A 141,615-nucleotide genomic window follows, 5' to 3' on the forward strand; every position below is an offset into this window, starting at 1 on the left:
ACATTATGGCAGATGCTTGATCAGTTGACTGCAGAGCTAGTGAAGGTAAGGGCATCAGGAGCAGGCACGAGTCAGGCTGCAGAGGCTAGGGATTCAATTGAGAAGCCATTTTCACACTGGATTCGAGGTGCACCTAAGGAGAAATGGTCATTCCTTTATGATACCAACGGAATACGGTATGGTATTCAGACAACGAACCATGCAGAGTGTTTCAATATGGTTATGCGTTCTTGTCGTGCCTTTCCTCTTGTGGGAATTGTTGAGTTCATCATGTATGGGTGCATGAAGTATTTCAGAGAGCGTTACACGGCTGCAAGCATAAACATCAGCAACCCCCAAATTCAGTTTTGCAAAAGAGTGACACAATATATGCAAGAGAAGATTGAAAAGGCCAAACTGCACCGCGTCATATCCACAGGTACAATGGAGCATAGATTTGAGGTTCTATACAAGGATAGAAGTGGTCATGGTATCCGTAGAGATAGGGTGGTACAGGAGAGTTTGATTACAGTTGATGGCAAAGCCTTCTGCTCCTGCATGAAGCCTAAGTTATTGCATACGTCATGCTCCCATCTCATTGCGGCATGTGCAGAGTCTGCGTTGCAGCCAGGAGTATTTGTTTCACCGTACTTCAGCAAGGAAGCAGCTGTATCCACCTGGGGACATGAGGTATACGGGATTGGAATTGTGGGGCCTTTCACTCAGGATAATGAGAATAAGATGTTTATTCCTGATCCAGCCACTAAGAAAGGCAAAGGCCGCCGTTAGACACGTCGTATTCGGAATGGTATGGACGAGTCGGAAGCAAGCAAGGCACAAAAGCTTTGCAGCCAATGTGGAGCATTGGGTCACAACTACAAGAAGTGTCCTCAGAATGCACTTCACGATGCTGTTGACGTCGGTCCTTCCGGAAATCCCAGAAATGGAGCACCTCCTACGTTCAGACGAGCATCGGCAAGAATTGCTCGTGGAAGGCATTCGGTGTCATGATCCACAATTGTATTTCATTATTTGTAATATGTAGTAATGAAATATTGCAAGTATGTAATAAAGTATTATTGTACCTATGTGTCCAGTTTGTATGAAATATATATTTACCTATGTGTTCTCATATATTTTTGAATGCAGGTATGGAGATGGACTCCTTGCTAGACCCAGTTATCGACTCGAGCCACAGGTCTTACTTTGCAGCTGTTGAGCACCGAGCCCTAGAGGTGCTACGTCCTCGTCCCCCCGGGGAGGCGATCTCTATACACCACGATTGGTGTGACCGGTATGTAATGAAATATTATTGTTTATCACTTATGTATTCGTCGGTATTCCTTGTTTTCGATAATTTTGTTTTTTTGCAGGTTACGTGAGGCCGGTCTACTGACTCTGAGCCGTTTTGTTGAGGTTGGGCCTATTCAGCTCGACCGATCCCTTCTGACGGCGCTCGTTGACAGATGGAGGCCGGAGACACACACGTTCCACCTCCCGTGTGGGGAGATGACTCCTACGCTGCAGGATGTGGCCTACTCCTCGGCCTCCCTATCGTCGGGGAGGCTGTAGGTCCGCGTGTGGTGGCGGCCTCGTGGAAGGATGAGCTGGAGGCCCGTTTTGCCCTGGTTGACCGCGTGGAAGAAGCAGGTCCGATCAACCCGCACCCGCGAGCAGCAGGTCCTTCGAAGACCTGGTTCCTACAGTTTACAGTACGTATTCATTCCATATATAAATTTAATTGTTACAATTCACATGTTCCATTGACATTTGAAACCATTAATCTTAATTGTTTATGCAGCCTGCCCTGTTGGCTGCGGATGCCGACGAGTACAGTGTAACTAGATCGCTAGAGGCGTACCTACTTTGGTTGTTTGGTTATATCATGTTCAACAACACTCATGGCAACTCGGTCGATAGGATTCTCCTTCCGTATGCACGGGAGATTGCGGATGGGGACGAGGACGTACCGCCCTACAGCTGGGGTGAGGCGGTACTTGCAGCTACTTACTGTGGACTCTGCGACGACTGCATGAAGACACATGGGAACGCTATCCTGGCAGGGTGCCCACTACTGCTACAGCTTTGGTCGTACGAGAGACTAGCCGTTGGTCGGCCCTTAGTCAGCCACGAGCCTTACCATGGGGGCATGTACGGCGACGAGGAGGACGAGAGGCCCACTATGGGAACTATCTGGATCTGGCGTTAGGTACGTTCGCAACAAATCTAATTTTGTTATTCATTGTTACATGATGTATTAGCGCACCGGAAATTTTACTTATTCGGATGTTTATGATTGTCCTAGTTTACTTGTCATTTGTTTGTATACATACTATTGATGTGAACTTGTTATGTTTGTGGGTTCCATAATGCTCGTGAAATAAGGGAAGTTCTTGCGAATTTTTTCCGTGATTTATTGAAGGACAAGTTAGGTGTGGTAGGAGTTAGCGGCCGAGATCCTGCCGACGATGATGACGACTACACGTTCGAATAGCTCAAAATAGGAACCATAGTGTATCTAGCTGCGAGTACGAGATCACAGGTTGCCACTGCTCAGCACGGCAATCACGGGTTTCCCAAATGTCGCATTCTTTGCCCAGACATACGTGACATGTTTAGCAGTGCCCTTCCACCATTTCAAAAAGATGTGACAACACGACAACCACTCCAGCTCACCTTCAAAGCAGTCTCTCCGGCGAGGACGACGAACCTGTCATTCGACAGCGCAGGTCTGTGGCGTGTAGTGGGGAAGGCGGCATCTAGGCGCGATCGACCGAGCGGCATCAATGCAGCGCTGTGAGTCTGCATGCACAGAGATGCATCGAGTAGTCATTTCGAGAATCGAATCTAGCCTTTTCAGTGTTAGGTCAGCTAGCCTCTTCACTGTGTTGTCATGTAGGCTTTTTAGGTGCATTTACACTCCACACTCTGGGTATCAGACCTTTGTGCGCCTATAAATACTCCGAAGTTTGTGAACTCCCAGCATCACTTATACACCAAAGCTCATTGTATACCCAATGTCTGGAGGTGGGTCTAGCGGGAAGAATTACCATGGTTTTGGTAAAGGAAAAGGTGGAAGAAAGAGAGACCCCATAATATGGGAGGGGCCTCTTGGATCTGATTCCTTTCCGGAACCAGTGTTTGAGTTTCCGCCACAACACAAGAGTGAATTTACCAATGAAACTTCTCTTCGACAATACGATAACCGTAGAGAACCGTGGCCAAAATGCAGACATGGTGAGGACTGCTTAGTGCAGATGTGCACCGACGCGATGGATGGCGGTCGGCGTTTCTTTAAATGTCCACACGCATGGGTAATACTCGGTTCTTTTATTTCTTTATCTTCAATTAGACACCTTACATGAAATTTATTTTGCAGTCTTCCGATGCTCTAGAAAACTGTGGTTTTACTAGGTGGGTCGATCCTGCACCAATTGATTCTGTTCAGGAGTTCATCGAGTACCTACAGATAAAGATCTTTGATCTGGAATGCAAGGTGAACCATTATGAGGAAGTGAGCGAGGGTAACAAAGACGACGAAATTGATGATACCAGCAATGCTGCCGGTTCACAGGATGAACCATGCACTATTCCTTACTGCAACTGCCCTTGTCACAAGAAGAAGGGCCCTGCGCCTCCGGCACCACCGCCTGCACCACCTGCAATGGGTGGATACTGCGGAGAAGGCTCAACGCAGTTTGCTACGTGGGGGTACGGCTACTAGGACTACCCTAGTGGTACTGACATGCTGCATCGTTTTGTTTGTTCTGTTTTTTTTTTAATTTAACTAAGGCATGTTAGGTTAGTCCGGAATCTGTTTACCGTAGTTTGCAACGGGTTCTTCCATGCCACTGCATGTGTGATGTGTGTTTCATTATCGTTGTATTATGATGTAAAATTTAATGGTTCACATTATGTAATGCATTTCTTAGTTCTTATTTCTTATCGTTATATTAATTACATGTGTGCTTTTTAGTATTCTAGTGACATGTTTATACTTCGATGCTCCATTACGACTAAGTACGATTCAAACTCGACATTATGTACATGTCCAGTGAATGCAAGTTAGGTACGAGACATACATACAAGCATAATACAACATTAACAATACTAAATGCGAATACATCTTAAACCGATGAACATCATATGTTATAGATCATGGCATGAAATCATCTAGGTCGTCATCCCAGTTGACAGATGGTGGTGCTGCAGATGGTGTAGTATGGCTCGATGAACCTCTTGGTTTTCCCTTTCTCTCTTTTCTAGATCTACGTTCATGTACAGGGGGAGGAACATCATGTGTTGGAGGCCATGGTTTGGGGGGCATGAAGTCATCCATGTCGTCATCCCAGTTAACACAAGTTTGTGCTGCAGGTGGTGCAACATGACTTGACGAACCTCTTGCCTTTTCCTTTGTCTCATTTCTGATTCTAGGTTCATGTACAGGGGGAGGAACATCATGTGTTGGAGGCCATGGTTTGGGGGGCATGAAGTCATCCATGTCGTCATCCCAGTTAACACAAGTTTGTGCTGCAGGTGGTGCAACATGACTTAACGAACCTGCGGACATCTGTTCTTGCGCAGGCCAAGTAGGGCCCAACAAAAGGGAAGCGACTGCTGCGCGCACGCTGAAACTACAGCCAGTTCCAACTGTTTTTTTTTTTCTTTCTAACAAAGTTGAACAAAAACAGCTACGGTCGTGCAAGCTCTCCAATCATTCAATAATCTATGGATGATGCACATGGAAGCCAAGCAATCCAATAATTGTGTCGTATTTGATAATTGTCTCCTTGTAGGATTTTTTTTTCTCCGCTAAGCATATCCCCGACAGATCCAACAGCTACGCAGTCATGCAGATGAGCGAGCCAAGCCATTGAAAAAAGTAAATTTGCACATTGAAGCCTGGAAAGATCTATCTATAGCGTCACTTTTGTCTCTATTTGTGGCGCATCAGGCATCGATCGTGGCAACTCGATCATCAAGAACAAAAGCACATAGTATGTTGAAAATCAGGAACTCAAACAGTTTATCCAATAATTATGCACAGCTTGCCATAGCAGCGATTGGTTCGTTGAAACTAATCGGATTGGATCGATGTTTGACCTGCTTGGAAAGTTGTTCCGGTGGTTGATTAGGAATGTGAAAAACGAGCTGTCAGATCTATCCACAATCCCAGTTGATGGGGACAAAATTCTTTTCAGTGCAAGTGGACTGACTAGTGGAGTTTAAATATTACCTGAAGATTTACCTTATCAACAATGTTTCACTATCAATAGGGGCCAACATTACAGAACAGGAACAATTTTCAGAATGAAACTCAAGAACTCAGCTTTTCCACAGTTATTGTTCAATGGAATACAACCTAATGGTTCAGGTCACCACTACTCATTAGGTTCTCTTCTGATAAAAAAAAGGAATGTAGCTTCTAAAAAAGAACACACACACATATAAAACGGAATCACTCTGAGCTGAAGAAAACAAATTTTCGGAACAAAAACTGAGACATCCAAAGCTACTCCTGCAATTGCTGATGATCATCTCCATGCCAGGCCCAGACTATATCCTTCAGCGCTGGCCGGATGTCCTGTTCGAATAATTTCTGATACTCAAGTGAATCACCGCTTGTTTGTTTCATCTCAACAAGATGATGGAACGGTGTGATCTCAAAGATCTCTGTGTCAAACTGAAGGACACCATTCCTTCCCTCCTTCCTCCCTTGAATCTTGATAACACCATTATCCTTCTTCCTTACCCTGAGATTCAGCATCTTTGCAACATCTTCAATCTTCGAGATGATTGCTGAGGCTGGCTTATCTGAAGTAAATCGTGCCTCCTTTCTATGTTCCTTTTGAATAAATAAGCCAGAAAGATCAAACCCCGAGGAGAAAGAGATAATTTCGAAGGCATTTAAGTTTGTCACAGGCATCAGCTTCACATCTTCATAAGCATGCTTTCCACGCCTCACAGAAAGTGTTGGAGCAGCATTTGTGGTGGCATTCTCACAGGCAATTTTCTCCTTAACTGTGCGGGTCCCCTCAGGGCCTTTTCGGAACCAGGTAGACTCTTTTATTTTTTGGATTGAAATTCTTGTGTTTGGGTTGGGGTCCAGGATCTTGTACAACAGCTTCTTAAGTTTGTGCGAAAACCAACTGGGGCACCTGAAATCACCGTGTTGTATCTTCCGATACATCTCCATCAAGTTTGGGCCTTGGAAAGGGAGATGACCAGCAACAAGGACAAATAGAACAACACCACAAGACCAGATGTCTGATTTTGCACCATCATAGCCTGTCTTGCTGATCACCTCTGGAGCTACATAAGCTGGTGTTCCACAGGAGGTATGGAGCAATCCATCTTGCCTTTTTGACTCCGAAAGTGCACTGAGTCCAAAATCAGAGACCTTCAGGTTCTCATCCTCATCCAGCAGCAGGTTCTCAGGCTTCAGGTCCCGGTGGTAGACACCTCGGCTGTGGCAGTAATCCACCGCACTAATAAGCTGCTTGAAGTACTTGTGTCCAGCAGACTCCGTGAGCTTGCCACTCTTCTCAATCTTGTCAAAGAGCTCGCCACCTTTCACATACTCCATGACAAAGTAGATCTTGTTTCGTGTTGCCATGACCTCATGGAGCTCAACAATGTTCTTATGTGCCACCAACCTCATTGTTGTGATCTCACGCCTTATCTGCTCTGAAAGCCCGACCTTGAGCACTTTGTCCTTGTCCATCATCTTAATAGCAACACTCCTGTTGGACTCAAGGTTTCTTGCATAGTGCACCCTGCCAAATGTACCTTTGCCCAGCAATCTCCCCAACTCATACCGCTCCATCAATATCTTTCCTCTACCCTCCATGTCTTCAACAGTATAAATCACAGGGCTATATTTTGACCGCCGAACAGATGGACTGCAATGATTTAGCCCTCCTCCCCCATGTCATGGTCCATGACGGTGAACAGAACTCTTATGCCTTGGTCGTGTCGGAGTCTGAATGGTGTAGAGTTGATGCAGCTAAGATGGTCGCTCACATCAAGAGTTGAGCAGGCTAGCAGCCTTTGTGGAGCAGCGAGCTCCTTGATGTCGCAGCAGAAATCTCTTCTATGAAAGCACATCTTTCAGCATTCCCTGATGTTTTGACTTGTTGTGGATTTTGTTATCTGCTAAAAAGAAAAAAAAATGGATTCAGAAATTGGGACTCCAGGTATTGACGAAAGCTAATAATTTCTGTTAAATACTGTAAGAATTAACAACCAAATAAATGTTTTACAGTTTTCAGAGAATTGAAGAGGCTTATTGAATTAATTAACCAAGTAATATGAATATTATTAATTCAGTACATAAGGTTCCCTGCTGGAATCAGTTAGGAGTCGCTTGGAAACTTGAAATAAGAAAACGAGAGAGGCAGGCTTTACTGCAAGCATTTGCTGGATTTTTTACCCCTCGAAAATGCCATTGGATTTCTACAGATGGAACAATTAACTACTTTCCATATTGCACAACAATTAACAGGTAGTAAATAAGGAAAAAAGGATAGGCACATGGCAGCGTGGTGACATCCATGGAAACCATCACAAGGTACCAACTTTCTGCTCTCAATGATTCCACATCTGACAAGAACTTTATTCAGAGGAAGCTGAAGCAACTACGGATGTGAAAATAATTTGACATAACTCAAGCTTTGTCTGGCCAGAGGAAAGCGGGTATAGACCACGAAAAATAGCGCCTTTTTCCAAACGACGGGAAGCATAATTCGGCGTCGAGAAGAAATTGAAGGCAGCTCGAGCCAAGGGGCGCCGCTTAATTTTTGTGAATCTACAGAAATTAACAGGGTAGCGCGAGGTTCCTTGTGCAATGGATGGCATGCGTCCTTACAAGTGAGCAAAATCGAAGAACCGAAGCAGGTAAACAAGACGAGAATCCGTAAACGCAGTGGCTACTCGCATGAACTGAGACTGCAGGCCAGGTAGAGATTGAGACAGAGAGATGGATTGCATACCTTGCGATTCCACGAAGAGGAAGAGGGGGGGGGGGGGTAGAGGAAGCGACAAAAATCAAGACTTTGATTGAGTATGTTGCTGCTGCCTGAGTTCCGCTGGGCGGGGAGGGGAGGGGTGGGATGCGGCGACAATGAGGATAGGAGGCGGGTCTTCTTATACAGGGGGAGCAGCTGCAGCCTGCAGGCAGGCAGGGGAGGAGGGTTTCAGAGAAGGAAGGGACTCAGATTACTTGGCCTAATCATACCGCTGCGTTTCCTGCGCACCGCATCACAGCTCCAGGTCCGGATGGGATATTCTTGACACATCAGGCCACAGCTAAGCCCGTAACGTCGCCATCTGACTACAGCTCAGCGGTCTCTCCAGCCATCACACACGTCCAATTTCATTTTTTCTTCATCTAATCTACAATCAAGGCTGCTTTTTTTTTTTTGCCCTGAAGGAAGTTGCGAATTAGTAGCACAGCAACCGTGGTCGATCCGATCTCATCCTTTTGCTGAGTCAAGGACAGCATGCGTCCACGTACCAGTTAGGACAGCTCGAGAGTATGTTTAGAGAAGCTAAAATTGAATGCTAAACTTCTAGCTTATATTAGTACTCGTGCATATGCTAAAATGAGCCGCATATGCTTAGCTTGCTAGCGCATCATCGTCTTGCCGGCTTGCTAGCGCAACTTGAAAATCACACATGCTGCGACTAACAACTAGCTATGTGTTGTCGCCGACGGGATACACAGCACACGGTATTGGACTCAATCTAGCGAGCCATCTGCAGTTTCGTCCACAATTAAGGAGGTTGTTAGGCTTCCTCTACAATGATGTCACTTCTTTTTTGGTTGATGTGATTTTGGTTTCGGTTAGCGGGGAACACACAACACGTGGCCATGGCCAATCTGATCGCATTATCCTCCATGGACCTTTGCTACAAGTTTTTTTTTTCTGGTTTGGTGTTCCAAAAATCACCCTGTATTTCAAGGTTCCAATAATTCCATGATGTGCACGATATATACTAGCAGCGTCGTGTCGCCACATTCAGCAGCAATTACCACCAACTTCTCTATCATATATTCATATTCATATCAGATAAACGTGAAAAAAAGAAAAAGAAATAAAAATAATATTTGTTACCATCTTACGAATAGTATAGGCATGACAATGATATATATATGTGTGTGTGGCGCCAGAGAGCCAAACAAGTTGTCGTCCCTTGGTTACAACATGGCCTTTCCTGTCAACTATTCATTTATGCGAGTATCTATAGGGGAAACGACAAATAAGAGAGCTGCAAAAATTCCTCAAAATGTTCAGTTCTGCTCAAAATTAGGGAATCTAACAATTTACATACGAATTGATGAGATGTTCTGCAAAAAAAAAAATAGATTGTTGGTGAACTGGAGATAGTTAAGTTGGAACTAATATCTACTTTCCGTCCAACCATAGGGTGTATTTTGAAATGGAGCAGGCTTCAAAGTATATTTTGATGTTCAATCGGATTCTGTTGTCAATTGATGTGGAACAAACATTATATTGACCACGTCAAATTACTTTCTATTACATATGTATTGATGAACTTTTATACACTGACCATACAAATAATTTACAAATTATTGAACAAACATCACGAGTTTTTCTTTAAAAAAACAAATGTACAGTACCATTTTTTCCTTGAAGTGGCTTTTAGCAATTTACCTTGTATTCCAGTGGTCCCAACGAATTTATGTTTCCTTGTAAGTGTGTTACATCACCTAATACAATGTGTACAGTTAAATCTTTTTTAAGAGTACACAATATAACTTAGACACTCGCGACGCACGCACACTCTAAACACACGTACACAACCCTACCCCTATGAGAATCTTTGAAGACTGAGACGGCAAATTCTATGAAGTCGCCACAGACGCCTCGCTATCAATGGTAATGTCGTCTACCACTAAATGTATAAATGCTGTTAAATTCTAGAATATTCACTCCCACGAAAACTCGAACCCAGAACCTGAGGTGTTATGGAGACTCTTGCAACCACCAAAACAGTAGGATGTGTGCCTTTCGCATGTACAATTAAATCTGGTATGCCTTTTTTTTCTTTGTCGTTATGATTCAATTTCGATTTCTCAACTGGACTTTAGCAGCACGACGAATCTTGTCTGGAAAGATGGCTAAATTCATTTGCAGGATGCACGTGGTATACTTCCATCACACAAAAAACCAGATGTAGCCCAAATTTATGGCTTCATTCATCTCTATTTGTAATGTTCAAGAATCAAGAGTAACGTAACCCTCCAAGGACCATCCAGATTCATTCATCCAAAACTGGTAGGTACGTGGTGCATTGTCCATGCGAATGAATCTAACTAGTAACTACCGAGTTAAACTAGAATTTATTTGGAATAACCAGGGAATATACTTTGCCTAGCGCACTGTTTTCTATACCATTTATTGTTGAAATGGTTTAAAGTTGTTTGTATAATTTGGAATTAGTCAGCAGAAAGCTTAAGAGGACGTGTCTTTATGGTAGAATGAGCTAACAGTGAAAGATGTACTACTTGCTGAAAGAAAGTTGACAATTCTTTTAGTGAAGAAAAATTAAAGAAACTTGACAACCTGAAGTCCTGATACTGCATGCCATGCATATTGACAGTTGAGACGATGCAGTAGGGAGGCAGATGGAGCCAAGAGTAATCTGGGTTGGTTGGTTGGTTGGTTCCAGCCTGCAACGACCTTGCTGCTTCCAATAATGCCACCTGCAGGACCAGCGAGTATTTATTTGTTTTCTGGACAGGTTCTAGTTTATATTTATATATATATAATATGAAAAGAAAATTTTGAGGTCCTCGTCGATGGGTCACTGCCACGTCAGCTAATTCCTATCGAGAAGAGAAGAGGCAGAGCAGAGTATCCGCCCACATATAATGATTCCGGCCGGTCGGTGCTCAGTCAGTTCAATGATTCCATTTCTTTTGGAAGATGGCGCCGTGTTTGATCACTGATGACTCGGATAGTAGGTGCAATCCCGGCAAACCAATCGGAGATTGACAATTCTTCTTGGTCCTGCGTTTTTCTATTTGTTGCAATGCAAGTGGATTGTCAGTGCAGGTGTTATGAAAGTTCCATTAGCATTTAAATTCATGACATATCAGCATTTAAACTTTACATATTAGCATTTAAATCCAAATGCTAATGTCTAAAAGTGCTAAACTTTAGCAGTAGCTCTTCCAAAACAGTGATGCTAGTGGGGTGAGCTAAACTTTAAGTTAAGATTAGAAAAACTTTAGCATGCATAGGATATAAGTGGTATTATTTGCTAAAATTTAGCACGTAATTTTAGTTCATCCAAACAAACCTTAAAATGAAGAGATGTGAGAAATCGTATATTTTATTTTACAGTATCACAAGTACTGAGATATAAGTGTAATAAATGATAAAGTTTAGCATGCAATTTCAATCCATCCAAACAGGCTCTAAAAGAAGAGATGTGAGAAATTCTAGATATCCGGATCTATACAGAGAAAAAAAATTAAACGTCTCATTCATTCATTCGCCATGCTTAGACTGTCCACAACAGGGCACTCCAATCGACCCGGACCCCAAATATAGAGGCTGGGATGACCCGGTACCCGCTCCAGCGGTACCCGGTACCCGAGCCTGGATATTTCGGGGTCCTCCGGTCGCCCTCCACATTCCCAGGTCCTCCATCGTCTCTCTCCCCGTCTCTCGTGTCTCTCTCCGTCTCTCTCCACCCCCGGCGGCTGTTGCCCGCGCTCGTGCTGAAGTTCCGGCCGAGCGGGCGAAGAGCAGGGCAGGGAAGGTGGCGGCCGACAGGGAAAGGGGAGGTGGAGGTGGATCCGACCAGGAACAGCGCGGATCGGAGGAGGTGCCGCCCCGGGCGGCAGATCTGGAGGAGGACCAGTGCAGCAGATTCCCAGACGCCGGCGGCGGGGGGCTAGAAGACCGGGCCTGTGGAGGAAGAGGAGAAGGAGAAGGCCGCCCAACCAGGTCAGGGAAGAGGCGCCGTTCATCTCGGCTGGTTCGTGGATCCGGATCCGGATCAGGGGATTCATTTTCATCGTTGAAGAACCAGCGACTAAGGAGAAGGTAAAATCCCTATGCTTGTCTATTTGGATGTGATGTTGGATGGGTGTCGGTTTGAATGGATTGTATGTTTTTACTTGCTGTACGCTTTAGGATTCTGTACTAAAGATGATTCAAAGATGGCCTATGGATTTATGGATTGTATGGTTTGAATAGATTAGTAGCAATGATAGGCTCCTTTTTTTTCAGGACTACACACATGCATATGCACGCCTCACCGGCCCTAGCTTTGATTTCTTATTTGAAGTTATTAGGATACTCTCTTGCATGATGCAGCATGAAGGAATAAAATTATAGGATTGCTGAACTTTGTGGCTGGAGTCATAGGGAACTTGTTACATGGTAGATTGCATCTTCAGTTTGCAGTCTCAGCCAAGCTAATCCATTCGGCTTGTTCAGTCCTCAAAGTTTCTGAAAGAAAGACCTGATATCATCTGAATAGAAACTATTACTATTGTTCTGTTAGTTTTTTATCATCTGAATAGACCTGATATATGTAGTAACTAACGTTTGGATGCAAAGTTGTTCTGCTCTTGAATTACTTAGTAGTGATAGATTGGCTATGTTCTGTTTGAAGCATTTAATCAATAGACCAAACAATTAAACAGAGGCCTCCTGATTTTAGGGACATGGATCATATCATTAGTTATGCATACCAAGGTTGCAACAACGATGAAGAACGGCAGTCCTTGCAAGCGGCTGCCAATGCCAGCACTGGGCAGCAGTGGATGCACCCCAACCCTCAGTTCGGCATGCCTCAGCAATTTGACAGCTACGGAATGGCTCATTTTAGGCCTCCAACTGAAGCCGTAATGCAACAGTCCATAGAAGGACATGAAGGGGGTTGTACATCCTCCATCGGTAAAAAGCAAGTCAAAGTCAAGCAAAGTAATTTTAGTGCAGATGAGGATGTACATTTGACCAAATGGTGGGTTGCTGTCAGCACAGACCCCGTCATCAACACGGGCCAGAGAAGGGAGGGATTCTAGAGCCGGATCACGAATGGCTACAACTCTAATAGAGGGCCACACGTTGAGCGGTCTCTGAAGTCACTGAGCAGTAGATTTGACCACATCAAGGAGCAATGTGCAAAGTTTTCTGACTACTATACACAGATACTACATGTTAATCCAAGTGGTATGTCTGATGCGGACAAGGTTAGTTGCATGTGTCCAATTGAATTGCACCATGAGTTGTGATTTGTATAAAGTATTGCATGTCCTAATAATATTTATTAAATATACTTGCAGACTACAGAGGCCCTTGCTAGGTTTGCCAGTACACAGAAGCCTTTCATGTTGATGCATTGTTGGAAGATTCTGAAAGACGAGCCAAAGTGGCAAGACCTTGTTGTTGTTATGAGCCAAAGTGGCAAGAACAATGAGCAAGAAGATGACTGCTATGTTACATCTCCCTCCAACCAAGGAGACACTGAAGCTGAACCGTCAACCCCATCTAGTGGCGGGACCAAGAGGCCACCTGGCCGTGATTCTTCAAAAAGCAAAGAAGCAGAAGAGTGCCTCCTCATCTGCATCTGCAGCTTCCACCGAATATGTATCTAAAATGCATGATCTGTGGTCTGATAGGTTCTCGTTCATGAAGGAGCAGCAGGTTGAGAAGAGCAAGCAAATGGCCGAATTGGCCAATCTGGAAAAGGAGAAGCTTGATAGGCAAATGGAGTTGGAGGAACGTCGTTTGGCTTTAGAAGCTAGGAGGTTGGCCAAGGAGGAAAGGGTGGATGAATCAAGGTTATTGGCCGAGGAGGAACATATTCTTAACATTGATCTTGACACATGCAAACCATCTCTTAGGGTGTTCTATAAGGCTCAGCAAGACAAGATCCTTGCCAAGTACTTGGCGCCATCTTCTTAACTTTAAAAATGTGTTATGTGCCCTGCGCCATTTATTTCCTTGTTGTAACGTAGAACTATTTGTTTGATTGTTGTATCTGTAGTTTGGAGAACTATTTGTTTGATTGTTATATCTGTAGTTTGGAGAACTATTTGTTTGATTGTTGTATCTGTAGTTTGGAGAACTATTTGTTTTATTGTTGTATCTGTAGTTTGGAGTATATGATGAGCACAGACACATGGACACATAACGAGAGGGATATAATTATATAATGAGTACTGATACAAGCATACATAACGACTACGATACAGGTACATGGAAGCAGATAGGAAAATACCATGCAAAGTTCTAATTTATCACCACTGATGATGCGCCACGCAGCTGCCAGTTGTGCTCGATAAGATCGACTTGAAGCTGATGATGGGTTCTACTATCGTGGAGCTTGTGATGTGCACGCACAAAAGCGTGGCGATCAGCAAGGATGCCTGTAGAACGATCAGCTTGCACTCCTATGTTCTCAAAGTTCGTGTCCCTTGCGCGTTCACCTTCATCTTCTATAATCATGTTATGCATAATTATGCATGCCGTCATTATTTCACGTATTGCCTCTCTATCCCACCCATACGCTGGACCACGAATGACTGCCCATCTAGCTTGGAGTACACTGAATGCTCGCTCAATCTCCTTCCTGGCCCCCTCTTGCACTTTACAGAAGTGTCGTTTCTTCTCTTCCATGGGTTGACGTACACTCTTCACAAAGGCAGGCCATTGAGGATATATACCATCAGCCAGGTAATATCCCATATCATAATCATGGCCGTTAACCCTGAAATTAATAGGGATTGTGTTTCCCTCCATGTACTGTGAGAAGATGGACGATCGGTGCAACACATTTATATCGTTGCAACTTCCAGGCATGCCAAAGAATGCATGCCAAATCCATAGGTTATTGGAGGCCACAGCCTCCAAAATCATGGTAGGTGATTTCCCCCGTCCAGTGAACATGCCCTTCCATGCCGTGGGACAGTTACGCCACTCCCAGTGCATACAATCAATGCTATTGAGCTTTCCAGGGAATCCCTGCCTCTCCCCTTCAGCAAGGAGCTGAGCTACATCAGACTCATTAGGAGCACGAAGGTAGTATTCTCCAAATGCGTCGATTATCGCTCGACAGAAATTACGCAAAGACTCTATAGCCGTTGACTCCCCGATGCGTACGTACTCGTCCATGGCATCAGCTGGGAGACCGTAAGCAAGGATACGAATTGCGGCAACACACTTTTGCAATGAAGTCAGTCCTAGTAGGCCCGTGCAGTCCGGGGTTTGGATGAAGTACGGGTTCATTCTTTCGCATACATTTACGAGCCTCAAGAATACATGCCTCGCCATACGGAACCTACAAATTAAATGATCCAACATATGAAGAAAAATATAAGACTAACAACTTCATAAAGGTACCATTTAATATTTCGTAGGCGCTTACCGACGACGAAACTTCCGAGGACCATACACTGGTCTCAGCGCGAAGTAGTCAGCCCATATCCTGTTGTGCCCATCGTTATGATCACGAGGGACGACTTCACGAGGAAGCCTAGGACCTCTTTGACGGCTTGACCCTTCTGCATCCATGGACGCGAGCATGAATGTCATCTCCTGAAAGCCCTCCTCCATCTCTTGCATCTCTTCCTCTGAGTCGTCATCCTCCAGAATGTATTTCCACAAGAGGTTCCTCCCATCCATTGTGTGTTTGTGTGTTCTAACATGCAAGACCATGTTTAAATAGAGGCCGCGTAGTGCCATGCAAAGAAGCAAAAGCAAAAGCAAAAGCAAAAGCAAAGTGAATATTCCATGTGCATGTAAAAAAAAGCAAAGGATGCATGTATGTTCATAGTGAAAGCAGCATGACGGCATATAACGATGATGCAAAGCGAGTAAGCGACAATGCCTTCTACCTGTAATTCATAAAGTATGCAATTGTAAATTTGATTCTTATCTTAATTAATTATTTTTCATAAAATATATTTACACTCTAGACTATCATTGGTACTCCTGTTCAGATTTTGATTAATAAAAAGTTATTTTAGTTTTGAGGGGGAAGAGGTAGTTGGAGTTAGTTGGAGAGGGAAATATAAAATATTGGATGGTGGGGTATAGGGGGTGTGGTATGGAGTGTATTGTTGAAGAGGATTTTGATATAAAGTGCAGAATCTGTTTAGAGGGAGGAGAATATTCTTTTTAGGGGGTGGATTTTAGAGGGTACCCCTGGAGACAGTCTTACATATGTGTGGTGAAAAATCTAACACTGCTGTCGACCTGGCACATGCAGAGAGCGGATTCCTCTGCAGTTGACTGTACAGTCACTGCACGCGGGCCCGTGGGACCCATGTGATGGTGTCTGCAGTCGAGTAGAGAGCCGAGCAGGCACTTGATGAGCTCTCGATCATTTTATTAATTATTATTTGTACACACAAATGTACAAAACATTAACAAGAAGGGGCACATCACATATTTGTCCTTTGCTTGCCGAGGAGGACAGGTCATGACGTATACGTGTCCCGATCGACGAGCCATCATCAATCAGGTAGGTTCTGGTTTCTTCATTCGTGCATCCCTCCCTAAAAGGAAGAGGAAGGATTAAACATGCTATGGCCATCCAGAAAATCTGCCTCCGCTGAGGAGCCATGGTTTTGTGCACTCCGAAATTTGTACCCAGCAATTCATGTTTATGAAGATCTACGGCTCACAGCGATTTCTACCCGATCCGACGGCCAGCCCACCCAGGCTTCAACGCATTGAAGCCTGGCCCCGCGTTGAAGCCCGCCCACCCAGCCCCCGCTCCACCGCCTCCTCTGCGCTACCCGTCCATCCATCGTGGGTTCAATTCCCATATACACCCCTCTTTTCCCTTTTTCTCCTCGGAATCACGCGCCTCCCGCGCGACCCTTCTTCTTCCTCGCCGCCTTCCGCGCCCCACAATCGGCGGCGTGGCTACGCAGTGTCCTTCTACGGCGGCTCGGCTTCCGCGGCCGCCGGCACCGAGGACGAGGAGGTCGGCACGAGGAGGGCTCTGCCTCGGGGGTTCGGCTCTCACTCCTCTCCGCCGCTCCGCCCCTCGCCCTCCTCCGCTCCGGCCACCTCCTTCCCTCCTCCCCCTCCAGATCCAGCGAGGGAAAGGGGTGGGGGCCACCCCATCCACGCTCGCGACGCCTCCATTGAGCTCCTCCCGACCCTAACCCTAGGCGCCGCCTCCGCACCGGCGTCGTGCTTGCCGGCTGGATCCATGTCGGCGCGGCCTTCTCTGACCTCAGTACATAGTGGATCTACTCCGACGCCGCCATCCACCTCGCTGACCTCGGGCCGGCGCTGCTCATCCCCGACCTCGGTACCGGCGCTGCTCCTCGGCGCCGACCCCTCCCTGATCTGTCCCTCGGCCACGACGGCTGCAACGTCCAGGAGGTCGGGCCGGTGCGAGTGCATCAAGGTCGCAGCTCTTGCTGTCTCTCCTCAGGTTGCCCTTAACGTTGTTGTCTATCTTCTCATGTCTCTCTCCTTGATTTCTTTATCAGATTTAATTTGTCCATTTGGCAATCTCGGACTTGATTTTACTGTGATGCGAATCCATGTCCTGCACTCATTTTACTAATTTTATTTGTCCATTTTGATTCCTAATGGCTTGAATTGACTCTGCACGAGGCAAGAAGGGATGCCTTCCTATTGCTGTCCCTCCGGATCCAGGCAAGGGAGTGATGGCGCGAGGCTGCTGCCGGCGCTCGGGCTGCTCTGCTTCCGGATCCAGCGTCGTGCCCATCGCGCTCAACAAGGTCCGCGTGCTGCTTTCTCCTTCATGGTTTCAAATGCTTCATATATGAGCTCTTTCTATATTCAGTTGTTGCCTTTTTGTTTTGCCATATTCTTTTCCTTCTAATGAAATTTTTCCATATCCTTAACTTACGAGGTATATCAACTGATGGTGAAGATGTTGTCAGCTATGGGTACCAATTATTCTAGCTTCTTCGCTCTTTTGTGCCCTTAGGCTCCAACATGATGATCAAATGATGATAATATTTTTCTGAGACCCCTGAGACCAGTTCTTTGTCTTGTTATGTTAACAAGTCATGGTGGATATGCTCTGATGATCAAATATCTTGTGAGGTACTAAGCATGGTCCTTTTTCTCTTTACTGGACTTACTACCATGCCGTGACGCTCCAAGTTTACGATCATATGATGACTTTAAGTAGACTTTGTAATTTGTATGTCTTTTTGTTAGCTAAATTTGTTCTTAGAGCTTTCCTCTGCATACCCATTTATAAATTACAATAGGAATTGCAATGCGTATACAGTTGTATTTCTGAGTTGTCCTTCATGGTTTTGTTAGAACATCTCTAAATGGATGTGCTTCCTAAATGCAGGCAACTAAGCAAATAACAAACACAAATACTATTTAATCTTTGTAGTTATATAAGAACATAAATTGGAATCTTTTTTCTGCTGTATCTACAGCAGTCTGAAGCAAGTAGCATTAGTCTGAACCATTGGCATTGTACTGCGGAGATAATATAGCATTAGTATGAACCATTGGCATTAGTCTGAAAGCTGAAATGTTAAGTAGACTGATTTAGCTTGCCAGGTATAGCATTAGTCTGAACCATTGGCATTGTACTGCAGAGAAAATATAGCATTAGTCTGAACCATTGGCATTGTGTATGGCTGAAACATTTTGCATGTTCTTTCCAATGCCAGCTAGAAAAAAAACAAAGGCCCAATTCCATTTTGCTTGCTTACTATTGGCCTACTGCAATAATGCAGTGCTATAATTTTGCTTTGTTGATTGGTGCCATCTTTTCTGGTCAAAGAATCTCTAAAATGGAACCTTATCTATCGTAAAGTCCAAGAATAGCATATTCAGTAGCATGCCATTTTTGTTTCATCCAACTATGTTTGTCTATTTTTGATCTTTGAGACAATCCAGTATATTTTGCAAAATGTCCCTTGATTCTGAACCTTAACGTGCAATATTTCCATGTCCTGCCTATGTCCAATGCAAACTATGGATGCTTTTGCTCTTCAACTGTGATACTTGTCATGCTTGGGTGTGCAGTAAATTTGGCTGCATATTCAGTAAAAGTACATGAACTACTTAACTAGAACATAGCATCTAATAATTGGGTCTGCAGTTTTTACTCAGTTGTTTTATGTTCATGAAAGGATCTTGATCACGCGATGTCGTAGCCTAGAGGGGGGGGGTGAATAGGTGTTTCTTCAAAATTTGGCGCTTAATCCCTGTTGGGACTGCCTGGACCGGTCAGACCAGTCTATGCAGGCAGACAGCCCAGTCAGCAGGAACAAGTCCCCTCTCGAGCTTGAACCTATAAGAAACTTGGGATATGTGTCTTGCAGAGTATTTCTACAATATAAACAAGTCCCTACACACAAGTAGAGCACACCCAAGAAGATCGAGCGGAAGCACAATTCAAACTCAAAACTATAAATGCAAGGTAAGTAAATAAAACCGAAATAGAGATGATGCAATGAAGACACGGTGATTTGTTTGACCGAAGTTCGGATTCACTCCGTGCACCCATGTGTGAATCCTACTCTCCGTTGAGGAAGCTCGTAGTGACCCCAAGGTCAAGCTATCTCCTCTTCTCCACTATATGACCATGCGCCCTCTTGGCACACGATCGAAGCCGCAACAAACTTGCCGCTGCTCACCACAACCTTGGGAGCTAGCCGGCGACGCCTAGCCGTCTAGGAGTCGATACTCCAAGAGTAACAAATGCTTCAATGGAGTTGGCCGACGCAACCTCAAGTGCTCAAAGCTTGGGGTGTTTCTCTCTTGCTCAAATGGCTCTCAAGGAATGGATTCACTCAACCCAACTTAAAGATTCACCTTGAATCAAGCAACTCTCACAAAGAGAGGTTGGGGAGGACTCTCCAAGTGCTCACAAGGCTCTCAAGATGTTCTGAAATGTTCTAGCATCAGCACTTACGAATGGGTGAAGTCATGGGGTATAAATACCCCTTCTAACAAAACTAGTCGTTGCCCTGTCAGTGTTAGACCGGTCAGACCGGTCTGTTTTGAAAACTAGCCGTTGGAGGCTCACCCTGCTCAGACCGGTCAGACCGGTCCCTTGGACCGGTCAGACCGGTCCCTCACTGTTTTCTGCAGTTAGCACTCTCTCACTTTGGCTATTCTCTCTAGGGACTATTTGAGCACTTTTAGTATTGTCTAAACCTACTGATGTTGCATCCCTCTTGATAGTACGGCATACCTATACTCAAGTGTATAAATGAAATATACAATTTCCACAATCACAACTTGAGCTTCACATTTTGATCATGCCGTCCATTCTTCAATACTTTGAGGGCATCAACATCTTCATTCTTTGAGCATACCCGCTTTGAGCTAGTGACTTTGAATCTTTGATTTGCATAGGAGTGAAATCCAACTTGATTCACAAGTCACTTTCTTTACTTGAATAATGACACTCTTCAACATAGAGCTCTCCATGACTCTAGGATCTCCGGCCTTTGACCCGTATCGGTTTCTTTGCTCCCCCCAAGCCGTCGCTTTGCGTAGCCTCTTGAAACACGCCTCTCGGTCCTCTAACTTTATCCTAGCCGTCCATCTTGAACTCATATTGATTTGTGTCATGCATGAAATCTTCATTGTCAATTCGAATTCTCAATTCACTCTTATATGCAAACTTTCCAATTTGAGACATTATATATGCATCAACTCATGTCTCATTCTCTTTTGCCTTGCTTGCTTCTTTAGTTAATAACCATTTATCACATGTGACAAGATCTTCCATATTTGTGATTATGCATAAGCATATCACATCTCATTCACAAAACCTTTATTTGTCACTTTAAATCCCATTTTAAACCGAAACAAGCCTTCGCATATTAGAGCTTTTATATCAACCATGAATACATTGCTCTATTTTTCTTTTCTTGTTTTGCTTGTCACATACATATTTTACCAATGGGATAAACACACTTGCTTGCAACACATGAGCCATCTCATTTAGTACCCATTACTTAATTAAATACCTGCTCATGATCTCATGCAAATAAGTTAGTCCTTTAATCGTGTTGTCAATCAATACTCCAAAACCCACTAGGGGCCTAGATGCTCTTTCAGTTCATTTTAACTCAGTCTTGCTATAATCTTTCAGATTTTTTTGTTTGAATTTCTGTAGCAGATCTTGTAGTTCTTATAATGGGCATCCAAAGCAGAAGGTTGAGATTTCGAATGTGGCGAAGCCGATAGCATTAAGTCTCATTGAGAGGGTTCTGATTGTTGGATGATGAATTAGCACTCGCTGTGTGATCTTTTCAGAATGTTAACTAATGCAAGTTTGTGGGATAATGCAATTCTGATCCTTGGGATTGTACGAGATTAATTGGTTTCTGTATAAGGTTGATCATAATTAATATTTTATAAGAGTTCTTTTGTTCAAAGTTTTAACCATGATGTAAAAATATCAGCAAATCATGTGTTTTATTGTTGCTCTGAACTCTGAAATTGCATTTTTTTGGAAGACTGAAATAGCGTTGCTGCATCACTATACGCTTTGGCTATATTCCTCAAATATTACTCAGTTATTTTTGCACATAACACTAATCTGCACCATTGTACTGATCCAAAATTTGTTGACGTAGTGAGGGAACAAGTTTCAGAGCTACTTCCTGTGTTGTATCAAGGCCTCAAGAGGAGGAAGTGCTTTCAATGCCTATGTGAACAATTAGATCTCGGTTTTGCTAAATATCCAAAAATGTGTAATATATTTACTTGATGACTGCTATGTTGATATGTATGAAGAACAAACCAGTTTTATGTCTGCTTGTACAAGCTGTCATTAATTTGATTGTGACATGTGGTAACTGTGATCTAATATGTTGTTTGGTGTACATCTGAAATTTAGCCGTAACGTTAGCACGGGCACCTTACTAGTCGATCAGTAGTTGACTGATCGCCTAAAAGAGCGAGGGTGATCACAAATTGTTGTTGTTGTACATGCATGCATGGACATGCGCATCTAGTTATTTATGGTGGCCTGGCCCAAAGTACTCAAAATAGGCTCAATCCAGCCCACAATACAATGATGTACTATGTACTCACTGCTATATATTACTTATAGTGGTATAAGTGTTTCTCAGAAAAAAATATAGTAGTATAAGTATCTTGATTGCCTTATATTCAAAAAAGTATCTTGATTGATATATGTTGGAATCGGACATAGGCTGGCAGTGGTGATTTGGATCGTCCTTGCCTATCCGAAACACATACATACTCCATCGATCGGGTTGTGCTTGCCTAGCTAGCTTCCTCAGACTTATTTATAGTAGTAGTAGTAGTACTACTACTAACTAGTAGCTACTTATTTATGATCGTCATATCGATCGCAACCACACAAAAGAAAACTTCGATCCGCCGGCCGGCAGGCCGCCATGGAAGCAGCAGCAGGGGAGTGGCTGATGATGGCCGTGTGGTATTTTGGCCAGGGCCTCATCTACGGTTCTCTTCTTGCGATAGCAATCTTACTAATCTCCGAGGCGCTGGCCGCCATCCAACGCTGGCGCAGCAAGCTCGCCGGCGAGCGCCTGCTGGACACCATACCCGACATCCCGTACCACCCGCTGCCCGATAATGATGTGTCGCCGTCGTCGTGCGTGATCTGCATCGAGGAGTACGAGCGCGGCGAGAGGTGCCTCGTCATGCCAGGATGCGCTCACATGTTCCACAGACAATGCATGCGCAAGTGGCTGCGTCAAGGCAACCCAACCTGCCCAATCTGTAGAGCAACCCTGCTACTCGCGCCAGCAGCAGCAGAAGAAGAACGACGTATTAGCACGGCAGAGGACATGGTGTAGCTCTATTCTTTCATTAATTTGTGTTTTCTTTTATTTTATTACCAAAGAAAGAAGAAAAATTGATGCTGACACCTTGCACACTAGTACAGCAGCAGCTCTATTATTCTGAAAGAAAATCATGTTAGTCTTCACTTTTTTTATTATATTATTGTAATTGCATCATTTGTGTGTGTGTGTCCACAAATAAAAACGTGCCTCCACGAATAATACAATGCTGTTGTGATTGTAGCAAGATATAAAAAAGCAACGGCTTGAATGAGAATCGGTTAAGCTTCTAATTCAATTAAGAAGCAGCAGATAGGCAGAGACCAAAGGGATTAAGATAACAGTTGGAGATCGATCTAGTCCCGACCGACTAAAATGAAGTAGTAGTATGATCATCAACCGGTTCATTATACATAGTACAAAAATAATAATAATGTATGGTTCGACCTCGACGCATATCTATCTACACCATGTTTTCAGCAACAGCTGACCATTGCAGTTGAGCCCTGCACAGGGGACATGTGTTGTTGTTGGCCATTAATAACCAGTTGACGATGCAGTCCCTGTGGAACTCGTGGCGGCAGACTGGCATGATGCTGCACAGGTCGCCGTCCTCAAACGGGCCCAGGCAAATCGCGCAGTCCTCTGCTACTAGTGTTTCTGCTGCTGATGGATCAGGATCACCGCCGGCGGCGGCGTTACGGCGGCGAGGATACGTGACGCGGTTCAGCAAGGCGATGGCGATGGATTTGGTGTGCGCGTCTATCTCCTCCGGCAGCCGGGCGTTCGCCTGCTGCTGGTCTTGATTATGATTGTTCGTGCAGCACAACAAGCAGATGATGACAAGCACTGCTGCGATGACGAAGAGAGCAAGCAAGCAGGCGTCCATCACCGATGGACCAACCATGATGATCGACGACATATATAATACAAGCACTCGACTACTATTGCTTCTTGCAGCAGCGCAAGGAAGACCCACTCAACTACTGATCATCGATCCATCAGATCACCTGCTTGACATCTTCTCTCTTCTTTCTTGCCTTGATGATGCAATGCTTGCTGGCCGGATCGGAGTATCTATCTGAGCTCGTAATATAATGGAGTCCGAAGCGAGTTTTGCTGAATCGGAATCGCCGTGGGGTGGGAGGGATCCAGTCCGAATCCAAGACCGATCCTAATAATAACATAATAAACTCCTCTCCTAATAAATCGGCAGCTAGCTTAGTTAATCTGATCGAGGACGATCGATCACCATCACGATGATGATGGACTGGGGCGCTTTCTCCGATTGGATCGCCTGGGGCTTGCTCGTCTGCTCTTTCCTCGTCGTGCTGGCCGTTGCCCTCACGGCGCTCGTCGTCATCCTCCACCACGCCATCACATATCTTGGGCGGCGCTTCGGCAAGGCGCCGCCGCCGCCGTTCATCGAGGACCTGCTCCAGAGCATCCCGGACGTGGCGTACCAGGAGCTACCTGACGCCGGCGGAGACGACAGGGACTCGTGCGTCATCTGCGTCACGCCCTACGAGGCCGGCGAGGCCTGCAGCGTCCTGCCCGGCTGCACCCACATGTTCCACAAGCCCTGCGTCGCCAGGTGGCTGCGCAAGAAGAACACCTGCCCGCTATGCAGGGCCACGGTAGGCGTGCCGGCACACCCACACCCACCACCACGGCAGCCCAACCTAGTCAACGCCGCAGAGAACGCGGTGTAGCTCAATTTTTGTGAATTTCTAAATTTCAAGTACTAATCGGGAAGTGGAGTTCAATTTGTATGATTTTCGAAGCAGATCGCCTGGCTTTCGTAAGATAAAGAATAGATTAAACAATTTATTGGATTTCATTTTTACCACTTTTCCCTCTTTTGCTTTTGAACCATGGTGAGTTGCTCTGCAGCTTGGTCCCACCCCAGACTCAAAAACCTTTTGCTTTTGTTGTTCCCAATGCCATGTCGAATTGTCGACCTCCGTTCTTGTCCTCATCATAGGGGGCGTTTAGTTCCCCAACGCGAAAATTTTTGTGTGTCACATCAATGTTTGACTAGATGTCGGGAGGACTTTTCAAATATTAATTTAAAAACTAATTTCAGAACTCGCTTGGAAACCGCGAGACGAATCTTTTGAGGCATTTGGCCGCATCATTAGCACATGCGGGTTACTGTAGCACTTATGGCTAATCATGTACTAATTAGGCTCAAAAGATTCGTCTCGTCGTGTACATCCAAACTGTGTAATTAATTTTATTATTTAATTACATTTAGTGCTCCATACATGTGTTCAAAGAAGAGGTGAAAATTTTTGGGAACTAAACGGCCCCATACTACCACGCTGCTCAACTGGCATCTCGCTTTGCCGCTGCCGGCCAGGCCTTCAAAATGTTTCGAAATTATTTTAGACCAGGCAAGGGAAGGAACAAGGCTTCACTGATCTCCCTGATCAATCTAGCGTTTACTCTACCCTGCAGGTTACTACTACTTCTCTCCTGCCTCTTCTCTTCTCTGCTTCTCTGTGTCCATCATCATTAACCGATAATTGCGTTTACTGATGGGCTTCATTTGTTATTAGTTGCTTCTGTCACAAGGTAAAACCTGACATGATTTTGTTTGCTATCGCCTCTGTGTTTGATGCTTCCTGTAATTCCATAAAACCTTTTCCGTTATTCAGAACCTTCCGCTCGTTCAGTTCCATATCTGTGCATGTTTCATGCCAGCACCTGATTTTTTTCTTCTTCTTTATTAAAGGACTTGGATTAGATCTGTCTTGCTCATTCTTACAGTTCTGGGGATTCATCCTACTTCCATGGATTTTTAGATAATCCTGCTGCGATTGAAAAACCGTATACTCCTGCAACAAACAGTGGGTTTGTATCCAAGATTCACAATCTATCTGTTTTGTTTCATCTAGAATAGAGAAAGAAAAGAAGAAAAGAAATGATTTTCATAGAATGAGTGTGAGCAACAAGCACAGCCAGTTACCATCTAGTCTCGGCATCAAAAACCTGCCAGCGTTCCTCTGCTAATTCTTTTTTTTAGCATGCCAAAGGTTTGATATTTCTCGTATGTGTTCACAAAGAGTTTGGTTATTTTTCTCTCTTCATAGATGCTGGATCGAAAGAAGTCACTAGGCCAAAGTTCTGATTTTTCTCACATTCCCGTTCAGAAAAAAGTTTTATTTTTTTTCTTGTTTCTCTTCCTAGATGCAAGCTAGACTGAAAGCAGTCACCAGGCCAATGGATTCAGCAACACCAAGAACAAGTGCCGCGACTCCTACCTGTACCGTTCCTGGGCTCCTAGCTGGCCTCACCAAGCTCTGCAAGCTCACCAAGGTCTGCGCAGCGCCAGCACTGGACGATGAGACAAAATCTCAACTTGGAACTTGCGGTGGATATGATCAGAGGCTGCTTCTCATAAGACTGTTTGAAGCAGTGGGATCCCTCAAGTCAGCCTACATCAAGCTCCCGAGAGCTTACATCCCCTACGATCCTGCCAAGATCGCCTTCGCCGATGAGATTATCACGTCTGAGCTCGATTCAGTAACAGCTCTGCAGCACCTGTGCAGTTGGAGCTGTGGGATCGGGTCGTTGGTCAACGAGCGGTGGTCCTTGGTTCAGGAACTGGAGGCCGAGACGAGGAAGAGGGTGTTGGCTTCGCCCAGGAACTCTCTCACACTCACGAACACACGATGCCGGCGAGGGAGACAATGAACACAAGAATTTTCGGCGACGAACGCCGCGGCGACGAACGCCGCGGCGACGAACGCCGCTATCTTCGCCTGTTATTTCACTGGACTTGGCAAAAGGAAACAGTGGGGTACAGAGACTATTTATCAGCCAGGGGACACATAGGAGCCACGTACTCCCAGCCCGACCATCTCGCCAAGATTCGCACGATCCTACCCTCAACGTCCTGCATGCTCGTTCCGAACGACTCGGCCACCTCCCGTGCTAACCGGCGCCTCCCTCTGCTCCTAACCTCCTCCTAGGATACTGCAGCCTGGACGCAACAACCATGCATCCGTTCTACCCCAAGACCTGGACTCCGATTGACACAGCAGCTCAACTGCATGGCGCCAACACACACAACACACACCAGCAACACATCCATGCATGGCGTGTTTATTCCAACAAACTCCCCCTAAACACGACATGTCGTTGCTGGAGTTGCCGCAGCTGTCATCGTCTTCATTGCCACAGCCGCCGCTACACCCTCCCGATATGACGCGGCCACGGGCCACCTCTGCATGTCCATCTCCGGCGAACACTGCACGCTTGCCGTCGCCACCACGGCCTCCACTACGGCCTCCACCCTCGACGCGAACCGAGCACCCGATGGCCTTCATCATCTTCTCCGGCGACACACGCCGTTGTCTCCGGCTCCGGCGACACACGCCGAGCTTCTTCTCCACCAGCAACTTGTGGCCATGGATAGCACCATACGCACTGCAGCCACCATCTTCGTCCTCAGCGACACACGCCGAGCTCCATGTACGCCGGCGACACACGCCGCGCACGAACGCGAACTGGTTGACGCCTCCTCCTCATCAGCGCCATGAGTGCCACACAATTACTTGCGATGGAGCCAAGCGCCATGACTTGCAGACTGCCGCTAGGTCCGGGCGACAAACGCCCTACCCCTGGCGACGAACGCCGCGGAGCAGCACGCCATCTTCTTCGGCCCCGGTGCGACGCACACGCCGCTGAGCACATCTTGCCCGGCAAGATCGACACACGATCCGCTGCGGAGCGCCTCCACCGGCGACCACGCACAGGCCGACACACGGCCAGGCAATTAACCTCGTCACTCCGCAACCAGACAGCGCCATCACGCTGCCGGCAAACTCCGGCTTGCGCCAGCTGCTGCCATGAAGGCCGGCTCGTGCCGGCCACCACCAGCACACCTCCGACGAGGGGAACGGATCTCCTGACGACCTAACCTTGCTCTTGATACCAATTGTTGGCTTCGCCCAGGAACTCTCTCACACTCACGAACACACGATGCCGGCGAGGGAGACGATGAACACAAGAATTTTCGGCGACGAACGCCTGTATATTAGCCTATTATTTCACTGGACTTGGCAAAAGGAAACGGTGGAGTACAGAGGCTATTTATCAGCCAGGGGTCACACACATAGGAGCCACGAACTCCCAGCCCGGCCATCTCGCCAAGATTCGCACGATCCTACCCTCAACGTCCTGCATGCTCGTTCCGGACGACTCGGCCACCTCCCGTGCTAACCGGCGCCTCCCTCTGCTCCTAACCTCCTCCTAGGATAGGCTTAATATGATCTAGCATTACTTGGCTCATGCATAATCTAAAAAAATTTATGTTGTTGCCTAGCTTTTTATTTGCTTCCCTTGATTTATTAATGTATTTTTGCAAAGATTGTTTTATGACCTTTGGCCGTAAACACTGCAGAGAAGGTGCCAGGAAGGAGAGAAGATGCTAGATGCACTTATGAAGCAGGTTAACTTTGAAAGAGCGGAGCTTGAACGAATCGATACATCAGCAAGAGCAAAGTCTAGCAATCTGTTGCTGAAAGCGCAGAACAGTCAGGAGTGGCTGCAGGCCAGTATCAGGAATCTCAAACAGCAGGTAGACGAACTGTCTAGCTTCAGCAAGCTTCAGAGTGTCGCAAAGTTCATGGCCCCTCCAGGGTTCGGGATCGACTCTGTACAGCGGGAGCAAGAGTGCGCCATGTGCCTGGAAGAGGAGATCTCGGTGGTTTTCCTCCCGTGTGGGCATCAGGTGGTTTGCGCAGGCTGCAACCAGCGCCACCGTGACGGGGGCATGACAGAGTGCCTGTCCTGCAGATCTCCCATCACGCGAAGGATCTGTGCTCGCTTTGCCGATAGTTAAGGAGTGAGTGTACATCTGGTGGGGAAGAATCACAGGAGTTATAGCCTTTTGCCTTTGTTAAAATAGCCGTCGTCTAAAACCAAACTACTGCTAAAGAGCAGAGTAGCTGTGTAGGAATGTAGGATGCAGTTGGTTTCTTAGTCCTGATCTCGGTTTGGGGTGAAAATACAGTTGGAAAGGATGCTAGTTTCTAGTGGATCCAGAATGTTCGTTCTTGTCAACTATTACCATATATACTTGCATAGTGCGGTTTTGCGGTAAGTATGCCATAGAATATCTGAGGAAGCACATTGGTATTTTTGCGTTGTGCCTTGTGGTTCGCTGGGTCGGTTTCCACGATGATGTCACATAATGCCTGTTGGTATGTGTATGGGCTAACTTCACACTAGTGAATAACGCTCGCTATCGCGCGCCCCTGTACAATGTGTATCAGCTTTTGTATATGATAGTGCATCGGCGTAGAAAGAAACATTGATATGATAGATCCAATACTCAAGTTTTAGGTAGTAACCAATTGTACAGAGGTTCAATATAGTACTGATACGACAGAATGAAATATACAGTTCAATATAACAGAGATCAGGTACTACTGAAGGGCAAGAGAGCTAAGAAAGTAAGTAGTTATATTTATTGTTTGGTGATGACCATGTTTAGTGCTGTTGGAACGCCTGATGGAACAGGAGAGCCCCCAAAGAGAGTAATGTTGGAACGCCTGCACAAATTCATGATGCCGTCGGATCAGCCACTGTCTGCTATGGCAAACCCAATAGTTATTAAGATATTTAAAATTACCAAGATGCAGGCATGCAGCTCGAATCAAGTTAGCTTCTTCCTGCATGGTTGATAATGAATTAATCAATTAATTGCTTCGTTGATAGTAAGTTAGTCAATTAATTGATTTATCTAGAACTGAACAGTATTCTCAATTTGATCTAAAAATGTAGAACTGTAATGGTCACTATGAATTACTTATGCAAACCAGCTGTGCGTATACTGATGGGATTAACATTTGACACAACTGCAATGATAGATTCTTCAGCGTAGCACTCAATAAGATAGTGAGACTTCTTTCTCCGGAAGCAATGGTAGCCCTCAGAAGTAAAAGAAAAAGAAAAGAGAAGTGGTAAAAGGTTTGTTATTTGAAATGATATCTGGAAAAGGACAGAGAATAGGTACCCTGGCAGGAGAATGTATGTAGCAATGATTTAAATGCAATGGAGAGCAGATCTAGCTGGCGCTGAGTATGGGGAAATGTTAATGGAAAAATTGAGTCATAATACAAAGCAGAGGACTCGTGAAACCTGGAAGTAGTTTTTTCTCTCGAATACACCTGGAAGTAGTTTTGGAAGATAAAAAGATTGGGCAATTTTATTTACTAAACTTAGTACGTTTTTTAGGTTAACAATTAATCTAACCTAGTAACTTTTTTCTGGGAAGAACAATAGGAAGGCATCAACATGAGGGAAGCTTTATGAGAAAAATTTAGAAGCCAAAAGCAAGATTATAGATACAACCAAGGAGCCTAAACAATTAGGATAATATGAAGTGAACAATATGTATGTCTATTTAGTATAGGGGAAGAACACTTTAATAAACCTGATATGGAAAGGCAAGCCTAAAGGAGAAACAAGGCAACAGTAATAGTGTACCACACAGGCAGAAGCTGTTTCGTAAGCGGTTAGCACTTTCAGTAGTCTTTAATTGTAACAAACTAACCGATTTGTCTCAAGATCCTTTCTGTTAAAAAGAGTAGAAAACCAGAAAGCAAAGTCACTCTATGGCAATTATATAACTCAAAATTAAATTACAGATACAACCAATGGGCTTGGACAAATACAGCTTTACAAAGAGAAAATACACCAGAAACAAAGGAAACAATTCACCACATCATGACAGAGCAATAAAATACATGAGTGATGCAGTAACAGCACATTGTATAAGAGTGTATCGGAAATCTGAATAATATGCAAACCTGAATGTTGTTCATTTGCGAACAATGCTTCCGTGGCTACACTGCAGGATGCAAGCATTGAGCAGCGCAGCCTGGACGCAACAACCATGCATCCGTTCTGCCCCAAGACCTGGACTCCGATTGGCACAGCAGCTCAACTGCATGGCGCCAACACACAACACACACCAGCAACACATCCATGCATGGCGTGTTTATTCCAACAGAGGGGTTCAGACATCGTGGTGCTCAAGAGAGAACTGGAGGCGCTGCAGAGGGAGAACTCGAGACTGAACAGGCAGATCAAGAGCGAAAAGTTGTCGTCAAGTAAGCAGAAGAGTGGCAAGGGCTCCGTCGTGCCGAAAGAGTTAGCCACGGCTACACCAAGTACAGTGCTGGAGGTGTTCAAGGTGGCATCAGCATCGGTGCACGACTTTGCAGAGTTGATTGCTACTAGCATGATGCAGGCATCTTCAGATAACTGTACTGTGAAGGATGCTGCAGTAGAGCAGTCATGGACATGGAGGAGGTACTCACTTGAGGCGCACCTGTCGCGAACAATGCTCGTCGGTGCCATTATTACCGGTACTGAAGAAGAAGAAGACGGAGATACGAAATGGTTGAAAATGAGTGGTGGTCGCTTCGATCGGATCATGAGGTTCTGCGACCCTCTGGACGCCTTGATGCAGTACCCAATCTCGGGCTTCTCGAGATTCTGCCGGTCAAGGTACCTGGCCGCCGTGCCGGCGGAAACGGAGGCGGCCGTGTTCCGGAACCTGGACCAGCGGGCGTTCGTGGCGCGCGGGAGGACGTGGTTCTACCGGGCGTTCGCGACGATGGCGAGGTCGGCGTGGGCGCTGCGTGCGGCCACGGCAAGGTGCTTAGAGCACGGAGTACACGGTGTCAGAATGTTGTACGCGAGGAGAGGGAGCGAGTACGCCGAGGAGTTGATGGAGAGCGTGGCTGCGCCTGCGTATGGCGTCGGGGAAGGAGAAGGTGACACTGACACGGAGTAGAAGCTTAGCGTTGCCTTCACTGTGACGCCCGGAGTGAAGGTCGGCGCCACGGTGGTGGCGTGCAGGGTGCTTCTCCGTCAGTGTCGTCATCAGGAGGGCTTCATCCAAATCCAATGACGACTGCGGTTCTTAACTTTTTCTCTTTAAGAAAAAACAAGTACTGTAGTTATGAAGAGCTGTGAGCCTCTGACTTGCATTGAATATTTGCATTTAGGCCGTGTTTAGTTTCCCATCTTTGGAATTTTGAAAGAGAATCTTTCCATATTTGAAGTACTAAACATAGACTAATCACAAAACTAATTATAGAACTTGTCTTTAAACTACGAGCCAAATCTAATGAGTCCAATTAATCCATCATTAGAGCATGTTTACTGTAGCTTTACTGTGGCAATTTAGTTTTTAATCACGGCCTAATTAGGTTCATTAGATCCGTCTCGCAATTTACAGTCCATTTGTGATTTTTTCCGACTATATTTAATACACCATGCAAGTGATTTATAAAATTTTTGGAATTTTGAAGTTTGAAACTAAACACGGCCTTAGTAGTGCCAATTGAAATTAAAATTGGCATTGAATATATGTCGGTCAGTTTTGGATTTGCTTGAACGTGTGTGGCAGGCAGAGCAGAGTGGGCGGTGGGTTGAGGGCAGGCAGGTCAAAAGTCTAAACGCGGCGTTGGTTGGCATGGCATTGGCAGCTGGGTGTTTTGCACACGGACACGGGACACGGTGACGCGGCAACAACGACTTTTGAGTTTGAGTGTTGGCTGCCTGCTACGCACGTCGTCGTCTTAAATTCCTGGCTTCCCTCACACGACGAAATTATTATTCACTACATTCTCTTCCCATGGAGGACTACATTCTCTTGGGTTTGATTAGCTAGCTCGCTGGCTCCTTGGCCTCCAAGTTAGTTTCTTCCACCGCCGGCGCCGTGTATATATCTCTCTTCTTCCTCACACCGACCGACCTCTCCAGTCCTGACCTGTCCAATTAACAAGCATTCCCTTCATCAGGCTCAGCTCAGGCGATGGGACGAAGCCGTCTCTTCCAGTTGCGTGGCCTCCTCCTGCTGCTCCTGCTTACCGTCTTGGCGCCGCGGCCTTCCACCTGCGCTAGGCCTCTCAACAATAACATCATACTGATGCCTGTCGCGGCGGCTGCATCTGCAGCCACACCACCGTCCATGATGCCCAGAGAGAGAAGCAGCAGTGAGGATCAGCGTCAGCTGCCACGCACCGGCAGGAGCAGCAGCTACGAGTGGCTGCTCAACAGCAAGCCCCGGGGGAAGCCACCGCCATCAGCACCCAGCAAACGCACCAATTGACGAACAAGCTATAAGATTCATACTAAAATCCTACTGGCTGCCCTGCTCTGCTTAATTTGCAATCAAGCTGTGGCTGCAGAGAGAACCAACAAAATACTCCATCTGTTCTTTCTCCCCTTCTTTTCCTTTTCATTATAGATAGCAGCTAGCATAGCGTATATCAGTATATGTATTGTTTTGTTCTTTCATTATACTATCTCGTGTCTTTTGCCTGACAGAAGAATTGATGTAAAATATATGAGTAGTACAGCTAAATACACATGTTCCTAGATCATGTACACGCATTTTTCAGTCAAATCTATTCTCCTAACATAATTCGTCCATATCTTTCTTTTTTCATATCGAATTGACTGCTCCCTTACGATACCAAGTTATCACAGCCGCAAACTAAAATAAAATATGATGAGATTATTAGGCAGCACAGCAGGCCAAGCCCTGCCTGCTGGAGATCTCAAGACGCATGCATGTTCTTGTTCTTGGATCAAGCGAAGCGGGTCAACTACCTATTTTGACCGCTGACTTGATGGAGCAGACACCATGCCGCTTGAAAGGGGTCCATTGGCCACACCGAATCCACCGACCGGTGCAAGTCCTACGCGCTTTTGCTCTTTTTTGCTTTCTTTTTTATATAAAAAAGTCCGGTTAATTTACACCATCCAACTATTATAAAAGTTCAATTTTCAACTTTCAAACCGAACAACAGAGGTCGTCATCTGACTGTAAATTCTTGATTTTGAAAGTGATTTTCCATTTTGTGAGAAATAAAATATTCAAATTTAAAATAAAAAATTTATAAGTAATTCATTTTAAATAAAAAAGAAATAAAATGGGTATCAAAAGTTTTATGAAAATATAACCAATAGATAGTTACTGTTTTAGAAAATTTTTGAAAATCGTTTCGTATATTTTTATTTAAAATGAATTGCTAATAAATTTTATATCTTAAATTCGAATATTTTTAATTCTCACAAAATAGAAAACCACCTTCGAAAATACTTGAAAGGCCAATTTTGTCCGATTTTTAACAGTTGGATGGTATTTCTTATCTGGTTTTGTAGTAAAAGGTTGAAAATCAGACTTTTGTGATAGTTCAAGAGTGTAAATGAGACGTTTTCTAAAAAAGTTATATTCCATGACATATACTCCGTTGAGTATTATTGTTTTGCACTATTTCTTAAAACTATAATGTACAGGGTGATAAGTAAATTACTCCTATTATATCTTAACAAACCATACCGGCTTGACTACCTTTTTGGCATCCACACACACTAAGTACCAAAAAAAGAAAAAGAAAAACAGATTGCTCAAATTAAAACATGACGTGCTGGTGACGCTTGTCGTCTTTGCTCCGGATCCTGCCACGCGTCGACGAGGAAGAGGAGGAGGTGGTGGTGGGCGCCCGGAAGCCGATGTTCTCGACGGCGCCGACGGTGTTGAAGAAGAGGCGGCGGTTGAGCTCCTCCACCAGCGTCCGGTGCAGCAGCTGGCTCCGTATGTCCACCATCGACCTGTTCCGCGTCATCCTCCTCCCCCTCCCGTGCCGGTCGTCGTCCTCCCGCCGCCGCGGCCGGCCGGCGTGCGGCGACATGCTGCACTGCCGCTGCTGCTGCCGAGTCTCTCCTGGGCCGAATCTGGTGTTCTTGGGCTGGGCCTTTGAGGCCGTATCTCCGATGACTTGATGTGGTGACTGGGCCTCTTCTTCATTCCCTGAGGCGTAGTGCAGAGCAGAGTACTTACCAGAGTGCATGGAGCTCATGTCATCATCATCGTCGCTTAAAGAAGCCATGTATCCATAATCTACACCAACAAAGTTTTTGAACAAAAAAAAAAAAGAAGCACGCGTGTCAAGGCTCGATGGTAGGTACAGTGCTAGATCTCCCCGTACGTGAAGATATACTAGCCTAGGAGGATATGCATGCATGATGGCTGCCTGCAACGTGAAGATATACTCTGTCTAGCAAGATTGCAGAGAATGCAGGACAAGTGCAAAAGTCAGCAGCAGGTAGCGTGCAAAGTCCAAAACAAAAGGCATTGGCGACGCCTACGTGCAGTGTGCCCACCTAGATAGAGTGCCAAATAAGTACTACTAGTATGCATCTCGTTCAAAGCCTAGATGACGCATGGCTACTGCAGTAGCGTGCTTGCAAAACAAAACAAAACAGCAATCTTGTGGATAACGAGCCAGAGCCACCATAGTCAACATTTCCAAGTCCAAAGTGTCATATCTAATACACGTAAGCATCCACGTAGGTACAAAAATGAGTTAGTTGGGCCAAGATGCCCTGGCTTGCTAGGTTCCCTATATTTATGACACGTGCATTTCATGAGCTTTGTTACAATGATTGTAAAGTAACAATGGATACTTTTTTCTTGAATTTTTCTCTAGCCGTTGATCAATGGAAAGTATTTACAAAAACTAAATTAAATTAGTATTTGGTCCCATATTTTTGTACCACCAGGTACTTTAGCCGAGGTACTTTAAGTTACTTGCTACCTTGATCACCGTGCGATTCTGTTATATGAACGACTCTTATTTTTTTCAATCATTGTAAAAATTCTTGCATTTCATATGTATGTTTGGACGAAATCAAATTAAACTTTGGTTCGAAAGCAATCAAAAGCATGCATACAAATCACTAATCTATGTCACAAGTTAACACTAAGAAGAAGAAGAAGAAGTGAAGTGCTCAATCGCAATTAAAAGATAACGTTGTTACCTTTGGACCAGGCGCTGCCTTGTGGGCCAGAGAAGCCTCCGGGTCCCGCTCCACAGACAGAGCCTTGGGAGGAGGTGGGGGAAGAGGAGAGGTAGTAGAACGGAGGAGGGCGCTCCACGTTTTCGTCGTCATCATCCTGTGCCGCGTACACAGTGTACTCGTGCTGCTGCTTTCGCCCGGGAAGCAACCTCTCGATCTCCTGGTCGATCATGGCGGCGATCTCCGATGGGTCCCGGTCCCTGATCTCCAACTCCTTCACCATCTCCTCCGCCACCTCCGTCGCCGTGTCGCTCACCATGTCGAACGGGAAGTAGATGTTCCGAACATCGTTCCCTGCACAACATGTGCATGCGTGTATCAGGTACGTACGTATCAGCAGTCAATCGATCAACTGATGATGCAATGCAAGATCTGATGAAGAACAATTGATGAGCGTACCCGTCTCGTCGGCGATCTGGACTTTGAGGAAGATGGTGTCCTCCTCGGCGTTCAGCTTGCCGGTGATGGTCATGTCACTAGTCCTGCTGGCCACTGGAGGATCTGCGGCATCCTCACCCCCCACATGATCATCACCCATTGTTGACGAGACATCATCGGAACTACTGATGCTGCCGGTCGAACAAGGAGCAGCAGCAGGCGGCAATGATATTGTTGGCTGTGGCATCACGTCGGTGGCATGATGCTGATAATGATCGTCGAGTTGGAGGAAAGAGTCGAGCAGCAGCTCCGCCGCGGACGGCCTCTTGGACGCGGCGACAAGGCACCTGCCGATGAACCGCCGGGCCTCGGCGTCCTCCACCCGGTAGAAGGCGTCGGGCAGCTTGCCGGCGGTGACCTTCTTGTAGATCTGCGCGGGGGTTGGAGCACTCGCTGTAGGGGTACTCGAGGGTGAGCATCTCCAGCACGCACATCCCCAACGAGTACACGTCCACCAGCTCGTCGTACTCCTCGTCGTACATCTCGGGGGCCATGAACTCGGGCGTGCCGATCACGCTGTGCGCCGCGCCGCCGGCCTCCCGGAGCACGGCGGCGAGGCCCAGGTCGCCGATCTTGACGCGGCCCTCGTGCCCGTTGATGAAGATGTTGTCGCACTTGAGGTCGCGGTGGATGACCGGCGGGTCGAGGCCGTGGAGGTAGGCGAGGCCCCGCAGGATCTGGCGCGCCCAGGAGCGGACGGCGCGGAGGCTGACGCGCGGGTAGCGGCGGCGGTAGGAGCGGAGCGTGCCGGAGGAGAAGAGCTCGGTGATGAAGTTGAAGGTGCGGCGGGGCAGGTCCACCCACGAGGCGTGGAAGCCGATGATGGCGTCGTGACAGAGCCTGCTCAGCAGCTGCACCTCCGAGTACATGCGCTGCACCGCGTCGGGGGTCCGGAGCACGTCGCTGAGGCTGGCCTGGTTCCACGCCACCTCCACGCCAAGCTCCTCGTCGAAGCCCCGGTACACCGACTTCATGGCGCCCTTGCCCAGAAGCTCGTCGAACTAATTATTATGCCTTCAGATTAGCAATCTCATAATAAATAATTTTCAAATTATATATACTACTCCTTATTTATTACTATGTGTTATCTTACAAATATTACAGTTAACTACTCCCTGCAGTTGGATTGAAATCATATATACTGAGTTACTGACAGGCTGAAGAAAAGTGACCAGCAGAAAAGATTAGGCACCATATCTATTGGATATGACTTGGCAACAGCGTATCCCTTTTGAAGCTTTCAGAGCATCTTATTATTGGCATATTGACAGATGGACACCAAATCCAGCTTGGGAAAGTTCAAATACCAATCAAACACCATCTCTGACTATTGGAAAAAGCCAGCACTCTTTCTGACGATTATTGGACCACAAATCACAATCAAACTCTCTGACCATCTCAGATTAATCATCCACTAGTTGACCATTTATAGAATTATTGTGGTATTATTATCTTTCTGTACAGCAACTGATTAATTTAGTACTATTATTTGACCCTGATCTAATCTTGATGTGCTTAACAATATTATATATGAATGTCTTGATGGTTCCACCTTTCATGTTGCAAATTAAACTTACAGTAAACACGTTACATGACCATGCAGTGATCGATATGGGTATCATTGGCAACTAACTACAAGCATTGGCATGGTGCTCCTGTACATTCTTTATTATTAGTATTGTATTACACAAAAAGGATGTTAAATAGCCAAGAAAAATCAGTAGAAGTATGTGTTATTTCTGGGAGAGGAGGAAAAACAAACCGGCCTTGCTGATGTGTGTGTTATCAACGAACGAACTGTATGGAAAGAAGACAAGATTTGCAAAAGGCAAATGGAAATGGGATGGAAAGGAAAGGAAAAGGGCGCAATAATTGTGTCCTGTTCTACAGGTAGCTCCGATGTGCACATCACAATATGGAATCTATCCTTAAATAACATGATGATTAAGAAAAACCCTATAGTAGTAGCTTAAACTAATGACCGAAGGTTTGCTGTCAGCATGTGATGGAAGTACGTATACCATCTCTACTAGCACAAGTAATCAGAAACCAATATTGGAGGTATCTGGGACAGCGATTGGAAAGGAGGGCAATTCGCGGGGAACTTCTCTTCTTCTAATCATGCATCAATTCTTGATAACTATATATCTTACTGTAATGCCAGGTTGTTCATTCTAAATCAAAGCATAACTGTGTAGCACGACATGTATACGTGATACTACAGAGATCCTACAAATGAAGTGAGCAATAAATTTATTAAGAACTTGTCTTGTTTGCCACTAGAAATTAAATGAAGAGGAGCAGAAATCAGGAATGGCATATATGTGCAGCAGCAGCAGTACATACGTACCCGGCCATAGCGACCCGTGGGATCGGTCTCGACGTATCCGTTGGTGTTGTCCCCCACCACCGCTGGCCGCCGGCTGCCGCACCGCCGTGGCCCGGACATGCTCGAGCTCGATCGGTTGCAGGAAACACAAGAGACAAGTTGCTGTGCCGAACAGGCTACTACTGTAATTAAGTAGGAGATGACTTGGTGCTGTGTGCTAGATGGTGGGCTTGGCGAAGTTGTGGATGTCGTAGGTGAAGAAGACGCGGAAGAGGAGCCAGCTGAGGCTGGAGCAGTCGACGACGGCGATCCACGGCGCCATGGACGGCCAGGAGGAGGAGGAAGAAGAAGAGACCCCCGCGTGCGCGTGGTGCGCGGCGCCGAGGAGGCAGCAGGGCCGTGCACTCATCTGACGCCGCTTATATGTGGCAGCGAACGACACGCACACCACCACAAGGTCGTGGATTGATTGAGTGATGGAACAGGATGCCTCCCTCTCCCTCCAAACTGAAGTGCAGCTTTGCGAATTAAGTGCAACCTCCTCTCGATGGGTGGGATCGATCACCTCAGTTTGTCGCGCATGCGCCTGCAGCACCAATTACAGACGCTGTCGTGTGCCCCTGCTGATTGCGAGCTCTGACAAGACGACGCGACACTTGATGGGTATGCAGAGGACGGACGCGCGAAGCAGAGGAATAAACGATGGATGCAAAATTACTGGTGCAGAGAATAAGTCCCCAAAAAATCGACCTCTCACCTTCCCTTGTTATCACCTGGCCTGGAAAAGGGCAAAGCTACTAGACTGATGAGAGAGATGTGGTGGGAGGACTATGTGTAGAAAGAAACCAACCAAACTGGCTCGCTGGCAGAGATCAGAGGGATTTTTGTTTCTCTCGTCGCAGCTGAGAGAGCAGATGAAGCTGAGAGAGCAGATGAGATTTTTGCTCATTCATTTGCAGCTACAAGGAGAATCTGAACTTGAAGAATCTATGCCTCGGAAGCATCTTCTCTCTGCGGTGGATCCTCTTCTGCAATAATCTGCAGGAATTTGTGTGGAAAATAGCACAAGATTAGCGATTTGGAAAACAGAGTAGCGAGAGCTGCAGCGATTTGGATGTTCTTGTGCAGACTGTCTGCTTTGCTTTCAGGGATGATGATGCTGGTGCTTCAGAGTTGAAATATGTAGGGGAAGGTAGGAGACCTTAATTGGTTATCTGGGAAGACAGACGAACCCATCCAGCAAACAAAATGCCTATGTCGCATTCTGAAAATATAAAATGCAAGTGCCTTTTTCAATACTGTGTGCACATGATCCATAGTTGACTTTGCTTGTTTCTGTACGAAGCTGTGGTATATTCTCTCTACACTTTATTTGATGTTTGACAAAGAAAAGAAAAATATTTTTTTAAAACAAACAAAATTAGCAAAAAAAAAATTATCGTGACATCAATAAAAGCTCAATGAGTCATGCCTGTCCTTGGATGCAAATACTGATAATGAATGTTATTCCAATGATGAATAAAGTTTAAGCTCCTGATTCAGTCCGATGTACAGGTAACTTTTTTTTCATTTTGTTCATGTACTACCATTTAGCAATATTAATGTACCTCCAATTTATTGTGGTGCTAATTATTCTTGCTGAAAATCATGGCATATATTCAGGAAAGTGACTAATTTCCCTCCGTTCTCTTTCAGGGTTCAAGATTCCTCATGAGTCATTTTCAGGCCCCTTATGGGGTAGTACTAAGCCAGTACAGCCGCCGCCACCACCGGCTCAAACCTGAAGATGGTTCTCCTTTGATCGTGGCCCAATCAACTAGTTGTTAGCAATGAACAATCATCTTCAGATGGAGTACGTGTAACGTTATATGGCAGGCCACATATTTCTTCAACCAAAACAATCCAAGCCCTGCGTACGCAACAAAGGACATGACCTTTTTTTTTGCAGTATGTCATGATCATGTATACACACTAGCTGCTCCTAATAATATATATGATGGTACTAGCATCTGTACTGTCCCCTCTATCTAAATACATTATTTTGCTAAATTATGTGTGCTGTGTTCATTATTATGTGCTTATGTGGCAGACACAATAGGCAAAACTTTTGAGCTGCCGTGTCTCTTTGACAAAAGTTCAATTGGTTAGCTGAAAAAATGAATTTGGACCCCAGTATGTGTAGGACTAATAGCTGCCGCCACTAGCAGTGCCCAACAAAAAACATGTCTCTCAATAATTCAGAAAGATCCAACCTAAAGATCAAAAGTATTATCCACTAGAGGAGAATGCTGTGTCAGATATAGCGCAAAGTCAACACTGCAATAGAAATGATTTATTATGCTATGATGAGAAAAAATGACCCCTAAAGAAAGATGCACCACAAATCTCCCTAGATTCTTCTTAAAAGAAAAAGAGAGTCTTGCTTAACATAACTTGTGAGCCAAGTGCTCATTTAAAACCCTCGCAAAAAAAAGGTGCTCACTTACAACGATCAACTTTCAAAAAAAAAAAACATTGAAGTGGCAAAACTGACCATTTGACCCTTTTCCCTAAATGGAACAGGATTTAACTATATGTACTATCGAGAAGGTAATATAGGACAGAACTTGAGCAAATGTACATGCCTCGATTGTGTTTCTTTCTTTTTACTCTCTCCGTCCCAGGATACAAGGCGCACGCATAATTCAAAATTCAAACTTTAAAAACTTTAATCTACGATTAATCTTGTATAATAAAATTTTTGTCTTATAAGAATCATATCATTGTATTCATATTTAAAAGTTGTTTCATATAACTATTATTTTGTTGCTATAAACATTATATTATAAGAAATATTAATAGTCAAATATTATTATTGAAGACCGTGCCAAATTTGACCACGCCTTAAAGGAGGTAGTACTTGAGAATGTAAAATAAATGAGCAAGCGTGCAGAAGCTGGTCTACATCTTCTTAGTCTGCCCCTACAGCTCATGAGGGACCAACCAAGCTAACCTAATCCTAACTTTTCTAAACATTGAATGCAATAATTGATGTAAAATCTGTACAGCGTATAATGGACCTACGGCCCATCAGCCCACCGGCAAGCCCATGCAATCGTCGGCGCCTGCCCACTCGTATGCTCCGGCCACCGTCCTCCGTCTCCTTCGCCGCCTCCCCCGCCGGAGTTCCGCCGCTGCCGCTGCCTGCCACCAACTTCACGCTCTCCTCGCCAAGCTCGGCCTCCTCGTCCACCCCACCTTCCTCCCCGCTCTCCTTTCTCACCTCCCGGCTACCTCCCGTTCGTCCCTGTCCCTCCTCCTCGCCGCGCCTGCCAACGTCCTCACGCCATCCCTCTTCTGTCCTGCAATCGCCGCCTTCTCCTCCTCTCCCGTCCCGCTCGCTCCTTCTCTTCAACCACGTCTCCTCCCTCTCCCTGCCCACCCCGCTCCCCGCCTTCCCCGCTCTCCTCAGGTCCTGCGCGCGCGCTTTCATGCTCAGCTCCGGCTCCAGAGCTGCTGCGGTGTTCGCTGCAAAGGGCGCCGAGCTGCATTGCCGCGCACTCAAGTTGGGATACATTGAGGATCGGTACGTCCAAAACGCGTTCGTGTCAATGTACGGCAAATTCCGTCTCCTCGGGGATGCAAGGAAGGTGTTCGATGAGATGCCTGTGAAGAATGCCGTCTCCTGGAACGCACTTGCCGGCGCTCATGGCGTCACCGGGGACTTGCAGGGCGCGGCGCGTGTCTCTCTGGCGACGCCAACAAGGAACATCTCGTGGTGGAACACCGAGATCATGAAAAATGTGAGGCTTGGGGATATCGCTCAGGCTGCAAGGATTTTCAGGGAGATGCCTGAGAGGGATGCTGTGTCCTGGAACTCCATGATTGGGGGCTATGCAAAGCTCCGGATGTATGACCGGGCATTAGATGTTTTCCGAGAGATGCAGGAGAATGGTGTGGAACCAACAGAGCTGACGGTTGTGTCAGTGCTTGGGGCTTGTGCAGAGATGGGAGAGCTAGAGCTAGGGAGGCAAATCCACAATTTCCTTGAGAGTAAGGGCATTGCAGCCGATGGATATGTTGGCAATGCACTCATCGATATGTATGCGAAATGTGGTGACTTGTAGCTTGCCTGACAGGTCTTCGACAGCATGTCAATCAGGGATCTTACATGCTGGAACGCGATGATTGTTGGGTTGTCAGTCCATGGCCAATCGCTGGATGCCCTGAGGCTGTTTGATTCTATGAAGGTTGAGCCTGACCATATCACCTTTGTTGGTGTTCTGACTGCTTGCAGCCGTAGTGGCCTGGTGTACGAAGACTATAAAATTGTGCCCGGTGTGAAACATTATGGCTGTATGATAGATATGCTCTGCCGCCATGGAAAAGTGCATGAAGCTTATCAAATGATCAAGGATATGCCGATCAAGGCGAATTCCGTGCTTTGGAAGATGGTCATGGCTGCATGCAGAGTGCACGGGCAGTCTGACCTTGGTAGCAAAGCTTTTTGCGAGCTGCGGCAGTTGGTGCCAATCGATGATGGGGATGCTATCACAGTGTCAAATGTTTATGCAGAAGCAGAGCGATGGGATGATGTTGAACATCTGAGAAGGAAGGTGATAGGATGCAATGTGTCAAAGCATGCTGCATGGAGTCAAGTTCATGTAAGATAGCCAGCCAAATTTATTAATAACTGTTGCGCAAACTGCACGGTGTTGTGATCAGATTCAATATAATTGCAGGAGCCTCTTGCATTGGGTTTTGTTGCCGGAAGATTGTAGCTCATCAATTTGTACTGCTACTAGTAAAATGGTAAGAATGGGGCATCTGAATTAATGCTTGACTTCATTCCACCAACGCTCGTCATCAAACAATAGATGGGTGGGCACTAGTACGTACTAGTAGTGTACGCAAAAGATGGAAAATAATGGAGCGAAAGTAACATGGGTCTTGGAAGCATGTGTAGAATGGTATGTTCTGAAAACAAACTCAGAAAGCTGTGATGATACGTACTGGTATCTTCGTTGTTGATGCATCCAATCCGTGTGTATCTTCTTGCATCGATGTGTCTGGCAGGATGCAGATGCGTAGGTACGTGTTTCTCCTCTCACTCCCAACTCCCTATATATATAAACCCTCACTCGCAGTCGCAGCACCCCACCACCATTACTGAAAACCACTCCAGCGATCGACTGATCGAGTTGCAGGCAGGCAGTTGCAAATATATATGGCTCGCCCTGCAGTAGTAGGCCAGCAGCTGGTGGCGCTGCTGCTGCTGCTGCTGATGGCGGCGCCGTCGGTGACCAACGCCGGCGTGACGTGCGGGCAGGTGCTGAATTACTTGACCCCGTGCATCAGCTACGCCATGGGGCGGGGCAGCGAGCCCCCGGCGGCCTGCTGCTCCGGCGTGAGCAACCTGAACGCGGCCGCCAACAACACCGCCGACCGGCAGGCCACCTGCAAGTGCCTGAAGCAGATCACCAGCACCATGCCGGCGCTCAAGCCCGACATCGTCGCCGGCATCCCCAGCAAGTGCGGCGTCGACATCCCATACCCAATCGCACGCTCAACAGACTGCTCCAAGTAACTATACTACTATATATTATATATAATCATTTTTATCAGTTACCCCCATGCATCCTTGACGATCGATTGGACATTTGCAGGGTGCAGTAATTAATTAAGAAGCAGAAAGTAAGGAGCATGGAGCTAGCAAAATAAAGATCAATCCATCATCGACCTGTGTGTTTGTACATGGTCGATATCTTTGCCTCATCTTACCTACCTGCAGCTACTTGCTGTTGCTATTTGTATGTATATATCGTGAGGGTTACTAATAACAGACCCGATATATGCTATATATAGCATGCAAAGACCATGTACTTCAAACATACCAGCAATCAACCACAGGTCTTCTGAGCAGCAACATATATACATGATTGTTTAAACAACAACAAAAAAAAACTGTTACATGATTGACATGAACGTAAGCGAAGCTATTTTGTTCCTGAATTAGTTTTGATGGCCTAGTTTAATTTCTTGTCAATGAAGGCCCAATAGTAGAAAAGTTTAATTTCTTGTCAATGAAGGCCCAATAGTAGAAAGCTCGAGGTAAGCAACAACACAGCAAATAAAACCGACCAATCGGAAGCCCATAACTCATCACGTGGTAAGACCAGCCCACCATGGAAAACAGCCCAATTGATGCCTCTTGATTTTTTCTTAAAAAATTGACGCCTCTTGCATAACTAGAGGCAGTTGAGTTGTGTGTAAATAGTGGTCAGGCTGGGCGTTTGGTTCTAACCGAACCGATCGGTTCGGTTTCTCGATTCTTTTGAAAATTTGGTTCCAAAAAAATAGGAACTGATCGGTTCTTTTTAGATATAGGAACCGATAAATTTCGATTTCGGTTCTTTCGGTTCGGCTCCGATTCTAACCGAAAGAAGAGTGTTCACAGAATAAAAAATTGGATCTCGGGCAGAGGGAGCCGCTGGCCGCCGCGGGCTCGCGGCGCCGGCGAGCCACGCACGCGCGGGGCCGCGCACCTGCTGGGGCCTAGGATGGCCGCCGCAGCCGTGCAAGCGCGAATCCGCATGCTCCGAGAAAAGGAGGTCGACAGAGGAGATGGCGCCGTTGGCGTTGGGATCTTGGGAGAGGAGGTGGGATCCGCGAGACCTACTACCACGAGCTCCTCCGGGGGCGGCGTGCTGGGGCGGCGGCGGGGTGGATGGGCTGGCGGCGGGGGCGTTGGCGTCGGCAGCGGCCAGCGGGGTGGATGGGCTGGCAGCCAGCCATACGGTCATGTGGGACAGCGGGAGGCGCTGGGTCGGCGGCGGGCGCCGGGGGCGGGGTCGGCGGCGGCCAGGGGCGCCGTGGGCGGGGTCGGCGCCTCGGCGGCGGCCAGGGGCGCCGTGGGAGGGGGTGGGGGGCGGCGGCCAAGGGCTGCGGCGGCGTGGGGACTGGGGTGGGGGTGGGCTGCGTGGGGAGGAAGGGTTGGCTCGAATGGGTCGGTCATCTATTGGGCTCAATCACTTAATGGGCTGGAATGTATTAATTCGGTTCTTTTTTCGGTTAATCGACTTAAGAACCGAACCGAAGCGAGAACTTCGGTTCCTGAGAACCAAGAACCGAAATGGAACTGAAATTTTCGGTTTCGGTTCGATTCGGCTTCGGTTCTCGGTTTTTTCGGTTTGGTCCTCGGTTTTCGATTTTTCGTGCCCAGGGCGAAATAGTGGGCAGCTGAGTTGTGCCGTAACGGCTCTACCGCCGCAGTAAAATCGAAGCAGTTGCATTTATTTGATTATTGCAGTTGGTCATCTAGCTAGCTGCTATATATGTCTGGCAACTACCTCACCAAATTTTGCTGGCTATATATATCATCAAGATGTGAACGCGTACATGTTTCACATTCAATGCAAAATTAAATAAAGCTATAATTGGTTGCTTTTGCTCAAGAAATTGCAACGATCTCTGGAAGTATGTACGACAAAGAAGGGAGCTAATTATTGCGAGTCGATTACCACCGCAGTAAGTATATACTTTTGTATCGAATATAAAAGTGAAATATCGATAGAGTAATTATTAGTAAACTTGCAACGGGGTGAGGTCGCTGAGCAGCCGGGCGTCGTCGACGGCGGACCGGCAGGCGGCGTGCGCGGTGCGCCTGCCTCAAGAGCATGACGGGGAGGCTGGGCGGCAACATGCGCAACGCCGCCAGCATCCCCAGCAAGTGCGGCGTCAACGTCGGCGTCCCCATCAGCCCAAACGTCGACTGCTCCAACTATACTAACTCATCATTCTTGTACGTACTTATCGTTAACCATGCACTAATTAATTACCCTGCTGTTCTGTGCAGGATTAACTGAGAAGAAGGATGGATGGCTATGATGCCGGCCAATATATATAGCAGAGAGCAGTCGTTTAATTTACTACCTCTCCATTTTACATTTTTACACCACCACCAGCGGCGGATCCAGGAGGGGGGCTAGGGGGGCTCAAGCCCCCCTAAGAGCCCTATAATTACACGTAAAACACTGTAGCAAAAGCATCAAATCACCATTAAATCTTCACACAAATCAACATCTCTATTGTTTCAGCCCCCCCTTGTCTCTCATCCTGCATCCGCCACTGACCACCACCGTACCACCTGTGCACGTCGTCGTCGTGTATGTAACAACAATAATCCTCTCTCTGCTTATGGGTTTGCTGGGTCTCTGTTTTCATGTATGTACTACTACCATGCTGCTGCTGCTTTGTTATAGGCAGGCAGCACTCTGCTGAACCAATAAACTTTTTGTATACATACATGTATATATGCGCCATCTTTTTCAATCCACGCATGCATGTACGCTTTCAGCTTCAGTAATAATTAATTAATGCAATAATACGCGCAACTCTATCATATCGGCCGGATCTGCAAGTGAAGTGCTCGTCTCTACAGGACAATACAATTATTAGATGTGTGCCTCTGTCACTGCCTGCCATGCTATTGCTAGCCATCCTGCTTCAGATTCAGGGAGCCAAGACTAAAACTTTTGTTTTAGTCGGAATCTTTTTGTTTTTATGATGCCATGCCATACTAGCCTTTAGTTTTATGGGCTTTGTTTTCAGTTTCGGCCCAAGCAAGGGATCTAGACGCATGTTGTTGTTCTGTTTCGTTGTTTCGTTATAGGGCTGATTTGTTTTGCTTCTAGGCCTTTGTTGTTTCTTGTGGGAATGTGGTCTGTTTTATTTTCTAATTCGGCCCAGCAGTGATTAATTTATTCCTTCTATTTTATCCTAGGCTTATGAAATAAGCCTAGGATAATTTCACCAAACGCCTCGAGGCTTTTTGTTTCCTTGATAATCCGCTTCAGAGATTAAACTACGAATCTTCGCTTCTCTCGGCATCGTTTAGATTATAAGCTAAGCGAAAAAAATAGGACCAAAGGATAATTACAGTGTCAAGTATTTTTAGATTTGAATTATCATGATGAAGCAAATATTGATTGATTCACATGTTATATACTCTCTAAATATAGGAAATAGAAGACGTTTAGAACAACCGACCCGGTCTTCAAAGTATAACGTTGACCGCTTATTTTTTTAAAAAAATATTTTGCCCAGGCCCAGGCAGACGGACGGTGCTCGATCAGCTAGTAGCCAGCAGGCATGCATGCACCACCGACGATCGTATGTATGGCCAAGATAATGTAGGTTGGCGGACGGTGACCCAAAAGCTAGCAAAGTTGCTGATGGACCCACCCGAGTGGGAGACTCTAGCATGTATTGACCCATGTACTGTACTACGTAGTACTACGTACGAGTGCAGCCGAGATCAGATCAGAGCAGCTCAGGCCCATGCATTTCAATTCTTCGTTTTCTTTTCTTTTTTGCAGATACATTGCACGCATGCATGTTGTACTAGCTTATTAATTAGCTGGCTGCTGGGGGCCACGTACATGCATGCATCTGTCTGAGCGTCTGGACAGGACACTGCACACGAATTTCAGCAACCGTACCCTACCGTCGTCGGTGTGTGCATCCCTCTGTCTAGAGGAGAGGACCTTCAGATCGCGATCCATACTCCCACTACTCTAGTTCTATCCTTAGCTTAATTTCCAACGCGCGAGTAATTAATAATTAGCTGGGAGTACGTGTTTATTTGGATCCACCGACAAATTGCATTGCTAATTATTACATTAATAGACAATGGTACCCCTATATATATATGTTGGAAAATTTAACCCAAGGATATGATGTAATAATGAGATATTTTATTTATATGTCGTATTAGATTTGTTCTAAGTCAAACTTATCAAATCTAGACCAAACTTATGGAAAGAAACCGTAACATTTACGATATATACCAAATTTGTTCTAACCCAAGGATATGAGGTAATTAATACGGTCTTTTTACGTTTTTATTTGGAATTAGCTAGCTGGGTTCAACCAGCTAACAATGAGATAATATTATTAGCTAGTCCATTAATTAGCTGATGTGTTCGGATATCCATATTAGCTAAATTTAGCTAGCTAGCTCTGTTTAGATCCTCTAGTTGGGGTCTGCTTTATTTTTGTCTCTCTCTTTTTGGCCGGCCGGTTTTCTTCCTTTTACGAAGATCTGTGCTCGAGCTTTGTACAGTGCTAACTCTTTTGTTCTTGTCCGTCTGACACCATTCTTTTTAATATAGCGGGCAGCTCTCTTGCCGGTTCGTTTTAAAAAAAAGAGCTATACTACTGCTAGCCTTTTAATTTTTGCTGGACAATTCATTACTGCTACGTCTAACTAACCATATCATGTGTGTGTATACGTGTCGGAGGAGGAGGAAGATTGCTGGAAGGATCGATGCATTGAGATGGACGGATGGATTATATTGATGTATCCATGTTTAATTGTGTGATAATCACTCACATCTAACACCCAAACCCTCATTGACATGACTGAATCAATGCAATAATTGTGTGATAACCACTCACATCTAACACCCAAACGCTCACTGACATGACTCTGAATCAATGCAATGCAATGCAACGCGGCCTCCATCCAACTGCATGCACCAAATGAATTGAACCATGAACATGTGTCTGTCTGTCCCTGCTGCATATACTACTACTTTGGTCATGTTAGGCGCGCGGCAGCCCCTCTCCATCGAATATCGAAGATGGTCGGCCCGCCCCCAACTCCCAACTGCCTCCTGCCGCTCCATCTCTTAACTCCCATCCCATGACGGAGACCCACACCACACACCACACCACCTGTTGGAGTAATGGGCTTGGCCCATTCATTCTAAAAACATTAAAAGAATTTAAAGCCCACTATTAATGCTAGGGAATCAATGCTTAATTCCGTACCGGGAATTGAGGAGGATCTCAACCGACTTAAAAGGTGGACTTCGTGTACACCACTTGTGAAGCCGGTAAGAGGAGGACGGTGAACCACACGCGCGCGCGCGCTCGCTCGCTTCGCCGAGGCGCGGCCGGGCAGTGCGCGTGCGCGGCCGGACGTGCAGGTGCGGTGCCTCTGCCGGCTTTGTTGTGAACGAAGCTGACAGATGTGTGTACTATCGCTATGGTGGGGCTGAAGGAGTGATTTTATGCTTGTATGTGGATGACATACTGATCTTTGGCACTAGCCTTAATGTGATTAAGGAAGTCAAAGAGTTTTTATCTCAAAATTTTGAGATGAAGGATCTGGGAGAAGCTGATGTTATCCTTAATATAAAACTGGTAAAAGAGATCAATGGTGGGGTGATTCTTACACAGTCTCACTATGTGGAGAAGGTGTTAAGTCGCTTTGGTTATAGCGACTATAAACCTGTCTCAACACCATATGATGCCAGTTTAATTCTTAGAAAGAACAAAAGGATAATGCGAGATCAGCTGAGATATTCTCAGATCATTGGTTCATTAATGTATTTAGCGAGCGCTACAAGACCTGACATCTCGTTTGCTGTAAGCAAACTGAGCCGGTTTGTTTCAAACCGGGGAGATGATCATTGGAAGGCTCTTGAAAGAGTAATGCGCTATCTGAAGGGGACAATGAACTATGGAATTCACTACACCGGGTACCCAAGGGTACTAGAAGGGTATAGTGATTCAAATTGGATTTCTGATGCTGATGAGATAAAGGCCACAAGTGGATATGTGTTTACACTTGGTGGTGGAGCTGTTTCCTGGAAGTCTTGCAAGCAGACCATCTTAACGAGGTCAACTATGGAAGCAGAACTCACAGCATTAGATACCGCCACTGTTGAGGCTGAGTGGCTTCGTGAGCTCCTTATGGACTTGCTGATAGTTGAAAAACCGTTACCGGCAATCCTAATGAACTGTGACAATCAAACGGTAATTATCAAGGTGAATAGTTCTAAGGATAACATGAAGTCATCTAGACATGTGAAAAGGCGGTTGAAATCTGTCAGAAAATTGAGAAACTCCGGAGTTATAGCCCTGGACTATGTTCAGACGGCTAAAAATCTGGCAGATCAGTTTACAAAGGGTCTTTCACGAAATGTGATAGACAATGCATCTACGGAATTGGGCTTGAGACCCACGTGAGTCATTCTATAGTGGAAACCTGTCCTATGTGATCGGAGATCCCGTGAATTAGGATGGTGAAACAAACTAAAGTCTGACTGTGAGAAGAGAACCTTTGTGAAAAGGGCTCATTCCGTGTATAAGGTGCATTTCTCTTCTAATCTGTATGGCAGGTTGGTCTATACCTTAATGTGTGCCAGGTGGTTTCTTTTAAACAAATGAGTTGTTTTCTTGAAACAAAGATGTTGTCCTACAGAACATCTGAAAGGAACACACCTATATGAGTTTGACCACTGGTCATGGTCTATGAGAATTGTGTATTCTCTAGAAACTCATGAAGGGCCTGGAGTATGACTTATAAGCTCCAAACCGCGGGGATGCTTATGCAGTCTAGTACCAGTGTAGGGCTCTGGTCAAACTTGTTTGCACAAAACTGGCAATTCAAGGCATAGTCCATTGCACAGTTGTGAATAAGTGTAGCCTTTGTCCTAGATGGAAGTTCAACTTAACAGTCTCTGTCGAATACTAGTATATCAATGAGGGAATGAGGGTATTTGTAGTTTGGCTTGAATTTCTTGGTGGGGATTGTTGGAGTAATGGGCTTGGCCCATTCATTCTAAAAACATTAAAAGAATTTAAAGCCCACTATTAATGCTAGGGAATCAATGCTTAATTCCGTACCGGGAATTGAGGAGGATCTCAACCGACTTAAAAGGTGGACTTCGTGTACACCACTTGTGAAGCCGGTAAGAGGAGGACGGTGAACCACGCGCGCGCGCGCGCTCGCTCGCCTCGCTGAGCCGGGCCGGGCCGTGGCCGAGGCCGAGGCCAAGACGAGGCGCGGCGCGGCCGGCCGGCCGGGCGGGCGGTGCGGTGCGCGTGCGCGTGCGCGTGCGCGGCCGGACGTGACGTGCAGGTGCAGTGCGGTGCGGTGCGGCGTGGCGCGGTGCGATGTGATGGCTATTTTGCCGTTGACAGCAATTAATCGTGCGATTAAACGTGCAATTAAATCTGTAATTAATGGCCATAACCGCATCACCTAAAACGTGCAATTAAATCTGTAATTAATGGCCATAACCGCATCACCTAAATGACTCTGATGGTGTCCAGGTTCAACGATCCTGAGCACCTGAGTCACTATATAAGGAGTGCCATTCCCCTCATCCATTCTGCACCAGAGCACTGAGGCAACTCGGCTCCTCTCTTCTCCCTCTCCAGTTGCAACAACTGAGTTCTCCAACGCTAATTTCTGCGCGCACAGAATTAGCGTGAGCAGGCCTCCGAAACCTTGCTCGCCTTGAGATCCATCCTGCACGGGATAGGCGGGCAATCAGGTTTTTGGGTAACGCTTTAGCGTGACTGCTCAAAAATACTAAGGCTTTGCCCGATTGTACGACTACTTCCTGGTGGACGAGCCGAACGACTACGTCGACTACATTCTGGTGGCCGAACAACTACGTCGACTACATCTTGGTGACCGTTCGCGGGACTGCACTGCGAACTTCTTCCTGCACCGATTTAGTTCGACTACTTCGACTGAGGCCAACCGAGTAGATGTCTACTCCAGTTGGTAACAGCGCAGCCAATGCCTCCGGCAACGGCCCCGCTTCAGGGTACTCCCTGAAACTTTGGTTATTTATATTGTTTATGCTTATATGTGTGATAAGTATAAACATGTTCACATGTTTTATTTTACTCCTTAAAATCATAGAAATATTGTTAGTTTATACATTTAATTTTGGAATTAAAATATAACGAAAATTGTCTAGATATCTAACACCACCAACGTACCCTATGGTAGCTGCAACCATGGACAAGGATCCACCGACGACTGCATGCGCCACACCACCCTTGCTCTATTTATAGACCAACATTCCCTTGCACTCCCTCCTCACCAGCACTTGCTTGTCATTCCCAAGCAAACGCATTCATCCAGCACCGGCCGCACTCAGCTCGTCAAGCTAAGTTCACATTCACGCACAATCCAAGCAATGGCTCGCGCTCATCAGGTGGTGGCTATCGCCGTGGTTGCCGCCGTCGTGGTGCTCGCCGCCGCGGCGACCACCACCGAGGCCGCCGTGACCTGCGGGCAGGTGAGCTCGGCCATCGGCCCCTGCATCGCCTACGCCCGCGGCACCGGCTCCGGCCCCTCGGCAGCCTGCTGCAGCGGCGTGAGGAGCCTCAACTCGGCGGCCAGGAGCACCGCCGACAGGCGCGCCGCATGCAACTGCCTCAAGTCCGCCGCCGGCAGGGTGAGTGGCCTCAAACTTGGAAACGCCGCAAGCATCCCGTCCAAGTGCGGAGTCAGCATCCCCTACACCATCAGCCCAAACGTCGACTGCTCCAGGTAATTAATTAATCCCTTAATTATATATATATATTATATTAATTATACACATGATAATATATATGACTAATCAATGCAATGCAAAAAAACTAATCAAAATTTTATATATATATTCTTGCTGCAGGGTGAGCTAAACGACGACCAGTACCGTCGCTACCTATCTACTTAATTATCGTCTATGATCGAGTTCGATGATGATGAATAAAAATCTCTCCGCCGTCGCGTGCACTGTCGTCATGCGCTAGCTCAGCTCGCGTGGTACGTCGTCGCTCAGCATGTGATGAGCGATCGAGAGACGGAGTCCTCTCCGATCCTTGTGTCCTTTTGCATGCTTCGTACGTTTTGTGTCTGCATCTACATAGTAGTGTGCCCTCCATTTCCGTTTGGAGGAGACCCACTCTGTACCTTGTCCACTATACCTTTTAATACATCATACACCACTTTTTTGTACGCTCCATGACTTTATTTCGATGCTTCTCTGCTTCATTCCTCGTCTCTCCTGCTGCAAATATTTTTTATTTACAGTAAATTTCTAAAAAATGATGAGTAAAATCATTGTATTATTATTGTTCTCTATCACCGCCCTGCTATCAGATACATAGTTGGATCAATAACACAGCTATTTATGAGTTGAGCGATTAAATTGGATTTGACCGAACAAGTTATTAAGGGATGGTGACTGAAATATAAGATGCATGGTTTCAACAATCAATTGAAAAAAAAATGTCACTCATTTCTATCAGAGATGCGCATGGCACGCTGTATTCACCACAATCGACCTCTTTTTTTCTTCTTCATATTTCATCAATGTTCCTATTGTCCTTGATTGATATCTAGTTGTAAAGGTTGAGTGTTTATTAGCGCTAGCTACTAACAAACGTCTAAGTTGACATATTGACCTATTCTTGTCACTTGATTATGGATGATGTTGAACTTATTTGTTGCTATCATGTTGTTGAATTGTTCAACATTTCATCTTTGAATCAGTTTAAAGTTTATTGATATACTTAGAATTTTTGTTTAAAACTACAAACCAAATAAACCAAATCAAAATAATGTATTTGTTTCTTCATTTTTCTTTTCTAATTTGAAACTATTCTTTTAACTAGCTAAACTAAATGATAATAACATCACTACCAAATTTCCTAGCCCTAATGTACGTCTTATGAATTGTACTATAACATCAAGGCCATCGAAAAGACTCTTTCAAATAAATATGCACGTGAAAGATAAAAGTTCAAAATCTAGAGAGAAGATTTGAAAGCAGATACAAAAATGTTATTGTGGAGAAAAATATTTCAAAGAAAGTAAAACAATAAATAATGAAAGAGATATAAGTAAGATGGTCCTGTTAGGCCAATTCATCTACTGATCCACATGCTCACTTGGGCTTCTCCCAACTAAGTGTGGATAACAAGAAGGCCCAAAACAAGTCCACGTATCCAAGTGGGTCTTTGATTATTCCAGTAAGTAATCCTGAATGAGCTAATCCGATAAAAGGTCTTAAAAGAGTAATTTTTCCCATGCAAAATGGAATCTTACTGTGAAGCCTTTGAGAAGGCGCCGTTCTTCAGTGTGCTAGGAATTACCCTCTTGTCTCCAAGTATGGAAGCTGCAGAGCCTGCGTTTCTGTAGATCTTATCATTCCAACTGCTCGCGATCGGGATTAATCTGAATTCGCAAGTACCAAGCACTTCTAGTTCTGGGCTACGTACGTCGACCCAGTAGCTAGGCGACAACGAGTAGTATCGCGAGCAGGGAGACTTGCAACAAACTATTATTATAGTATATGGAGCAACAATCTCATAAGGTGCTAGAGTAAGATTTTTAACATAGAACAGAGGAAGGGTCATACACGTTACTATTGGTTCGTTCGCTGCTGTTTGAATTAGCCGTAACTAAGTGGCGGTTGTATAATCAATGATTATAGTATCACTACCAGTAATTGAACCGGTAGGGATGACAGTTCGTGTCACTTGTTGGGCTATAGTATCACTACCAGTAACCGAACACTAGAATTGGGCTATACTTTTTATCCATGTTCCGAATCGGTAGTTATAATCACCACAGGTTTGTGTTGTTAATTAACGAACAATGATTGCTGAGAGGTCAAGTTGACAAGTACCTTGACCTCATATATTGTGATGAGTGATTGTCGTGATGACTTGGAGGTTTTTGCGTGTTAGCTTGATTTTGGCTTGTGTTTGTGTCAGGCTAACCGTTGTGTGTGCGTTTTGTTTATGTTCTTGTGTTTCCTTCTTTAGTGCCCGTGTGGAGCGTTAGGTGTTGACGGGTGGTCAACACGTGGAGTGGACTAACCGTGGTGTAGTCGCGACTCTGTGGAGATTGCGCCGTGTGCTTGGTCTTTGGTTGCAGGTACACGGGCGTCAAGTGTCGACGGAGAGCTGCCGTTGAGGTGCTGTGGCCGATGGACTGTGCGGTGGACGGCGGTGAAGGGCAGCCGGGACCGGAGCTCAGGCCGGGCGGCAGCTGTGGCGTCCACTCCTGGATCGAGGGCGCAAGCAGCGACGGAAGGCGGGTTTCTTGGTTTGCGCCACAAAACCAAGCAGGCGGACGGCGGTTGAAGACGCCAAGTCGTGGAGGCACGGGCGTCGGTCTCGGGACTGACGGAGGTGACGGGCGTCGACAGCGTCTATGGCCTCGCTGCGGGCGAGGAGGTGACGGGCGTCGGGAGGCGTCTAGGGCCGTCAGAAGGCCGAGGCGGGAACGGCGTCTAGGACCATGGCGTGGAGGCGGGAATCTTCCTGCGCGAGGAGTTTTGGCGGTTTTCTCAAAACCGGCCATCTACCCGGGTTTCACATACCTTCCAAAACCGTGGACCAGATCTTCATCAAGATGGTGGCATCGTGGAGAAGACTTCGTTCCGAAGAAAGAACCTCAGTCGTCAGATGAGATCGTGTACAGGGGGATGCTGCAGACCAACCGGTCTGACCGCTCCCTGGCACCGGTCTGACCGGTCTAACCAACCGGTCTGACCGGTCCATGGAACCGGTCTGACCGGTCTCCGCGGGTATAAATACCCCTTCACTTGTATTAGGTTAGTGCGGCTTTTGTATCTCGCCCGTGGATTGCTTGTTCCTCCAGGCCGCCGCCCCTGTGTCTCTCTCCCCCCGTTCTTCTCTTTAGAGTAGGATTTGATTATGGATTTGTGAGAATTTGTATTGGATTTGATTGGGAAAGGAGGCCCCATCCTCCTTGTGCCCTCTGGGCTTTTGAATCAATCCAATCCTGTCCCTCTTGTGCTCGTTTGGGATGGATTTTCTTTTCGTTCTTTGTGCACATGATCGCGATGGTTTGTAGAGCTCTTTGTAGTGATTCCCGTACCCCTAGCCTCGTGCAAAACCCTCTGGAATCACGAGTTCCTACGAATTGAAGTTTTTGAGTTCTTGAGAAAACCCCAATCCTTCTTGATCTTCCCTTAAATTCTCAAGTTTCTTTGATCTTTTGGGAAAGATCTCTTGGAGATATGTTCACAGGTTAGTTGCGGACGTATTCTCCAAGTTTCAATGGATTTGGACTTCGTTTGCTCGAGATTCTTCTTTTGAAGCTTTGACTGCGGGCTTTCTGGGAGCGACCGATCTGACCGGTCTGGGATTTCAATTCCAGCCCGACCGGTCTGACCGGTCTGAGTAGGCGGTCTGACCGGTCTGTGTCTGCCAGGTCTGCTGATTTTCTCGTTTGCTTCCGAGTTTTCGCTCGCTCGTTCTAGGGCTTGTTTGTGTTGGTTTAATTTTCCATAGCTATTCCAAACTTCACCTAGAACTCTTGAGGGCTTGTGGTGATTTTGGGATATAGGCTGACGGATCGATTTCGGAAGAAATTTTGATCGGCTCCCATTCACCCCCCCTCTGGTCGCCGGTTTCGGTCCCTCAATTGGTATCAGAGCTTGGTTGAGGTTTTCAGTACCTTAACCGGTTCGAAAACCACTTGGCGACCATGGCGAGTCTTGGGAAGATCCCGGTATTTTCCGGCGAGGACTATGCCTACTGGAAGGTTCGCATGAGAGCCTTCTTGCAGAGCATGGGAGCCAAAGTCTGGGATATTACCAGGAACCAGGCTTACGAGGTGCTTGCCATTCGGACCTCTCCTCTTCAGGTGTCCGAGCACGAGGCTAACGCCAAGGCTATCAATGCCTTGTTCGCTGGCGTTTCTCGTGCAGAGTTCTCACGCGTCCAGGGTTTTCAGGAAGCCCACAAAGTTTGGACGTGCCTTGAGAACTACCACAAGGGCACACATCAGGTGAATGCTAGACTGTTCGAGACTCACCGGCGTGAATACGAGAACTTCGCACAGGGGCCGGGTGAGAGCATTGGCGATATGTTCAGTCGGTTTCAATCGATTGTGAACAAAGTTAATGCGAACAGATCCGGCGTGAATACGAGAACTTCGCACAGGGGCCGGGTGAGAGCATTGGCGATATGTTCAGTCGGTTTTAATCGATTGTGAACAAAGTTAATGCGAACAGATCTGCTGATGCCCTTGAGTACACAGAGCACGAGAAGGCCCTCAAGTTGCTCTACGCACTTGACCGCTCTGTGTGGAATCTCAAGGTGAACACGATCATTGAGTCTGCTGGCTATGAGACTCTGACCATGAACGAGCTTTTCAACAAGCTCAAGGCCACATAGGTGGATAACCAGACACGAGCCAAGCTCAATGGTGCCCCTCCTTCCAAGAGCATCGCTCTTGTGATTGACCCAGGTGGATCGAGCTCTAACGCTAACTCTGCTCTTGGCTTTTCTCTTGCCTCTTTGCCTTCTGTTACAGATGAGCAGCTGGAGACGCTGGGCGACGTTGACTTGTGCCTCCTCATCAGTAAGTTCCAGCGCTTCTACCACAACAGGCAGAGGAAGAAGAACCCCGGGTGCTACAATTGCGGCGATTTGAACCACTTCATCGCCGATTGCCCCAAGAAGTCCGGCAGTGGCCAGAACAACCACTTCGACTACTACCGCCACCGCGACCGCAACGAGGGAGGCTCCAACAAGGAGCACCGGCGCCACAAGCACCGCAGTCGTGACCGGGGAGGACGCTTCGACACGGAGTCGCTCAAGAAGCGCTTCCAGTACAAGGCCAAGAAGCGGGAGAAGGCCTTTCTGGCGCAGCTCAGCGACCTCGACAAGAGCTCTGACACCGACCGCTCTTCTTCACCGACCTCCAACGACAACGACAACAAGAAGAAGAAGCGGGACAAGGAAGCCACTGACTTCATTGGCCTGTGCTTGGCGGCTGGTCGACGCAAGGGTTTCTGCACCATGGCAGGCGAAGCCGATGGTGCTTGTGCGTCTTCAGGTGGACATGCTACACCGACGCACGCCGACTCTTCTCCTGGATGCGAGAGTGATTCAGAGGTAAACTCCACGATCGACCTGCTAGATATAGAGGTTAGGGAGTTGTACGTCACTCTCGACAACCAGAAAAGGCTGCTTAAGGAAGCAGCTAGAGAGCGTAGAAAGCTTAGGGCTGAGCTGGCTTATGCTAGGGAGAAATCTAGTGAGGATGAGTGCGCTGGCTGGATATCTCACATGAACGATCTTATTGCTCTCCGTGCCAAGCATGATGAGAACGTTGCGAACTTAGATGTTGCTAAGACTTCGCTTGCTGACGTGTCTCATGAGCTCGCTAAGGCCAAGCATGAACTTGAACTGGTTAAGGACGCTCCCATTGTTAGTGATGTGCTTGAATGTGATGAGTGTCCTATCTTTAAGGCTGATCTAGCTTCTTTACAGTCAAAGTTTGCTACTGTTGTGTGTGAACTAGAGGAGCTTAGGTCTAGACCTGTTTTGCTTGGTGCTTATAAGCTTTGTCCCACGCTTGGGTCGGAGCTAGATGAGAAGAACGCCTTGATTAAGTCTTTGGGGGAAGACTAAGGTCGTGGAGTCTAGCCCACCTATTGACTGCTCTGTTTGCCCTGGATTGATCTCTGATTTGGATAATCTTGCGGTAGAGAAAGCCAACTTGGAGAATGAGAATACCTATCTTAGGGCGATTCTTAGTTGGGTTTCTGCTAGTGAGCCGCAGTTGGGCATGATTATTAAGCAGTTCAAGCGTGGTGATGGTTTTGGGGTCGGTTACACATACACGAAGTCAGACTTTGACAGGTTGTATGGTAAAATCGGCAAGGCTGCTGGAGTTCAGATTGCTCTAAACGCTGCTAGTTCGAGCACGCAGCCTTCGCTTGTTGACCCCGTGGATGGTGTGTTGAAAGAACCACAAAAAGCACCTCCACAGAAGCAGGTTTGGGTTCCAAAGCCCAATGAGCTGAGGAATCCCCTTGACACGCTCCTTGCTGCCGCAGCTCAGGTTGCCCAGAAGAAAAGGGCTGCTCCTACCCGTCCGCAGGCTAGGCCTCCACCTCCCAAGAGAGAGGTGAGGTACCACTACGAGTTCTGTGACAGATAAGGTCACCTGAAGGAGTTTTGCTTCAGAAGGAAGCGAGCTGTGAGGCATGAGCAGGAGAGACGGAACGCGGACATGTACTCTGCTCGGGTGCATGGTCCTCCTCGGCGTGATGGTAGGCAAGATGCTAGGGCGCGCCGTGTAGGTGGAGGTCAGGGAGACGGTGGTGCCTACCGTGCTCCAGCGGGTGGTCGGTTTGCTGGTCGTGCTCCTGGTCATTTTCAGTACGGCTATGGACCACCGGACCGAGGCTTTGGAGGAGGTTACGATGCACCACACTTTCCTCGCGGTGGTGTTCGTCTGTCACGCGGTAGACGGGATAGGGGATACGCTTTGCCTGACTTTCCTTACCCTTCTGTAGAGCAAATGACTCGTCACTGGTTTGCTTCTCATTTTGCTAACCCCAATGTCGAGACGTTTGCTCCCCCTATGTCTCGTTGGTGTTGCAGGTTGGTGGCTTCTAGAACAAGTGCTCCATGGATCTTGGTCTTATGCAGGTTTGATCAAGACTTGATGGTTCTCCAAGGCTGATGGATAGCCCATGGTGGCTTTTGTATCCTATGTATATTTGAGTTTGTCCTTTGAGTTCTTTGTACATTCTCTGTTTGTGTAGCTTTTGCTCCTTAGTTCTGGTGGCTAGCTCAAGTATCTCCTTCATATCGTCTTGCTACTGTGGTTCATACTGTTGAGTGCCTTTAGATTATCCTAGGGATATCTTTTGTCTTGGTATCCACCTAGATTTTCTATTTGTATCTCTATGCTTGTGTAGCCTGACTAACACCTAACCATATGCTTGAGCTTGTTTTCTCTTGGTACTTGGCTTCCTCTTGTTGGTGTCTAGCTTTGTCTTGTGCTAGGTCCCAGAGTGTTGAGGGGGAGCTCTACCCCAAGTTGATGACTGTGATCCGGAGTTACTGCGCCGGCTGCAGGCTCCGGCCTCTTCTACTTCGACTACCTCAGCTCAGGAGGACGATCCAGTACCACTTCTTCCACTTCGATCGTTCACCTCTACAAGAACCTGTTCGAGCAGAAGGTGGATCCGCTGAGGACGCAGGGGAGGTGACCTCGAGCTTGCTATGCTCTAGGTCCAGCGGGATCTTCATCGAGGTATGTAAATGTTTGACTTGTACGATTTCTTCCCAGGATAGACTTGTGGTTTTCTGATTGTTACCTTTTCATGGTACTCAGTTGGATCCATTTTGGTCTAGTCCTGTGTGTCTTTGAACCTATGTATTTGCTGAGTGCTTCATTTGCTTAGCTTTTGGATTGTCTTTGTCTTTCTCTTAGTTTTAGCTTGGTTAGTTGCATTGTGCATATGCATTGTACATGTTTGCATTTTGCATTGCTTCACTGCACTGGCATTCTTGTATACACTGTTATGATCTTCTAGTGCTTGCTAGTGTAGTTTCTTAGACTTGATCATGTATAGCTTGCTCCACAGTATATGTCATATCATCTGAGTTAAGCTTTTTGATTTGAAAATCTAAAAACATGGTCACCCTGTCTTGGCTACTAGCATGATAGGATGTATTGATGTGCTTTGCTATCTCATTCATGCTAGTGTGGCTTGTATTCTTTGACATGAGCTAAAATTGTTAAATTTGTTCAAAATATGTCTGAAATGGAATGAAAAGATCCAGGTGGGAATACTTGTCGCACTGATCGAGCTTTCGGGACGGCTCACATAGCACTAGTGAGAACCCGGGCAAGGCTGTGCATGACTGAAGCGAGTGCCTTAAGCTTCTGACTGCCTTTGGCATAGGCTTGGCCTCGTTGCTAAGTAAAGCATGACAAGCTTTCAACCCCTGGCAAAATCACTTGCTTGATAAGTTTTGATATGCAGAATTAATTCGTGATAAAATATAATAGCTGCTTTGGATCACCTTGTATGAGTTTGACTAGCACTGCTTTCTTTCTCCTACTTGCTGTTGCTAGATCATGGGTGATGCTTTTATATTTTGCTGAACTGAACTTGCTAGCTCTAGACTTGATTAATATATCCTGTTGAGCTAGATTCAGTTCCTGTTTATGAAGCACACATGCCTGTCACTCGATGATCATATCTTTGTATGCCTGAATGTTTCACGTACACCCTCTGCACAGCATTCATTGCATAGCATGCTTTGAGGGGCAATAGGCATTCAGGTTGAGCATTTATCCAGGGGGAGTTGACAGATTGAGTGCTGTACTCATGGGGAGTTGTGTATATTGTGAGAGGTTAAGCATTTTGGGGGGAGTTTGAGCTTTTGCATGCTCTCGCATTGGTTCTGTTGAGCCTTTGCCTCTTTCTGGAGGAACCGGTGCTTTGCCATTGCATGACTGTATTGAGCCCTGCCTCTTTCTTGAGGGGTCATGCTTTGTTGATCGGTTGCGTAGAGCCGTTGCCCATGTCTTTGGGGACCGATTTTTGGCTTTGGTTTGTCTCATTCCGTGTGATCCTTCTTGACTTTTCTTTGGCTTTTGATCATTTGGATGAGATTTTCGGGTTTTTGCACTTCAAACCATTTCTTTGTGCTTGATTCGTGTCAAGTCACTCATCAAGGGGGAGAAATGTTCCAAACCATGTCAATAAATACCTTGGTTTGCTTGGTGATGAGTGATTGACAACGCTTGTCGAAATTGGTTTGAGTGTTTTGCTTCTTGGGTCTTTCGAAGATGTCCTTTGACTCCTTGGCGGCGTTGAGCTGTGATCCTTTTCTTTGGGAGCCAAGCAGTTTTTCTGTGGAGTCTTATAGATCCTTGCTCATGTCGAGTGGCCTTGTTCTTGGCTTTTATCTGGTTTTATCTGGCTTTTGGGCACTCGCTTGGGTTGTTCTTGCTTTCATGTCATCTTTTCGACAATGCACTCATCAAGGGGGAGATTGAGAGGTCAAGTTGACAAGTACCTTGACCTCATATATTGTGATGAGTGATTGTCGTGATGACTTGGAGGTTTTGGCGTGTTAGCTTGATTTTGGCTTGTGTTTGTGTCAGGCTAAACGCTGTGTGTGCGTTTTGTTTATGTTCTTGGTTTGCGCCACAAAACCAAGCAGGCGGACGGCAGTTGAAGACGCCAAGTCGTGGAGGCACGGGCGTCGGTCTCGGGACTGACGGAGGCGAAGGGCGTCTAGGGCCTCGCTGCGGGCGAGGAGGTGACGGGCGTCGGGCGGCGTCTAGGGCCGTCAGAAGGCCGAGGCGGGAACGGCGTCTAGGGCCATAGCGTGGAGGCGGAAATCTTCCCGCGCGAGGAGTTTTGGCGGTTTTCTCAAAACCGGTCATCTACCCGGATTTCACGGACCTTCCAAAACCGTGGACCAGATCTTCATCAAGATGGCGGCATCGTGGAGAAGACTTCGTTCCGAAGAAAGAACCTTAGCCGTCAAATGAGATCGTGTATAGGGGGATGCTGCAGACCAACCGGTCTGACCGGTCCCTGGCACCGGTCTGACCGGTCTAACCAACCGGTCTGACCGGTCCATGGAACCGGTCTGACCGGTCTCCGCGGGTATAAATACCCCTTCACTTGTATTAGGTTAGTGCGGCTTTTGTATCTTGTCCGTGGATTGCTTGTTCCTCCAGGCCGCCGCCCCTGTGTCTCTCTCCCCCCGTTCTTCTCTTTAGAGTAGGATTTGATTATGGATTTGTGAGACTTTGTATTGGATTTGATTGGGAAAGGAGGCCCCATCCTTCTTGTCCCATCTGGGCTTTTGAATCAATCCAATCCCGTCCCTCTTGTGCTCATTTGTGATGGATTTTCTTTTCGTTCTTGGTGCACATGATCGCGATGGTTTGTAGAGCTCTTTGTAGTGATTTCCGTACCCCTAGCCTCGTGCCAAACCCTCTGGAATCACGAGTTCCTACGAATTGAAGTTTTTGAGTTCTTGAGAAAACCCCAATCCTTCTTGATCTTCCCTTAAATTCTCAAGTTTCTTTGATCTTTTGGGAAAGATCTCTTGGGGATATGTTCACAGGTTAGTTGCGGAGGTATCCTCCAAGTTTCACTGGATTTGGACTTCGTTTGCTCGAGATTCTTCTTTTGAAGCTTTGACTGCGGGCTTTCTGGGAGCGACCGGTCTGACCGGTTGAAGAAGCCGGTCTGACCGGTCTGGGATTTCAATTCCAGCCCGACCGGTCTGACCGTTCTGAGTAGGCGGTCTGATCGGTCTGTGTCTGCCAGGTCTGCTGATTTTCTCGTTTGCTTCCGAGTTTTCGCTCGCTCGTTCTAGGGCTTGTTTGTGTTGGTTCACCTAGAACTCTTGAGGGCTTGTGGTGATTTGGGGATATAGGCCGACGGATCGATTTCGGAAGAAATTTTGATCGGCTCCCTTTCACCCCCTCCTCTGGTCGCCGGTTTCGGTCCCTCAATTGCTTCTGTCCCAATAATATAGCTGGACCGGGCAGTATCTCATACGCATTCATAAAATGTCAGTTGACTTCTTCATCACATTCTATATACAAATCATATATACACATGCATCCCTAAACTCGATCGGAGGGGGTATTGACACCCCGCCGTTTTTCATTAAGTGGAAGTGATTTAATTTCAACTTAAGGACCAACCCCCCCCCCCCGGAACCCTACCTTCTCTAGCCAACGAGGGGTTTTTTAACCTCAGCCTGAAATTCACTCACACTGGAAGTCAAACCCAGGACCTGAGGAGTGCTACCGGAGCTATATAAGAGCATCTCCGGCAATTAAAGCCCCCTACTTGAGGATAGATTGATAGGTGGATTCCAAGAAAGTAGGGGGGAAATAAGGACTCTTGCCGGAGTTGAACATAAAAAATAGAGTCTAATAAAATAAGGACAACCCCTACTTAGCAAAGTAGGGGGTTTGAAGCAGGGGCTATTGCTGGAGATGCTCGAACCAAGTTAGCTAGATGCCCTTTTGCATATACACATGCATCTCATTTGAACATGTTTTATTCATAGAACATATGTACACAAATTAATAATATAAAATTTGACATTTTTTTAATTTGCTTTAAGTGCGGAACAATAATAATTTTGAAGATGATAAACAGCGCCATCATGTTACATAGAAAAAAATAGTTGAAGTCACTGAAAGTTTTGCATCAAGTTTAAATTACCTCAGCATCATCTTTGCATTGAATTGGTCTTCGGTGTCGTGAATGTGTGCATGAACTATTATTATTCATAAAAGTCATGTAAATTGTCCTACCTCAAACATATAGGTAGGGGTTTGAAAAAAAGACAACCTATACACATGACCAGCCTTTGTTGTTAGGGATCGGACGAAGTAGAGGCGCCATCATGATCTATCAGTTACAGAGCGAGTGTGTCAATATATGTAGAACCCGTGAACTAGCTAATCTTAGGAAAAGGACAGCCTACTGCACACATGATCCTTGTTGTGATGATCACACGATATATATAGATCCTTTTTCTTTTTCTCTTTTATCTAGTTAATACAATATGGTAATTCCATAGGTTTTACAAAGACAAGAAAATTGGTGTCATCTTTTGCTTATTATGAGATAACAAATTATTGGATGATGAGCTCTTTATTTGTTTTCATCATGTGCCTAATTAAGCTAATAGACTAATGAGACAACAAATTATTCGGCGCTAGACACAATGACATGCATGATGTGAAGTTGGAATTAAAGTTAGTTGGTTGCATGTGTTTCGACTTCCAAAAAAAAAGAAGTTGGTTGCATGTGAACACAAGTCGTGGCGGAGAAGCATCCACGCGCGCCTTGCGTATGGGAGAGAGTAATCAGTAATGCCAGTTATATTAGCTAGCAATGGAATGTTTGCTCGTGATGGATCGATCGAGATGGTCGGAGCTTAATTGTTGGCTGTCTAGTCGTCGTCTATCTTGCATCTATGTACAGAGACGTGGCAACGAACATTTTAAGGCTAGCAGCTACCATTGTTAATTTTTTAGATTAAGAGAAAATTCCAGTCTTGAATATTCGTAAGTGAATATCTACAACTAAATTCACAGAAATGTAGCACTTAGGCTATCAGTACATGTCGAGCCCTCATCAAATCAAATCTGTGTACATAGACTTCAGCGTTTAGTCAGATTCCGAACACTAAATATCCAACACTTTGATCGAGCATGGGTGCAAGGAAGACTTGGAATTACGTGGATAATCAATAATGATATAGTTTGCAATGATGACAATAGTTAATTAATTGGAATATAATGATGTATGCATATAACATCACATCAGCATGTATATATCCCCATTGGATTTTTCTCAATCTTTATCACTGTTGTGGTACCCCTTTCCTCAGGGAATCGCAGAAAACTACACGCCTATCTCCTCGCGATCAGAAGTTGCCTTGTATTACTAGGTAGCAGTCCAACGCCCAACGACCCGGCCATGAATAATGGATCATTCAATCATGCATTGATGCAGATGGAGACGTGGAGTACGGATCATATATATTACTCTCCTTTTCCCAAAAAAAAAAAGTAACTCTCCAGTGTAGTGGACGACTAACGACCTGATGAGCTGAGCTCCGATCCGGATCCATCCTCTATTTAAACTGGCCCCTGCTGGTGATCCTGCTCATTCCCCCACAGCACAAAGCAGCTAGACATCCACTCAGCTCACACACTGCAGCTAGCATTTGCTTAGCTTAGCAGGAGCATCATATCGATAATAATAATACAATGACAATGGCTTTGATGATGAAGAACAACAGGATGCAGGCGGTGGTGGCGTTGGCCGTTGTCATGGCAGCTGCGGCGCTGGTGGCGTCGGCGTCGGCGGCCATCACGTGCGGGCAGGTGGGTTCGGCGCTGGCGCCGTGCATCCCGTACGCGACGGGGAAGGCGAGCGCGCTGCCGTCGTCGTGCTGCGGCGGCGTGCGCAGCCTGAACAGCGCGGCGCGCACGAGCGCGGACCGGCAGGCGGCGTGCCGGTGCCTCAAGAGCCTGGCCAGCACCGTCAAGTCGGTGAACATGGGCACCGTCGCCACCATCCCCGGCAAGTGCGGCGTCTCCGTCCCATTCCCCATCAGCATGTCCACAGACTGCAACAAGTACGTCGTATATATACGTCTTGCCTGCAAATTACTGATCTTGTATATGTACATGATTCGTGCCGCGATTTATTTTAATTTCTTCTTTAATTTGGCGCATGCATGCAGGGTCAACTAAATTAATGGAATATATGTACATACCAGCTGATCGACGATGACAAGCTTGGTGACGTCGTCCTTCACAAGATAGCTGCTACGAGGCAGCTATATATTTAATTAGGAGAATAAAATAAAGTTGTTATCAAGGCATCAGCATCATCTATACTATTATGTATGTATGTATGTAGTAATTAAATGCATGTTGTGCTCGATCTGTGTGTACGTGCGCATATATATACATGTGTACATGCCTTTGTACGATCGATGTTATGTGCACATGTATGCTTGTGTGTCCTGCTGTAATAATCGAGACAGAGAACTGCTGCTACACTGTTAGTTCAGTGCTGCTTCGACTGGCCTACTTGTTCAGACAATTATTATTAATCGTTCTGCTCTAAATATGGACTATGCCACGCTGTCGGTGGTGCTTGCTTGTTAAGGACATGGGCAGGCTAGGATCACAAAGGTCAAGCTTCGACGACCAATATATTTTTAATTGAAAATATATATATGAAGACCATCTAGGCCGATAGATGTTAATGGTAAGTTTCGGTGATTAATGACAACTGTATGCGACTAATGTGTGTTTTGAAGAAAAATCAATGATTGATTTAGTCACATATAAAAAAAATGAAAAGAGACCCCTAAATTCGAAACAATCATGCGTGCCAATGACTCATTTTCAAATATTAATGATCTTTCTAGTCTCAAGTGTTATAAGGAGATGAATGACACTTGATTTAGTTAGAACTTTATAGTTTTTAGTTCTTGATCGTACTATTAAGAGGGGTTCTTGAATTAGTAGCTTGACCGAATTTGAATTGACCTTAGAAATCTTGCACACTCGCTCAAATACAGCTCAGAACAGTCAAAAGAAGTCAATACAACACTTGGAAGGAAGAAGAAACGATCGAAGAAAAAATCAAATACAAGTCAATTCAGCTGCAAAACAAGAAAAACAGCAGCACCGGTTTAACCGATGCTTGAGCATTAGTGCATCCGACGCTTAGCGGAAGAACCGATGCCCCTGTCAGCTCAATTCTTTTTTATGCAAATTGGAATCAAGTTCAACTCTCTTGATCACCGGTTGAACCGATGGTTCAAAGTTAAGCATCGGTATTATTGCCAGACTATTGCCCAGAGAGCATGTTTGGATTGATCAAGACACGCCTTCAGCACCGGTTTAACCGACGTATCCAAGGAAGGCATCGGTGCATTGGGCATACTATTGCCCAGAGACGTTGTTTTGGTGGAACCAAAACACCATTCAGCACCGGTTTAACCGATGCCCCATCGGAGCATGCACCGGTGTAATGACACAGACCTGTGCACAGTGTCAGAACTTCCAACGGCTACTATTTGGACGCAGAGAGACCGGTTTAACCGATGCTACCTCAACGCCACCCATCGGTTCTTCCGATGGTCCCGATTTTTCTGCAGTGGGTTTGTAACATCTATGGGGGCTTCTCTACTCTATATAAGGTCACCCCTGGCTCATTTATGATGCCTTTGACGCATTGAATACCTGAGGCCACCCAAGAGAAGAAGAGAGAGTGCTTTGAGCCATGAGATGAAGATATAGAGCTAGAAATTGTTCCAAACTTGAAGAAATCTTCATTTGCAAGTGTAGCAAGTGTGCTTGAGCTTAGGGCCAACTGAGTGTAGGTCAAGTGAAGGCTTAGGAGCTTGTTACTCTTGGTGTTTGACGGCACCTAGACGGTCTTGGTGATCGGAAGGTTTTTGGTGAGCTCTTGGAGTTTGTGGGAGTCCCAAGAAGAGAAGCTTGTACACGGTGTGAAGCTTGCCGTTCCGAAGATGGAGAAGGAGCATTCTTAGTGATCACTTGCTCCTTGGTGGAGTAAGAGAGCAATACCCTTGTGTGGGTGCTCCAACGTGGATTAGGGGGGAGCATCAACTCCTCGATATCACGGAAAAAATCCGGTTGTCTCGTGTCTCTTGCATTTACTTTCAAGCAATTAAGTTTTTTTGTTTGTGACCTTGCTTTTAATTGTTTGTTACTTGACTAGGACAATCGCATGATAGTGTGACTTTTTGCTTAAGGCTTGATCTTGCTAGTGTATCTCTTCTTAGGCAAAAATGAGCATGTTAGTGTGTTTATCCACGTAAGGACCCTTTGCTAGTGTGCTCTAGTTGATAGGTTTCAAATTTATAAATTGGGCAATACTAGTTTAGACTAAGGACTAGCTAGAAATTTGAAAAAGTCACAATCCAACCCCCTTCTTGGACCTCAATCCTTTCAATATAACATAACTATTCCGAAGTACAGTAAGTTAATTAAATGTTTTGAAATCATTTCTCATGTTAAATGCATGGCTGCCGCACTAATATAATCCAGTCTTCCATTTTCAATCATGCATGTAACTGTTTACATATTGACAGTAAAAGTTACAAGGTGAAGTTAGTTAAAGATCAGACTGCGCGCAGGTGCATTTTACTCGTAACACAAGCAACAAACAACCTAAGTATGTAGTAGGATTTCGCTGTCAGCTCCACAGCTGCATATATGTGATAATGCAAAGGAACAGCGAGTGAGATGTGACGTGGTCGATCGTGGACCCAAGCAAAGACGACGACTCTCTTGCCTATCTACTACGCTGCACGTCTCCATCGATTCTCATGGCAAACAAACAAACAAAAAAGAAGGAAGGACCTAGCTAGCCTGCTCTCTTCTTCCTCACAAACACGATCCAATCATCCATGGAATTGCAACCTCAGGTACGGTGCAGAGCGATTCTTAGCGAGACTGACGACACTGACACGTGCGGCACCAAATGTTTTCAGCATACCTGCAGGCCACTGTACATCATACTGAAGCAACCCCACCGCCACCAGCATGCGCATGCTCCGAGACAATAATAACCCCACCGCCGCCGTCGATGCATCCTCGGCGGCGCTGCTGCTCGTCACGCCAGCGTCCGCGGCGGCGGCGGGCGGTGTCCTGCAGCCTCCGCCCGCTGGCGGGAGCGACGCTAGCTTCGACGCCGACATGGTCATCATCCTCGCCGCGATGCTCTGTGTCCTCGTCTGCGCCATCGGCCTCGACTCCCTCATCCGCTGCGTCCGGCTCCACTGCGGCCGCACCCGCACGCCCACCGTGGCCGCCGCACGGCACGCCGCTGCCACCATGGCTGCGGCTGCGGATGCCATTGCCGGGCCGAAGAAGAGGGAGCAGATCATGAGGAGGATACCGGTGGTGGTCTATGAGGCCAGAGCCGGCGTCTCGGCCACTGAATGTGCCATCTGTCTCGGCGAGTTCGAAGACGGCGAGAAGGTGCGCGTGCTCCCGCGGTGCTATACCATGGCTTCCATGTCCAGTGCATCGACATGTGGCTGGCCATGAACCCTTCTTGCCCGACATGCCGGAACTCGCTCCTCGAGGATGGTGGCGCCAACCGCGTTGAAGGGAAGAAGGGACATACTCCCTCCGTCCTTAAAATGCAAGGCATTTTTGCTTTGTTTTAAATAGTCTAAATTTTACTAAATTTATAGGGAATAATATTAACATCTAACACATAATCAAATATATAAATTTAAAAAAATATTTCATAATAAATCTAATTATTTTTATTTGACACTCAAAATATTATTAATCATTTTTATAAGTTTGGTCAACTTAGAACAGTTTAATTTACGACAAATCAAAATACCTTACATTTTAGGATGCAACGTAGTAGTTTAGTGACCCACGAGCAGATTATTTTTTATTTGTTTTGTAATTTCTTTTACAGTAGGGGGCTGCGGTGCGAAACACATGACCTTTTTTTTCCTTATATACGTTTTGCTCTTTCTTTAGAGTTTTTTTTTGCTATTTTGTGGTTAGCTATTTTTTTCTTACTTGTAATATAAATAAACTACGATTAACATTTAAGAGGGATAGGCTAGTTACAATAATATGCCGCCATCACATCTTTGTCATTTTAATTTGTTATTATTGTCTCGTTCCATGCATGTTTTCGTACTCTCCATTGACACTGGACCGAATATATATTTATGATTTTGTTTTATTTCACATCTATACTATAAAGATGGAGGAATGTGGAGGAATTGTATATATGATGGATTGAGCAGGAAATAAAGTACCCCCAACTGCTTCCATAAATATTTTTCTTGGATGCTTTTGGGTAAGAAGGCAACCTCTCTTTCTTTCAGCATACTATAATATAAAGCAGATCGTTGGAATATGTAGCATTGTTTACTTGTATATGCATGCAGTTCCATATGGATAAGTACAGCAGCTAATTAAAGACATGCACTAGCCTTCAGTGCTGTGTGCCGACCACACCAGCCTTTAGTGCTTTGACTTTGAGGGACTGTTTTTTTTTTTTTGAAGGACTGGCTTTTAATTTCCTTACTTACTTATGGTAAGGTGCGTTCAAATGTAAAATACATTTTATTTTACTATGCTTATTGGAACGGCCCACTCCGTGAGATAGGAGCCCCAGAAGGCAACCTTTCCGGGCCGAGTCGTGATGCTGCGGGAACGGCCCACATATTGCGCCCGGCCCGCCTCTCTGCTTCTTTTGTTTACCTGGCCCGGCCCAGGGTGCCCCCCACCCCACGCAGCCCGCATTTTTTCTTTCTAACCCTTCTCGTAAAAGATTTTCACAAATAGACCCATAAAAAATGAATTGTGTTTTTGGACCTAAAGGGTTGGCGTCATAGCTCGTGGTGCAGAGGTAACACGTCTCGGCGCCGAGATATTTGCCACTGAACTGATATGGTGTCGACGTGGCAGCTACCTCAACGCCATAACCGGTGGCGCCGAGCTCGGCGCCAGCTGCTGCGGCGCCGAGCTGCTCGAGCCTTGCGTTGCACCACCGGCACGTTAGCAGCTGCCCAACGCAAGCACTGTGCCACGTGAGTCCACATGCATTTCTCTATCTTTCTGTCTTTTGGCCCTACACCTGGAGGTGACAAGACGCATATCCATATACTAGTTGGACATGCGGTCCCTTATTCTTGTACTATATTTGCTCATTTATTTTTGTATTAGTCTTATTTTCCTTCTACCGCATATGTTTTTGATTAACTTGGCTTTTGAGATACTAGCATCTAATCAATTGTAAGGGCATTCTTAACTTTCCTACAGTTTTCATAGCATTAAATATATCTCTACATAATTAGGGGTATAAAAGTCTTTTATATAAATACATAACCTGTCCTAAAAATTCCAGAATACTTTACATCCATCTGACAAGCTTGTTGTACAATAGTTTTCTACAACATTGATCAAGCATCGAGGCTTGTACTGTCATCGGTGCCGGTATTTTTCAACTCAGCATCGGCAGCTGCAGTGGCAAAATCGAGGCTTGAAATTTCTCTCTCCGATCGGAGCATCATCGCTTTTCACTCACGCTGCGAACCGATAAGCATTGGGATTTGGGATGCTAAAACTCTGGTGAACCGATATCAGAAACTAGTCAGGTTCAACATATATATCAATTCATAACATAAATACAAGAAAGTGTTGGACAGCTGCTAGCGCGTCGAGCGGCCCCTCGAGGCATGCAGAGCTGAACCTCGGCGTCGTAGCAGCTGGCGCTTCAGGTTACTGCCACGTCGAAATATCTCGGCGCCATGACTCACGGCGCCGAGACGTGTTACCTCAGCGCCACGACCCATGGCGCCGACATTTGGGTTCAAAGATGCAATTCGTTTTGATATAAGTCTATTTGTGAAAATATTTTACGAGAAAGGTTAGAAAGCAAAAAAAAAAAGCGGCCCCACCCAGCATCGAGGAGGCGACGCCGGCGGCGGAGCAACTGCTGCTGCCGCTGGGGCACCTGCGCCCCCAGGGCCGGAAGCCGCCGCCACGTTGGAAGCAGGACTGGTTGGAAGAGCAGGGTCGCAGCCACAGGACGACCAACTCCCGCCGCCGCCAGGCGCCACCCTCAACACCAGGTCTGCACTATCCCCCCTCCTTCCTACGCATCAATTAATCTCTACTCTTGCTTTAGTTAATTATTAGTACGACTGAAATGCCGAGTATTTTCGTCGACTCGTAGGGACTTTTACCATATTTCTAATGAATTAGTGCTGGTGATATTTTCACGTCTCGACCAACTGATACTGCCAGTGATATTTAGGGTACTTTGGCCGATTGCTACTGGCCTCCTTTAATTTTGGGTCTCCACCCCTGTCTATATGGCATGTCTGTGTTTGAGATTATTCTAATTCAGTGCACGCAATTCATCAACATTCTAACATGTTCACTCCAAATAACTTTTTTATTTCTCTGACCAGACAGATAGGTCAAGAATTCCTTGATTACTTGGTAGATGCCTGTTGCTATCCTGCGTATAGTTTTGGTCATGCCACTGCCTTGAACTTTGCTCAATTAGTTTGGTGAGTATAGTCTTGGTCACGCCGCTGCGTTGAACTTTGCTCAGATAGTTTGGTGATGAAGTGAAACGTAATCTCAAATTTATTTTTTTATGGATACTTTTGTGGTGACCCTGATTATTGGAATTTGGAAAGGAATGAGCCATAAAAAAAATCAAAGTTGTGCAGATAAACAGGGGAAGGGATTATCTGTTAATCCTTTTAGTGCTATAGAAATGTATATTCAGCACATGATGTCATTCATTTTATTGAGTGGATGAGTTGGATCCACAGTAAAATATAAAAGAGCTCTCATTTTGTCACTGCAGAGTCTTATGTTAATTTGGTCTTCCTCATGGTCATGGGGCTGCCATGGTCTGTTTAGCGACCAAGTGGATTATAGGAAAGCAAGTAGTCACATGAAAGTTGTCTATATAAGAAGGGGAGTATTATATCATTGAGCTTTTTTATCTCAATTGATATTTATGTTGAGAATCTCTTACTCTACAAAGCAACCCCTCTGCCATGATTGAAAATATATAATTGTACATGCATGCTGTTGGCACACCAAAAAGATTGTAATTATTCTATTGTGGAAAAAAAATGAAGCTGTAGGTGGTTCTGATGTAACTTGTTCTGATTGAAGTTTACCATGTCCAAATAGACTATCTTGGCTTTTGTTCAGTTAAAGGCTACTGCATTTCCTATGGTGTACTAACTCATAGGGTATAATTCTATTATGTTTCAGTTCTTTATTCTGATCGATTATTCATGAATTTCTGCAGATCTCCTGGATAGCCTGCTTCACGAAATCATTGTTCTCATTAACTCATTCCATGACTTCCTTGCTTTTATTGGCACCTGCCGCTCTTGGCGCACTGCAGTCTCTTCCTTCCCCTCCGTGTATACCTTCAGTTTCCCGCCTCTCCATTTTGAACCAGATGGTCCATATTTTCGTCCACATAGCATAGGTATCAAGCCCCTCCTTTTATCTAATTGCAAATGGAAGCTCAGTGATTCTAGCAAGGAAAACTTATCCCTTCGCTGTGCATTGCCTCAAAGTACTCCAAATACAGTGTACTATTTAGGCTGCTCATATGGGTATCTTATCTTCACCTATGAGGACTTCCATGCAACAATGAACTTGGATGGTCTTCTGGCATAGGCGTCCTTACGGCTCCATTCAGCTCACCCAACTCGCGCCTCCTCCTTTTCTCGAGGGCTTCCATGTTTGAGTGGCAGGTTGGAACAAACTCCTGGTCAGTTCATCCTCTTGCTCTTGATCATGAATGCATCCATCAGATTGTGTTCTTCAAAGGTCATATCCTTGTCATAGATACTCTTAGGAGACTTAACACTGTGCAATTAACACCTCAGTTCAGCATGCAAGAAGTTGCAATTATGTGGCGGTCCCTGCGGACCCTGCCTCTTAACCCATGGTTGGTGGCCTGTCATGGTTGACTTCACGTTTCGCTCACTTACCTCTGACGAGCTTAGTAACTATTCTAGAACCTTTGAGGAGTTTGAGTTTTCTAGAATCTTTGAGGTCTTTCGTCTTGACTTCTCAGTGAAACCAGCTAAGTGGGTGAAGATGGAAAAGTTGGAAAATCAAGCTGTGTTTGTTAGCCTTGATAAGAGGAATCCTGCATTTTGTTGCATGAACCCTGAAAGATGGGGAGGAAAGAGTAACTGCATTTATGTTGCCAGGCTATTTGAGGATCCTGATGAAACTTGGACAGCCATGGAGCTTGGTCAGTCAGTGCCGAACCACAACACAGTTCACAGCATCATGTATGGTTTTGCATTCCAGCTGGACTACAGTCAAATAGGTAGCCTTTGGCTGTTTCCTAGTTTAGTTTATGGTCGTAGCCAGTAATCTTGTTGCAGCCTTGCGAGGGTTTTGGCTAGCCCCGCAAAGGCCCTGGCGATTGCTGTTATCTTAATTTTAGTTAGCAAGGTCGCTGTAACTAGAAGGTTTATTTCCTGAAGTAAATTTGGTATGCATGCCTGGTAACTTGGTGAAGAACTGAACATTAGAGTTGCATTGTCGTTTGCCATTTGATGACTGGGCTGTATTGCTAAACTTAGTGGGTGGTTTTGTTACCATTTGCAGTTGATAATCTGCGTGGAGATTGGACCATAGTATACTAAGGTTGGTTATCAATACTAGTCAGAAGTTTTTGTCTACAGCATTGCGGCTGAAATAATACTCATTGCGGCTGAAATAATACTAGTACTAATCAGATCTTTCAAAAACCAGTCTTTTTTTTTTGCAATTTAATTTGCTGCAATAATATAATAGACGAGACGATCGATAGGACATAATAATTTATTAATAACGAGTTCAATTCAGGTGGAAGCTAGGAAATTATTACGTAATTAGCATCCGCAGCAATATTATACTAATCGATCGATCAGGAGGCGGCGGAGAGCAGCGCCGCGAAACGATCTGCCATGCTCCGGACGGTGGTCGGAGACACCGCGGAGTCGCCGCCGAGGTACCACTTCTGGATCATCCTGGCCACGTTCTCGTTCTCCACCTTCATCTTGGCCGCGTCCTTGCCCTCCGTCGCGAACGATATCTCCACAGCCCCAGCTGCTGAAGTGGCCGGGAAGTGGAAGGTGATGACAGAGCCAGGCTTGAAGTACTTGGCCTGGAAGAAGTCGGTGATCTTCTCGAGCGCCTCCTCCTCGTCGTCGTCGTACTTGTCGGCGGCGACGAGGCGGTCGCGCACGGAGCTCTCGAGCTGCACGCCGTACTGCGAGCCCTTGATCTCCTTGATGACGACGACCCGGAACAGCTTCTCCACGGGAGCCGCGACGAGGGCCTGGAAGAAGGAGTCGTCGCCGAGCAGCTCGTCGGCCGACTTGCCCTTCCAGCCGTGCAGGTGGTCGAGCAGGACGTCGTTGCTGTGGAGGTAGATGCCGATGGCGTTGTACTTGATCTGCAGGAAGTGGATCTCGATGTCCGTGATGCCGTTACCAACGAGGGACACAGCAGGGTTGCCGCCGGCGGTGAATGTGATCTCCGCCGGGAACGGGATGCCTTCCACGGTGACCGTCTCCGTCTCCGAGCCCACTGCGATGCAACGACGACGTTTATTACCAGGCAGGCAACAGATCAATTATATATATATATATATATATATATATATATACGATGAAATAATAATGGAGAATGGTGAAAGGAAGAAGAAAATTATTATTATATTATCAACTTACTTTTGCTTTGTGGTGACTTTGACAGGGATGGGAGAAACTGATGATGGATGGCGGAGGTAGAAAGGGTTGGAGCCTGCCGGTGGTTGTTCAATTGCCAATGCAATGCTCGCAGGAAAGAAGATAGCGGGCTAGCTAGGCAGCAACAAAAAGAGTGTGATCTGAGCATGTATATATGCATGTCTGGGTGGATTGGCAATTATATTGCAAGCTCTGATTGATGGATGGAGTGATCGAGTTAGGTAGGAGGAGAGGCAGGGAAGGAAGCCAGGCGGGTGGCTGCAAGCGATGTGACCTAATTCGATGGACGATGCTACCTACAACCGACGGCACGCAGTGCAGCTAGTGGTAGGTGTAGGCTGTGGTGTGGCTAACAACAGCAGCTGTTCAACGTCCACCTTTTCTTTTCGGTTCCCTATTAAAAAAACTAAAAGTCAAGCTCCGGTACATACATGTTGGTTGAAGCACTGAGCGCGCATTTGACTGAAACCTGCTTCAATTTGTAGTGTGCAGGGTTGAGATCTAGAGGTACTACAAATCAAGATGACATTCATCATTGACAAACAAGACAGTATGATCACTACCGGAAACTGCCCATATGCCGAGTGCAATATAGTTTACCGGAAACCCCCTTTAAATAGCGAATTTCAGTTTTAGAAACTGAAAATCCAATTTGGTACAACAGAATAAGCAATTAGCACCAGCTCTGTCAATCTCGTATTTCAGTTCTCCTGTTCCAAGATCAGATGCTGATAAATACACAACATCAGTATGTGATCCCAGAACGCTTTAGAATTCAGTTAACCAGTCGAAGCTAACTTTCTCAAGTTACTGATTCCGCTAAAACATATGTTTTACAGGGAAGCAGAGCGTCTTTCTATTAGACACTATCACACACATGAGAGTCCAGCCCCCTCCCCTTACAAATACACGCAATTTCTCATTCACGGATGCCAGACACAGTTTTCTATTTGTTGGCACTCGTATCCCTGTACCACCGACCACAAACATGACTACACACCAGTCATTCCCGTCTACCATCTCCTTTATTGGTATTGAAACAAGAGATGGCAGTTATTACTAAACAAAGTTATAAAACACATGTCTACAGTCTAAGCTAAATTTACAGTGATCTCGCTTTGCGTGTGAGACATAAGATCGTTATGGTTATGCACATGTCACTTGTGTGGATATAAGCTGGATCATGTCTCGGTTTCCTCTCATAGTCTTCATCCTCCTCACATCTCAATATGATGAGAATGACTCTGTACATCTCCTTGGTTGTCCAGGGGCATGTATTGAGCCATGATGGCACGGATCTCTGAGAGGCAATGCAAAAGCAGAATTAGATCCTAGAGTCAACAAAGGATAATGAACTCAGAAATATCAACAGATTAAATCAGCTCATGGCTTACCCGGATCCTGTACTTGTACACTGCATATCTTGCAACTCCTGCCGCCACTACACCAAATAAGATAACCCACAAGAAGCCCCAGCCTGTTTCTGTTGCTCCATTTTTACCTGAGTGTAGAAGATGCGGAATCAGTATCACTTTGTCAAGTTCATGTCTAGATTCAGCATTTGGTGCTACTTTGAGCTTCCAAACTATCAGTAATCGAAGTAAATATCTAAAAGTATGATTCATATGCCTTAAATAGGTGAATTAGGCAGCAGCTTCTGCTAATTTATGGCCTAAGTCTCACTTGTGAACTAATTCAACATAAATGTGAGCCAATAATAAAATGAAAGTGTAGATGTATGAGGGCTACATAATTATGCATGTATCATGCTCCTTCATGTAAAGCAATCCTCCACTGCAGCAGCACTCATAGCTTCCCCATGTGTTCTTACATTTGCATTCTTTGCACTGACATGCAGTCCTTTCCTTGCATTCATCAATGTCTGTCACAAAATTTTTCACATCATCATCAAATGACAAGTGGGAACAGTTCAACAACAAAACCAATTCTGAAGTGCATAATTAAATTTGTCCATTACAGCAGAAGCTGTGGAGGACATGCAAGCACTTCAAAAAGGACCAGAGGAAATGAACTTTACCTTCACATTTGTGTTTACCATCACCCTTGAACCCATCCGGGCATTTACAGCCATCATCCTGCAGACACCATAACTAAAATTTCAGAGTCTACAAGTAATTTTTTAATCAAAAACATAACAGGACCCTACTGATAATATGGCAGTTTTAAGGACAGCAGAAAAGTCATTTGACACTTACAGTGCAGGCAGAGTATGTTCGCCCATCCCTGGTGTCTTTCCAACACCCTCCATTGTTAATTTCACATCGTCCAGAACCGGAAGCTACAATTACAAAAGCACATGTTGTAATTCAGAAGGCTCTAGTACCAACTATTGATCTTCAGCAATCTTTCTTACTATGTTAATGTTAACAAATAAGAAAAGAAAATGCCAAAAGACGAATCCTAATGCCTTGCCGCATACCTTCACAATGAGTATAGCCATCACCAACGAATTTTACTCCTTTCACAACTGGACACTCACAAACTCTTCCACGGAAAGTATCCTGCATATTCGTCGAACAATTACTATATACATAAGCTAAACAATTAAAACAGAACAAACTGATAATCCAAATTTTCAAAAAATAAACCTAACACTATAGGAGGTACCTTGCATGCAGTGATGTTAGCAGCCTTATCTTGCCAACAACCACCATTGTTCTCTAGGCACTCATTTGTTTGTATATCTAAGGTTATAGAAAAAAATACATAAGAGAATACTACATGCAAGTTACACTTGGTGAAGCGCAAGCATCGTAAATGCAGTAAAAATGGAAAAACTAGGGAAATCAATGCACCAACCTTCACTCAAGCAAACAGCTGACTCAGTAGTTTCCCGAAAACAGCACAAAGTGCTTTAAGAACTGCTCCTTTGTCAAGCTTCCCTGAGAAGCATAGACATCAGGTAAGTTCATCTGGAAATCTGAACACATTTTTATCATAATTTACAGGATAGAAGAGCACATACCTCTGTATTGTCTATTGTTGATTACAAGAGTTGGTAAGATGGTAACATCACCACGAGAGTCCTTGCCAATCTATACAAAGTGGTGGATGGTGATGTATTCAGATTAACAATTGGATGAACAGAAAAGATTATGTGTTCACATTGAAGTACTAACCTGTGTATCTTGTTCGGTTTTCAAAACAGGGTTTTCTTCATCAGCATCTGGATCACCAATACATTTATCTATTGCTTTATGATCAAGGCCTGTGAATTATAAAGAGGTTTAGTACAAATACTGCAGCTTGCCACAGAACATAGCGAAACAGAAGCAAATACAAAACATACCAAGTGACTTGACAACTTCATCAGCACACTCCTTCATGTACTTCTTTTCCTTCATTGGGCACCGAATAGCAAAATCGGTAACATAGTCCCACCATAACCAAGGCTTCTTGTGCTCCTTAGCAACCTTAAACACACAAACTTGGCGCAAATTCTGGACCACCACATCTTTCCCATCATATCCTTTGCTAAAATCCTGTTCTGGATCAGGTGCACAGTATCTATCATGATTGATGCACTGGGATTTGCACTGCTTGCTCAGAATGAAGGCCTCTGGGCAATACCAGGTTATATAATGAGGAGTGAACTGTGTGTAGCCTTTCTTCTCAAGTACCTGCGCTGCCCCTTTGAAGCTCTTGACAAAATCAATCTGGCCGTCGCATTTTGGGCCACATTCATCATTATTGTTGGTCCAAAATTCATACTCAACACGCTCATCAGGATGGGGCAGAGCCTCCCTCCAATCCAAATTCACATTGATCATATCACCATTATCAATTGCCTTCTTGAGCCTATCCCCAAAGCTCTTGGTTATTAGTGCTGAAGGGATAGTGATGTTCTCTAAATAATCTGCCCTCCCACTTTCCTCAGGGGTGTCCATTGTAATTAGAGGTTCATCCTTGTCGTCAGCGACAAGGATTGCTGCTGCTCCTGCATTCTGTGCATTCCATGCCTTCTTTGTGAAGTAGCAATCTGAGCGCAACAAAACCCATATTATGCAATCCATTATGCATTAAACTAAGCAGATATAGTGCAACATCTTAGAACAGACAAAAAGGAGTGTTATATAAACAACAAATTGGTTGAAAGTAAAATCAATGTGGCATCACGGAAAATTGACAGGACACTGACATTTAATATCAAGCTGGAGTAGCGGACTGTGAATTAAGTTCCCTTGCTAAGCATATCAAGTCATGGTTTGGTGGTAGTATATTTTTATACAACTGGGTCAATGATTATTGCCTAAATTTAATCACATCATCCTATGACAACAAGATCTAATCTTCTAGTACTCACCAAACTAGAGACCACATGACTAAAAAAAGAATTGCCCGCCTAAGGTCAATCTTTCAACACCAGTCTATCCAGTCAAACTAGCCCATGTCATGTAAAGCGTACTAGGTAACAGGGAGTAACTAACAATCCAATCCAACGGACTGGGGGAGAAAGAGGCCTTGCTCAGTAAAATCGCAAGTCCACACGCGGATGACCTAACAGAGACCAAGTGCTACTAGCACAGTCACAAGGAGAAGAAGCAATCTTGTAATTTTGCTCACCTCCCCTGTCTACGAGCAGGAAAGTGGGGAACGCCCCCGGCTTGGCCTTGTAGGAGATGTCGAAATCGTCGAAGCTCTTGCAGGCCTTCCTGTTGGCCTTGGGGTAGGCGACGAAGCCGACCATGGTGCCGCCGTACTGGGGGATGCCGAAGTTGCCAATGGCACACTCGTAGGTGCCCTTGAGGTCATCCGGCGTCGTCACCTTGAGGCTGTTCTTCTCCACCACGAACCTCCCGTGGCAGCAGTCCAGCAGGAACCCCATGCTCCGATCCACGGCGGAAAAAAGCACCGAAAACACAGGCTGATGGCGCGGCGAACTGAGCGAGTTGGAGACTCGGGGGCGACTGGCGACCAGCACGGCGAGCCGGCGTCGGGCCTCCGGCGACCTGCGCGGCTGCGCTGCTGGGCGACGCCGAGTGGAGGAGAGGCACGGGCGGGCGGGTGGTCGCGGACTCGCGGAGCGGAGGTGGCGCGTGACGGCGTGAGGGAGCCGGCGGGGGCTCCGTTTTTTTTTCCGCTGTCAGTCATGTTTTTTTTTTTTGAGGGAAACACTGTCAGTCATGTGTGCCTCCGCTCGCTGGGAAGAGCAGGCCGATTCCATGCTCTCGGGTGGGGGACACGGTGAAGAAGCCTCGTGTTGATTCAATTTATCAGGCCCAAGGTCTCAAAAAAAAATTATCAGGCCCAAATTATAGGTACAGAACTTGTTGGATCGTTGCCTCTTCTATGTTGGGAAAACTTAAATTGACACACGTCCTGATTCAATCTCATGCCAATTATCCCTTTTCACGTTTCGTTATGGGAAAAATAATTTGTTCTTTTTGTAGCTGATTCTTAGGGCCCGCTCGATGTGGCTCCAGCTCGGCAGCTCCTGCAGGAGCCGCACCAAATGGGGTGCTCCATTGCAGCTCCAGTAGTACCGTATTGGGAGAGCCGAAGCCTTTTTTAAATGTGCTCCCGCGGAGCCACAAAACATGGGTTCACCTCCTGCTCCGGCTTGGCTCCGCCTGCTGGAGGAGCCCTCCCAAACACCTTATGCCAGCTATTTTTCTTTATTTCTTAGGAAGGAGTGAGAGTGAAAATAAATATACAAAATGATCCTTTCATTACATGCCAATTTCTCAGCACATGATGAGAAACCAAAAAGGGAATAGCTGATTCGTACTTTTACATGAATTTTATCTCGCGTGTTGGCGCGTGCATATGCCTTGGAAATTGATAATTTGTTTCTCTGTTGTGCAAGTGCAGGTGTACTGCTAGCTGCACATGGTGGTAGGGCCCAGCATGTATATTGGTGTTCTTCAAACCTGCATTACTAGCTACCTTGGCCAATATTTGCATTGTATCGTAAAAATAACTGAACGATCAACTTTCCACTGGCCGGCGTGCATAAAAAAACTCTCATATGCCATTTTGGAAATGGGTTTAGCTACTTTGCCATATGAGAAACTGAACAGTGATGATGTAATAATATATTGTCCTTTTTTGTAGCTAGTGTGGATGACTACTGGAAGCAACATGCATGGGTTTGGACAGTCCACTGACTGAAGCTAGCTAATTGCATTCCATATGCATATTCAGTGTGAAACACAGAAACTAAACTATACGGCTGCATCGTCAGAAATTGAAGGTTTGCCTTGTGCCGTCGGGGTCGCCAGGCCCGATGAATTTTGTAAATCTCAGTGTAAAACACTGTTCACTGCTGTATTTGACCCCTTGATCGTCTGGCTTCGCCCCTTATTCGATCTATTTGCCACACTTCTGTCCACACACGTCCATAGCTTATTACTGTGTGGTTAATTTCCAATTAAAAATCTTCAATTGCTTCTTTAATATTAGCAGGTTATACATGAATTTGACACGTATTAATGATACAAATAAAATTTTTTGAGAACATTTGAATATTGTAGGTAAACAGAATTCCCCAGAAAAAAGTGCAATAATCCACAAACATCTATCAGCACGCTAGAATTTGAACTATCCATATTTGGGCACTTCAAATGAAGATTTTATCAGGTAAAAGTTGTAGATTTGGTTTTATACTCCCTCTGTCCCTCCGTCTCAGTATATAAGACGCGCACGTAATTCAAGATTCAAATTTTAAAAACTTTGACCTAATATTAATCTTGTATAATAAAAATTTTATCTCATAACAATTATATCACTGTATTCATATTTAAAAGTAGTTTCATATAATTATAATTGTGTTGCTACAAACATTATGTTATAGAAAATATTAAAAGTCAAATATTATTATTGAAGACCGTGAAAAGTTTGACCATGCCTTATATCCTGAGACAGAGGGAGTACTATTAACTTTTTTGTCTCAATTTTTTCTGTATGCAGAAATCATGAAAACTTGAAGTATATTCTTTTACTTGGAAGCATGAGATTTTAAATGCAAATAAAGTGTGAACCTGGAGTATTTGAGGAAGATTTGGAGTGTTTGAAGTGCTCTGCACTTAATTTTAGATTGATTTTTGGCCTATTCGAACTGGCTCAGCTAGCCTCGAAGAGCTCATTTCTGGCTCCGATCAGCCTGGCTGGCCCACTTTTGATTCGGACATGCAAGTTGCAACATTTCTGCAAGTTTGACATCAGGAGTGATGCTTAACTTTGACATCAGATGGTGTTTGTCATGCTTACGTGCGGTCAAAGTTGCAACTCCAGTCAGAGGCTTCGCGGATCCTTCACTAGATTTGCTCTCTTGGCCGTTTTCCTCTTTTTTTTTATTATAATTTTAATATATCGTTTGTCCTTCCATAATTTATTAGTTCATTATTATACTAGTAGTCTAGAAGGATCATCACAAGTCAGCACTTGTTTTCCACACGCGATACACACATGACACATATCACATATGACTGCTTCAATTTTATTTATAGCACGTAGCAGTAATTCCTTTACGCAACCACTCATATCTATTATCTTAATACAATAATGTTAAAAGAAGCCATCACGTTCGCTGAGATCTAAAAATTCCCTTGTTAATCTAAAAAAGAGAAGGATTTGAACCATTGAATTTTATGAAGATCTAACGGTCTAGACTAATCTAAAGAGTCCGTGTCAAATACAACTAACCCAAAGAGTCCATGCTAAATATTAATCTAAAGAGTCCATATCAATGCGACTAACAGAAGAATCTATATATACCCTTGGATATCATGAAGATCAGACGTCTCCGCTTGGCTAAAAAGTTCATATTGTAAAATATTAGTAAATAAAACAAAATAGATAAATAACAGTGTGAATCAAAATTTGATTGGCATGCTATTAGGAAAAATAATTTCATGTGAAGGAAAAAAGACATCAAAGAAAAAATACAACTGAGAAACTAATATAATAGATCACATGCCTTAAACATAAGCGTGAATCAAGAAAGGAATAACATCCTTTTACGTGACCTTGAAGGAAAACAAAATACATGTGCCTTAAACATAAGTGTGAATCAAGAAAGGAATAACATCCTTTTACGTGACCTTGAAGAAAAACAAAATAATAAAAAACAAGAATTCCATATGTGTTACTTAGAATTCTGAGGAGAAACAAATTGTAACATCCCAGTTTTCATCATGATTAAGGGGGAGTGTTGAAATTTATAATGCAAGCTTTTAAAAGGTTCTATAAAAATAATGATAAACCATGACATAATTTTGTTCACCATGACAAGGTTCTAGAATGTTCCACAAGAATCATAAGAAGACAAGAAGCTTGGATATTTTCTTGTCATAGTAAAATTTAGAATTTTCTAGAATTAAATATTTGTAGGGAACTTAGATATTTGTAGGGAACTTCCTAGAGTGTGACAAGTGTCACTTATTCAAGAGGGTATGGGTGCCTATATAAGGAGGGTGCCACCCCTTGCCATGCCATACTACTCCACTCCATCCCACACACATCCAAGGGCATGGTAGAAGTAACCATAGGTAGAGTGTGCTAGGTGTGTGTTCCTTTGTTGCTCCAATAAGGTAAGCGTCTTTATAAGTGTTAGTCTCCCGGTTAAGTTTAAGTACTTAGTGTATAAGTTGTGATCCATCGAAGGTTGGCTCTGCCACCCGGGATCACAAAAGGGTATGGGCTTCATCGAAGGTTGGCTCTGCCACCCGGAAGCCAGTTTCATCTGTTGGTAGGCTCTGCCTCCCGGAAGCAAAAGGCGGCTCTGCCGTCAAAAGGACCCGGTACACTAAGTAACTAGAAGCTGACCGACTCTGAAATGAGTTGGTGTAGATCCTCAGCTTAGTAGGGCCATCTCAATTTCCAACAATCATTAAAATAAAACTTATGTTGCAATTAAACTAGTAACGTAAAATAATACTAACGTTATATGAGGTGTTACATAACTACTAGGTAAACTATTTTATACTCTTGCCTTGCGTTAGTACATTCGTTCCCTCTAGTAACCAGCATACGCATGCTTGCACCCACGACAAAAATCATCTCGTTTCCATAAAAGCCTCTCGAGTCACCGTACCATGCCATAATTAACAGACAATTATGACATCGCCTACCTCCTTTGCCATAACTTCATCATTCCCTGGAAGCCACAGAGTACCCACACCATTGACCTTGAAATGACCCGTCATGGCAGCACCCACCTCGCCATAAATCAGGGTCGCCACGCACAGTGCCGGCCGAGATATTTTCCGCCGAACCGCCTCACCGGCTCGCTCTCGCTCGCGCACGCGCGACACGCCGGCCCCACGACGGGACCACGCACTGCCGCCGGCATCATGCCGTGCCGCCCACTCCCGTGTCCCCACCTCACCCACGCCGCTGCAGCGCCCTCGCCGGCTTTGCCGCCTCGGCGCTCACGCCTTCAGTGCTGCCACTGTTCGCGTTGACGACAAGCTGCCGCAGCCCACGCCGTCGCCCGTCCTTGCGCGACGCCGCTGCTGCTCTCCTCGCCTATAAAAGGAGCAAGGCCGTGACGAGCCCCGTCACCAGCCCAAGCATGCCGAGCCGCTTCGCTCCACCAGCTGAACCACTCCTCCCGAGCCCAGCTCACTCACGAGACAAAGCTCCAACAGTTGACCCTCTTCCTCGAGCTGTTCCGCGCCAAGGTGAGCATGGCAGGCAGCTCCCCCGACCATTAACTCCACAACAAAGGCCCAAAACACCCACCAGGCTGTGAGCACTTAATCCAAATCATTCTACCAACCAAAAACTCAATATCTCTTTCATATCAACTCCTTTTCACGTAACTCTTTTTCCTCCTATTTTCATTTCCATTTGAGCTTATTTTATTGCTTGCTTGTGTTTGCTTGCCGGTTGTGCCATTCTCGCCCGTAGATCACAGAGTGACCGAGGAGGAGCCTGCCAAGGAGCCAGAAGACCCGTACCACGAGCACGAAGCCGCCGCCGCCGCCGCGTACGAAAGCGAAGGCAAGTTTCATCGACCCCTACGTGAGCGGTTGCATCCATGTGAGGACGTCTAGCTGTAGCCTGGGTCTAGGATCGATTACATATACCAGTACTTGAGTGATTGAGTGTGCTCATGCATGCATCTGAGTAGTCATGCATATTCAGAACTGAGAATAGGATTCGAAGGGATCTGGCTGAGACCAGGGCAGCTGGGTATGCTGGAGCCGGCGCTACCGTGGTGGTAGACTGGCAGGTGAGTGCTACCGTGGTGGTAGGCTCGAGTTGACATGTTGAGGGATGGTTGCTGCCCTGGTGAACCATAAGGACCGAGTTATTTTGACATCTCACCTAGCTTACTTTAGTACGACCACAGGTTTCGGTATGGGCTGGACTTAGCCTAATCCCACTGGTTAGCCTGACGGTCGCGGGGATGGTTTACGGGTATAGACCATTGGGGTCAGGGCCCGAGGGTTTGTGCGGCCGGGCTGGGGCGTGACCACGGCTGGGTGTCGGCTATGTCGGTTGTCCGTTCGGGCAGCCGAGCGTGTGGGTACAGTGTACGACCTCTGCAGAGTGTATAATCCATTCGAATGGTCCGTGCCCACGGTATGGGCAGGCTATGGTGTGGTCCTGATAACTAGTGAGCTACCTATTGTGGGTTGTGCCGGGAAGGGGTTGCATACCATTAGCTGCATTATTAGTAGAATGTGCTTATTATGTGTCGTGCATGTCAGACCCCTCCCGTAGGGTGAGGTGGAGCTTGCTGAGTACTTTTGTACTCACCCCTATTGATTTTTCTCCAGAGGATCCAGACTTTGTGCCGGAAGACTACGAGTAGATCGTGTCCGCACCCAAGCTGATCGAGTGGAGCCGTGATGGATGAAGAGCTAGTCCTGCATGTCGTTATGCTAGTTGTTATCCTATGGTTGTTCTGTATAGCTCTGTGTTGTCACTTTACTCCTCATGTACGTGTTAAATAAAGCTCTGTATGACTCTAGGCTCCACTTGATGTAACATGTATTATGCCGGAGACCTTATTCGGTAATTAATACATGGTTTAGCCTTGATCTTCGGGTCGGGGCGCTTCACAAATAAAACTCAATTGTTATCAGAACCCGCAACAAACTATCAAATGCACTTGTTGCTTGGAAAAATTGTGCTGAATTATGTGGCTATTAGGAAGCCAATTGAAATTGTTTTGCTCGCCACTATCTATATCATCAAATACAAAGAAGATCTAGAAATCCACACATTAATCTAAAAAAGAGAAATATTTGAACCGTCGAATTTATAAAGATCTAACGGTCTAGACTAGCCTAAAGAGTCCATATCAAATATAAATATTTTCTAATTTACAAAATATTAATTCACTGAGATTGATTTAGCATATATGATATCAGTATTAAATACAACTCTAACTTCGTGATGTCCATATCCAATATGGTAGTAGAAGCAAATGTAACTATGAAAAAACAAAAATCTAGCTATTAAAGTAAATCATCAAGCGTAGGCACATTGGCTTTATACAACAAATCGATGAGGATGATCAAAGCGAACAGACTAAAGATGGACGGTTTTGGGTGGTTACTGGCGGTGATGAGGAAATATTTTTTTTGTATTGGACAAACCAACCACTATATCCATATGGGTAGATATATAGATCCACGACAGTTGCAAGAGACACCGCGATGGCGTCTCAAATGGCAAAGGATGCACCAAAAATGCAGTGGATGATGCTGGCACAAGATCGGAAAAGGCTTCCACTGGAGCAACTAGTTGGCTGCACCACTGTCCTATCATAAAGCTATGATGATGCCGCTGCACCCTGACGGTAACCTTGCGACTGGCCATGGCCTTCACGGCAGCACTCGGTCAACAGGTTTGGGCGTGCAGTGTGCCCACGTTTTGGGTGGTGTCGCACTCCCCCTACACCGCTCGCAGCGACTGTTGGGGGCAGCTGCTGCCGCCGCGCCTCCGCAAGCCGGCAAGCTAAGCCAGTCAAAATGCAAATTGAGATTAATATTTGATACAAATGCGTATCTATAGCAAGATACATGCAGTTCTCAATGAGATGGGATAACACAAACAGCCCAGGATGCATTCTCGATTAATTATCAAGGTGTCGCGGGCAGGGCTCCTTGGGATCAGAAGTCAAGAGGGCATCTGATGAGCACAGAGGAGAAGCTATAACTTGAATTGCTTGCATAATAGCGAATTTGTTGACCCTTGGGAAAGATGCAGCGGCTGGAAGATAAATGGGGTATGCATGAAGATAAAGTATTTGGAGATTGTAGAACAAAGAAAGAAAGGGAGATTTGGCATGATCAGAACTAATAAAAGGGGATGCAGCCTCTAGGACCCATTAACGTTTGGATTCAAACTTCAAAAGTTAATAACCAATGATCTATGGTAGAATACATTACATCACTCAACAGAGTTTCTTCAAAAAAAATTCAAGGATATTTGTCACTTTCGAACTATCAAACAAAAAAGTACACCACAATCAAAAATTAAAAGGTTAACTATATATAAATAATATATGAAAAGGTTTGAATTTATATATTACTTTTAGTAAATAATAAAAATAATATGTATCTATATGAAAAGATATCTTTTCTCATGAATTCATATTTCACATGAATATGCCACAGAATAATATGATGGATAAAACATGGACAATGTGTTGAAGCTGTCCTTGTGATTTTAGCTAACTAATAGTCCTTGAAGCTGTCGCACAGGAGGAAAAGCTCGAGATCGGGGAGAAAGTCTTGTCCAGGTGATGCTTCCTCTGCTGCCATCTGCGCCATCATGTCTCCTCCTGCGGAATAATAATATCCATCGCAGGAGGAGTCGCCGGAGATGCATGAACTGCTTGTGGTCGATGGCGTATGATAATCTGTTGCGGTACCGCAGGGCTGCTGCTGCTGCATACCGCCGATAGGAATTAATGATGGCTGATCAATATCATGTTGGCACGGCGGCGGCGGCGTTTGATGATAGAAAGCAAGGGCGGAAGAGGAGGAGGCCTCGACAAGAGGAGGCAGCACCAGCACCGCCGGTGGTTCTTGCTTGACGACGACATTATTATTCATCACGGCAGCAGCATTTAGAGGATGAGGATTGATGATGTTGATCTCTCTGTCGTCGCTGCTCTTGTTGGCAGCCGTGGTGGTGGCTGATGTGCCGTAGTTGTTGCAGGTGTGCTTGTTGTTGTAGGTGACCTGGAACACGGGAGGGTCGCTGATGCTGTCCTTCAGCTGGACGTGCTTTGTGGCGAGGCAGCCAGTGTCATCCTTGTAGGTGCACCTGAAGTAGCTCCTTGTGAAGCTGGTGCCGTTGATCTTCTTCTCGCCGTATTTCCTCCACTCGTAGCCGTCCTCGTAAGGTACAGTGGTCAAGCCTGCCCATGATGAGCTTGTTTTTCCTGCGGCTGCGGCTTCCATTGTTGTTCTGAAATGCATATATAGTAATCAATTAGTAATTGCAGAAGGAAATTAAGGATAATTAAATAAACAAGGTTAAACATGCATGTATGGCAACACTCGATATATACTGTAGATGGCTTTGTTAATTCCTACTACTAACCTTCTTCTCTTGCCTCTTCTGGCCGCGCTCGTTGTTATCGCTTCCGGATCGGGAGCTGCTCCGCCATGGCTGGGCGGCTCAGCTTTGATGCTTATTGGTGTGGCCGGAGCAGAAGAAGATTGCTGCTGCTGCTGCTTCATGACGGAGAGGGCGACGTTGAGTGCTCGCAGAGCCTCGCTGAGGAGGGTCTGGGCCAGCTGGGTGGTGGTCGACGGCGGGCAGTGGAGGATAAGGAGGGGCTGCTGGATCTTGATGCGCTCGTACACCTGCGCCACCACCTCCACCGCGTGCTCACGATCCGCCACACAACAATAATCCTCCATTGTGCTGTGCTACTGATCGATCGATGATGGCCTGGATATACTAGATGTGTGCTTGTGGTAGTAAGTGATCGATACCCACGCCTGCGCGCTTATATATGCGGAATGGTCTAACTTTCAGTTGACCACCAGATCGAGCTAGCAGAGCGCGTGGAAGGTACGGTGGTGCACAAGCAGCAGCTGCAGGTCCAGGAGCAGGTGATCGAGTTCTCACTGTACTAATTTAACTGAAAGTGTGCGCACTAATAACCCAGGTAGTTATTATAAGACGAAGATGCTTGGAATGAAGCTCGGAACGAACCTGCTTTTTCTTAATTACTTTCTTTCCTATTCCTAAGGTTCAGCCACAAACTAGAGTGCCCCTCGAACTTGACAGAGTTGACGACGCGTATACGCAGTCAAGGGGAGGAGAAAACAAAATCTGAACCGCAGAAAACCAATAATGTTACAACTAATACCCGCATGCCAAGACAACCCCTGCGCACGCATGCAGACAAGCTGCAGGGAGTCAGAGTACATGGTCAGGTTTCAGATCATTATTTGAAGCACATGTAATAAGCCGCTAGCTAGCTAGCTAGCTAGCCTGGGCTAGCTAATTCAACAATGCAACTTGCCATTAACAAACATGCACTGCATCAACCATATTATATTGATGTGCCCTGACATTAATATATATTGCACCATCTGGATTAGATTAATCAAACACGTGTTGTACGTTGTGCCAGCTACGTATATATAAGCAATCTAGATTAGTATAAGCAAAACATCGTGTCTGACCACAACATGCATGCAGGTTGCAGGAATAATTAGTTTACCAATCAAGTTGCTAACGATTATAATGATGATTATTGGTACGTGCAATGCCTGTGCCAATCACGTACTTTATTTAATCTATCTACTGCATCATGTCGTACTAGATTGTTTGCATTCTGCCACGTGCGTCTCACTACTGTTGCTCCTTCGCACCACGTGCGTCTCATAAATTCACAATCCTTGGCAACTTCCCATGGGCGCAGAATGTTTGGGTTAGACTTGAAGGTTGAAGAATGTACTCTGATGATAAGTAAATTAATAGTGTAAAATGGCCAGGACTTAACTATGTAAGTTCTAATATTTGTGAACTAGAATGTCCTCTAGGCCGGGCAATACCATATTATAATGTATTCACAGCACCTAGCAATGCAAATACAAAACTTAGGCCTCTGTTTTTTTCCATATATACAAAAAAAAATTCTTCTCTTGATTTTTATTGTGCTCCTAACCTAAGCTTGCTTAGCTTGGTCTCTCTTTCCATAGTACTTATTGGCGGTATGATCAATCAAGATTTGCGTCAACAAAGATGTACTTTGTTTAATTAAGCAATATAATTTTGGGATCGTGATGCCAACGTTAGGGTACTCACGTCATGCGTGCCAACGTAATAAGTAACGGGAGAAAGAGAGACCAATATAATTAATGCATCTTGTTGACGATGCAATATAAGGCCAGTCTCAGTGGGGAGTGTCATCGACACAGTTACCTATACTAGAATCTTAAGAACTGTGCCAGTGGAGGATCATGGTGATGACACTCCTCTCACATTTTATGACACTCATCTTTTCTCTCCCCTCATACTATTGGTACATGTTATCAAATTTAATGTCCATGACACTCTTATGACCCTCTCACTGAGACTGGCCTAATGCAAGCTAGTCCAAAGACAACCACACGCGACGACCTGACCTGACGCACCCCCACATAACAGGACGATCCTCGCTAGATTTGCAGTAGTGCATCCTTTTCCCCATTCTTTCATCATGCATGTTACCGTTTGTCTGCCTTTTATGTACATATATATAATCTCTTCACTTGCCTTTCCACACGCAGAGCATATAGAATTGCAGTAGTGCATCCTTTTCCCCATTCTTTCATCATGCATGTTACCGTTTGTCTGCCTTTTATGTACATATATATAATCTCTGCACGACTGCACTTGCCTTTCCACACGTACGCAGAGCATATAGAATGATAATAGCGCGTGTAGCTTTTATCTTTACTGCTGCTTTATTTGTTTATCTAAAGAGGCTGTACATGCAGAGCACTTGCCTTCTGTGCAGATTCAGTCATCTAGATCTCATGCATGATTATTCAATTAATTTGCTTGTGATTTTCCCTCCCGGATATCTTGAAATCTTCAGTGGTTCCATTTCGTTAACGTACATTCCAAACTGTACTAGTTTTTTTTTTAAAAAAACTGAATTAGTATACTTTGAGTATGTTTTCCTGTCCAACAAGCAGCTTCAGCTGCATGCTAAATAGGAGTAAAGCAAACTGGTGTGTACGCATGGTATACATGAAGCTTTGCTTTCCTTTGAGATGAAGGAAAGAAAACAAACTTTCAGGTGGTGAGCAGGTCGACCACGATAAAAACTAATTAGGGTTGCTTGATTTCTTCTATAGCAGACTTCTGATGACTGCTAGTGCGCGCGCCCGTCCTTTCGGATCGTGGCGCAGTGTGCGTTCACATGACAAAGTGATCCAGACCAGCCTGTATATCGCCGCCGTCCTGCGTAAGCGAAATGCCACACAAGATTTCACTCAAGGATAATCCAACTTGGCTTTTATATATTTTTATTATGAGGATGTATATATACTCATTAAGGATCGATAGACACATGTACATAGGGATATGGTAACGGATCATAACCCTAACAGTCTTTTCATAATCCAACTTAGTTTTATATATTTTTAACTCAAAATTATATAAGATAAGATCCCGATCTTTTTTGGACCTATCTCTTAGACTAAATTTTGAGGCTCTTTTACCGTCCTTCATGTACACCTTGTAATTTTATTTTGTAGGAATACTAGCAAGTATAAGTTAAGTTCCCCTGGAAAATAGGAGTCAGGGTTACCAACGAATAGCTCTTCATGGTCAAATAAATTACTGCGTAGCCCGCTGGGATTTGAATTCCAATGCCCACTAGCTCCATCAATCCTATGGGGAAAAGGAACAATTCAAGGGGAGAAATTGAAAAAAAAAACGTTTCCCAGGAGACCAAATTAAACGAACTTGCAAGAATCCCTTCAAGTCACCATAGAGAAAACTATTCCACAAAATTTGTATAGAAGAATCCTTCAAAAATGTTCGTAGGGAGCCTTGACCATATTGTAGGGACAGATAATAAAGAAAACAAATAACAAATAAGTGCCCGTAGTGGGGCTTGAAGAGCTTGTGCGTGTTCGTCCTAGGCCCTTTCATCGGCTTGTGTTTGTGAACAAAATCGAGCCCTGTATTTAGCCCAGTCCACGTCGCCCACAAACAAATCTAGTAGACCACAGCCCAAAGGCACAAACAGGCTGAAATGCACCACGGCTCACTTGCAGGGGTCAGCAGGCCCAACCCACCAGGCTTCACGTTCATGCGTCAAAACCATGTCAACTAAACTACTCAAAGTATAATACTTATTACTCCATCCATTCCAAATCGTAGTTTATTTTAGTAAATCTAGAAATACAATTTCTTGTTATGCACGTAGATATACACTATATATGTTTAGATAGATAGGAAAAACTATACATTTAGATTTGTCAAAACGACCTACAATTTAAAATGGGAGTAGTAGTATTGATTTACTCATAACTCATTACAACACTACACATAGATGAAACATACATTTTGAGGCATACCAAAGCCAAACTGTTTCTGAAAAAGTAAAGTATGTGTAAAATCAATACTAGCACATCTCAAGATAGAAAAAGTAAAGTATGTGTAAAATCTACCTAACAGACAAACAGTAGTTAGGTATTATCAGAATGACCAGGCAAATCTGTACAACAAATCGATTGTGCTGGTACACCCTCTTTTGTCTATAACGGAGCTCCAATCCCTTTCTTCTCGTCGTTCAGCACAAATGTGCCTTGAATGCGAGTGTCAAGAAGCAACTCAGGCAAATCACTCTGAGTGTGTTTGGTTGGAGGGTCCAATTGGGTTGGGACGGGTTCGACCCAGTTGGACCCGTGTTTGGTTTAAGGTTCATGCGGGTTGGGTTCAGCCCCAAAGAGGTATATGCCGCGTAGATGCGGGTCGGAGTGGTCCGCCCAAATCGAGCGGACCACCCGACCCACTTCGACGGCGTCGAGCGTCCGTCTCGCTCGGCGGCACGGAAGCGCTGGGCAAGCAGAGCAAGGGCGGGCGGCGCAGAACTCCGGCATTGGAAAGGCGCGTGCTAGGCGGCGCGGCGCGGGGCGACCACGGCCCGCTGCAGCACGGCTGGGGTCGAGGCCGCGCGGGGCGAGCCGGTGAGGAGCAGTGGGCGAGCGGCGAGCCGACGAGGCCGCGCGGGGCGAGGAGCAGGGGGCGGGGCCGGGGGCGAGCAGCGAGGGGGCGAGAAGCGAGGCCAGGCTGGGTGACGAGCATCCGCCGCGGGTGGCACCGGCGAGCTCGGGGCGGAGGGAGGAGCGGCGCTCGCAGCGGCCGGCGGCTTGCGGCGCGGCCAGCAGCATGCGGCGCTCGCAGCGGCAAGCTGCGGCGGTGGTGGCTCGCGACGTGCAGCTCGGGCGGCGCTGTGTCCGGTGGCCGGAGTCGGGCGAGGCAGGGCCGGTGTAGCCGAGCAGTAGCGCGGCCGCGGCGGCCCGAGGCGCGGCCGGCCGAGCCGAGCAGCGGCGCGGCCGCGGCGGCCCGAGCCGAGCAGCGGGACGGCGAGCAGCACCGAGACAGGACGAGCAAGCGGCGGGCGGCGGGGGCGAGCGGCACCGGGACGGGGCGAGCAAGCGGCGCGGCCGCGGCGGCCCGAGGCTCATCCGGCGGACGGCGGGGGCGAGCGGCACCGGGACGGGGCGAACGTGCAGCGCCGAGCAGGATGTGCCCATGAGGAAGAAGAAGGTGCACCCTATGACATGCGGGTCCCACGGCTAATAGCACTAACGGTGTCAACTTGTCATCCATCTCACTTCATCTCATCCTCCATACCAAACAGAAAACTGGGTAGAACCTATCCCTCCCAACCAAACACGAGATGGGTTCAACCCAACCCAAAAAATAGAGTTGGATCCAACCCATCCCATCTAGTCTTTGAACCAAACACATGCTCTGTCGCTCAATGGAGATAAGTAGGTTGGGTACTGGGTCCCACTAGTTGAGACCAGAGACATGAATGTCGCCTCCCACTCCGACAGGTACAAACTCCACTAGGCACTTCAACATGCACCAAGAGCACCCATCATATATGCTTCTTCCTCCTCAAAAATTATCACAAGAAATGCAAGTACTTGATGCATCTCAAATGACTGATCAGCAACAATGTTCTCAGCAGAGCACCCCTGCTGCTGGACCACTGCTTGCTGCTGCAAAACCGTCAACCTTCATCAAAACCACTTAACCAGTTAACTGTTACTTGTAGGAGTTGATGTGTCTGCCCACTAAAAACTGGCTTGCATAGGGGCTTCTCTCTGGTTGATGACTGGCACTGAAAGAATTTATGTTCGGGGACTGTGGCATAGCTGAGGATCCCCAGTCGCATGGATCCCCAACTTTGTTGTACTCGTTTCATCATTTGAGCTTAGGATGTGTTTAGTTCGCGGAAAAGTTTGGGTTTTGGTACTGTAGCACATTTCGTTGTTATTTGACAATTAGTGTTCAATTATAAACTAATTAGGCTTAAAAGATTCATCTTGTATCAAACAGTTATACTGTGTAATTAGTTATTTTTTTAACTGCATTTAATACTCCATGCATGTGTCCGAAGATTCGATGTGACGGGTACTGTAGGATTTTTTTTAGAAACTAAACATGGCCTTATATAGTTATATGTGAAGTCTTGTTGCAACAAGTCCACTTCAACTTTGAACAAATTTTGACGACTATTATGTTAAAATTTGGAGTAAACAATATCCAGGCATAAATTATGCTGCATTTTCTCCTGATAGAGAATCCAACTTGCTTCTAAAACTCAAGACATCTTGATAAAATTATTACTGTATATAGAATCTGTAAAGTTTAGTGTTTCAGTAGTAGGCTAGTAGCAGAATGACCAAGCCGACTCTGCTGTCAGGATTCAGGAATTCGAGACATACATACTAGTCTCATCTCTAAACAAACAAATAAAGCTACCTCAACAACCCTTTTCTGTATCATGTACTATCAAATAAAAGGAACTCCAATATCATTCTCTACATCATTCAAGCACAAAAACGTGGCTTGAACATGAATGTAAAGAAGTAAGCAACATGGCTGTAGTATCTATATGGGGATCTGTCTGTAGGTTGGGTCCTTGTGGTTCAGGCTCGGGACAGCAATGTTGCCTCCCAGCACTTGACGCTCCAAACTGGCACCAAGCTGCCTCCCAGCATATATAACCTTCTTCCATGAACAGCATCATAAGAAATGGAAGTACTCGATGCATCTGGACTGACCAATCGGCAGCAATGTCCTAGGCAGAGCACCCCCGCTGCTGGATGAAATGCTTCCTCCTAAAATACTGTCAACCTCAATCGTAACCGGACCGTTACCTGTAGGTGACGATGAGGTTGTCCACTGAAACTGGCTTGCATAGGGGCTCCTCTCTGGTTGTTGATTGGCTCTGAAAGAATGCGTCGCCGAGGTTGTCAAGAATGTGGGCTGCTCATTGGCTGTGTGCGGGCTGAAGCAGATTGATACCGCCTTCCTCGACGACGATGGCGCAGCAATATCTCTCGTGCTTCCCATGGGATTTGAGCTGGTACTGCAGGTGTGCTGGTTGAAGTAAGTGACAGAAAACAATGGAGGATCGCTGGTGTCCTTCTGCTGGACTTGCTTTGTGGCAGGGCACTTCATGTCGTTCTTGTAGGTGCATCTGTAATAGAACCTGAAAATAGAATGACATTAACTCAAAACCTCACTTCAAAAGGAAAGAGATGAATTATTTGCCAAAATGTGGAACGCAGTCTAAATTCATTTTCTGACAAGCTTACAATAGTTGTATTTAACAGCATTGAGGGCATGCCCTCCGATCCACTCATAAAATTAGCAAGAGTACATCAGAATGTGACATCAGGGGACTTCATGTCATTCTACATTTCTGCCCACTGATCCTTTTGGACGGTTGAACATCTTTTAAAGACTTGCATTTTTAATATACCCCCACTAGTGACTGATCTTGTTCTTTTCTTTTTCTTGAAAGTTATTAAGAATTCTGGAACTGAACTATGCATTAAGATGCATTTGCCAAAGGTCAACATCCCTTTAACTCAGTAAGTGGGTAAGTATTGGAAAAATCAAGATCAGTCATGTCCTTTCCCCCTCTGTCAACATTCAGTCTACCTAAATTAGGTGGAACAGCATCAATAAACACTCTCACGACCTTTTCTTCTGCGACATACTCCTACACTGCCTTTTAGAGAAAAAAAATGCTCCCACCTATTAAACATGCTCTTAATAGGCTAACAAGATATATGGGCTCTGCACGGCATTCCAATCGCTATCTAAGGAAGTAAAAAAAAAAAAGAGTAGCAGGGACTGTCGGCATGCATACTAATAGCTGGAAACTTGATTTGGAGCAAGTGTGCTAAACAAATGAAGGACCACTTAGCCTGCTAATGAAGTATTAGATTTCGAACAAGTTGCCAATGACAGGTAATAAAGGTGGCCAACTCGTGAATTGTATATTCATATAGGAAGCAACACTTTGCAAGTTTCGTTTGTCTAGTTGAGCTGTCAATTAAGAAAGATATTGCCACTGCAAGGGTTATTTTTCTAGCCCAGTAGTCATTCATAAAGCATTTTTTAATTGATTAATATTTGTTTCCTTTCAACCAGTCAAGGGTAAGGTGACACCTGTCCACCGACAATTCTATTGCAGAGTGGACTAGTAGACAGCTGCGCAGTTTGATATGTCCTCCTTCCCCTAATATACAAGCATTAGGCGCACTAACAAGCAATGTGATTTGGGGTAGAAAAAGTATCTGGCCCACAAACTGAACATACAAAGACTATATATCGACCAAAAGCAAGAGATTTTTTTTATTTGTGGGCAAATTTAGATTTTATTTTAGGTAATGTAAAAATTGGAGCTTAATTACATGATGAGTTCTGCTAGATACCAAATTTGTTCTCCACTTAGACTACCAGAACACGTACATTTAAGAAGTAAGCCACAACAGTAGATAGGAAGCATTTACGGATAGCCTTCATTTATATTACTGGATGCCAGGATAGCATAAATCTATTAATAACCAGGAATATTTCCAGTCAAAACAAGGCAGAGGTGTTCCTAAAATCCAAATATTTCAGGTAATCACTCTTCAGTTCACACAGCAACAGGCCCCACAAATTCACTCCAGATCCAGTCAATAGCTGAATTGACCGTTTGCGACAACTGTATCGTGACAACAGTAAGAGAAGTTCTTGCACACAAAGTGGATGCATGCATGGACTGAAAGAAAAAAAAAAGCTTTTTCAGGGAACAAAATGCATGGAAAGGGGATTGAAGGCAGGAGGGATTATGAACCTTGGGAAGTTGGAGTTGGAGAGCTTCTTCTCGCCGTACTTCCTCCACTGGTGCCCGTCATCATACGGAGCGTAAGTGTCCGAGGTCCAGGTGCGCTCATCTTTCCTGATGCTTTTTTACAGAACAGAAATTGAAGAAAAGGCACCATGAAACTGAAATTCGTGCAAATTTCGCAGCAGGGGAAACTTGAGGAAGCTGCGCTTCTGCGTACCTGATCCTTTGCTGCTGGGTTCTGGCAGCCCTGTGGGCTGATCCCAAGTCGCTGAGATAGGTAGGAACAGAATCTAGAGCCATGGCAAGAATGGTGAGCGGAGGGAGGCCGCTGACGAACTGATGAAGAGGGAGGGAGAGAGGATCAGAGGAGACGTTTCTTGGGGGAACTCGGCGGCCTGCGCTGGGAGACTCTGACGACCTTTATTTATAGCATTAAACAACGACGGTGCAGCCAGGAGCATTTTTCAACGTTAACACGCGTCGTTGCCTCTGGAACTCCCCCTAACGGCGCCGCTGCACTTCCTCTTCGTGCATTTTTATATGTTCTCCATGGCAGGACTCCTTTCCAACTTATTCCTACTAATTACAATTTACAAGCACTAATATCATTTTGCAGCGCTGCAAGTAAGAATCTGTCCAAGAGCTATGCTTTCTTTCAACCATGCACATCAAACTTTGTTACAAGCTAATGATATGTATATGCCAGTCTGAGAGCATTGAAAATGTGCAAGGATTGAGAAAATATTATGCATAATTTCCCATAGAACAAAAAAAAAGTATTTATACTTACCTTGTTCTTTTTTTATCTCTACTAGATGCCAGTCAAATAATTTCAGAAATAATATTAGTGTCTCTAATCAGTGACGAAACGGAGAGGAACTGACGGAGTGAGGCTGGCATCAGATAGCCCGCCACGCCTGAATAACTAATGCAATCGTCAATACAAATCCATGTGCAAGAGAGAACAGCTAGCTAGCTGATGCCCTGGCTCTGCATTTCTTTACATTTCTCAAGACTGTCATCGTGGTCATATATTACTTGTTAAATAAAAAGGAAGCACAACTTGGTTACAAAATCTTGGGTTTGGTGGATCAATCCCCACCGGCACAGGCTAGCAAGGGACCAATAAAGAGCTTATAATACTGCATCCCTTCGAACAAACTTTCACCAAGTAGTCTTTTTCAAAGCTGTACCAAGAGAGAGAGAAGCACAAAAGGGAAAAAATAATCCTGTCAGCGACTCCTGATTTAAGTACTATTAGTTACCATGGCAATGACCTTATGGATAGAAAACGTCTTTGTATCGGAACTGCTGAAAATGACATGATTTAAAATTTTATTTCCAAATGTAAAATCATAAGCACTTGGTTAGTTGCGCGGAGCTTCTACGCTCTTCTAAAACTTAAATTTACAAATCCTAAAGCAACACTGCTACTGGTGGTGAGTGTTTTCACCTTTCTGTAGGGCACAGATCCACAATTCTTGTAATTTGTAATTAGTTTATTATTCAGGCTTGTTCATGGATTCCCTTTTTATAGTAACTTGTAATTAGTTTATTACTGCCACTTGTTCACGGGCAAATGAAGTACGTTTGAACAACAGATTATAGACACAAAAAAATTATTGATATATTTGAGGAACGAGAGTACTCTATCCTGCCTGTGATGAGTGAATTGTCAACCGTGCGGTGTGATCGTGCGCTTGGTCTTTGGATTGCAGGTACACGGGCGTCGAGTGTCGACGGGGAGCTGCCGTGGAGGTGCTGTGGCCGATGGACCGTGCGGTGGACGGCGGTGAAGGGCAGCCGGGACCGGAGCTCGGACCGTGCGGCAGCTGTGGCGTCCACTCCTGGATCGAGGGCGCAAGCGGCGACGGAAGGCGGGTTTCTTGGTTTGCGCCACAAAACCAAGGAGGCGGACGGCGGTTGAAGACGCCAAGTCGTGGAGGCACGGGCATCGGTCTCGGGACTGACGGAGGCGACGGGCGTCGACGGCGTCTAGGGCCTCGCTGCGGGCGAGGAGGTGACGGGCGTCGGGCGGCGTCTAGGGCCGTCAGAAGGCCGAGGCGGGAACGGCGTCTAGGGCCACGGCGTGGAGGCGGGAATCTTCCCGCGCGTGAGGTTTTGGCGGTTTTCTCAAAACCGGCCATCTACCCGGGTTTCGCGGACCCTTCAAAACCGCGGACTGGATCTTCATCAAGACGGCGGCATCGCGGAGAAGACTTCGTTTCGAAGAAAGAACCTCGGCCGTCGGATGAGATCATGTACAGGGGGTGCTGCAGGCCAACCGGTCTGACCGGTCCAGCGCACCGGTCTGACCGGTCTAACACACCGGTCTGACCGGTCCAGCGCACCGGTCTGACCGGTCCCACGGGTATAAATACCCCTTCACTTGTGTTAGGTTAATGGCGGCTTTTGTAATCTGTTCGTGGACTCTCTGTTTCTCCAGGCCGCCGCCCCTGTGTTCTCCTCCCCCTGTATCTCTCTTTAGAGTAGATTTGTCCATGGATTTGTGAGAGTTTGTATTGGATTTGATTGGGAAAGGAGGCCCTATCCTCCTTGTGCCCTCTGGGCTTTTGAATCAAACCAATCTCGTCCCTCTTGTGCTTTTTGTGATGGATTTTCGTTTTGGTTTTGATGTACTTGATTGCGACGGTTCGTAGGGCTCTTTGGAGTGATTCCTGTGCTTCTAGCTTCGTGTCAATCCCTCTGGAATCATGAGCTCTTCAAAATTGAAGTTTTCGAGTATTTGAGAAAACCCCAATCCCTTTTGATCTACTCTCGAATTCTCAAGAATCGTTGATCTTTAGGACGAGATCTTTTGGGGATATGTTCACGGGGTAGGGGCGAAGCAATCCCCCAAGTTTCACCGATTTTCATGGTCGTTTGCTCGAGATTCAACGTTTGAATCCAATTTCTCGGGAGTTTTCTGGGTGCTACCGGTCAGACCGGTAGGCACGACCGGTTAGACCGGTCCAACGCACCGGTCAGATTGGTCGAGCGCACCGGTCAGACCGGTCCAGGCAGGTCAGTTCTTCAGTTTTCCCAATTCGCTTCCGAATTGCTTTGGGTTTTCACTCGCTCATTCGAAGGCTGTTGTGTTGGTTTAGCTTTTCAATAGCTACTCTAAACTTTGGTCAGAACGCTTGAGGGCTTGGGCGATTTTGGGACATAGGCTGATGATTCAAATTTCGAAGAAATTTTGATCGGCTCCCATTCACCCCCCCTCTGGTCGCCGGCTTCGGTCCCACAATTGGTATCAGAGCTTGGTTGAGGTTTTCAGTACTTTAACCGGTTCGAAAACCACTCGGCGACCATGGCGAGTCTTGGTAAGATCCCGGTGTTTTCCGGCGAGGATTATGCCTACTGGAAGGTTCGCATGAGAGCCTTCCTGCAGAGCATGGGAACCGATGTCTGGGAGATTACCACGAACCAGCTTTACGAGGTGCTTGCTGTTCGGACCACACCTCTTCAGGTGACCCAGCACGAGGCTAACGCCAAGGCCGTCAATGCCTTGTTCGCTAGCATTTCTCGTGCGGAGTTCTCACGCGTCCAGGGTTTTCAGTTAGCCCACAAAATTTGGACGTGCCTTGAGAACTACCACGAGGGTACACCTCAGGTGAAGGCCAGACTGTTCGAGACTCACCGGCGTGAGTACGAGAACTTCACACAGGAGCCGGGTGAGAGCATTGATCTGATGTTCAGTCGTTTTCAGTCGATTGTGAACAAGGTCAATGCGAACAGATCTGCTGGTGCCCTTGAGTACACAGAGCACGAGAAGGCCCTCAAGTTGCTTTACGCACTTGATCGCTCTGTGTGGGATCTCAAGGTGAACACCATCATTGAGTCTGCTGGCTATGAGACTCTGACGGTGAATGAGCTTTTCAGCAAGCTCAAGGCCACGGAGGTGGATAACCAGACACGAGCCAAGCTTAATGGTGCCCCTCCTTCTAAGAGCGTTGCTCTTGTGACTGGCCCAGGTGGATCGAGCTCTAATGCTAACTCTGCTCTTGGCTTTTCTCTTGCCTCTTTGCCTTCTGTTTCAGATGAGCAGCTGGAGACGCTGGGCGACGACGACTTGTGCCTCCTCATCAGCAAGTTCCAGCGCGTCTACCACAACAGGCAGAGGAAGAAGAACCCCGGGTGCTACAACTGCGGCGATCTGAACCACTTCATCGCCGATTGCCCCAAGAAGTCCGGCGGTGGCCTGAACAACTCCTTCGACTACTACCGCCACCGCGACCGCGACGAGGGAGGCTCCAACAAGGAGCGTCGGCGCCACAAGCACCGCAGTCGTGACCGGGGAGGACGCTTCGATAAGGAGTCGCTCAAGAAGCGCTTTCAGTACAAGGCCAAGAAGCGGGAGAAGGCCTTCCTGGCGCAGCTCAGCGACCTCGACAAGAGCTCCGACACCGACCGCTCTTCTTCACCGACCTCCGACGACGACGACAAGAAGAAGAAGAAGCGGGACAAGGAAGCCACCAGCTTCATCGGCCTTTGCTTGGCGGCCGGTCGGCGCAAGAGCTTCTGCACCATGGCGGGCGAAGCCGATGGTGCTCGTGCGTCTTCAGGTGGACATGCTACACCGACGCACTCCGGCTCTTCTACTGGATCCGAGAGCGATTCAGAGGTAAACTCCACAATCGACCTGCTTGATACAGAGGTTAGGGAGTTGTACGCTGCTCTCGACAACCAAAAGAGGTTGCTTAAGGAAGCAGCTAAAGAGCGTAGAAAGCTTAGGGCTGAGTTGGCTTGTGCTAGGGAGAAGTCTAGTGAGGATGAGTGCGCTGGCTGCATATCTCACATGAACGATCTTGTTGCTCTCCGTGCCAAGCATGATGAGAACGTCGCGGACTTAGATGCTGCTAAGATTTCGCTTGCTGACGTGTCTCATGAGCTCGCTAAGGCCAATCATGAACTAGAACTGGTTAAGGATGCTCCTATTGTTAGCGATGTGCTTGAATGCGAGGAGTGTCCTATCTTTAAATCCGATCTAGCTTCGTTGCAGTCCAAGTTTGCTACTGTTGTGTGCGAGCTAGAGGAGATGAAGTCTAGGCCAGTTTTGCTTGGTGCTTGTAAGGTTTGTCCCACGCTTAGGTCGGAGCTAGAGGAGAAGAACGCTTTGATCAAGTCTTTTGGAAAGACTAAGGTCATAGAGTTTAGCCCACCTATTGACTGCTCTGTTTGCCCTGGTTTGATCTCTGATTTGGATAATCTTGCGGTAGAGAAAGCCAACCTGGAGAATGAGAATACCTATCTTAGGGCGATTCTTAGTTGGGTTTCTGCTAGTGAGCCGCAGTTGGGTATGATGATCAAGCAGTTCAAGCGTGGTGATGGGTTTGGGGTCAGTTACACATACACGAAGTCAGACTTTGACAGGTTGTATGGTAAGATCGGCAAGGCTGCTGGAAACACTGCTAGCACGAGCACGCAGCCTTCGCTTGTTGACCCCGCGGATGGTGTGCTTAAAGAACCACCGAAAGCACCTCCGCAGAAGCAGGTTTGGGTTCCAAAGCCCAATGAGCTGAGGAATTCCCTCGACATGCTCCTTGCTGCCACAGCCCAGGTTGCCCAGAAGAAGAGGGCTGCTCCTCCCCGTCCGCAGGCTAGGCCTCCACCTCCCAAGCGTGAGGTGAGGTACCACTGCGAGTTCTGTGACAGGGAAGGTCACCTGGAGGAGTTTTGCTTCAGGAGGAAGCGGGCTGTGAGGAGAGAGCAGGAGAGACGGAACACGGACATGTACTCTGCTTGGGTGCATTGTCCTTCTCGGCGTGGTGATAGGCGAGATGCTAGGGCGCGCCGTGTAGGTGGAGGTCAGGGAGATGGTGGTGGTTACCGTGCTCAAGCAGGTGGTCGCTTGGCCGGCCGTGCTCCTGGTCGTTTTCAGTACGGCTATGGACCACGGGACCGAGGCTTTGGAGGAGGTTTTGAGGCTCCACGCTTTCCTCGCGGTGGTGATCGTCAGCCTCACGGTAGACGGGACAGGGGATACGCTTTGCCTGACTTTGCTTACCCTTCTGTAGAGCAGATGGCTCGTCACTGGTTTGCTTCTCACTTTGCTAACCCCAGTGTCGAGACGTTTGCTCCTCCTTTGTCTCGTTGGTGATGCAGGTTGGTGGCCTGGAGAACAAGTGCTCCATGGATCTTGGTCTTATGCAGGTTTGATCAAGATTTGATGGTTCTCCAAGGCTGATGGATAGCCCGTGATGGTTTGTGTATCATTTGTACATTTGAGTTTGTCTTTTGAGTTCTTTGTACATTTTCTGCGTGTGACATGTTGTAGATTCTACTTCTCTACTTGTTTTGCTTGCTAGGTCTGTGCTTGTGCTTTGGTGGACTAGCCACTCTGTATGCTAGTTTTTATGATTTTCATTTTGTGATGACTCTTGCTAGCTCAGGGTGTGTGCTTTGTCCAGTCCCCTCATGCTTGTGTAGCTTTTGCTCCTTAGTTCTGGCTGCTAGCTCAAGTATCTTCTTCATATAGTCTTGCTGCATTGGTTCTTGTTATTGAGTGCCTTTAGACTTTTCTAGGAATATCTTCTGTCTTGATATGTTCTAGACTGTCTTTTGGTATACTTTTGCATGTAGCTTGACTAACACCTAACCGTTTGCTTGAGTTTTGCTCTGGATCTTTGGTGTTTGCTATTTTCTTGTGTCCTAGCTTCTCTTGTGCTAGGTATCACTTGTTGAGGGGGAGCTCTACCTCAGGTGCCGATGATGATCCGGAGTTACTGCGCCGGCTGCAGGCTCCGGCCCCTTTCTGCTTCGACTACCTCAGCTCAGGAGGACGATCCAGTACCACTACTTCCACTTCGATCGTTCCCCTCTACAAGAACCTGGTCGAGCAGGAGGTGGACCCGCTGAGGACGCAGGGGAGGTGACCTCGAGCTTGCTATGCTCTAGGTCCAGCGGGATCTTCATCAAGGTATGAGAGCGTTCGGCTTGTACATTTTCCTCTCAGGATGGACTGGTGGTTTTCTGATTGTTGCCTTTTCCATGGTACTCAGTTGGATTCATTGGTCTAGTCCTGTGTGTCTTTGAGCCGTTGTATTTGTTGATTTCTTCAGTTGCTTAGCTTTTGTCTTTTCGGTGTCTTTCTCTTAAGTTTTAGCTAGGTTAGTTGCATTGTGCATATGCATTGTACATGTTTGCATTTTGTATTGTCTCACTTGCACTAGCATTCTTGTATACATTGCTATGATCTTCTAGTGCCTGCTAGTGTGAGTTGATAAACTTGATCATGTATAGCTTGCTCCATTGTGTATATGACATCATCTGAGTTAAGCTATTTTGATTTGAAAATCTGAAAACATGATCACCCTGTCTTGGCTACTAGCATGTTAGGGCGTGTTGATATGCTTTGCTATCTTATTCATGCTAGTGTGGCCTTTCGTTCAGCAATTCATACTTGAAATGATCTAAATCTGATAAAATTGCTTGAACTGTTCTTGAAATTGATGGAAAAGATCCAGGTGGGATTGCTTGTCGCACTGATCGAGCTTTCGGGACGGCTCAGTTTGCACTTGTGAGAACCCGGGCAAGGCTGTGCATGACTGAAACGAGTGCTTTAAGCTTCTGATTGTCTTTTGGCATAGGCTTGGCCTCGTTGCTAAGTAAAGCATGACAAGCTTTCAACCCCTGGCACTTAGAATTGCTTGATATAAAAAATTGATTGAAAAGTGAATGTTGGCAACTTGTTTTGGCTGTTTTGGCTCACCTGTATGAGTATGAGTAGCACTGCTTTTCATTCCCTACTTGTTAGTGCTAGATCATGGGTGATGCTTTTATTTCTCATAAACTGAACTTGCCTAGCTCTAGACTGATTTGATATACCCTGTTGAGCTAGATGCAGGTCTGGTTTGTGGATGCACACGTGCTTGTGACTAGATGTTACTCATATCTTTGTATCCCTGAATGCTTTCACTTACACCTCCTGCATTGCATTCATTGCATAGCATCTGTTCAGGGGGAGTCTCAGCTTCAGGGGGAGCTTTAGGTCTTTTTAGACTTGATGTGTGCATGTGCCAACAAGGGGGAGAATTTTGAGAGAAGTGATCGAACAAGGGGGAGACTTGTTTGATTTTTTGAAAAACTTATTGAGCACAGGGCTTTGAGAGTGCATCATTTTGGGAGAGTTGCACTTGTGAGAGGGAAAAACTTTGCTTGAGGAGTTTCTGCTTTGTTCTTGGCTCCTGGTTTTCCTCGTTTTCCCTCTGCTTCTTGCATGACTGCGTCGAGCGTTACCTCTGTCTTTGAGGAGTCATGTTTTGGCTTTTAATCGATTGCGTCGAGCCGTTGCCCTTGTCTTAGGGGATCGATTTCTGCTTGAGTAAGTGACTGTTTCTGCTTTTCTGAGCTTTGTGTCACTTGCTTGAGTTCTTCGCTTTCTTGCTTCTCTTCTTTTCACTTCTCTTGGTTCGTTTGTGGTGTGTTGACAATGCACTCATCAAGGAGGAGATTGAGGAACGAGAGTACTCTATCCTGCCTGTGATGAGTGAATTGTCAACCGTGCGGTGTGATCGTGCGCTTGGTCTTTGGATTGCAGGTACACGGGCGTCGAGTGTCGACGGGGAGCTGCCGTGGAGGTGCTGTGGCCGATGGACCGTGCGGTGGACGGCGGTGAAGGGCAGCCGGGACCGGAGCTCGGACCGGGCGGCAGCTGTGGCGTCCACTCCTGGATCGAGGGCGCAAGCGGCGATGGAAGGCGGGTTTCTTGGTTTGCGCCACAAAACCAAGGAGGCGGACGGCGGTTGAAGACGCCAAGTCGTGGAGGCACGGGCGTCGGTCTCGGGACTGATGGAGGCGATGGGCGTCGATGGCATCTAGGGCCTCGCTGCGGGCGAGGAGGTGACGGGCGTCGGGCGGCGTCTAGGGCCGTCAGAAGGCCGAGGCGGGAACGGCGTCTAGGGCCACGGCGTGGAGGCGGGAATCTTCCCACGCGTGAGGTTTTGGCGGTTTTCTCAAAACCGGCCATCTACCCGGGTTTCGCGGACCCTTCAAAACCGCGGACTGGATCTTCATCAAGACGGCGGCATCGCGGAGAAGACTTCATTTCGAAGAAAGAACCTCGGCCGTCGGATGAGATCATGTACGGGGGGTGCTGCAGGCCAACAGGTCTGACCGGTCCCGCGGGTATAAATACCCCTTCACTTGTGTTAGGTTAATGGCGGCTTTTGTAATCTGTTCGTGGACTCTCTGTTTCTCCAGGCCGCCGCCCCTGTGTTCTCCTCCCCCTGTATCTCTCTTTAGAGTAGATTTGTCCATGGATTTGTGAGAGTTTGTATTGGATTTGATTGGGAAAGGAGGCCCTATCCTCCTTGTGCCCTCTGGGCTTTTGAATCAAACCAATCCCGTCCCTCTTGTGCTTTTTGTGATGGATTTTCGTTTTGGTTTTGATGCACTTGATTGCGACGGTTCGTAGGGCTCTTTGGAGTGATTCCTGTGCTTCTAGCTTCGTGTCAATCCCTCTGGAATCATGAGCTCTTCAGAATTGAAGTTTTCGAGTATTTGAGAAAACCCCAATCCCTTTTGATCTCCTCTCGAATTCTCAAGAATCGTTGATCTTTAGGACGAGATCTTTTGGGGATATGTTCACGGGGTAGGGGCGAAGCAATCCCCCAAGTTTCATCGATTTTCGTGGTCGTTTGCTCGAGATTCAACGTTTGAATCCAATTTCTCGGGGGTTTTCTGGGTGCTACCGGTCAGACCGGTAGGCACGACCGGTTAGACCGGTTCAGCACACCGGTCAGACCGGTCGAGCGCACCGGTCAGACCGGTCCAGGCAGATCAGTTCTGCAGTTTTCCCAATTCGCTTCCGAATTGCTTTGGGTTTTCACTCGCTCATTCGAAGGCTGTTGTGTTGGTTTAGCTTTTCAATAGCTACTCTAAACTTTGGTCAGAACGCTTGAGGGCTTGGGCGATTTTGGGACATAGGCCGACGATTCAAATTTCGAAGAAATTTTGATCGGCTCCCATTCACCCCCCCTCTGGTCGCCGGCTTCGGTCCCACAACATTTACCTAATTAAGAAAGAGTCCTGCTTAGTTGCTATGATTTTTATGCAACTATCAAATTTGTATCCCTTTTTCTCTGAAACATGGATGATTTACCTGCATATAGCGGTATTTTGTTATTTATTTGCATCATCCAGCGCACTAACTTTTGCTCGCTAATACTAAATATTACAATGTGAATGACTACAGATCAATAGAAACAATTTGTCCTTTTAATAGCATTGGGTGATACTGATATTTTAGCCATTGAGATTGTGGCTATAGAAGTAGCCGCATCATCTCACACATTATTTTGTTGCCGAATTATGAGAGCAAGTGGACATTCTGGTGGCATATTCAAACAGTCAAGCTTAGTTTATTTACTTCAAACGCATCCACATACAAACAAACAGCTCACCCTACCATCCTTTTTTTATGGAATGAAGAAGGCGGTTGTTTTATTCTATTACCAGATCATTGACAAAAATATATTTGTAATGCAGTAGTACCTAGCCTCAATCAAGACTCAGGGGAGGTGCATGGGCGAAGTCTGAACCTCCTTGAATTCATCTGTGTTTCAAATACTCCATTCTTCTTCAGAAATGTAAACAGTGCCTTCTGCTAAAACACATACACCGCTTGCACCATCCAGGAGAATCGGCTTGGGCGAACTGGATGAACAACCAGATTGATCTTGCTTCGTTAGCTGGGGACTGTGTCGGTGTGCACTGGAAAAGCCTCCAAGATCTGCTCCCAATCTACAGAGCAATCACCACCACAACCATTGGCGATGGGCGCAACACTTCATTCTGGTTAGATCACTGGCTCCCTACAGGACAGCTAGCAGAAACCTTCCCTGCACTCTGCACCCATGCTAAAGAACCTGAGGCATCTGTAGCCAAAGTGTGCTCCCAGCTGCGGGCTCATTTTGCCTACAGGCTCTCCTACATAGCTGCTGCCGAATTCGCAATGCTGGAAGAGATAGTGGAAGAAGTGGTGTTGTAAGATACGCCTGACTGCAGAAAATGCCCCCTGGCTGGGAAAGATGGTACCCTCCGCGCCGGGCCGGTCTACAAAGCCATGATGAGCCTACAAGAGGATACTCCCTGCCCATTCTATCAATTTGTGTGGAAAAACAGTGCGCCCCCGTGTTTGTTTCTTTGCATGGCTCCTGGTTCAGGAAAAGATTCAGTGCAAACCTGGTGATCAAGCACGTCGTTGATGATGCCGAATGTGAGGTGTGCAGGGCCGATGACGAAAGCCCTGACCACTTGATCCTCCACTGCACAATTGCCACTCAATTCTGGGCGAAGCTAGGCATCAGGGTACATCAAAATTCAGTATCACAACTCTGGATGTTGGACAGGCCCCCGGGTGTGCTAGCCCAACACTACTCCACCTTTCTGCTATTGTGTGCCTGGCAAATCTGGAAGCATAGACACGATGTTGCCTTTCGAAGCCAGGAGCCATCCCTCCTACGTCTGCTACTCAGTTGCAAAGAAGAAGCACGCCTTTGGTCGTGCAGACTGCCGAGACAAGACAAAGAAGTTGCCGATGCCTGGTGCCATATGTTTTGTTCCAATATGTAAACCCTAAGATCATAGTACTGTATTCCTTTTTGCCTGTAAACTGTTGCTGAACCCTCCTGATTTAATGAGCCTACAAGAGGCTCTGGTAATATATGGTGGGGGGTCAAATATTTGGAACCAGTGAGAGCAGAGAATAGGAATATAATTTGTTACTCTATAGTAGCCTTCAAAAGTTGTTACAATGGCCTTTGCATCTAAATTAAGGCTGACACTAGATATGCAAAGACCATTGACATAAGTAATATTGAAGCCTTTCATCAGGAACGGTACTCCATGAAGGGCAAATTAACTCCTAACAATGGCTGCTAATTTTGTTCTTTTTTAGCACAGTGCATAGCCAGGGGCCAGGGCATGAGTCGTAAACAATGGCGGGCAGATGCCCTGGAACTTGTAATGAGCAGCCCCTAATTGAATAATTAGAGCCCAATGGAGGAAAACAAAGACAACCTAGTGGATCTGCTATCTAAAAAGTGGTGATGCAAGGTGCTTCCATGTGCTGCTGCGCTGTTTGCATGCAATGCAAATTGTCCAATCTTAATCGATCCACGAGAAGAATCTCGTTGATTATGTAAACAATTTTAATACTCCTATGATGGGGGGCGGTGGGATGGTTCCTGGAAGCTAAGATCTCTTCAGGGGGCCTAAGATAGAAATTAAACGGTGATATCTTCTTGACAGTTGAGATGTGGCACCAAACTTTATTTCTTTCATGACGTAAAAGTTAGGATGACAAAAACAAAGTCAAGGAAGATATCATTCCACTTGGACTCAACTGAATTAGTTCCTCCCCCAGCACCATAATATGTCGGAAAGATCAACCTGCGCACATCAATTTTAACCCCTCTTTTTCGCAGACCGCACTGTTCTGTTGGCAATAAGCAGCAGTGCTTTTCTCTCACACCAAATTAGCACCAGCCACCAACCAGCCAGTAGTACTTTTCTCTCATAGCAAATCAGCATCAGCCACAGCCAGCCGAACATATGTCTTGAATCTAACTCAGCTTAAGAAAAGAATTGTTCTCAAAGACGATAAACGCGGCACTCAGACAATTAATATTGCTATGATAATACCCCCACCCCATGTGTAGGAATCAAGGCTCGATCAGTAGTTGCTAGGATAAAGAATTCCCAATAAGATGTTGAATCGGTTTAGGATTCCTAGTTAATTAGTTTATGCAACCAGCTGTTTCGTATAGAAAATCAAGAGGAAATAGCTTAGGGACACAGCAATCTTGACACAGTTTGCAGCTGCTAGTATTCTAGTATATCCTGCAGGCTGCTGCTACGGTCCAACAATATTATATCTGAAGGCTTGTGGCTGAAACGGGATAGTACTTACTGAAAAAAAAACATACATGCAGAGAGAGAGAGAGATGGGGGATAAATTATTGGCATAAAATGAGATAAGTTCAAGCAATGAGAACCGTGCTAATTCAAAAGTTCAAAGCTAACACAATAAACACGCACTTGTGCATACACAGTAGACACAGAAATTTACGAGAGAAAAAACTACTAAACGATACAGTAGATTAATCTTGGGCTCGAAAAAAAAAACTACTAAAAGCCCCGGAGATGCAGAGCCGGCGTTTTTTTATTTTTATATTTAAAAAAACAAAATTTCAAAAATATATGCCGAATAGGTAAATTTTCAAAAATGGGTGTCGCCCATCCAATTGGCGACAGGACCTAAATGTAAAAAAAATTTATATTTAGGTCCTGGCGCCCAGAGCGCATTAAACAGTGAACTTGTAAAATTGATATAAAATTATAGAAAAAATAGAAAAATACAAACTCAACTGTTATGGATTCTATGAAACAAGATCTATAACTTTTGTTACATAAAGTTTTTCATTTGATCAATGTATCTTGCTCTATTTTAAATACCAGTTTAATGCACTTTTATTTAAATCTCAAGATCCATCCTTTGGATGCATGTCATCTTTGGCAAGAGTGTTGCATATAGTGAGCATAGGCTTGTACAAAATTGGTAGGCCCAGAAAACATTTCTAGAATAAGTTTTTAAATTAGATCTTGCAATATGTCTAGTTTAAATGGGTTATTTATCCATGCTACTATACTGAGTATTAGAAACCATAACTTTTACAGTACCATTATTTTATTTCCTAAGAGCTATAAAAAAGTTTGGTAAATTTTAGATAAGCACAACTAGACCAAATGAATTATTTTAGATTTTTCTAGGTACAAGAACTATTTTTTTGATTTAGATACATTGATCAAATGAAAAACTTTATGTAAAAAAGTTGTAGATCTTATTTCATAGAATCCAGAATATTTGAGTTTGTATTTTTCTTATTTTTCTACCATTTTATATCGATTTTACAAGTTTACTGTTTAATGCGCTCTGGGCGCCAGGATCTAAATATAATTTTTTTTACATTTAGGTCATGTCGCCAACTGGATGGGCGACAAGCATCCTGTCGCCCATTAGGGGGGCGACAGGCACCCATTTTTGAAAATTTCCCTATTCGGCATATATTTTTGAAATTTTGTTTTTTTAAATATAAAAATGAAAAAAAGGCCAGAGCCGCGAGGCTCCCTCCGGGCTGGACACGCGCCTGGCTTCACTGGGCCGTCCGATCCGAGGGCATCAGTAATCACCGGGCTGGACGATTTTGTAGTATGTTGGACCAGTCAGTCAATCTTCTTCTTTAGCATTGATGGGCCTCATTTATTCATGATGCGACGGCGGCCCGAGCTTCTTGGGTTATTACCGCAGCTCTGCAGTTTGAAATCCTTGAAAATCAGCCAAAAACCGCATAGTGTTTCCTCTTCGGTCGAGACTAATTCACTAATTCAATGACATGATTTGTTTAGAGTAGAATACACCACTAGATCTTAAACTTGACTCGGGGTGTCATCCAGATTCTCAAACTTTCAAAATGCATATTCACATCCTTAAGCTTGTTAATCGTATCAAGTGAGGTCTAAATCATAGTTATGGGTGGGAAGAATATCCGAAACCCAAAACCCGTACTCGAAAACCCGAACTTGAGCCTGAAAAACCTGAATCCAAATTCGAGTTCCAACCCATGGTAACCGAATTATTACGAATAATTTTGGTATCAATCTGTGTACTCGAACTACATGAGCAGGCCAACCCAAAAATATCATTCATTCCAGCCCACTCATATTTCCAGCCCAGCCCACCAAACATCTTCCTAACCCTAACCCTGGCCAGCTCCCATACCCCCAGCCCCCCACGCCACGCCCCCAGCCCCACTTCGGTTCCCAGGCCACTCATGTAATCATGTAATATATTTTCATATTAAATTAATTGGATACATTAATATTAGTAATTTTTTTATATAAATTGGTAAAAAATGAAATTGTTTGACTTCTCGGAATGTAAGAGTAGCATTCTTTTTAAGATGGAGGGACTGTGTGTATATGGCCGTAATTATATTTGCTTTGGTCGATATAGTTATAGTTCTTATTGTATCCTTGGCGAAACCCTATGTAATTAGCAGATAACATGCCTCTCTTCAATCAATGGTCATGAGGACCCAGGTTCTCTTAACCTTGAATTGGTGTGTGCATGTGCCATTAAAAAACGAATTACTCCGTACTTTAGTGACGTGTTAGTACTTAATTAGGACATATAGAGGCATGTACCTTAGTTCACTACTGCCGACTTGCTGGTTATTAGGCAAGTTGTTGTAGCTTACATATAGTCATCATATTGCTTGGATCCCGTCAGGTGTTTGGTGAGGTGACGCAGACATATTAATTATTAGTTCCTACCGCTACAAAACTTCTGTCTGGTTGGATGAGCTAAAGTTGAAAATTTTAGCATATATTAGCACTTATAAGCATGCTAAAGTTTTTTAATTCTTGATTAAAGTTTAGCCCACTCCATTAGCACTTCCATTTGGATGAGCTAATTCTAAAATTTAGTATTTTCATCCATTAGCACTTGGATCCAAACAGAATTCTTATTACTGCGCATCCTTTATCGCGTGCTATAGTATTATACGGAGTCCGATGCAATGCAAGTAACTACTGTACATATTCTACTCCCTAGAGATAGACCAACTTGTGCACTAAACTAACTACCACTTGACACATATACTTAGTTCTTTATTATCTAATTTCTAGTTGCAGCATCGAGTCTATCTACAACTGATCTAGTATACGCACGTGCATTGAGAGCATGCATAAACATCTTTCTTAGAGAGAGAGAGAGTGCATAAACGACAAACTTGTGGCGGCTGTGGGTCAACACGCCCTCTTTAAAATTACTCAATGATTAGCAACTACTTGTCACTAGTACATAATAATAATTAGTTATGTGTAGTTGCTGCTATTGCAAGGCAGCACTGCTCTGACATGATTTCCATATTAAGGTTGTACTGATATTCCAATTTTAGAACTCGGCAATCACATGGATATTGCATTATGAGAATCCAATGCCTTAACACAGGTATCAGATTCCAACATACAAGACAAATTCTGGCTATTCAATCAGCTCCGTCTATTCCTAAATACTTTGTCACGCTATAGTCCAATAGCTAGCTAGCAGTATATATACTTGTCACTGATTTTTTTTTCAGGATGATTTCTCATTTTTTTCTCCTCTTATTATCTCTCTGCTATTCCTAAGATTTGTTTCATATCATGCAGATTGATCACTACCTCACTCATCAATGTCCGAATTATCAGCCTCCTAATCTTAGTGCATCCATAGGCAGTGGCGAATCCAGAAATTCTTAAGGGGGGGGGGGCTGATTTCTTCTTTCCTCTCTTCTTCCTCTCCTTCTTCCTCATCTTTTCTTCTCCAAAATGAAGGGGAGGCTAAGGGGGGGCTCCATGGTGTTTTTGGGTCTAGGGGGGCTGGAGCCCCCTAGACCCACTGCTGCTTCCGCCACTGGACCATAGGTTGTGATGTAAGGAAGGGTCATAAAAATGTAAATGCAGTTAACTCCGCTGCATGCCATCGTCTTGCTTGCGTTGGATCCTGTCAGGTGTTTTGGTGAACTGGAACCTTTCATCCAATGGTAAGCACACCTCTCCAACATCTGTTCATTACTACCAGTACAGTACAGTACAGCATTCAGGTTGGTTTCATATTATCCAGTTGATGAAAGGTATAGCAGATATATATGCCCCTCAAGATTCATACTGGTATATGTATGCTAACTAACTAGTATGACGACTGCTACCACAGATGTGCAAATGGAAAATATTAAAGGCACGTACGATAATCTTGTGGCGGCTGCCGGTTAATTAATTATTAAAACCCCCACCATTCCTTTCTTAATCACCCATATGTATAGTACGAAATCCAAAACACTATGATGATTAAGTGAGAACCCCCAATGCATTTTAATGGATTGCCAGCTAATTCACAGGTGGTGAGGGACCAAAAAGGTGACCAGAGGGGGGTGAATGGGAGCCGATACAAAACTTTTGCCGAAGCAAAAGTACGGCCTATATCCCAAGTGTGCACCACAAACCCTCTACCTCTAGAGCAAGCTAGACTAGCTATGGAACAGCTAGGAACTAGCCAAAGCCCTAGGAACAGCACAAGAAAAACTGAGAAAGCATACGGCGACAAAACAGCGAAAACAGCACGGTATACTGAACACTGGTTAAACCGGCGAATAGAACTCCAACATCGGTGCAGTTGTCCAGAGGCACCACAAAATGGACGTTGTGAACGCCGGTTAAACCGATGAAATCGAATCACCAACGTCGGTGTAGTTGTCCAGAGAGGCAACAAAACGTATCACACCGAACGCCGGTTAAACCGACGCTAAGAAAAACCTATACGTCGGTGCAACGAGTAAAGAGGCGCACAGAGGTCTCTGGTATAGCTTCACCGGTTGATCCGATGCACTAGAGAGAGAATGCACCGGTGCAACCAAGCGAAAACCCCAAAAACCCTAAGAACACACCGGTTGATCCATTGATGTGCGTCGGTTCAACCGGTGATAAGGAAAATTCTGCCCGAGCGCAGAACTGCTTTTTCAGCCCGCAACCTTTGGAAAACTTGATGATTGGAGGATCAAATCAAGTCCAAAGGAGCTCAAATTTTGGGGAGATGAAGATGATGACTTTGAAGACACATCCCCAAAAGATTTCAATGAAATTCCTCACGAATAAAGAGGAATCGAAGGAAATCGGAGCAAGAGCGGGGTTTTGTGAAAAGCTCAGGAACGTCAAATTAAAGGAGCTCGTGAATCCCGCGGGTTTTGCACTAGGCAAGAGAGTATGGATTCACTACAAGATGCTCAAAGAATCACTACAAACTTGTGCTCAAGAACAATCAAAGCGGAAACGAAAATCAACGCAGAGACAAGCACACAAAGTATGGAATTGATTCAAAATCAAAAACCTAAAGGGCACGAGGAGGATAGGGCATCCTTTCCCAATCAATCCCAGTACAAAGTCTCAAGAACCACAGCCCTAAGATCTACTCCTATGAAGGGGAGGAGAAGAACATGGAGGAAGAAAAGGAGACGCCAGGGGGAGGGGGCGGCTCGTCTGGGCGCCAGGCAGAGAGAGCCAGAGAGAGAGAGTGGGTGAGTAGATATTTATGCCCACTAACTCTAGAACTAAAAGACTAAACTACCCCTAGACTTAACTAGACACTAGAAAGCCCGTAGGGGCAAAACCGGAAAGAGATACAAGGACTCATCCGATTGCCAAGGTTCTTTCTTCGAGTCGAAGTCTTCTCCGCGATGCCACCGTGGGGATGAAGATCCGGTCCACGGTTTTGGAGGGTCCGCGAAACCCGGGTAGGTGTCCGGTTTTGAGAAAACCGCCAAAACTCCACACGCGGGAAGATTCCCGCCTCCATGCCGTGGCCCTGGACGTCGTTCCCGCCTCGGCCTTCTGACGGCCCTAGATGCCGCCCGACGCCCGTCACCTCCTCGCCCGCAGCGAGGCCCTAGACGCCGTCGACGCCCGTTCCTCCGCCAGTCCCGAGACCGACGCCCGTGCCTCCACGACTTGGCGTCTTCAACCGCCGTCCGCCAGACTTGGTTTTGTGGCGCAAACCAAGAAAGCCCCCATCGACCGGTGCTTGCGCCCTCGATCCAGGAGTGGACGCCACAGCTGCCGCCCGACCCGAGCTCCGGTCCCGGCTACCCTTCACCGCCGTCCACCGCACGGTCCATTGGCCATAGCACCTCCACGGCAGCTCTCCGTCGACACTCGACGCCCATGTACCTGCAACCAAAGACCAAGCATACGATCACACCGCACGGTTGACAATTTACTCATCACAGCCAGGAGAAGGTACTCAACATTCCTAAATCTCCCCCTTGATGAGTGCATTGTCAACACACCACCAACGAAACAAAAACGAACTAAGAGAGAAGCAAAAACCGAGAAAAACAAGGAAGAAGGAGAACTCGAACAAGTGACAAAAGCTCGAAAAAACCAAGAACAAGTCACTTGACCAAATAAAGATCGATCCCCTAAGACAAGGGCAACGGCTCGACGCAATCGATCAAACACAAGCATGACTCCTCAAGGACAGAGGCAGGGCTCGACACAGTCATGCAGAAGTGACGAGGAAACCAGGAGCCAAACAAAGCAGAAACTTCCCCTGAAATGCATTTCCCCCTCACAAGTGCAACTCTCACCACATGTATGCACTCTCAAAGCCCTGTGCACAACAAGTTTTTTGGTTCTCTCAAAAATCAAACAATTCTCCCCTTATTCGATCACTAAACTTCTCCCCTTGTTGGCACATGCACACATCAAGGCTGAACAGACCTAAAGCTCCCCCTGAAACTGAGACTCCCCCTGAAAATATGCTATGCAATGAATGTAATGCAGGAGGTATAAGTGAAAGCATTCAGGGATACAAAGGATATGAGCAACATCTAGTCACAAGCACGTGTGCATCCATAAACAAGACCTGCATCTAGCTCAACAGGGTATATCAGATCATGTCTAGAGCTTAGCAAGTTCAATTTAGCAGAAATAAAAGCATCACCCATGATCTAGCACTAACATGTAGGGAATGGAAATCAGTGCTAATCAAACTCATACAGGTGAGCCAAAAACATCCAAGACATGTTGTAAACATCCATTATGCAACCAACTTATATCAAGCAATTATTAATGCCAGGGGTTGAAAGCTTGTCATGCTTTACTTAGCAACGAGGCCAAAACTATGCCAAAGGCAATCAGAAGCTTAAGAAACTCGTTTCAGTCATGCACAGCCTTGCCCGGGTTCTCACAAGTGCAAATTGAGCCGCCCCGAAAGCTCGATCTGTGCGACAAGCAATCCCACCTGGATCTTTCCAGTCCATATAAAGCACAATTCAAGCAATTTTATCAATTTTAGAGCATGTCAAGTATGAATTGCTGAACCAGGATGAATTGAAACAAGTATCAATAAGCTACACTAGCATGAATAAGATAGCAAAGCATATCAACACGCCCTAACATGCTAGTAGCCAAGACAGGGTGACCATGTTTTTCAGATTTTCAAAACAAAAGCAGCTATACTCAGAGGATGTAATATACACAGAAGAGCAAGCTGAACATGATCACGTTTATAAACTCACACTAGCAAGCACCAGGTGGTCATAGTAATGTATACAAGAATGCTAGTGCAAGTGATGCAATGCAAAATGCAGAAATGTACAATACAAATGCAAAATACAGCTACCAAAACTAGAAAAACAAAGAGAAAATGAACCAAGACCTACAAAGCTAACCAAAGAAAAACTAGCAACTAAAAGGGTTAACAAACCCCAAGCTCCCCTCGCAAGCGAGCAAAAGTCTCATGCTCAAGTGGTTTGGTAAAGATATCTGCTGTTTGCCTCTCGGATGGTACATGGATCATGTCTATGTGGCCTCTCTCATGGTTATCTCGCAGGAAGTGGAACCTGATGTCTATGTGTTTGGTTTTGGAGTGGAGCACTGGGTTCTTTGCAATGCAAATGGAAGACATATTGTCTACAAAGATGGGAACCCTACCAAAGCTCAACCCATAATCTTGCAAAGTTTGTTTCATCCAAAGAATCTGAGAGCAGCAGCTAGCAGCGGCAACATATTCGGCTTCTATGGAAGAGAGCGCTACACTAGCTTGCTTGCGAGAGGACCACGAAACCAAAGATGTTCCGAGAAAGTGAGAAGTGCCGGAAGTCGACTTGCGATCCAGCCAACACCCGCTATAATCAGCATCCGAAAAACCAACCAAAACAAGAGATGAATCTGCAGAATACCAAAGACCGAACTCAGGAGTGAACTTGAGGTACCTGAAGATGCGTTTCACCACTTGCTTGTGGGAGGTGCGCGGCGAAGCCTGATACCGCGCACAGAGGCCGACACCAAACTGAATGTCCAGCCGCGTCGCCGTCAGATATAGGAGGGAGCCGATCATGCTCCTGTACTCCTTCTGGTCCACCGCCTCGCCGTCCAAGTCCGCATCAAGCGTCGTCGATGTGCTGATCGGAGTCGGCTGAGGAGACAAGTCACTCATGTCAAACTTCCGCAGCAAGTCCTTGGTGTACTTGGCTTGATGGACGAACGTGCCCAGGGAAGTTTGCTTGATCTGCAGCCCGAGGAAGAACTGCAGCTCACCCATCAAGCTTATCTCGAAGTCCCTGGACATCTGCTCAGAAAACTTGGAAACAAGAGCGTGAGAAGAGCCACCAAAGATGATATCATCCACGTAAATCTGAACTAATAAAAAGTCAGAGCCAGAGCGCATGAGGAACAAAGTTTTATCAACACATCCCATTTTAAAACCTTGAGCAAGCAAGAAATTTTTAAGCCTATCGTACCAAGCTCTAGGCGCCTGTTTCAAACCGTAAAGAGCTTTCTGAAGTTTGTAAACTCGGTTTGGAAACTTGGGATTTTCAAAACCAGGGGGTTGTTTCACATAAACTTCCTCTTCAATAAAACTATTTAAGAAGGCAGATTTCACATCTATTTGGAAAACTTTAAAACCCTTGGAAGCAGCAAAAGCAAGAAAAATTCGAATCGCTTCTAAGCGTGCTACCGGGGCAAAAGTTTCCTCATAATCTATCCCTTCCTTTTGGCAAAACCCCTGGGCTACAAGTCGAGCCTTGTTCCGCACTACCAACCCATCTTCACCTTACTTGTTTTTGAAAACCCACTTGGTTCCAATGGGGTTACAAGCAGGCGGAGGCTCAACTAGAACCCAAACCTGATTCCTTTCAAAATTTTCGAGTTCCTCATGCATGGCATTGACCCAATTGGAGTCAGAAAGTGCGTGTCCAACATCTTTGGGCTCGAAAGAGGCAACAAACACTGAATGAGCAAAGCCAACGATACTTGTTACCTTGGATCGTGTGACTCGCTCGTTGAGGTCGCCTAGCATCTGTTGAGGTGGATGACGACGCTGAATGTGTCGCGGTGCTTCCCTTGTCGAAGTCGCCTCCTTCTCAACCAAAACTGGTGTCTCCTCAGATGCAGCTGGTGAAGGCTGAGTCACATGCTCGATCGGGCCCCAGGAAGTAGATGTAGTCGGGTCGGGCCGTCATCATCGTCCGAGCTCGTGGCGGAGGCAGCTGGGTCCACAGCACGCGTGGTAGCCTCAGCATCACTCTCCGCAGCTTCTTCCTCCTCATCTTCAAAGATGGAGGTGCCGAGCTCATCATCTCCTGCAACTTCAAAGACAGAGGCATTGTACGGTGCAGTCTCGTCGAAAGTGACTTCGCAAATCTCTCTGACGATGTTAGTATCAATAATCAACACACGGTAGGCTCTGGAATGAGAAGTATAACCGATAAAAATACCGTCAGATGATCGAGACTCAAACTTATCAAGATTTCCTTCCTTCAGCACAAAACACCGGCAACCGAAAACTCTGAGATGGTCAACACTGGGCTGGCGTCCAAATCGCAACTCATAAGAAGTCTTGTGCATGAAAGCACGCAAGAAAATACGATTGGACACATAACAAGCGGTGTTAACCGCCTCAGCCCAGTACTTTTAGGAGTCCTATGCTCATCGAGCATCGTCCTAGCCATCTCAACCAGCGTCCGATTCTTCCGCTCTACAACCCCATTATGCTGTGGAGTGTAGGGGGAAGAATACTGGTGTTCAAGACCTTGATCACAGCAAAAGGTGTCAAAACGAGCATTTTTTAATTCTGTGCCATTGTCAGCGAATCGCTCTCATGGCATGGGGTAGCTCGTTTTTCAACCTCAAGATCAAGTCTCGAACAAACTCGAAAGCCTCATCCTTGGTTCTCATGAAAAAGACCCAAGAATAGCGAGAAAAGTCATCTACGATCATAAGAACATATCACTTCCCACCAACCGACATCACCCGAGAAGGACCAACTGTGTCCATATGTAGCAACTCTCCAGGGTGAGTGGTCATCACTTGATTAATCGGCAGATGAGAGGTGGCAACCATCTTCCCGTGGCGACACGGGTGGCAAACAAGATCCTTTTCAAACTTCAATTTGGGCAATCCTCGGATCAGGCCAAGTGAGCTAAGTCTCGACAACAAGTCAAAGCTCAAATGTCCAAGTCTCCTATGCCACTTCCATAAATCAGAAAAAGAACCAGCCAACAAGCAACAAGGAGAAACAAGAGAAGTTCCAGAGAAATCAACCAAGAAAACCCGATCGCGAGGTAAAATCCGGCAAAACAAATCTCCTCTGGAATCTAAAACACGAGAACAACCCTCCTTGAAGTGAACTTCAAACTCCTCATCAAGAAGTTGCGAAACAGAGAGCAAATTGAACCCAAGGTTCGAAACCAAAGCAACTTCTCTCAGGGTAAAACGATCGGAAACACGAACAGCTCCAATTCCACGTACCTTTTCTCTTCCATTGTCACCGAACACAATGTACTCCTTTGAGCGCATCGGGGTGAGGCTGGAGAACCACTTGTCATTCCCGGTCATATGGCGCGAACAACCGGTGTCCATGATCCACCTGTTCTCCAAGCCTCCAGCCTGCACATCAGTAGCGAGACAAATGCTGAGCAAATGTCTCAACACTGGGGTTAGCAAAGTGTGAAGCAAACCAGTGTCGAGCTATTTGCTCTGTAGAAGGGTTAGCAAAATCAGGCAAAGCATATCTCCCGTCCCGTCTACCGCGAGGCTGACGACCACCACCGCGAGGAAAACGTGGTGTCTCATAACCTCCTCCAAAGCCTCGGTCCCGTGTTCCATAGCCGTATTGAGGACGACCAGGAGCACGACCGGCAAGGCGACCACCCGCTGGAGCACGGTACTCACCATCGTCTCCTTGTCCTCCACCTACACGGCGCGCCCTAGCATCTTGCCTACCACCACGCCGAGGAGGACCATGCACTCGAGCAGAGTACATGTCCGAGTTATGTCTCTCCTGCTCACACCTCACAGCCCGCTTCGTCCTGAAGCAAAACTCCTCCAAGTGACCGTCTCTGTGACAGTACTCGCAGTAGTACCTCACCTCTCTCCTGGGAGGTGGAGGCCCCGCCTTTGGACGGAAAGGAGCAGCCCCCTTCTTCTGGGCAACCTGGGCTGTGGCAGCAGGGAGCATATCGAGGGGATTCCTCAGCTCATTGGGCTTTGGAACCCAAACCTGCTTCTATGGAGGTGCTTTTTGTGGTTCTTTCAGCACACCATTCACGGGGTCAACAAGCGAAGGCTGCGTGCTCGTACTAGCAGTGTTTAGAGCACTTGGAACTCCAGCAGCCTTGCCGATCTTACCATACGTCATGTCAAAGTCTGACTTTGTGTAGGTGTAACTGACCCCAAACCCATCACCACGCTTAAACTGTTTGATCATCATGCCCAACTGTGGCTCACTACTAGAAATCCAACTAAGAATCGCCCTAAGATATGTATTCTTATTCTCCAACTTGACTTTTTCTACCGCAAGATTATCCAAATTAGAAATCAGACCAGGGAAAACATGACAATCAATAGGTGGTCTAGACTCCCCGACCTTAGTCTTCCCCAAAGACTTAATCAAGGCGTTCTTCTCATCTAGCTCCGACCTAAGCGTGGGACAAAGCTTACAAGCACCAAGCAGAACAGGCCTAGACCTAAGCTCCTCTAGCTCACACACAACAGTAGCAAACTTAGACTGCAAGGAAGCTATATCACATTCAAGCACATCACTAACAATAGGAGCGTCCTTCGCCAGTTCAAGCTCATGCTTGGCCCTAGCTAGCTCGTGAGACACGTCAGCCAGTGAGATCTTGGCAACATCCAAGTTCGCTACATTGTCATCATGCTTGGCACGGAGAGCAACAAGATCATTCATGTGAGATATGTAGCCAGCGCACTCATCCTCACCAGATTTCTCTCTAGCACAAGCCAGCTCAGCCCTAAGCCGCTTACGCTCTCTAGCTGCTTCCTTAAGCAACTTTTTCTGATTGTCGAGAGCAGCGTATAACTCCCTAACCTCAGTATCAAGTAGGTCGATAGTGGAGTTTACCTCTAAATCACTCTCGGATCCAGGAGAAGAGTCGTCGTGCGTCGGTGTTGCATGTCCACCTGGAGACGCACGAGCACCATTGGCCTCACCCACCATGGTGCAGACACTCTTGCGCCAACCGGCCGCCAAGCAAAGGCCGATGAAGCCGGTGGCTTCCTTGTCCCGCTTCTTCTTCTTCTTGTCGTCGTCGTCGGAGGTTGATGAAGAAGAGCGGTCGGTGTCGGAGCTCTTGTCAAGGTCGCTGAGAAAGCATTCTCCCGCTTCTTGGCCTTGTACTGGAAGCGCTTCTTGATCGACTCCTTGTCGAAGCACCCTCCCTTGTCCCAGTCACGGCTGCGGTGCTTGTGGCGCCGACGCTCCTTGTTGGAGCCTCCCTCGTCGCGGTCGCGATGGCGGTTGTAGTCGAAGTTGTTGTTCTGGCCACCGCTGGACTTCTTGGGGCAGTCGGTGATGAAGTGGTTCGGATCGCCGCAGTGGTAGCACCCGGGGTTCTTTCGCCTCTGCCTGTTGTGGTAGACATGCTGGAACTTGCTGATGAGGATGCACAAGTCGTCGTCGCCCAGCGTCTCCAACTACTCATCTGTAACAGAAGGCAAAGAGGCAAGAGAAAAGCCAAGAGCAGAGTTACCGTTAGAGCTCGATCCACCTGGGCCAGTCACAAGAGCGATACTCTTGGAAGGAGGGGCACCATTGAGCTTGGCTTGTGTCTGGTTATCCACCTCAGTGGCCTTGAGCTTGCTGAAGAGCTCATTCATGGTCAGAGTCTCATAGCCTGCAGACTCGATGATCGTGTTCACCTTGAGATCCCACACAGAGCGGTCAAGTGCGTAGAGCAACTTGAGAGCCTTCTCATGCTCTGTGTAGTCAAGGGCATCAGCAGATCTGTTAGCACTGACTTTGTTCACAATCGATTGAAACCAACTGAACATGTCGCCAATGCTCTCACCCGGCCCCTGTGTGAAGTTCTCATATTCACGCCGTTGAGTCTCGAAAAGTCTAGCCTTAACCTGAGGTGTGCCCTCGTGGTAGTTCTCAAGGCACGTACAAATCTTGTGGGCTTCCTGAAAACCTTGGACGCGTGAGAACTCCGCACGAAAAACGTCAGCGAACAAGGCATTGACAGCCTTGGCGTTAGCCTCGTGCTCGGCCACTTGAAGAGGAGTGACCCAAACGGCAAGCACCTCATAAGCCTGGTTCTTGGTTATATCCCAAACATCGGCTCCCAAGCTCTGCAAGAAAGCCCGCATGCGAACCTTGCAGTAAGCATAGTCCTCACTGATAAACACAGGGATCTTACCAAGACTTACCATGGTCGCCAAATGGTTTTCGAACCGGTTAGGGTAATGAAAACCTTAACCAAGCTCTGATACCAATTGAGGGACCGAAAAGATGACCAGAGGGGCGGTGAATGGGAGCCGATACAAAACTTTCACCGAAGCAGAAGTACGGCCTATATCCCAAGTGCGCACCACAAACCCTCTACCTGTAGAGCAAGCTAGACTAGCTATGGAACAGCTAGGAACTAGCCAAAGCCCTAGGAACAGCACAAGAAAAACTGCGAAAGCATACGGCGACAAACACAGCAAAAACAGCACGGTATACTGAACACCGGTTAAACCAGCGTGATCACAAGATCACACGTCGGTTTAATTGGTGCAGCAAAGCTGTCACACCCGGTTTTAAGAAGAAAACCGAATGCATAACTATATGTATGCCAGGATCAAGTTTCATACATATAGAGACATTATATGTGAATAATCAGTAACAGTATCACGTAAAAGAGAAAATAAAACAATTAAAAGACTATCAGAGTTATACAGCTTATCCTGAAATGAAGGCTTCAAACTTCACAGGCAATCGACTGGGGGTTGCGCATGCCTAGAACTCAGCATCATCTTCAAAATTCTTCACCGCAACTTTCTCTTCTGAGCAGCAGTAAGCAAAGGTGAGTACACTTATGGTTGGTACTGCGCAAGGCCACAAGAAATAACCAGAAAGTGATTTAAATCCATCTTTAAGTTTATTAATCATGTGAGGGTCCAAGCCGCTCTTGACCGTGAGCACGGCTGATATATCAGTTTTAACTCTGCAGAGGTTGTACACTTTTACCACAATTCGCGTAAAAGTTCCGAAGAACTTTGAACCCAACCACGCATGTGCTATCTAGCCACAATACCACACTTCCGAGGTGTGATTGCATAGGGACGCTACGAGGCCTTTACAAAGATTCCCTAACATATGACAATCTGCTAAGGTTTCAAGTCAAAGTGGTCATAACACTATCCTAATGAGGTGGTATGTTGTCAAAGGACCATTAAATAATATCAATTGCCCCAAGAGGACCAAGCTATACCCCATCGATGCATCCCCTCTTGCCCTTTTGGTAAGATTGTCACAGGCTAGATGTCACAGCACCGCCCAAATTAAACCGGCTTAAGTGCGCTAACTATCATTTTAAGTATTAATCAAGCCACACCGCGCACTTAAAATGGTGTAATCCGGCAGCCTGCTGGGTTAAGGATCGAAAACACCGGAAGTCTCACCCGAAGGCGAGCACAGATGATTACATGCAAACAGAAGTTTCTCAAATTTAAATTACAAAATAGAGCTTAACAAAATGAGTTTATGTAAAATATCAGAGTTCAAAAAGCAGCGGAAAATAAATAGAAGTTTGATTCAAAAATCACGATACTACGAAGACGTGAGGATGTCACATCGAGCCCACCAATGTGAACCCTGGTTAGCTCCAACCAGCAGCAGCTACCTAAAAATAGGGTAACAACAAACCCTGAGTATACTAATACTCAGCAAGACTTACCCGACACGGGTATACTTAGCCCACTATCTAGACATGCAAAGCTTTTTGGCTCTGGAGTTTGTTTTGCTGAAAAGCTACTAACACTGGATCCTTACTTTTAATATTTTAGCTCAATTTAAGTTTATGAAGTACCAACTAGATTTGTCTGAACATCTAAAACAAGCATGGTTGATCACATTAATCTTTACAGAGTACCACAAACATATCTCATCATACTTCTCTTCTCACTTTCACTTCTTTACTACGATGTGACACAGTGACCAAGGTTCTCTTAACCAAGAGAGACGGCGAATCGATCCGATTTAACCTTGCAAGGTGGACCTAACCAACACGACACATGTAAGCCCCATCGGGCCACGCGCGTCAACTATTTCCATCATTACCACGACATCTGAACCACACCTGCTAAAACCCAGGTGATGGGCCCCTCCCGGTGAACTCCTAGAGAACCCGAAGGCGGCATCCTATCCAACACCCGCCAACTCCCACGCCCAGCGTAGCAGGTCGGAATTCAAACTATCGTTGTAAAGCGGTACACAGCTTACCGGTTTCGACTACCTCCTACTTCCGGCATGTGGTTAGTACTGTTCAAACTCGGTCAGCAATGCCAACAACGGTACGGTCCTCAATCGACACAAGCGGATGCTTACTTTCCATCCATTTCATATCCAGAACCAGTTCATCTCCGCCCGGTCTTCATTTCTCTTTCCTCATTGATTCATTCTCAAACCACATTGCCACAAGTAACAAGATCTTAAATCTCGCGAGTGACAGGAATCACTCGACTTCTACCGAGATCCTACTTAGCATGGCAGTACTAACGACCTGCACACTAGTAGAGTAATTGAGGAAACCTAGGGATCATGCATCTACGGTTCCAATCAACTCCTAGAAATGTAAATGCACAATAATTATATAATAAACATTGAATACTGAAATTAAGGGTTATGCTCCGGGGCTTGCCTGGGAGTAACACTAAGTCAGTGTTGGTTAGATGATACTCGGTTGGCGAGCAGCTTCCTTTTGTCATGCACATCAGGATCCATCCGTCCATCTTCTAGATGCGTCCACCAGTGCACCCTCTTCTGGCCCGGCTCCAACTTTATCCTTTAGTTCCACGCGTCGCACATCTAGCGTACCTAGATGAAATGCAACGATGTAAGCACACGAACTTAAGGAAACACCACACGATGCATTTAAAAAGCACACAGAGGCAAGTATAAGGTCACAATTGCTTGGGCGCTGATGATGCAAAGCAATGTAATGCGATTGAAAGAAAGACATGACTGGGCTATCATTTATCGAGCAAGCACCGCATACACACTCACCAAGACAAACTGGGTTGGTGCTACAACACGAGAGTTCATTCAAGTATTTTAGCCTGAAGTGTTTCCTACTAAAAAGCATTGCTAGCTTGCTTATAAAAAGCTAAGCAAGGATATAAAGCAAGAAAGAACAATTAGGACAATTTATTTAACCAGCAAGCAACTTCAGCAAGCCCAAAAAAAGCAACCTACGACTGATCATAACAGATTTGGAATGATTTTTTCGGGTGCCACAATTAGGGACACCCTAATCGGGGTACTGTAAGGATCGATGGACCAAGAGGGGGGGTGAATTGGGCCTTTTTCAATTTCTAAAATAAAGTAAAGCAACCTTAACCTATGCAATGCTAGTAGGGCACCAATTCACCAACCGGATAACTAAGCTACCTACACAAGCTAAGAGAGATAAAAACAAAGTAAAGCCTAGCAAGGTAGAGCTAAGTTATGATCTCTAAGTCAAGCACATGAGTAAATTGCATGAAAGAAAATGCTTGAATAAAGAGAGTGGACAAGAGACGACCGGATTTTTTCCCGTGGTATCGATGTGTTGGCACACACCCCTAATCCACGTTGTGACACTCACAAAGAGTATTGTCACCTCCCAAGTCACCGAGACGAGGGCGCTCACTAAGAGTCTCCGTTCACCATCCCGGTGTGGTGGAGATCAAGCCACGTACAATCTTCTTCTCCGGGCTCCCACAATCCTTGGCAAGCTCCGCGAGAAACACCTCGATCCCCAAGATCGCCTAGGTGATGCCAATCACCAAGAGTAATAAGCTAAGGCCTTCACTTGAGCAAGAACCGATCACCAAGAACGGATGCACACTAGCTTCTCTCTACTCAAGTCCTTAATCTTGCTTCTTGATTGATTGAATGCACAAGTATGTGAATGATGAAGCTCAAGGTGGCTCTTGACTATAGTATGAGTGTATGGATGTTGCCTGGTGTCAAGAGTGGGCGAAATGACCCATTGGAGGGGTATATATAGGCAGCTCACACAAATAGAGCCGTTGGAGAAAAGCTGCCAGAAAACTGCGTAGCGCCGGTTAATCCGACGTCCCTCCAATAGTCATCGTCGGTTTAACCGGTGAATGTAAACTGCCTCTTCTGAAAACTAGCCGTTACAACTTGGGCAGATTAACTGACGTATCATCGGTTTAACCGGTGAGTGTAGTTGTCCACTGATCAACTGAAAAACCAAGTCTCTGGACAACTGCACCGACGTTAACTCAAACCTATCGTCGGTTTAACCGGTGAGTACAACTTTTGAATTCCTCTGAAAAAACCATCTCACTGGTCAATTGCACCGACGTCTTGATTTAAACAGCGTCGGTTTAACCGGTGTATAGAACTTGAAATACCCTGGAAAACCAACTCTGGACTAATGCACCGACGTTAATTTCAAACACGTCGGTTTAACCGGTGTATTGAATTTGTCCAGACTCTGCTGACTTCGTTTAACCGACGTATAGAAAATTGAGAGCGTCGGTTAAACCGGTGTATAGACTTTTTCTGATTTTGTCTTTTCTGATTTGAGTCTTGAATGAAATCCAAATATTCTTGAGATATAGTTTGAGAACCACTTATTTGAACTTCAAGAAACCTGAGTGACCATAGTGTGCATCCATTTTCAAATGACCATGTCCATGCTCAAGTTACTTAGCCTTATCCCCTCTTAATAGTGTGATCACTATAAAACTATAAAACCTATACTAACCTAAGTGTCCTTCTCAACCTTGTGACACTTAGGACTAGAAAGATCCTTAGCCTTGACATATAATTGAATTGAATACCGAGATCGCCTTTTTGAATAATGAAATTTAGGGGCCTCTTTTGACATATGACCAAATGAGCGATAATGATCTATTAAGCTGCACAAACTCATTAGTCACAATAATGGTTGTCATTAATCACCGAAACATACCTTGAGGGCCTAGATGCTTACAGGTACTAAGACCGCTTTTAAAAACACAAACACCTGTTAAGTCAACTAGGCCCACGGCCTCCTTCCAATCCGGAAGAAAGGAAAATACTCAATAAAGCCCAGCACGCGGCCCATTCACGTCCCCCTCGAACCCGCGGAACAATCTGCGCCTCGCTCGAGGGTCCCTCCCGGGCCCGCTGGACAATCTCCGCCTCGCTTGAGGGTAGCGAATCTACCCTCGAGCGGGTGATTCATTCTCCGCCTCGCTCGAGGACCCCCCCCCCCCCCGGGACCCTCGACCGCGCAACACACTTCCGCCTCGCTCGAGGGTAGCGGATCTACCCTCGAGTGGGTAACTCATCTCCGCCTCGCTCGAGGCCATCTCTCGGCACAAGGGACAAACGACCCCGCCGCCCAACCGCCCACCGTACGAAGGCATTAAAGGCCAGCCACTCCGCCACGGCTCAAAGGACGGGCGGCGTCAGAACGCCACTCCCACAGTAGATGTGACCGGGGTCCCATCCGCTGACCCTGGTCATCACTCCGCCATCCCGGACGCTGTAGCAGCGCCTTGGGACCTGCGACGCGGGACGAGACAGGCTCGGTACAACTCCCGCCGACCTTCCGGACCCGCCCCCCACTGAGGAAGGGGACCGGCAACGTCACGTGTCCCCCGGACCTTCTAGTGTGCACACCCGCACTCCGACAGGGGGTCCGGGGCCGACTCGCGCCATTACTACCGCCAAGGCACTGCAGGATGACCAGCGCCGTCCCCGCGGGACCAAGGACGAAATCCAGGACAACAGCAACGCGCGCCGCCTTCCCACAGTGTACTTCCTACAGTGTTCGACCACTGTACCCGCGATTCGGGGGAAAACGACGACTTCCGCGCCCTACACTCGTGTACGCCGCCCCCTCCTTGTGACTATAAAAGGGGGAGGCGGACCCCCTTTAAGGGCCTCTGGGCTCATCTGGACGCGAGGCTCTAACTGGACTCTAGCCTGCTGGTCTCTCTGGTTTCTATCTCCCAAGAGAACTCTCAGCACTACTGATCACTCATCTCAACCGACTCCACTCCTAGCAGAGACTTGGGAGCTCCCCTCCCTCTATCGCCTCGCTTGTATCCCCTACTACAAGCACCCCGGGTGCAAGATAATACAGTGCCCTCGCACACCCCCTTTGCTGGACATACGGCCCCGCGGCCGGAACCAGGATAAAACCGTGCGTTACTGTGATTGCCTCTTGCATCATCATCTGGGACGAGGAACACGCAGCATTTACTAGTTGGGATCTAGGCCCCCGGGTCGGGACACCGACAGTTGGCGCGCCAGGTAGGGGAGGCTGCATGACATTTCTCTCTTTTTCCCATTTGATCTCCAGGAATGGCGAGCAGATCCAACCCATACCCTATGGGTGTTTCGGATCCGTTCCCAGCGGGACGCGTGATCTCGTTCGGGAGTCTCGAGTTCAGGGCAACCGGCAACGGTTACCTTATGCAGCTCCTCTCTCCCGGACGCAACCCCATCGCTCCGACTTCGCCAGCCCGGCGCAACAGGCGCTCGAGTCAGCGTTCGCGACAAGCACGCGTGGAGCGGCGTCATGCGGCACGCCACAGCTCCCCCACGTGGGTTGAGGCTGGCATGTCGCAACTCAGCATCACGGCCAACGGGGCCACCGTTTCGTCATCACGTACCTCGGCGAAATTTGCGCCGACATCGTCACCTGCTGCGGCACTAATGCCTCCCAGGGGGGGGCTTGACTTCGGCGTCGCCCTTCCCCTTCGGGATGCGCAACGCTGCCGCCCACGCCTCGTCAACCAGCGCTAGCTTCATCGAGCGTGAGGATCGGCTGGGTCATCATCTTCGGTCGATTCGTAGCCCCATCGCGTCATCTCCTGACGAATCCTACCCCGAGACGGCGAGCTCGATCGCCGACGACATCGACTTCTTCATGAACAACTTCGTAGCTGAGGAGGCCGAGGACTACTCCGGGGTCCGCGACCCCGACGCTCTCCGCGCGTTCCAGCTGGCGATGGCCTACTGCCTCACCTGCTCCGAAGACTCCACCGAGGGGGATTTCGATCCTTCCAGGTAATGCTTCATGGCGGACCTCACGGACGAGCAAGACGACAATGCTCCAGCCAACGACGAGGACGGCGGGGCGAACGTATGGGCAAAGCAACCGGTGGTCCCGCCTGCAGCGCCTTCCTCGTCGAGTTCAGCGGTGCGACAAGCTCAACTGGCGCAGCTCAACGAGCTTCAAGCCAAGCTCGACGAGTAGCGTCAACAAACCCAGGAGCTACTCGCCGCACTCGAGCAGCAGCGTACCGCGCCTGGTGCACACGCCCAGGCGGCGGGACGTGTTGCCCAGGAGCGCATCCTGGCCGACGACAACGTCGACAAATCTCTGGTACTGAAGACGGCGGGCGAGAAGCTCGTCGCTGCGGCCTTCCTACTCCAAGCTATGCCCGAGCCATCGACACCTTCTTGCCACAACTTGCGCCGCGAGGCACAGGAGCTCATCGAGCAAGCTGTCGTGCAGCAGGCCGAGAGTTCTGCGTCTCGTATACGCTCGAGGGCACCGGAGCAGCGTGATGGGACTGCGCATCAGGACCGCGAGGTTTCTGTGCACACACCCCCAGTGGGGAAGGGCAAGGCAGCCGTAGCGCCCGGCATGAGGGCACCCTCGGTGCACGAGCGCATCGGAAGAGTTCCCGTAAGGGAGCGAATCCGTGATACTCGCGGGTACGCTGGCGACGGCGACGCCCGCAACGTCATCAATGGCAGGAGGTACACCCCTCGACGGGGTGGACGCTTCGACCCTGAGCACGACAGGGGTGAGTCACCGGAGCCTCCGGGCACTCGGGTGTTCAGCCGGGAGATTCGAACAGCGTCTTTTCCCCCGCGCTTTCGACAACCCAACACCCTCGTCAAATACTCGGGCGAGACCGATCCTGCAGTCTGGCTCAATGACTACCGCCTAGCGTGCCAGTTAGGCGGCGCAACGGAGGACGCGGTCATCATCCACAACCTCCCTCTTCATCTTGCCGACGCCACACGAACATGGCTCGAGCACCTGCCTGCAGATCAGATCCACAACTGGGCCGACTTGGTCCATATCTTCGTGGGTAATTTCTAAGGCACGTACGTGCGCCCTGGGAACTCCTGGGATCTCAAAGGATGTCGCCAGAAGCCCTGCGAGTCCCTGCGTGACTATGTGCGACGCTTCTCCAAGCAGTGCACCGAGCTCCCTAGTGTCACCCACGTCGAGGTCATCAACGCTTTCCTCGAGGGTACGACCTGCAGGAACTTGGTGCATGAGCCTGACAGAAGCCGACCCGTCAACACCAATGAGTTGTTCGACGCCGCCACCAACTACGCCGCCGGCGAGGAGGCTGTTGGTGCCATTTTCGACGACAAATCAAGCAAGCGCAAGGATGATGCGCCCGCGGAGGGCTGCAACGTCAAGCCCAATGCCCCCACCAAGAAACAGAAGCGGGGGAGGAAGGGAAAGAAGCCGGTCCCGCCGAACCAGCGCGGGTCGGGGCAGGCCGACGAGGCCTTCGCAGCCGCCCCAGACCGCAAGGGACCTCGAGGCCCCCCTCGAGGCGGCGGTGGCCAGTTCGACGACATGCTTAGGAATCCGTGCCCTTACCACAAGGGCCCGATCAATCATACCCTCGAGTAGTGCGAGATGCTCAAGAAGTACTATAACCGCGTCGCGCGTCGCGACGAAGACAAGAAGAAGGATGCGGGCGACAAAGGTGGAGATGACGAGTTCCCCCTAGTGGAGAACGCCTTCTTCATCTTTGGAGGAGCAACGACGAATATGACTCCTCGGCAGCGCAAGCGTGAGCGCCGTGAAGTCTTTTCTGTCACTAAAGCCACGCCACCCTACCTCGACTGGTCGAAGGATACCATCGCCTTTGGCCGTGAGGACCACCCCGACTACGTCCCGCATCCGGGATGGTATCCACTCGTTGTCGAACCCATCATCGGCAACACTCGCTTCTCCAAGGTGCTCATGGACGGAGGCAGCGGCCTCAACATCATGTACGCCCCCACCTTGGAGCTCATGGGGATCGGACTGGACAAGCTTCGCCCCAGCAAGTCGCCATTCCATGGCGTTGCGCCGGGGAAGCGAGTCCAACCCCTCGGCCAGATCGATCTGCCTGTGTGCTTCGGCACATCAGCCAACTTCCGCAAGGAGGTACTCACTTTCGAGGTGGTGGGATTTTGAGGGTCCTATCATGCCATCCTTGGTCGTCCTTGCTACGCCAAGTTTATGGCCGTCCCCAACTACACCTACCTCAAGCTCAAAATGCCGGGTCCGAAAGGCATCATCACCATCGGCTCTTCGTTCGAGCACACCTACGAGTGCGACGTCGAGTGCGTTGAGCGCACGGAAGCTCAAGCGGAGGACGAGGCCCTCGCAGCCACCCTCGACAAAATGGCGAGCGAGGCCTTGGACTCCACGCACCGACACGCCGGGAGCTTCGAACCCGCCGAGGGTATCAAGAAGGTGCCCCTCGACCCGAGCCACTCCGACGACAAGGCGGTGCAGATCAGCACCACCCTCGACGACAAATAGGAAGTGGTGCTCGTCGATTTCCTCCACGCCAACACAGATATCTTTGCGTGGAGCCCCTCGGACATGCCTGGCATACCGAGGGAGGTCGCCGAGCACTCTCTTGATGTCCGACCCAACTCCAAGCCGGTGAAGCAACGCCTGCGAAGCTTCGAAGAGCTCAAGCGCCGGGCGATCGGCGAGGAGTTGCAGAAGCTTCTGGCGGCCGGATTCATCAAAGAGGTATTCCATCCCGAGTGGCTAGCTAATCCAGTATTAGTGAAGAAAAAGAGTGGAAACTGGAGGATGTGTGTGGACTACACTAGTCTGAATAAGACATGTCCGAAGGTTCCCTTTCCTTTGCCACGAATTGATCAGATTGTAGATACTACTGCGGGATGTGAGCTCTTATCCTTTCTTGATGCTTACTCCGGTTACCACCAAATCAAGATGAAAGAGTCCGACCAGCTCGCGACCTCTTTTATCACACCTTTCGGCATGTACTGCTACATTACGATGCCCTTTGGCCTCAGAAACGCCGGAGCTACCTATCAACGGTGTATGCTCCATGTTTTCGGAGACCATCTCGGGCGGAGCGTAGAGGCATATGTCGATGATATCGTTGTAAAATCCAGGAAGGCGGACAACCTGGTTGCTGATCTCAGGATCGCATTCGATTGCCTACGGGCCAAAGGGGTAAAACTTAACCCCGAGAAGTGCGTATTCGGGGTGCCTCGAGGCATGCTCTTGGGTTTCATTGTCTCCCAGCGAGGCATCGAACCCAACCTTGACAAAGTCTCGGCCATCACTCGGATGGGACCGATCCGAGACTTAAAGGGGGTACAGGGGGTCACGGGATGCCTAGCGTCCCTTAGCCGTTTTATCTCGCGTCTCGGCGAGAAAGGCTTGCCCCTGTATCGACTCTTGAGGAAAACCGAGCGCTTCACAGGGACCCCCGAAGCTCAAGAAGCCCTCGAAAGGCTAAAGGCATCGCTCACCCGTGCTCCCATTCTTACACCACCTACGTGCGGCGAGCCCCTCTATCTATACGTGGCTGCAACGACCCAAGTGGTCAGCGCGGTGATCGTGGTTGAAAGACAAGAGGAGGGTCAGGCTCTGCCCATCCAGCGGCCGGTGTACTATATCAGCGAGGTGTTGTCTGAAACCAAGACACGCTATCCGCAGATTCAGAAGCTGCTCTACGCAGTAGTGTTGGCTCGACGCAAGCTGCGCCACTACTTCGAGGCCCAGCCCGTCACCGTGGTCTCGTCTTTCCATTTGGGAGAGATAGCCTGCAACCGGGAAGCCGAGGGTAGAATCGCCAAATGGTCTGTGGAGATGATGGGAGAGACTCTCACCTACGCCCCAGCAGAGCGATCAAGTCCCAAATCTTGGCTGACTTCGTGGCTGAGTGGACGGACACTCAGCTACCCCCATCACAAATCCAGGGCGAATGCTGGACTATGTACTTCGACGGGTCGGTGATGAAAACTGGTGCCGGTGCCGGCCTCCTCTTCATCTCACCCCTCGGAGAACACATGCGGTACGTGATCCGTTTGCATTTCCCTGCTTCGAACAATATGGCGGAGTATGAGGCCCTCCTTGGTGGCCTCCGCATCGCCATCGAGCTCGGCGTCAAATGCCTCGATGCGCGCGGTGACTCTCAGCTCGTCGTCGACCAAGTAATGAAGGAGTCTAGCTGTTACGACTCGAAGATGGAGGCATACTGCAACGCGGTGCGCCGCCTCGAAGACAAATTCGACGGCCTCGAGCTCAATCATGTCCCGCGCAGGTACAATGAGGACGCCGACGAACTGGCCAAAATAGCCTCGGGGCGGACCACCGTCCCCCCGAATATCTTCGCCCGCGACATCACCAAGCCCTCCGCCGAATTCAAGGACCGGTCGGAGCCGGGCCCCTCGTCCACCGGGTCCCCCGACGGGAACCCCCCGGCGGATGGGGTCGAGCCCATGGACATTGACTTCGGGACCACCTCCGCGGACGAGGCCGAAGCAATGGAAGTCGACGAGGCCCCCACTTCGCGAGACTGGCGCATCCAGTACCTTGACTGGATGATTCGAGGGATCTTACCCTCGAACCGTGCTCAGGCGCGGCGCCTCGCCAGGAGGGCCAAGTCCTTCATCCTAATCGACAATGAGCTACACAAGCGTGGCCCCTCGGGTGTCCTGCAATGATGCATCCCCATCCCCGAGGGCAAGGAACTGATCCGCGACATCCATGCTGGCGTCTGCGGCCACCACACCGCGCCACGCACCCTCGTGGGTAACGCGTTTCGGCAAGGCTTTTACTGGCCCACCGCGGTCGCCGACGCCACTGACGTTGTGCGGACTTGCGAGGGTTGCCAGTTCTACGCTCGAAAATCACGCCTCCCGGCCCATGCCCTGCAGACGATCCCCATCACATGGCCGTTTGCCGTATGGGGACTGGACCTCGTCGGTCCGCTGAAGAAGGCGCCCGGGGGCTTCACTCACTTGCTGGTGGCGGTCGACAAATTCTCTAAGTGGATCGAGGCTCGACCCATCGGCAAGATTAAATCCGAGCAAGCAGCTCTGTTCTTCAACGACATCGTCTTCAGGTTCGGGGTCCCGAACTCGATCATCACCGACAACGGCACCCAGTTCAGAGGCAAGAAGTTCTTGGCGTTCTGCGACAGCTTCCACAAACGTGTGGACTGGTCGGCTGTGGCACACCCACAGACGAACGGGCAAGTGGAGCGTGCCAATGGCATGATCCTCCAAGGACTAAAGCCGAGGATCTTCAACAAGCTGAACAAATTCGGCCGGAGGTGGCTCACAGAGCTGCCCTCGGTCATCTGGAGCCTGAGGACGACCCCGAGCAGAGCCACGGGCTTTTCTCCATTCTTCCTGGTCTACGGTGCCGAGGCTATCCTCCCCACTGACTTGGAGTACGGATCGCCGAGGATTAAGGCATATCAAGAACAACGAAACCAGCGAGCACGCGAAGACTCGCTGGACCAAGTGGACGAGGCTCGAGACATGGCGCTCCTCCACTCTGCGCGCTACCAGCAGTCCTTGCAAAGGTATCAAGCGTAGAGGGACCGGCGCTGAGACCTCAACGAAGGGGACTTGGTGCTAAGGCTTCGACAGGACAACAGGGGCCGCCACAAGCTCTCACCTCCATGGGAAGGACCGTACATAATCGCCGAGGTGCTCAAGCCCGGCACGTACAAGCTGGCCAACGAAAAAGGCGAAGTCCTCACCAACGCTTGGAATATACAATAGCTACGTCATTTCTATCCCTAGAATTTCAAGTTTTTTGTACATTTGCTCATACTTGAATCTTCAATTTCCCGAAATAATAAAGTACGCTTTACTGGCTTATTTTTGGGAACCGTCTGGGCCCTCGAAGGCTAGGATGCGCGTTAACGCTGAGGTACGCCCGGCTTTACCCTCGGCAAAGCCGAGCCTCCCTCGGGGGCTACTACGGGGGGAACCCCCGAACGTCCCCAAAAAGTCGCCAATGTTTTTCGAAATATTTCCGTCTCGACCCTAAGTTTCTCGTATCCTTGGAAAAAACGCACGCGAGGCATAAGCAACTACGGTACGGGGCCGGCCGAGTCGTGGGGCCACCTACGCCTCCGGGATACGGCACCCCCTCACCACCCTACGCCTACGTTGCTTATGAACGCGAACCCCCTCGCAGACGTCGTCCAAGTCGCATACAAGAACACGGGAATAAAGTAAAGGAACACAGGCTAGAGCACACAAGGCCTCGACGGGCCACGCACTCAAATTACGAAACAAAATCTTCTATATTCATAGAATGCGATTACAAAGCGCGACTATGACATAAACACTAATCTATTTACATGGGCTTCGAGGCCCAGTTTTCCTACAGGCTATCATCCCCCCTTGCGGGCCCTCAGGGGCGTCGAATTCGGCGATGGGAGGGATGTCTGCTTCGAGCTTCTCGGCGAGAACGGTGGCGAACTCCTCCGCGGCTGCATCAGCTTCGTCCATGACGACCGACGCGGCGTCCGCATCCGCATCATCGGGAACGACGTACCCCAACGACACCCTCTGGAGATCCATGAGGTAGTGTGTCGAGGCCACGGCGAGAGCCCGCAGGACACCGAGACGGAAGGTGCCCTTGGCGTGTTCGGCAACCCGGCCGCCTAGCGCGCGCAGGCGGCTGATCACCGAACTGCCCGAGACAGCACCCTCCCCCTCGAGCTCTTGACACACGCTCACGGCGGTCTGCTCCAGCTCAGCAAACTCCATCTGTGCCGCCGTGAGCGCGGTGTGGACCGCTTCCTTCGCCGCGGTCTCGTCCGCCACCCTTTGCCTCAGCTCTGAGCAAAGAAAACCAATGTCAGTTACGAAAGAAAACAAATCGACGAAAAATCAAAGGTACTCACCCGCCATGTTCTTCTACGCTTCCTCCCTCTGCGTACGGGCGGCCTCTTCGAGCGAGGACAAGGAGGCTTCCTTTTCTCTAAGGGCGGCCCCCATGTTCTGGAGGGCCACCTCCTTCCCCTCGAGGGCCTCGCCCTTTTCCCGGAGGGTCCCGGTGAGCGCGACCACGGCCACCTCTTTATGAAGGAGCTCGGCCTTCTGTTGCTCGAGCGTGGTGCTGAGGCGCTGCAGCTCAGCGCTCTGCACCTCCGCCTCGCGAGCTCTCTCCTCGAGCGCCGTCCGAAGGCGCTGCAGCTCGGCAGTTTGCGCCTCGGCCTCCCGGGCCTTCTGCTCCGCTGCCGCCCTCTGGACGTCTCGCTCGCCAGCAACTCGCGCCAGCTCCTCCTCCAGCGCCTGCTGACGCGCTCCCAGATCGGCCATCTTTGTGTTGGCGTCGATGTTTTTGAGCACCAGCTCGGCGTTGTGTTGCCCGAGCTGGCTCATCTGGGAGTACAGCCGGTTCATCTCGACGCTCTTTTGGCGCGAGATTTCCCTCAGCTGCTGCAAAGGGGGAGGGCGTGGGTGAAGACGCATAAAAGCTAAAACCGAATCCGAGCAATTTCCGGGGGGAAATATTTACCTGGCTGACCTGGTAATCCGCGTTCTGATGGAGCTGATAAGCACGGTCGAGGGCCTGCAAGATCTCGCGCTCGACGCCTATCTGCTTGTTCCAGGCCTCCTCCTCCTCCTGCTCCTTGCGGAGGAACTCCGAGGGGGCCCCGGACGGGACGATCACCCCGAGGTGGCTCCCCTCAGACGCCCCCACTTCGAGCACACCCGCGCTGGCCGACGCGAACTCGGCGATGTGTGCGGCAGCGCTCGCCGCAGCAGCGGGGTCGATGTCCTTCAAATCCCCGTACTCCTCGCTGCTGTCTGGTAGCTCCACCACCGCTGTCACACCCCCTCGCGCCATTGGCTGAGGCACTACCGCAACGGTACCCTCGTCCAGGGCCTCCGCGGGCCCCGGCGCAGGGGCTCCTTCCACCACCGGCGCTTCTTGCGCCGTATCATCCTCCACGACGCCCCCGCCCTCAGCCCTCGAGGGCTCGAAGACGAGGGTCTCCTCCACACGGTCGGCAGGACGCTCCTGCGCGCCCCCACCAGTCTCTCCTTCCGTGTCCGGTCGGGCGGCGCTGGCCGCGTCGCCCTAACCGGCCTCAACTTCGATGGCCGCCTGGGCAGCGCCACCGACACGGCCCCGGCCGGCCTCTACGCCGGCATCGGCCGCCTGAGCAGCTGCCTCAGCACCATGCTGGCCGGCGTCGCTCTGACCAGCGTCACCCTCCTCCTCCCGGGCTTGCTGCGCCGCCTGGGCCCCTCGGGCCATGGCCTCCCGTAGCCTAGCAGCCGCCGCCTCGAGATCCACTGCGGGCTGGGGCTGCGGTGCCGTGTGCGGAGTGCTGCGAGCCCCGGTCTTGAGAGCCTTGGCCGGGGCAAGCCGCACTGCTTCCTAGGGAACGGTCCCGGGGCTGGAAATCAAGAGACGCGGGTTGAGCAGGATCGAGAAATCCACCAAATACGTAACAAAAACGAAATCCAAAATACTTACCCAGATCGAGCACTCATGCTCTGCTTCCTCGTGGCGCTCCTTCAAGCCCGGGGCATCGAGCTGTCCCTCGAAGACTGCCCCGAAGGCGCCCCCCTCGTGTCGGCCCGGTGGCTCGAGGCTGCCAGCACGGACGACTCCTCTCCCGCCGCAGCCTCGACGCCACGGATCAACACCTGGGGCGCGAGCGTCTCATCGGCGGCCGCCGACGGGGATGACTCCCGCGCCGCAGCCTCGAGGGAGGGATTCGCCGATGGCCCCGCTACGGCCCTCGGCTCCTCTGGCACCACGGTCGCTCCCTCTTCTTCGTCCCACAGGTAGAACGGTGGGGGGCTCGCGCCCTCCCCGTCCCTCCTTGGAGCGTGGTCCTCGGCATCAGAGGCCTCCTCCTCATCCTCTTCTGAGGACTCGGGTGTGGCGGGCCGCGCCTTCCCCTCCGAGCGAGCGAGCTTGCACGCCTTGTCGTGCCTCGCCTTCCTCTTCCTTTTCCTCTCGGCCTTTGTCTCCGCCGCGTCCTTCCACCTCTCGGCCTTTGTCTCCGCGTGGAGGCAATTAATCAGGCGCTGTTCTGGGACCGGGGGCCTCGAGGTGCCGCACCTCAACCCCTGTAAAACACACCGGAGATAGGGTCAGGAAAGGGGAATTACACGATGCACGACGAGTTCGAAGCCAAAACTTACCAGGGAAATATACCCCGGCTCAGGGCGCATCTTGATCCTCCAAAGGTCCGCGGGATCTTGGGAAAACTCTGCCACCGCGTACTTCGGCCTCCGGGCGGCGTTGGTGTGGGAGAGAAGCTTGCTCGACGTCCTCGAGCCTTCGACTTTGCACCCGGGGGCGAGCTCGAAAATCGGCAGGGCCCTTTCCACGAGAGGGATAACCCTCTGCCGGTGGAAGTTCGCGATGACGGCCGCTGCCGTCAGCCCCTTCTTCGCCAGACGCACCAGCGCGTCGGTGAGGCCCTCGAGCTTGGCCTGTTGCGCTGGGGGCGACACCCCCTAGTCCCACTTCGGCGGTCGCTCCCGGAGAACTTTGTTGGTGAACTCCGGAAGCGCGCCCTTGTGGTTCTGAAGGTAGAACCAACCTCGGCTACACCCAGCGTTGTTCGTCGTCATCTTGCTCGTGATGTAGAAGTTCCTCCGGGTCGGGCGGACGTGGAGCGTCAGGCCACCGGCGCGCGCGTACCGCCTCGGCTGGTTCCGCGCGTTCTCGACGAAGAGTTCGCCGCGGAACAGATGAACCCAGAGGTCCCAGTGGGCCTCGATGCCGAGGTACCCCTCGCAGACGGCGACGAAGACCGCCACCTGCGAGATGGAGTTGGGGCTGAAGTTGTGCAGCTCTACCTTGTAGTAGTCGCATAAGGCCCGCATGAACCTGCTGACGGGAACACCGAAGCCCCGCTCGTGGAGGCGCACGAAGCTCACGACATAGCCTTGCGGGGGCCTTGGCTCGGTCTCGTCCGGGTGCGGGGAAATCCACGCCGGCGCCCCCAAGTCTGGGTTCCGTGGCAGCAGCCGGTCGGCGACCAGCTGCTCCAGGACCGCCACGGTGGCGGAGGACTTCCCCACGGCAAGGGCTCCTGAATGTCCGACATGTCTTCGACTCGAAGGGGAATGTGGGAACGAAAGCTCTGGATGGCTAAGGTGCTTCTTTCTCCCTTCTCTCTCTCTCTCTCTCTTTTTCTCTTTCTCCCTTCTTCCTTCCGCTCTTGGCTGCGGGCTCAGGATGCAGGGATGCGGAGAAGGCGAAGCAGAGTAAAAGCAAATGGCCAGGTGAACCCGAAACCTCCCCTTTCTCTTCATATTTATTCACCATTACGGGCGCATCCGTAGCCATGGCCCAAATCTAC

The 141,615-nt window shown here is 47.2% G+C and overlaps 10 protein-coding genes, 4 long non-coding RNA genes and 5 pseudogenes across 19 annotated transcripts; 10 read left to right on the forward strand and 9 right to left on the reverse strand.

The window, feature by feature from the left end:
* Positions 1 to 5,281: 5,281 nt before the first annotated feature.
* Positions 5,282 to 8,165, reverse strand: LOC120643414 (CBL-interacting protein kinase 15-like). Of its 2 annotated transcripts, none has more exons than XM_039919770.1 (2): positions 7,971 to 8,165; positions 5,282 to 7,131 (listed from the first exon to the last, which is right to left on the reverse strand). In XM_039919770.1, exon 2 carries the CDS (start codon positions 6,827 to 6,829, stop codon positions 5,492 to 5,494), a length of 1,338 nt encoding a protein of 445 aa, XP_039775704.1. In that variant the 5' UTR covers positions 6,830 to 7,131; positions 7,971 to 8,165; the 3' UTR covers positions 5,282 to 5,491. The 2 variants fall into 2 exon arrangements, with proteins under 2 accessions (XP_039775704.1, XP_039775705.1); XM_039919771.1 differs by having other exon boundaries at positions 5,282 to 7,134; positions 7,971 to 8,103.
* A 3,377-nt stretch (positions 8,166 to 11,542) lies between these two features.
* LOC120646087 lies at positions 11,543 to 13,549 on the forward strand. Its single transcript, XR_005664273.1, has 3 exons — positions 11,543 to 12,059; positions 12,682 to 13,213; positions 13,307 to 13,549. It is a non-coding gene; the product is annotated as an uncharacterized LOC120646087 (long non-coding RNA).
* An 8,817-nt stretch (positions 13,550 to 22,366) lies between these two features.
* LOC120646453 (E3 ubiquitin-protein ligase RNF167-like) lies at positions 22,367 to 22,789 on the forward strand. The gene has a single exon (XM_039923016.1). The coding sequence runs from the start codon at positions 22,367 to 22,369 to the stop codon at positions 22,787 to 22,789; it is 423 nt and encodes a 140-aa protein (XP_039778950.1).
* Positions 22,790 to 23,237: 448 nt separating this feature from the next.
* On the reverse strand, positions 23,238 to 23,663 carry LOC120646454 (RING finger protein 215-like). The gene has a single exon (XM_039923017.1). The coding sequence runs from the start codon at positions 23,661 to 23,663 to the stop codon at positions 23,238 to 23,240; it is 426 nt and encodes a 141-aa protein (XP_039778951.1).
* Positions 23,664 to 24,033: 370 nt separating this feature from the next.
* LOC120646456 (probable E3 ubiquitin-protein ligase ATL45) lies at positions 24,034 to 24,486 on the forward strand. The gene has a single exon (XM_039923018.1). It carries the CDS (start codon positions 24,034 to 24,036, stop codon positions 24,484 to 24,486), a length of 453 nt encoding a protein of 150 aa, XP_039778952.1.
* A 754-nt stretch (positions 24,487 to 25,240) lies between these two features.
* Positions 25,241 to 31,819, forward strand: LOC120643416 (annotated as a pseudogene).
* LOC120643417 lies at positions 29,085 to 30,667 on the reverse strand. The gene is made up of 2 exons (XR_005662999.1): positions 29,418 to 30,667; positions 29,085 to 29,337 (listed from the first exon to the last, which is right to left on the reverse strand). It is a non-coding gene; the product is annotated as an uncharacterized LOC120643417 (long non-coding RNA).
* A 2,192-nt stretch (positions 31,820 to 34,011) lies between the features above and the next one.
* Positions 34,012 to 39,654, reverse strand: LOC120643418 (annotated as a pseudogene). The gene is made up of 4 exons (XR_005663000.1): positions 38,457 to 39,654; positions 36,068 to 37,107; positions 35,630 to 35,962; positions 34,012 to 34,709 (listed from the first exon to the last, which is right to left on the reverse strand). The product of XR_005663000.1 is annotated as a probable serine/threonine-protein kinase WNK7 (transcript).
* A 1,869-nt stretch (positions 39,655 to 41,523) lies between these two features.
* Positions 41,524 to 43,352, forward strand: LOC120646457 (annotated as a pseudogene).
* Positions 42,109 to 46,724, forward strand: LOC120643419 (non-specific lipid-transfer protein 4-like). 2 transcript variants are annotated; one of them, XM_039919774.1, is made up of 3 exons: positions 42,109 to 43,997; positions 46,270 to 46,367; positions 46,545 to 46,724. In XM_039919774.1, exons 1-2 carry the CDS (start codon positions 43,642 to 43,644, stop codon positions 46,277 to 46,279), a joined length of 366 nt encoding a protein of 121 aa, XP_039775708.1. In that variant the 5' UTR covers positions 42,109 to 43,641; the 3' UTR covers positions 46,280 to 46,367; positions 46,545 to 46,724. The 2 variants fall into 2 exon arrangements, with proteins under 2 accessions (XP_039775708.1, XP_039775709.1); XM_039919775.1 differs by lacking the exons at positions 46,270 to 46,367; positions 46,545 to 46,724 and adding an exon at positions 44,081 to 44,378 and having other exon boundaries at positions 43,341 to 43,997.
* Positions 46,725 to 48,746: 2,022 nt separating this feature from the next.
* On the reverse strand, positions 48,747 to 52,339 carry LOC120643421. The gene is made up of 2 exons (XR_005663001.1): positions 52,213 to 52,339; positions 48,747 to 49,151 (listed from the first exon to the last, which is right to left on the reverse strand). It is a non-coding gene; the product is annotated as an uncharacterized LOC120643421 (long non-coding RNA).
* LOC120643420 (non-specific lipid-transfer protein 2-like) lies at positions 51,603 to 53,233 on the forward strand. The gene is made up of 2 exons (XM_039919776.1): positions 51,603 to 52,776; positions 52,901 to 53,233. The coding sequence occupies exons 1-2, from the start codon at positions 52,265 to 52,267 to the stop codon at positions 52,908 to 52,910; spliced, it is 522 nt and encodes a 173-aa protein (XP_039775710.1). The 5' UTR covers positions 51,603 to 52,264; the 3' UTR covers positions 52,911 to 53,233.
* A 12,394-nt stretch (positions 53,234 to 65,627) lies between these two features.
* Positions 65,628 to 66,654, forward strand: LOC120643424 (non-specific lipid-transfer protein 3-like). Its single transcript, XM_039919777.1, has 2 exons — positions 65,628 to 66,194; positions 66,303 to 66,654. The coding sequence occupies exons 1-2, from the start codon at positions 65,824 to 65,826 to the stop codon at positions 66,310 to 66,312; spliced, it is 381 nt and encodes a 126-aa protein (XP_039775711.1). The 5' UTR covers positions 65,628 to 65,823; the 3' UTR covers positions 66,313 to 66,654.
* A 1,884-nt stretch (positions 66,655 to 68,538) lies between these two features.
* LOC120643422 lies at positions 68,539 to 74,649 on the forward strand (annotated as a pseudogene).
* Positions 74,650 to 74,940: 291 nt separating this feature from the next.
* On the reverse strand, positions 74,941 to 76,084 carry LOC120643426 (probable chalcone--flavonone isomerase 3). Its single transcript, XM_039919778.1, has 2 exons — positions 75,858 to 76,084; positions 74,941 to 75,714 (listed from the first exon to the last, which is right to left on the reverse strand). Exons 1-2 carry the CDS (start codon positions 76,033 to 76,035, stop codon positions 75,050 to 75,052), a joined length of 843 nt encoding a protein of 280 aa, XP_039775712.1. The 5' UTR covers positions 76,036 to 76,084; the 3' UTR covers positions 74,941 to 75,049.
* A 558-nt stretch (positions 76,085 to 76,642) lies between these two features.
* Positions 76,643 to 80,710, reverse strand: LOC120643425 (annotated as a pseudogene).
* A 7,706-nt stretch (positions 80,711 to 88,416) lies between these two features.
* LOC120646088 (probable WRKY transcription factor 70) lies at positions 88,417 to 89,793 on the reverse strand. The gene is made up of 2 exons (XM_039922805.1): positions 89,406 to 89,793; positions 88,417 to 89,270 (listed from the first exon to the last, which is right to left on the reverse strand). The coding sequence occupies exons 1-2, from the start codon at positions 89,726 to 89,728 to the stop codon at positions 88,532 to 88,534; spliced, it is 1,062 nt and encodes a 353-aa protein (XP_039778739.1). The 5' UTR covers positions 89,729 to 89,793; the 3' UTR covers positions 88,417 to 88,531.
* A 5,872-nt stretch (positions 89,794 to 95,665) lies between these two features.
* LOC120643427 (transcription factor WRKY19-like) lies at positions 95,666 to 98,577 on the reverse strand. Of its 2 annotated transcripts, none has more exons than XM_039919780.1 (3): positions 98,402 to 98,577; positions 98,191 to 98,301; positions 95,666 to 96,549 (listed from the first exon to the last, which is right to left on the reverse strand). In XM_039919780.1, exons 1-3 carry the CDS (start codon positions 98,482 to 98,484, stop codon positions 96,081 to 96,083), a joined length of 663 nt encoding a protein of 220 aa, XP_039775714.1. In that variant the 5' UTR covers positions 98,485 to 98,577; the 3' UTR covers positions 95,666 to 96,080. The 2 variants fall into 2 exon arrangements, with proteins under 2 accessions (XP_039775714.1, XP_039775715.1); XM_039919781.1 differs by having other exon boundaries at positions 98,191 to 98,295; positions 98,402 to 98,575.
* LOC120643428 lies at positions 96,549 to 98,843 on the forward strand. 2 transcript variants are annotated; one of them, XR_005663003.1, is made up of 3 exons: positions 96,549 to 98,074; positions 98,143 to 98,280; positions 98,367 to 98,843. It is a non-coding gene; the product is annotated as an uncharacterized LOC120643428 (long non-coding RNA). The 2 variants fall into 2 exon arrangements; XR_005663002.1 differs by having other exon boundaries at positions 96,549 to 98,280.
* The last annotated feature ends 42,772 nt before the right edge of the window (positions 98,844 to 141,615 follow it).

Source organism: Panicum virgatum, chromosome 8K, assembly GCF_016808335.1.
Source record: "Panicum virgatum strain AP13 chromosome 8K, P.virgatum_v5, whole genome shotgun sequence".
Taxonomy (NCBI): Eukaryota; Viridiplantae; Streptophyta; class Magnoliopsida; order Poales; family Poaceae; genus Panicum; species Panicum virgatum.

Excerpts from the sequence above, each read along its gene's own strand:
- LOC120643414 (XM_039919770.1), bottom strand. The coding sequence starts at position 6,829 with ATGGAGGGTAGAGGAAAGATATTGATGGAGCGGTATGAGTTGGGGAGA.
- LOC120646453 (XM_039923016.1), top strand. The coding sequence starts at position 22,367 with ATGGAAGCAGCAGCAGGGGAGTGGCTGATGATGGCCGTGTGGTATTTT.
- LOC120646454 (XM_039923017.1), bottom strand. The coding sequence starts at position 23,663 with ATGGACGCCTGCTTGCTTGCTCTCTTCGTCATCGCAGCAGTGCTTGTC.
- LOC120646456 (XM_039923018.1), top strand. The coding sequence starts at position 24,034 with ATGATGATGGACTGGGGCGCTTTCTCCGATTGGATCGCCTGGGGCTTG.
- LOC120643419 (XM_039919774.1), top strand. The coding sequence starts at position 43,642 with ATGGCTCGCCCTGCAGTAGTAGGCCAGCAGCTGGTGGCGCTGCTGCTG.
- LOC120643420 (XM_039919776.1), top strand. The coding sequence starts at position 52,265 with ATGCGCCACACCACCCTTGCTCTATTTATAGACCAACATTCCCTTGCA.
- LOC120643424 (XM_039919777.1), top strand. The coding sequence starts at position 65,824 with ATGACAATGGCTTTGATGATGAAGAACAACAGGATGCAGGCGGTGGTG.
- LOC120643426 (XM_039919778.1), bottom strand. The coding sequence starts at position 76,035 with ATGCATATATACATGCTCAGATCACACTCTTTTTGTTGCTGCCTAGCT. Across the intron at positions 75,715-75,857 it reads AAAGTCACCACAAAGCAAAA|TGGGCTCGGAGACGGAGACG; the intron begins GTAAGTTGATAA and ends GTTGCATCGCAG.
- LOC120646088 (XM_039922805.1), bottom strand. The coding sequence starts at position 89,728 with ATGGAGGATTATTGTTGTGTGGCGGATCGTGAGCACGCGGTGGAGGTG. Across the intron at positions 89,271-89,405 it reads AGAAGAGGCAAGAGAAGAAG|AACAACAATGGAAGCCGCAG; the intron begins GTTAGTAGTAGG and ends TATGCATTTCAG.
- LOC120643427 (XM_039919780.1), bottom strand. The coding sequence starts at position 98,484 with ATGGCTCTAGATTCTGTTCCTACCTATCTCAGCGACTTGGGATCAGCC. Across the intron at positions 98,302-98,401 it reads ACCCAGCAGCAAAGGATCAG|CATCAGGAAAGATGAGCGCA; the intron begins GTACGCAGAAGC and ends TCTGTAAAAAAG. Across the intron at positions 96,550-98,190 it reads TCCAACTCCAACTTCCCAAG|GTTCTATTACAGATGCACCT; the intron begins GTTCATAATCCC and ends TTCTATTTTCAG.